This window comes from Engraulis encrasicolus, chromosome 16 (genome assembly GCF_034702125.1).
Source record: "Engraulis encrasicolus isolate BLACKSEA-1 chromosome 16, IST_EnEncr_1.0, whole genome shotgun sequence".
NCBI lineage: Eukaryota > Metazoa > Chordata > Actinopteri > Clupeiformes > Engraulidae > Engraulis > Engraulis encrasicolus.
This window is the reverse complement of record NC_085872.1, coordinates 28,482,635-28,604,530: the sequence shown is the minus strand read 5'-3', so window position 1 is coordinate 28,604,530 and position 121,896 is coordinate 28,482,635. Positions and strand designations below refer to the sequence as shown.

Here is a 121,896-nt window from a genome sequence, read left to right as displayed (position 1 = left end):
GCCCTAGGCTAACAGCAAACTGCTCTAGTTTGCCTGTATTTCAGCTGTCCATCCTTACAAAGCCAAACAGTAACTAGATTGCATTCTCACAGAAAATGCTGGAAGCGGGCTTGCCTTTTGGGGAAGAGATGAAACAAAGTACTATTGAGAAAACAAAGCTAAAAGAAATGGGCCAAACAATTCAGCCATCTTGGATTCAGCCATCTTGAAAGTGTTGTAGCTCTGCGTTTTGGGGATGTACTAAATTACATACATGGTATTTTAAGTTGGCTAAGGAACACTGCATATGATATCATTTTGGAAATCAACATGGGTCCGAGTGGGATTCGAACTCCCAACCTCCATATCTCTAATCCAGCACATTTGCCATTGATACTAAATGACATACATGGTATTTGAAGTTGGCAGAAGAACACTGCATACGATATCATTTTGAAAATCAACATGGGTCCTAGTGGGATTTGAACTCACAACCTCCATATCTGTAATCCAGCACTTTGCCATTGATACTAAATGACATACAGTGCCCTCCATTATTATTGGCACCCCTGGTTGAGATGTGTTTTTTAGCTTCCAATTATTATTCTTTTTTTCTAAATAATATGGGACCTTAATGGAAAAAAAGAGAAAAATCCAACCTTCAATACAAGTACATTTATTCAGTGGGGAAAAAATCACACATAAAGAAATAATTATTTGACATCAAATAATGTGTGTCACAATTATTAGCACCCTTGGTGTTAATATTTTGTACAACCCCCTTTTGACAACAAAACAGCACCTAATCTTCTCCTATAATGTTTCACAAGATGGGAAAAGACAGAAAGAGGGATCTTCAGCCATTCCTCTTTGCAGAATCTCTCTAAATCATCCAGAGACCTGGGTCCTCTCCTCTGTACTCTCCTCTTCAGCTCACCCCACAGGTTCTCAATGGGGCTGAGGTCTGGGGACTGAGATGGCCATGGGAGGAGCTTGATTTTGTGTCTGGTGAACCATTTCTGTGTAGATTTGGCCATATGTTTAGGGTCATTGTCTTGCTGAAAGACCCAGTGACGACCCATCTTCAGCTTTCGGGCAGAGGGCAACAGATTTTGATTTAAAATGTCCTGGTATTTCAAAGCATTCATGATGCCATGCACCCTAACAAGGTTCCCAGGGACTTTGGAAGCGAAACAGCCCCACAGCATCACTGACCCACCCCCATACTTCACAGTGGGTATGAGGTGCTTTTCAGCATGCGCATCTTTCGTGGCACGCCAGACCCACTTAGAGTGTTTGTTGCCAAAAAGCTCAATCTTGGTCTCATCTGACCAAAACGCATGGTCCCAGTTGAAGCCCCAATACCGCTTGGCGAACTCCAGACGTTTGCGTTTATGATTGTGAGTGAGGAAAGGTTTTCTCCGTGCATGCCTCCCAAACAGCGTGTTAGCGTGTAGACAGCGCCTGATGGTTGATTTGGAGACTTTGTGACCCCAGGATGCTACCATTTGTTGTAATTCTGTAACAGTGAGCTTTGGAGATCTTTTAATTTCTCTTACCATCCTCCTCACTGTGCGTGGTGGCAAAATAAACATGGGTCCTCGTCCAGGCTTGTTTACCACTGTTCCAGTTGTTTTGAACTTCTTAATTATTCCTCTCACAGTGGATATGGGCAGCTGCAGTTGAGTGGCAATCTTCCTGTAGCCTCTGCCTGACCTGTGAAGGTCAGCGCACATCTGCCTCACTTGTATGCTGTGTTCCTTTGTCTTTCCCATGGTTAAGAGTGGATAAGAGAAATGGCCTCGGTGTCACGTCATATTTATACCCCAGGGAAACAGGAAGTGATGAATTACTAATTAAATGTTCCTACATACTGTGGTAAACATTGTAAACTACTGTAGAAATGACAGAAATGCTTCAATTATATTTATTTCCTGGGAATTGTTAAGGGTGCCAATAATTGTGGAACATGTGATTTAATGAAAAATAATTATTTTTTAGTCAGGGATTTTTTTTATTTTCCTACAATTCATTTGAGTTGAAGGCTACATTTTCCTACAATTTTCAGTGTGACAGTAGTCTTCTGCAATAAACACTGAATTTATTTTAAGGCTTTTAGCACATTGCAACCAGGGGTGCCAATAATTATGGAGGGCACTGTACATGGTATTTGAAGTTGGCTAAGGAACACTGCATATGATATAATTTTGAAAATCAACATGGGTTCGAGTGGGATTCAAACTCCCAACCTCCATATCTCTAATCCAGCACCTTTGTCATTGATACTAAATGACATACATGGATTTTTTTTAAATTGGCTAAGGAACACTGCATATGATATAATTTTGAAAATCAACATGAGTCCGAGTGGGATTCAAACTCCCAACCTCCATATTGCTGATGCAGGACTATTACCATTAGGCCAAGCCGCTGCCTACACATTACAGCAAGACAATATTACATTGCATTGAAGAGCTGAACAATAGACTTCTAGAACTGCAGAGCAGCTGGTCGTTAAGAATAGAATGTTGAGAGAAAGTGACAGTTGAGATGGAACCCTATATTGGCTGCACCAGGGGGTGTTCACTCACGCAACTAGCTACTAGCCACAACTGGCTAACCCTAATCTTACCTAAGTGCAAAATGAATGGGTGTCAATGGAGTTTTCTACCATTATAGTTTTTGTGATTTTTTTAAAATAATTTTTTGCCCTGAAATATTAGTATCCAGTTCGAAGCTAGAAATAATAAGACCTCATTTGAGTAGCGTTTCGATTATTTTGCGCCACTAGATTATTATATACTGGGTCACAACGCTCAATTTGTATGAGGCCAAACCCATAAACATTAGCGGGATGCTAGCGAGTACAGGTCGAAATCTTCCAACCTGCTGTAAAACTACACACCTGAACGTTTTTTCAATACAGCCTATTGTTAAACACCAGTCATAGTACTTACCAGGAATGTTTTGTTGATGATGTTTGTGACTGGAAATGGCAGTAGCAATGTATTTAGCAATCAGAATGAACCTTCTCCCTGTGTTCTAAATTCTCTGGCTGCACCTGTTCTGATTGACTGAATGGCAGTTAGTACGGTGCTCTAAGGCAGAGAGCAGAATTAGAAACATTTGTTTGTCTTTAGCTTGATGTTGCTAAAAAACTAAAAGGAATTGGCACATGTCCATTCAACAGATTGAAGTCATACATGTGATCTTTCTAACAGTCCTTGAATGAAGTTTATAGGTTAAACGGTTCAGTCACAAATGGACCTCTTGTGGAACATGCGCTGACCTCTTGAAAAAGGCACTTCAACACTCAATGGGAAAAGCCATGGAAAAGCCCTGTCGTTTTTACAAACCTGCCATTTAAAAAGTAATGGGAGTTGGGAGATGAAACTTTGACAATTTGGAGACATCCCATAGAGCTCGCTAACAACGTGTCAACTAAACTTCTAGGTGAAAGTGTTGATGTTTTATGAACGAAAAAGCCTCCTACACTCTAATCCAGGGGTGTCAAACTCATTTTGGTCCGGGGGCCACATACAACCCATGTGGACCTCAAGCGGGCCGCATTAGTAACTTCATCTAAAAAAAAAAACGTAAAGCAGAGGATTAGTGTTCAGTACTATCACGTTTTGAATATGTAGAAAGCAATGCAATACTGATAATCCTATGCAAAATTTCCTTGACTTCATTCATTCATTGCCAACCGTCAATGAATTAAATATGACACAGTTCATTTTGGCAGGGGGTCTGGGGGATTTTCCCCAGAAAATTTTGTATTTCTTAGATGTAATTTCCTGCATTTTCACACATTCTAACATCCCGTTTCCAGTTTCAGCTTAATAGGAACCAATACAAATCCAATTATATTTATTATTTAATTACAACCAATACCAATACAATACGAATAAGAAGTATTAACATTTTATTTCTATATATGAGGTCTATAATATATGAGCTTTATCAAATGCCTGTTACAGTACAAATTCACCATTTATAAAAGAAGTGTGATGTGCACTTTACTACATATATACAGTATAACAGAGGGACCATTGGGTTAATGTCATGCAGGTCTCGATTTTGCCCCGAGGGGCGTAATTGCGCATTTCGGTTATTTCATAAAAAAAAATAAAAAAATTTAATGGAATTTTTTTTTTTTTTTTTAATTTTTACATCCGGGCCGGATGGAACCTTCTGTAGAGTGGCGGAACCTTGGTTCATGAAGGTTCTACCATTGTTTTCAATTGGGACCCAAACTTGCGCAAAATCGCCAAAAACGGGAAAAAGACAAGAGACACGGACACGCTATAGCACAACAAATGATCTCCAAGCCGAGCCGGTCGTTTTAGTGTTTGAACGGTGTCTCTATCTCGAAAGTCCTAGGAGGAGATCCATTTTCTATTTTTACTGCCCTACACAAGAGAATCAAGAAAGCAAGCATAAACTTTACTTAGAGATGACTAGAATCGGGCCTTGCTCTGCAAGCCCGCTTAACTATAGCCTACACTTACAGCCTACTTTGACTGAGCCAAGACTACACTACTACTTACAGTAACACCCCTGAATGAAAACACTCAGATATGAAATATATGAAATCACACCTCAGTGACAAAAGCCACAGCAGAGAACAGATCTCTGCTGTAGCTCAGTTGTCTGGCCTGGTGAAATTTAGTATAAAACACTTGAGTGAAGGGTTTGTTAGGAACAAAAGGACTTTATTTTCCAAATAACTTGCTCAGTACCAGAAGTGTCTACCAAATGGTCTGCCATGTATGAACAGAGTTTTGAGGGACCATCAGAAGCACCCAATATGGAAATCGCCTTGCAATTTAGCTATGCAAAGAAACCCTTACTAGGTGATATTGTACTATATTGTACAAAGCGGATTCCAAAAAAGTTGGGACACTTTGTATGTTGTGAATAAAATAAAAATGCTGGCATTTTCAAAACATCCAATATGTTAATAAGGTAGAGCATTATGTACCGACAACATATCAGTTGTTAAAGTCAAGCAGAATTATTGTTTTGAGGTAATTATGTTATCATTTCAAATTTGACCCATGCAACAAATCTCAAAAAAGTTGGGACAGGGCCAACACATGTTGTAATAGTTGGATAATTCTAAAAATAACACAAGGAAGAATATTTTAAAAGGAACTATATTGACTGCCAACATGAATGCACAAATAAAATACCATCACAGAGAGGCTGTGGCACTCAGAAGCGAAGATTTTGAGGGGCTAATTATTTATCTATTACACAGAAAGATTGAATTATCAAAATTGCAGGCATATAAGGCCTATTTCCGTAATATAGAGTTCTGTGTAATCATTGCATGAGTTATGAGATCATGACATACTCATCGTCAATAAGCAAACTATGACACTCCAACAATGACAGCTCTCGAAAAAATGACCATAAACACAACACTTGATTAATGCACATGATGCAGACATTAAACAGTGTTGCATGCGGAAAGCTCATTCTAGATGGACCTAGGAGACATGTGAAACTGTCCTCTGATTACAGAATGGAAAATATTTCATCCTTTTTTAAAATCTAGGAGTCATGCACCCTCCAGGTTATATAGAAAGTGCATACTTCAGCTTGATTTAGTTTTCAGTCTTAAAGAGAGCATATATGATGGTAAATGGGGGCAGAGGTGCCTTGGTTATGGTCTTCTTGCTCATGTAGAGCATTCAAATGAATGTTGAATGATAAATACAGACTTTAAACAGCATGCATAGCTACCAAGGCATTATATTTTGGAGCACCGCCTTTAGATATTGCCCCATAACGGTGGCAAATGTCAATCTCTTCTATGTTCGAACAGTGTGGTTCCATCATAAGAGTAAACAGGTCACAAAATTGTTTTCTTGCAGTCAGGATATGCCACATATTAAGCATAACAAAAAGGTAAACAAGTTGAAGAACACACCTATCAGTTGAGCTGCTGAAATCATGTCTCGCACATCAAAAGATTTAATTTTTGAATACAATTATGCCATCAGTCAAAATATTTAACTGTTCAGTCTCATCCCTTGCGTTGTGTTTAGTCTTATCCAATATAAAAAGCATTTTATTGGCCCTGTCCCAACTTTTTTGGGATTTGTTGCAAGGGTGAAATTTTAAATGACCACATAATTACCTCAAAACAATAATTCTGTTTGACTTTAACAACTGATATGTTGTCTGTATATGATGTTCTACCTTATTAACATATTGAATGTTTTGAAAATGCCACAATTTAGATTTTATTCACAAAATACAAAGTGTCCCAACTTTTTTGGAATCCGCTTTGTATACAAGTGGTTACAGTTCAGCATAATCAACATTAACACAACTCACCATTCCCACATATAAGCAATAATATTACATTATTGTGTTTATTTGAAGGCCACAGAACTTGAAAAGGCACAGTGTTAAATAACTTTTTTTCTGTATCTTCAAATTCTACAAAGGGGAGAAGCTGTAGACTTGAAGTGGACATCTGTCTTTGAGGCGTCAGGTCATTTCAGATTCCTGTATGGTTAAAACTGAGTTGTGCTCTCAAGTCATCTCTTCTCAGAATCTCCCATGAGTGGCAAACCTTGTAGTTCTTTGGTTTTGAGGTAAGTTGTGCTCTCCGAGCTGTTTTGTCAGGGCTGTGGCGTATACCGCAAGTAGTTTTTCCCTGATGGAAGATTTTGTGTGCACACTCCAGCTGGGAAAAGATCCTTGGCATCCTCCTCAGAAACACTCGGTGGAACCATAACATGGTCACCAGGCTTCGAAAGAGACAAAAGTCAAGTTAGTAATTCATCCAAGTATTGTCATAAAGTGATAATTGGTTAGGAATTTGAATATTTCCTAATCCTCAAACTTTGTTGTTTAACCATGACCTCGGCATCTCATCACGTACAAACGTACGTCGTGTTCTTCAACTTTATAGTTGTAGTTCCTTACAGGAACTTCCGACTCAAATCTCACCTTCCAGTCCACTGGTGTAGCGACCTGTTTTCTGGCTGTCAGCTGCAGAGAATCTATAACCCTGAGGATTTCTGTGAAGTTGCGGCCTGTTGAGGCCGGATACAGAATAGACAGCTTTAGCCTCTTGTCAGGTCCAATGATGAATACCTGTGTGAGGTGAGGAGTGCTTATGTTAGGGGACAATTACAGAAGGGACCATTTGGCACAGATAGACATACAGAAAAGAGCAAGTTGTAACTTTTAATAGATAGAGAACATTTTGGTATATTATTCAATAATGTATCAATAATATGATATAGTTGTGTCTCTTGGTTGCTGATGTTCACATGAATAATTGAATACATATTGGGTTCTTTTGATTTTGGATTTTCACATTTGTTGGCACAAACAGGATTGAACAGGTAGTTGTTAATATCTGCTGGGCATTGCTGCCTGTTGCACCTCCTCCGGTGCCCATGGGTCAAACAAGTCTTTTAATGTCAGTATATTTCTATCTCAGGCATTTATATCCATTTCACGGGCCAAGTTAAATTTTCACATTTTTGATTGTTGTCACTACTTTTTGACAATGTGCACCACAAGTTGCATGACTTATGTTCACGTAATACGAATGATGAATAATATATTATTATACTATTAAATTATATGCTATGGATAGGCTATAAAGAAGCACCTGGTTACTTACACATCTGGCAGTGAGAGGCATACCAGCCTCATCTTTCATGTCTGGATCCAGCATGCCCAGGGCCAGCGCCAAGTCCCGATTTGGGTCAGCTATGATGGGGTAAGGTAATGTGTACCCTGGGTCTTCCTTATTGTAAGCTATGATGTCCTACAAGGTACAGAAGACGAGATATTCACTACCGCATTTCTGACATAATCAGTGCGGCTGCAAGGTCACCTCACCATAGAAGTGGACCATGGCTACTGTTTAAATCTTTTTGTTACAATCACGGGTCTCTTTGGTAACATATAAAAGCTATATCAATCAATCAAAAATATTTATACAGCACATTATCATACATAAATGCCATTCAATGTGCTTTAGAAAAGAGAGAAGAGAAAAGAAAAACTACATTGTGTTATAGATAGTGTGTAACGTGTTAATGATCACCAAAGGCAGATGAGAATAGAGCAGTTTTTAACTTCCTTTTAAAACAAGATACTGTTGGGGCAGTTCTAATTTGGACAGGAAATTGGTTCCAGCATTTTGCAGCATAATGCCATTTAAATGCCATTTCACCCTGTTTAGACCTGACCCTAGGCTAGGCACAAGTAGACTGGTATATGCCAAATGACTACCTTTATCCACGCATGGTGGTCGTCCACTCTGTCCACAGATAAAGCCATCATTTTGACACCCCTCTTATGGAACTCTTCACTCAGTTTCGCCGCACGACCGAGCTCTGTCGTACACACTGGAGTGTAGTCTCGAGGATGCGAGAACAAGATGCCCCATCTGCGTGGAAGGGATTATTAACAGTTTATCAATTCTGTATTTATTAGTAATGTAGCATCTTGCGCGTACCAGGAATAATGCACGTTGGGCATCAAACATTTTCATGTTAGAGAGCCTGGGCACAATTGAACCAAAGCTACACGCTGAGGTCCTGCTGGCCAATATCAGGCACAAAACGTCGACATACAAAACGATTCTCCCAATGTCAGCATTCTAGTTGTTGGAAAAAGAAAAGCACCAATGTCGAGGTCACGACAGACATGAAAAGTCACACTGGCTTTGAGTGAGCGCTCTTGTTCTCCAGCACTTTTTCAGCCGCGATAAAGTCAAACAAAATGTTCTAACAGCATATGTGGCTTCAGTTTACATTTGTAGGCCTACAGTTCCTGTTACATAAATACGACAGGGGGAAGTAAGTGCTAATTTGCTGCATGGGCTTCTGTATTGTAGCCCACCCGATTAGAATATTCTATAAGAGCAGAAGCTGTTTACCGTTGCACATCATGGTGTTCTGTGCGATTTTAGTATTTTTTAGGTAGGCTATTTACGAACAGTATAACTTAATTCAAAAGTCAGTTTCGAGTGGTCATAACAGTACATTCAGTGGAATTCTGGCTACTTACTGATCTCCCAAAAAGTCATGCAGATTTATTGTACCAACTGTAGTTTCTGCTTCAAAATTAGGAAATATGTCCCCAAGTAGTATCCCCGGCATGGTTCACGCTTGATAGACAAACTTTATGTTTCTGTCCGCTCGATGACAGCCTGTCAGATGGTTGGGTGAAAATCATACGGTAGTGTCCGTGCAGGTGATGGGCGGTAGCATGTTTACGTCACACTACATGCCTGGGGGAGGAAAAGTTAACACAGGCTCAGCTCAAGCATCTTGTCTACAATATGATGTAGCTTAACATATTGGCTTAAATTGGATATTCTGGGTGAACACCAGAGACCAGCATCATGTGAAACGGAATAGATATCTTGGACTTTACGAAAGTAAAAGTAGAATTGGATAGGCCTATAATAATAATAATTAAAAATGATAATTAATATGTAGTAGCCTAGTAATATAAACATTGGCAAGATTTAGCTCCTGAGCCTATAGCATAGCCCACACTAAATATATACTGTGTTGGCTACCCACTGTTTACCATCGTAAACCCTTGGGAGCGTATTGGGGTGGTCAGCCAGAGCCTTGCTTATACCACGTGATCGTCGGTCATACCAAGCTCCATGGTCCACCGCAACGCACCTATTCTCAGAGTTTACCGGCAAAGTTGACCACGCACGTATGCGCACATGGGAGTGGACTCTCCACGATAGTTTTTACAAGATGCGTTTAAATTAAGAACGTTAGTTCCTCTCCCACACATCACACAATTTGGATATTGTGTTGTTTGATGCAACAGAGAATGTCATCACCGATATCAAGGAGGAATGGAAGTCGAAGTGGAAGTGTCTCGGGAACTTGTGTTAATAGTGTCAATGGGAAATTTGATTTTGGCGTCGCACCTCCTCGCAGATCCCTCGATTACTCGACGCGCCGTCGCGCCTCCAGCATTCCCAGCGCACTTGCCATCGGGGCGCCGACTCAGGACAATGCAAAACGACTCAACTTGTCTTTCCTCACAATTGCGTTTAGATTCTTATTGGCAATTGACCTGTGGCTTTCGAAGCGACTCAGTGTTTGTTCTTGCGAGGATGCCCTGTTGGGGAGCATACGGCCCCTGGTAAAGCTGCTGGAGGTCAGTGGGCACGCTGCGCCTTGGCTGGTGAGCGCACTGTACGGTCTGGTCTACAGCGACTCCACGACTGAGCTGGAAACAATGTTGAACCTTCTCATGGGTACGTGGTTATTACAGTTTCTACCCACGTCTCACTATGCTTTACACGTGATGCTACCTGTTCTTATGCATGATATATATATATATATAGATATATATATATATAGATATATATATATATATGCCTATTTAGTTTGACCACCTGTTTTGCGGTTGGCCTAAATGCTCCATGTCTGATAGGATCTAACCTTGATGACCTTCACAATCAAATGTATATATACACAAAAAACGTATTACACGTGCCTATTAATTCTACTATCCTCACTAACATTTTCATGTGTCATCCAAGATTTCTGTCCCACTGACGACTTTTTCGACATTGTCAGTGGACCATCGGGGAAAAGATGAAGTGTTATTGCATCAAAGCCTGTGTCTATCCCCTGACCACGTGTGTTTCTGTGTAATGCTGGCAATGATTTTCACTTGGTCATAATTAATTGTATACACCCACTTGGCCCTCCCCTCATCTGGATCACACACACACGCACGCACGCATGCATGCATGCATGCATACACACACACACACACACACACACACACACACACACACACACACACACACACACACAATCACACTCACAATCAAACACACATAGAGAGTCCATCACTTGCGAGCAGCACACAGCAGTCTCTGGAATTACAGTTGTTTGTAAGGCATAGTGATCCCTCAGCTGTGGTTCCTGTGCAGTGTCCATTTATATCCCAGTTATCTCAGCTCCATCAATGAGCAGGCCACAGCAGCTGCACGCTGATGCCCGGGAGAACAGAGGACACCACAGTGGAAAAATGTTCCCTTTTAGCCACCCCACAAAAAGTGTCACCTCAGGGGGGTTGAAAGTACAGGAGGGGAGCGAGCCAATCATTGCAGCCAGGCAGAAGCCTGCAAGCTCACCCCTCGCCCCCCCACACGTTAACACACACACACACACACACACACACACACACACACACACACACACACACACACACACACACACACACACACACGTGTGTGCATTCTTCACACATATGCACATCCACAACCACTCCGCTTCTACTCCTGTAAATTGAGATAACTAAAGGTATTGCTTACATGGATTTGAGTCTCCATAGGTCACAGGTATCAATCTCAACCATAGCCATGCCCATGTTGTTTGACTTGTTTGAAGTTGAGTTGAAACTTCTTTGTAGCCCAATAATGCACGCCATACCTCCAGTGGCACGCTGTATTAGTAATTGAAAAGTTAACTACCATAGTACTACACTACTATGACATTAAATGTCAAAAGCTTTGAGATATAGACACTAGTGCAATTGAGAAAATTGATAAGTGCAATTTTTCATGATGTTGACCTTAAAGGGCAAGTCCACTATTTTCAACATTAAGCCCCTTTTCAGAGCTGTCTGCAATGTTTTAGAGTCCCCCTCACCATTTATTTCATGTTTGCTGCTATCTTTTGTTCATTAGAATGGCCTTCTATGGGCATGTCCAAATAGGTTCCTAAAACCAACCTAAACATTTGTTTTCAAGACTGTGCAACTCGCCAAGTGTTCAGGGTTGTTCACTGGTATTCCATAGCATTTTTTGTGGCGAAACATCACCTCTGCTGTGTTCTATGTACCATTTTGTAAATTCATGATGACCAATAAAAATTACAGAGGGCCTATTTTGCCTTGGAATTCATTGGGGAAATGCCAATGAACACCCCTACCTACTTAGTGAGATGCATACGTTTGAAAACAAATGTTTTAAGGTGTATTTAAGAACATATTTGGACATGCCCATAGACGTATCATTATAAAGCCAATTGAAACAAAATCTAAATTAGCCAAATAACGGAGACAGCAGCAAACATTTAAAAAACAGTGAGGTAGACTCTAAGCCCATTTTCTGAGTTGTCTGCGAAGTGTTAATGTTCAAAATAGTGCACATGTCCTTTAATTGCCCTTTGTCTATCTATCTGTCTGTCTGTCTGTGTCTTTTCTCACGCAGCCTTGCTGCTGGACATGGCACTGGTGAGAATAGTGAAGGCCATTGTGCGGCGGCGTCCTCCCACACTCCCTCCCCGCTCAGACGTCCCCTGCACGGTGGACCGCTACTCCTTCCCCTCGGCCCACGCCACCCGCGCCACCATGTGCGCCTGCTTCACGCTGAAGCACCTGGTTTCGGGCGCCCCGCTGCGTGCCTTGGTGCTGGCCTGGGCCGGGCTGGTGGGCCTGTCCCGCGTCCTGCTGGGCCAGAGCAATGTGACGGACGTGCTGTTTGGCCTGGGCATGGGCTACTGCCACTACAGCCTGGTGGAGAGGCTCTGGCTGCGCCCCGACAGGCTGCAAGACACCCTGGTGACCTTCCTGCAGGAGGCTTTGGCCACCGTGTGACTTGAGCCCCCCGGAGTTTATCCACGGCTCCCGGGAGACTTGTCGGGAATTACGAGCAGATTGCTCAGGAGGAGCGGTGGCATGGCATGTGTGCCAGAACCTTGTGGAGGTATAGCAAGCACATGGCACGCCAGGAGGAGGAAAAAGAGGAGTAGAGTCCAGTGGTAGTGCCATCACCTGTTCGCACAGCTTTGCGGACTTGACACAGATTTGCCATTTTATTGGTTGTGAAGGAGATTGTGAGTGAGAGTGAATGGAGTGTAATGTTGCACAAAGACAAAATATTCTCTTAATCTTGCACAATCAAATGTTAACCAGCATACAGAAAAGGGAATTCATGTGAATTTAGATTTTTTTTTTCAAGCATCCTTATAACCATGCTTGTTATATAATATTGTACAATGATTAAAATATTTAATTGTAAAATATTCAAACTGGCTGCTGCATTTACACTTAAGTAACAAACGTGAGGAGAAAACACCATCACACTTCACTTGTATGAGTCTGAGTCAAAACTACACTGCTACAGGATGCTGCATGATACTTGGCAGGAAACTCAGCCACAGCCTTTGCCAGCAAACGCAAGGTTATGGTTTGCAGTGTGCATTTTAGCACTGTCAAATAGTGCTGGTGAAAGGTGTGTAAACCCACAGTCACAAGCATCTCTACCAAACGTGAGGTACGCTGAAAGATTCGAAGTGTTTTATGGCCACGAGTTTCAAGAAATTCAGTTACAGTTTTTACTTACTCAATACCCTGTCATAGCAAGTCCAAAGTTCCATACAAAGTTCTGCAAAACTAACAGAGTGTCTTTCCAACATGCATCTTAGGTCATACAGTATTTATTGCAAAATACCCTGCAGCTACAATAATTCAGCATACTTAAAGGTGCAGGAAATGGTCAAAAAAGGTACTGCAACTATGCTGCTCATTGAAACTGGGCTGCCTATTGCCAAATTTGATCTTTTCATGAAAGTTTACTGAGTAATAAACAAATATTTTCTAATATGGCCCAAGTACAGTCATTTTTGCAGCTAAAAATGGCTATTTTTGAACATTAAAAATGGCAGACTATGGAGAAGATCCCCCTTTTCATGTATGAAAAGTGCAATTTTTCCAGCCATAATGAATACTTAGAATGTGATGGTGATGGTAAGTATTCATGAAAAAGGCAACACTAGTGAATGGATTGCATGAATTCTTGAAATAAGCAACTAAAAATCTCACACAATATACCTTTAAAACAAAAGTGCTTGCTGTAGCTGGCATACTCTATAACACGTCATTCAGCCTGACTGCAATATCCAACAATCAAACAAGCTACATGTGTAGCCCCTTAATGCACGCCGTACCTCCTGTGGAACGCTGTAATAGACATTGAAAGTTAAATAGTACTACACTACTATGACAGTGCACGGGGCCTTTAGTAATACATTACGACCCTTCTGCCATTCTGGTAACAGCTCATTTATAATGCCGTGTCGGGGATATAGCAGAAATGAATGATTCTTTTTTTCTGAGTTAAGTACCATACAAAATCAAAAACTATAGAAATTAAGCGTAAAGAGTTTATCAGAGGATTTTCAATATTTGACCTGTCTGAGTACTGTGTGTATTGCAGAACATAAAGATGCATTGTGTGTTAGTCAAATATTCCCAGTCACCCAAACCACAAACAAATAGGGCCTAACTCCAGAAAGACCTCAGGAAGACCTCAGCACGTGCTACCCTTAACCAGTGCCTACCTATAGTTTTAGGCTACATTGTGTTTCACTTCAGAGCAAATCAACACCATGTAGATTACATGAAATGATGCCCCATGTCACCATAAAAGGAAGCACATGTTGCATATTTTACAAGACTGTGGATCTGAATATGGTGGTTGGGGCCTTACATTTTCTCATATTGTGTGGTGGCCATATACTTCCTATGGGATTATTGTACCTCAAGTTGTTCATTTGTTTGGAAACATGCAAACTATGCCTTTTGTGTTGGCTTTTGCTGTATTTTTTATGTTTTCACAACAAATGTAACCTCTTTTCTAACATATGTAGGCCTAACTGTTGCATGTGATATAATTTTAATTGAATTGACTCATTTATGAATTTTACCGGCAGAAAATGGAAGAATGCAATTATGTTTAACACTGTTTTGCTCCTACAATATGGTTTTAGAAAAAAAAATACCAGATTTTTAAAAATGTTAACTACATTATACCTCATCAATTATAAGTTCAAAAATGTAAAAACACAACAAACTACTCATATCAAATCATACAAGTTACACATATCCTCTGAGTTTCTCAGTGACCATGCAGGTAGATGCGTGATCAGCTAACTCAAATTAACATCAACACACACATGCACTTCAAATAGGCTACTGCTGTACATAGCAAAGGCCAGTCATGCTATACCCATACCTACAAAAAGCCAACAGATGGCGCTAGTGGTGTATAAGCTGCCTATCAGGACTCAGGATGTCTTTCTCCATGGACTAACCTTGCAGTATGGCCATTTACCTATGTATCTGATCTTACAAAGTAAATCAATGCACACAAACTTATGTAGATATGGGGAGAGAGATGGGGAGTGGTCGGCAAAGGACCCGGCCCGGGAATCAAACACGGGTCAGCCACATGGCAAACGAGTACCCTACCGGTTGGCCACGGCAGGGCCCTGCCTTGTAATTTGACAGTCACCATATTTTTCGACCTTATTACATTACATTACATTGCATTTGGCAGACGCTTTATAACCAAAGCGACTTTCAAAAGAGGACATAATCAAGCCAACATCACCTTATATTCTGAAGTTTGCATGCTTATAGAAGAGATTAGTTTGTGGTGACTGTTTATGTATGGAGTGAAACAAAACCACAGGTCTAGAACTCATGATCAGGCTTTCAGCTCTTTATTTATTACAACGAGAAGTCAAAAGTAAAGCAAAGAGAGAGCCATTTACATTTTACCAAAGCTTTCATACAAAAATACATTTTCTGTAAATAGTACATTTTTCAACATTCTATACACAAGTAGTTATTTGAATACAGAGAGTGCTTTTGAAATATTTTAATGCAAAATATACAGAGATTTGACACTGAAAACTACTAAAATAATTGCTTTATTAGTCTCAGTAATCCTCTTGACATGAAATCACATAACCTGATGCTTCCTTGCATGCCTGTTTTCAATGACCCTTGACCTCGCTCACAGCAACACACAACATACTTCTGTGTCATTCTAACACCGCTTAGGAGCTGCTGTCTGTGTTTGCCTGCTCTGTGTCATAGGTGACCATGTGGTAATTGTCCCAGGCGTAGAGCCTCTTGCTGGCAGGGTTGTAGTCAATCATGCTGTTGTAATGGTAGCGGTTGTGGAAGGGGATGGCGATGGGCTTGCTCTCGCTGGTCTCCGTGTCGAACACGTAGTTGACGGTGGTGTTTGGCAAGCTGTAGCTGGCCACGGTGTAGAGGCGTCCGCAGACCATGAAGCCGTTGGCCACCGTGTTCTTGCGGATGTTGGTCTCCCAGCTCCTCCTCACCTCCAGGGTCTCGGGGTTCAGCTGCGACAGCACGATGGCCCCCTTGGCCTTGCTGGTGCTGTAGACGGCCCACAGGCCCCTCTCGTCCACCGCCAGGTCGATGTCGGTGTAGCCGCCCCACGAGTACGGGTGCTGGCCGTGGAAGCCGGCGTGCGGCAGGTCGAGCCGGGCCGCGACGTTCTCGGCAGCCAGGTCGTAGCGGATGAGGGTGCGGCTGCGGCGGCGCTGGTAGTAGAGGGAGCCGCGGTAGACGGTGGCGCCGGTGCTCTCCACGGCCTCGGGCAGCAGCAGCACCTTCATGGAGGGATGGGATATCGGTATAGGTGTATCGGTATCGAGTTCAGATATCAACATAATTCAGAGATCGGGTCGGATCGGAATTTACGCAAAGTATCGGAATTTTCCTAATACTGACATCGAGCCAGGTGTAATGTTAATTTGAAATCATAACACTTGCATAATAGTTTTCAGGATGGGATCGTTACTTTTTCACCTGTTACTTTTACTTATCCATTTGTTTCCTGTTCTTCTGACTCCCTTTTCTGACTAAATAGGCCTAGTCTACCTGGACCTACGTCAAGTTGAAACCCATGCATATATGTGGTTTTGGTATTGGATAGGAGTAGTATCGGTATCGGCAGATATCCAAATGTAGATATCGGGATCGGATCGGAAGTGAAAAAATGTGTATCGATGCATCCCTACCTTCATGGGGAAGCCGCGCCTCAGCTGCTCCATGTCCTCGTAGGCAAACAGCTGCTTCACCTCCTTGCCCACGGCGTCGATGCGCCACACGGTCTCGGGCCCGTAGGGGGGCCCCGCGGGCTCGGGGTCCTGGAACCAGGCGCCGTATTTGCCGTTGATGCCGTCGGCCTTGCGGTGCATGACAGGCTCGTGCACAGACACCAGCATCCCACAACCTGAAGGGCACAGCGAGTAAGTCAGAACACATACAATATCCACACAATATTCAGGTGTTTTGTATTGAATATTGTTGCTGGTATGGAACATACGTTTTAACATTTCTGTAAATGGTTAAACCCTTAGCACAGAGCCTATGTTATAACCTTATTGTCACTCAAACTGTAATGGCTATGTCTTAATCTCTTACTTAAGGCTCTCGGTAATGACTTAGCAATGTTGCTATGATGTACAGTATTGTCAGCAAATAGTGAATAGGCCCGCCGGCGACCCCATAGTACTAAGAGGCTACAAAAAGAATAAATTATTATCTTCAGACTAGGACACCAACCTGTTCCATTGCGGTTTTGTCCCTGCTGGATCTGTGGAGGGGCTGGCACCTCAGACACCTCAGCCTTCATCTCCTGAAAGGCTCCACTCCCAATCTGAAAAGCAGGATCTGTGGAAAAGGAGAGAAGAAAAAGAGAAGGCGTAGTATTACTCGTAAAAAGTCAGTCAGAATTATTAGCCAGGCATTTTTGTACGATTGAAATTTCCACTGTGGGTCTCAGAGCAGTGCGCAGTCACGATGCACTGCTGAGCCCACTGACAGGCAGTTGTAGTAGTAATGATGATGAGTACATTTCCAGCTGAGTGGGTCTTCCCCTCCTGCTCTTGGGCAATGACTTATCCCTCATTAATGCAAAATATGACGCACACAGGCACTCACTCACTCACTCACTCACTCACTCACTCACTCACTCACAGACTGCAATATCCTCACTGTTCAAAAGTTACTCACCACTTATTGCAACATGACGACAACATATAAGTAGCATGCACTTACATTTACAACTCCATAATTGCACTCACTCTAAATTATAGTGTCTCGTTGCTAATTTGTCACACAGATCGTCACGTGCACCTCACTGAGTCATCACACTGATTCATCATCATCACATACTTCAGTGAAAAAGCATCAGAATCTGTCAACTGTCTCTGTCAGATTATAAAACTGTCCTGCCCCATGCTGCCACAATAGGGATGAAACTGGGGGGGAAATTATTATAAGATTGGCAGCATGCTACAGCACAGTTACCCCCCCCCCCTGTCCACTATTAAGCCACAGCTTACCCACGTCTGGTGGCAAGTTAATGCACAAACCTTGGCTTCCTTGAAAGGCACTATATAAAAACAAGTTATTATTACTATTATTATTATTATTATTATTATTATTATTATTATTATTATCATCCCGGTTTCCACCACAGTTTCACGCCTGTCCACTATGAAGTCACAGCTTACCCACGTCTGATGGCAAGTTAATGCACAAACCTGATACCGGTTTCCACCACCACAGTTTACCCCCTCCTGTCCACATCTTATCATGTAGTAAATGTACATAATTTCATTTTCCTTGTATGACTTGTGCATATGAAGAAAGTGCCAATAAAAGCTGACTTGACTTGACTTGACTGGTAACTCACCCCCGTCTGTGGTGGTGGGGAGGTGTGGGGGCTGCGGCTGGCTACAGGGCCTCTCCCTCAGCTGCTCCGTCTCCAGCGTCAGCTCCTCCAGCCGCCTCTGCAGGTCCTGCACCTGCCTGTTCAGATGCTCCTTGTCCTGCTGCAGCCGGCTCACCTCCTCCTCCGCTGCCGCCGCCTGGAGCCCTGCCTCGCCGCCACCACCCAGCGCCACCGCGTCTGCGTCCATCTCCATCCCTCGCTCCCCCAGCAGCCGACTGACCAGAGCCTCCAGCACGGAGAGGCGCGACCTCACGCCCTCCGACTCGGGGGGGCCACCGGTGCCTGCTCCTGCTTGTGGGCAGCTGGACTCCGCAGGGCTGTCTACGGTGAAGGTGTACTGGCAGCGTCCGGTGAAGTCGTCGTTGGTCCTCCGGAAAGAGGCAGATCTGTCCGGTTGCGCCTGACAGCCCAGTGGCAGGAAGCACAGGCACACTGCAAGATGGGTCCACATGGCTGGGTGATGATGGGTAATGCGCTGGTCTGGTTGAAAGAGCTGGCTGCTGTTATTCTACTTGCTCTACTGGTACTGTTTTTGTTATTGAGGATCTTGAGGCTCCTTCTGCGTTTTTGTTTGTCTGTCTGAGAGAGGTGTTTGGGTTGGTATTTATGCTTACGGTGCATGGAGGTGGGAGGAGTTAGAGTGCATAGGTGCTTGTTGGGGAAGGGGGTGTGACCAAGTCGAGAAGGCCAGGGCAGTACTGGGGGAGCCGTGTGGTGTGGTGTGATGTAACGCAAATTTTCCAAATGTTTTTCCATGTGCCTGATCCTGTTTTTGGGGCACCTCTGCAACTCCTCTTCTCTTTCTGACACGTTTATGGCACTTGTGTGCAGCCCGGCTGGACGGCTGATGCACTTTTGCAGAAGCTGCAGCTACTCTGCCTGCAGCCTGGAAGTCAACACGCGGAGGTGGTAAGGGGTCAGGGCCTGGTGTTGTGTTATGCACCCCTACAGACTACTCCACGGCCCCTGTCAGCAGTCAGTTGGGATCTCTTCACTCAAAAACAACCGCCTCACAGGGATATAACTACTGTATAAGTAAGTATATCCGACCAAAACCGAGAGGTAGTTTTTTTTCCTCTGTATTTGTGGTGCCCTTTATGTCAGGTCTCACGGTAATGCTTTCTTAGTGTGTTGTGATGTTCCACTTCATCACTGTCAACTGTGGCGCTGACAGTCAGGGTAGAGATGTCCTCTTTTGTAATGTGAGAAGAGGGAGATGAGTGGCAGCTTAGTTAGGCCTGATGGCATGCGGTTATCCAACCACTACAGCAGGGTCAGAGGACCAACCATCCACTCATCTGCTAGGTGGCAGGGGTGCCGACAGGACGGGACGAAGGGGACAGTTGTCCCGAGGTCAGGGAGAGAGGGGGCCCATCATTGGTTGTCATTACATTGTATGTATTGGGTCGGGGGGGCCCATTACTTTGTCCTGGGCCCGGCCAAAGCTGTCCGCGACCCCGTATGTGGACTCAGCAATAAAGGACTTCATAGTTTGACCATAGATGGGAAAACCCCATTAAGTAGGCCATGTTGCTTACAATTGACTGACAACAAGTACCAAAACCAGATGATAAACAAGTTAACCAAGTATGTAAAGCCCAATTCATAAGAACATGCAGCTCATGGTGCATAAATACTACCAGAGACTGATTATCAATAGATACATATTTTAAAGTTGTTATATTAGCCTACTCAAGGAGAGCCATCCTATCCAATTTATTACATCTTATTTTGTTTGAACTGGCATCAGGCATCATTAGAATCAGGGGTCACTATCCTAGCATTCAACAAAATAATTGAGGATGCACATGTTCACTCATACAGTACATTTCCCAGTAAACATGAAAAGAATGCAGCGGTAATTTCATTAACCCATTGGCGCCTAAGGCACCTGCAAAAAAGGCTGCTGAATGCCTGAGCCCTTTTTAAGAAAATCTGGCCTCGGCCTATAAAAACCTAAATATCTCAGCTTCTGAAGCACATAAAAATGTGCACTAAGTTGCATTTAAACGCTAAGACCCTCATTTTTCATTACAAAGTGTTAATTCATCTCAAACAAACAGAGATTTTTTTAATAAAGTTGTCTCAAATCTCATGAGCCTGAATGTTGCGTAACGCAGCTCCAGGCGCCAGGGCCAATGTTGCGCAACGCAACATCAGGCATCAATGGGTTAACTCACTGTTGATTGCACCAAATAAAATGGATATGCACTGCACCTTACCCAATCACACAATCTTTGCCTTTGTTAGTTAGCATGTGTGCATATGTTGTTTTCTACATGAAACCAAATGAAAGTAACTAATAGACAGAAGAATGTGTGTATAAAAAAGGGGGCAAGTTTCTCAACATGCCACTTTCAATCAGTTCAATCAGCGTATCCGCTTAATCTCTCCAGCGTTCGCATGTGTCCTCATTACCCTGTCAGCAGGGAAGAGAAAGTACCACAATTAGTGAAAGCAATTTACTTTGTAAACAAGTTGTAGTGGCTTCATTGACCACAGATGCCCTGCCGTAAACAAATGGCACAACACCTTGAGATGTTTAGCTCAGTGCATGCATCAGGGCGTCTAGACATGTATTGTCAGGGGTGCCGACAGGGTGGGACAAAGGGGACAGTTGTCCCGGGCCCAGGGAGAGAGGGGCCCCAGAATTGAATCCTCATTACATTGTATGTATTGTGCTGGGGGGCCCTTTCAGACGACTCTGTCCTGGGCCCTGCTAAACCTGTCAGTGGCCCTGTGTATTGTTTACCGAGGGAAGGGAGCTAGACCTGTGAATAAAAAAGGGAATGCCCGTAAGAGTGCGCAAGATCTCGTTGTCAGAAATGAAACCGCTAATCACGGTGTAAAATTTACGGGATGCGACGCAGAGGCGCAGACTCCAGCCTCCTTATTTGTGCGTGACATGGCAAGTCACCGCAATCACTCTCTCTATTTCCCAACAGCTGTTTAGACACCAATTATTTCTTTGATGTTTAATCAACCCCAGTCAAGTGGGTGTGGTGGATGGACAAGCATCCTCGCCTCCTCAGCAGGTGAGTCAGGTATGTGACCCCCTACCCCACCCCACCCCCCTTCAACAACCGATTCCACCTTCCTCCACTCTTCAACCCCCGCAACCCCTGGCTGTTTATGGGTCCGACGAGTCGCGCCTGCCCCTTGGCCACTGTGGATCCACACTACTTAGAAACAGGAAGAGTGGCAGACTTGTTTATGAGTAAGTGTGTGTGAAGCACATGTTTACCGGGGAATAGGGGAAGGACAGACAGGAGAGAAAAAAAGAGGAAAAAACAACTCAAAGAATTAAGTGAGTTAGGGGAGGGGGGTGAGGGAAGTGGGGGGGCGGGGGTGTAGGAGGGAGCTTTGGTCAGGTGGATCAGTGCTCAGAGCCCCATGCAGGTTCTCAAGAGATGAAATAAACAAATGGCTTCTGCACATCCAGCCAGGCCACCGCGTTATATAATATAAACAAGCGGACCATGGCTGAGATGATGATGATTTATCTTGTTCAAGTCCTTTACTATGCCCATCATCCTCCCACTTGCCGAAAATGATTTTTTTACAGGTCCAAAAACACAGGTTTTGTGCTTACTGCACCAGACAAAGACCACTATGATTTTTCATGCAGCAATAAAAATGCTATGAAACTGTTAATCTCCCTTTTTTCTTTCCAAATTCTTTCCAACAGCACCAGTGCTTGTCAGATATCCAGGTGTGCAAGTCTTGTGGCCACTGAGATAGAAATTCTGAAAGATGGATGCTATAGGAAATTGCTGTAGACAACAGTGATGCCTTGGCTCCAACATTCCATTAGGTCATAATAATATTATATAACCGCATTTCTGTCTTGCTCCAGTCTACCCAGTGATGGATAGGCATCACTGTATGACCTCATAATGAGGAGAATCGGGTCAGGAGGTATGAAATGTGTCTTGCATTGGTCAGGAGAAGCAAGGGTATAGGCTATATCTGAGAAAGTCACTGGTGCATTGTGTCTATACCATAAACCATGCACTGATGACCTGACATTGTACCGAGAAACCTGACATTGACATTGAGATGACCTTACATTGGCCCTGCCGTGGCCAACCGGTAGGGCCCTCGCCTGCCATGCGGCTTCGATTCCTGGCCCGGGTCCTTTGCCGACCCCTTCCCGTCTCTCTCCCAATTCCCAAGTCGAAAAAGACCACAAAAAAAGAGAGAGATGACCTGACATTGTTACCTGGAGAAAGGTGAGCATCCTTCTTCTGAAAGATTGAAGAGATACACATAGATCTCCATTTGTGTAACTGTACCAGACTACAAGATAAAGAACTGGTCAAGCAAGCATTGCAGAGCCTCAGATTAGTGAGCGGTCCATTGTAGCATGGAGATCCTGTTCCTGTGCCATAAGCATGGCAGGGTGTTCTCAGAGAGAGTAGAGAGAGAGAGAGGTTCCATTGGCCCATTGTTTCCGGGTTCTATTATTGCAAGGGGGAGGGGGGGAAATCCCCCTTTAGGCAGACCTAGGCAGACCTAAGGACTGTTCTATTCAATGCTAGGAGTATTATGACACACTCCTTTAGGCAGACCGGAACCTGGTCGTGTTAGGTGCACATAGCAATATAACATTGGCATATCTCTACATACTTAAAGAATCTCTGGTGTTCTGCTGTATGTTGTGGTCTACAGGAGTGGGGGTATGCTAGAAGAGGAACAGGAATAAACTCATTAAATAATCCAGATAGGTGCTCAACAGGAGTTTGGATATGACTCATCCGAGACCGACTGTTGTAGAGGGAAGTAAGATTCAAAACATCATGGACAACCTAGGTCCAGATAGGTTGCAATTTTTACCTTTTTTTGGCTACAATGTCTATGCTTTTCAGCCCTTCAGGCCATAAGGGCCGAAACGCGTAGGCATTGTAACCAAATTTTAAAAAAGTAAGAATTGCAACCTTGAATGCCTCAGCATTTGTCTACCTGGACCAAGTTAGAGAACCCCTCTACACTGATGAGCACCAAGGGAAAAAGGTGAAGACCCAGAAGCACTCCAATTACCTGATTGTATGGACAACCTAGTTATATTCCACAACAGCCTGACAGGCCAGAGCCAGGTTGGTACTGTACCCATTTCAGGATACACTGCAGCATGGAAAGTTTTAAGGAATCCTAGTTCCACCTAAGGGCCAACAGACCCTTAAACTTACTCCGCAGACAGGACAGGGGAGGAGGTTCATAACAAACCCACCAACCTCCCCGGCCAACAGCCTCACCCACTCTCCACCCTCCACGCATCCAGTCAAAGCACCTTTTGCACTTTTTGTAGATATTTGCACTTTTGTAGTTCTATGTTTTCCAAAGTGTCCATCCGATGGAATGTACAAAACATGACATGGAGCAATGCAGTGGTGTAGTCTACTTTTTTATGGTGGGTATACTGTATATTTGAGCATTTTTGAAGTGGGTATACTGTATATATTTGTGCTATTCAAAATAATGGATCAATCAATTTTAAGTGGGTATACTGAAATCCCTGAAATTTAGAAGTGGGTATACTCCGTATACCCGCGTTCTACGTAGACTACACCACTGGAGCAATGCTTCTTCTGTCTTTTTTTTTCACACACTGTAGTAAGAGTGTAGTAAATACCAATGCACATGCAATTCAATGTTCCTGAGTGTTATGTAAGACTGGAGTTAATGGTGTGCGGCCATGATTTATTGTAGCTTTGATTGCTGTATGAATGGCCTCTTTCTCCAGCCACCTACTGCTTACAAGATTTTCTTGAAAAAGCACACCTCACCAATGAGGTAGGTTGGCATGTGAAAATGCAATGTTCCATCATTGAGGATTTTAACCCTCTGGTTGTGTTAGAAACATGGTTACGTTCATGGCGTTAACGGTCAAAATTGACCGCCTACACAAAAAAGGTAATAATACATTGATTAAAAATCTGATTTGCATATTTTGTGATTAATACCTTTTAGACATCCTTTTGAAACATTTCCAATGTGATTTTAATGTTATTTCTTATCTTGCACCAATTCGTTTTATTAACCCTCTGGAGTCTAGGGCCTCTCAGAGGCTTTCAGGCCGTTTGGAACACCTCTTTTTTCAAGTATTTCAACCAAAGAGGCTTGAGACAAGAGGGCTTACTCACGTCATAACAGCGTAGTAGGAAATGATGGCGAGGGGAGTACGGAAATGTTATTCACTGTGGAACAGGTCATAGGACAGCGTGAATGTCTGTCAGCTGTCCTTAATTACCCCCAGCAATTACTGCTGACCAACAGCTGCCGTTACTTGGCCACAAATTACGGAGTACGAAAATGGCATCCATCGTGGATGGATGACCAATGACCATGCGCAAGGGAGTTAATTTTCCATCCACTCGTGTCCTCAGGCAACGCCCCCGTACTACACCGTGGCCAATGCATTCCCCGCCATGAGATTGTTCTTTCTCTTGAGTTTCTTTGATTTCAACTAACTGTAAACATCTATACTAATGTGGCACATATGGTTGTATTCTGAAAAGCCTAACAAAAAAGAATATGAGAGTAAAGTGAATGTAATATTACTGTATATAACTTTAGGAGATGTAAATTAATGGTCCTTTTTGACCGAAACACCATGGATGTAACAAGTTGGTGTATCTTCCACAATTCTTTAGGAATTACATTATATTTCATTTTGACCATTTGAATAGGTAAGCTGGAGGATATCATGAAGTGTCATTTGAGTATGATGAAAAATAGAGAAGCTATTTAAGAATGAAGTTTCAGCAAGTTGTGGGCACTATGTACAATCAGCTCCAATGGAGCGACTGTATGTGGCCCCCCTATATACATAGGGCCCTGGGTGACTCAGTCACACTTTACACCCCTGAACGACACCCCTGTAGTCAGGCACCGTAACTTTCTGTGAGCCAGGGGTACCACTAACCTAAACGGGTCATACTGGCGGCAGGTTATTTCCTGGTCTGCTAAGTTAATGTGGGTGTTTGAATTTCTCCTCCTGCCTCATGAATTATAGGCTGTCTAGAGAGAATGCATCAGCCAGGTGTATAATCAGAGAAATAAACAGGCTTCCTGGAACGCTGGTGTCCCTCTGATACAATGTGGTTGCCAACCTGAAGAGCAGACTCCTCTGTCTCGTGTACTTATGGGGGTGTGACTGCAGGGCTGGGCTGGGTCAAAAAATCAGGCAGGGCATTTTCGGCCAAGACCGTCCACCAGGCATTCACAGAGACAATGAAGCCTGGGACAATATCTTTAGTCATCTATTATGTGGACTGGATACCACTACATTGAGGGGAGGACCAGGCACAAAATCATCAACAGTCCACCGGGCAAATGCCCTGTATGCCTTATGAACAATCTAGCTATGGGTGTGACCTGACTATCTTGTCTTGAGTTCCAGCAGCATGTCTTGTACAGGACTGGTCTTTCACACATTAAATGCTTGGAATTTCAGTTAAACCTAATACCAGTGATATGTCCATCTGAAATTACTGGTGGGCACCTGACATTCTAAGTACAGGCTACTGTATGTATAATCATTATGCAGTGTGTGAATAGCGGCGCTGCTCTGACACAATGGTATATGAGTCTGCATTTATGTGAACACTGATTGCACATACTGAACTTTAAGAAACAGAAGTGCTGGCCCCGCCGTGGCCTAGCGGCTGGGCACTATATTGCTACACCGGCGACCTGGGTTCGATTCCGGCCCGCGTGATTAGACGATCCTTCCCCATCTCTCCCTCCCCACCAGAGGTGGAAGAAGTGCTGAAGTTGTGTACTTAAGGAAAAGTAGAAGTACCCTGCGAAAAAATTACTCAAGTGAAAATAAACGTTGTACACCAAAAATGTACTTAAGTAAAAGTCATAAGTACTAACTTTTAAATGTACTTTTAAATGTACTTTTAATGAGTACAAAAGTACAAGTATGTCTGGCTACTTGATCCAATAGGAAAAAGTTTCTGCAACGGTTTTCGGTTCTATTTGAATATGACTATGGAGTCCTGTTAATATTTTTTACAGTATCTTCTCTATCTGGGTGTCAGTTTGAAAGAGGGGCTTGGTCTCACCACCCTGCCCGCAACTGAGGCTACTCAAATATCCACGAAACACAACAGGAAAACCTGGGATAAATGTAACTAGTAACAAAGTCTTCTTCTAGAAAGGTAAGTAGTAGAAAGAACAAGTAATTGTCAAAAAATGTAATTGAGTAAAGGTAAAAGTCTGCATTTTTATTTTTACTCAAATAAGTACAAATTCCAGAAAAAAAACTACTAAAGTACAGAAACTCAGTACAGAAACTCAACTCAAAAACTCAAACTAAAGATACAAACCCCAACTCCGATGAAGTTGGGACGTTTGGTAAACAGTGAATAAAATCAAAATGCTATCATTTTCAAAACATTCAATCTATTCATTAGATGGAGAATAGTGAAAAGACAACATATTAAGTGTTAAAACTGAGAAAAAATATTGTTTTGGGAGACATATGTAATCATTTCTAATTTGATAAATCCAACACGTCTCAAAAGAGTTGGGACGGGGACAATAAATGGCAGCAAATGTCGAGGAAGACTAAAAACAAAACAAAAGACAACACTTAACAGTTAAATACATTAACCGATGAGATGATTTTATATAAAAAACAGTGTTAATTCCTATCTTGGACATGATTTCACCAGCTTAAATGGTGGGTGTATTCCTTGTCATGTTTTGCAATGTTTTCCTTTCTGTAGTGCTTACAGTGTGACAGGTCTTGACCAAAAACCCACCATTTTATCACCTGCTGGTCCTTATGATGGAGCCAAACTGTTAAAACATAGTAGAGAATGCAATTTGACCTTACTATGTGGCAGTAATCGAAGATCTCCCTTCAAAATATAATGCATGAGTGGCTTTTCTTGCTGTTTAAACCCCATTTATACCATTCAGCACTGTATTTAACTCTACAGATGAGTGAGAACATCTTAACCAATGCACTACTGCACCCGCATGCCATCATGGAGGCTGACTTTTGAAGCTAGCACTAACAGAAGTTGGATGGTCCATTTTTACTGTAGCACAGAATGTGCAAGACTCTGTTATTTTTTTAAAAAAAGAATGGAAGAACTTCTACAACTTCTGCTGACTTCTGTAAGCAAGGGACAGTTTCCTATGTCTTCTGGTTCTATTTCAGGTGAGCTTGGGTGCATAGGAGAATGTTACACCCCTGTATCATTTTCATGCATTAAGCATTCTTAATATGGTCAATTTTCAATAACTCTAATTCCTGGAGTGCTAGAGTGAGACTACAGCCAATATATATTTCATGATGTCATGAACCTATACAATGATTTTATTAACAAAAATATGTCTTATATACACTCAATCGTGGTAAATCAAAGGGAATTCAAAAATGTATGTAATAACTATGGTAATTATTCCCTTTGCATCTTTAATTCTGAGTGACTCAGCCTCTCTGTGATGATCTTATACCTGGACACCTATATTGTCCGTCAGTACAATTCATTTTGAAATGTTCTTCCTTGTTGTTTTATCTTATTTGGATGTTTACTAAAATTCACTGATCCCCGTCCCAACTCTTTTGAGACGTGTTGGATTTATCAAATTAGAAATGAGTACATATGTCCCCCAAAACAATATTTTTTCTCGGTTTTAACACTTAATATGTTGTCTTTTCACTATTCTCCATCTAATGAATAGATTGAATGTTTTGAAAATGATAGCATTTTGATTTTATTCACTGTTTACCAAACGTCCCAACTTCATCGGAGTTGGGGTTTGTACTTGACATTCCACCTCTGCCCCCCACTCATTTCCTATTTGTCCTCCACTGTCCTGTCAGAAATAAAGGCAAAAAGTCCTAAAAAACACATTTTTAAAAATTTGTTTAATATGCTGAAGCTGCTTGGAGGCTGCATGATGTGCAAATGTGGACAAACTTTGCTCGGTGACTGAGAGAGGGTAGAGTATATTGATGTGAGATACATAGTTGCAGGCAGGAGCAGGGAGGAGTGCTGAGCAAGTTATGTAATGTCCAACTGTTTTATTCATCTAAATGTGTTCCAAAACAAGTTGTTCTTCCTTCTTATGCTGAAATAACCAGCAGCCCCCACCTGTATATTAGGCATGGTGCTTTATATACACCGTGGTATTTATTCCCCTCTGTGTCCCTGAGATACGTTACAATTTTTCAGTTTTCAGTTTTCAAGTTTAAAGTATTTCTATGACACATCATAGCTTTGCCATGGGTCTATCCACTGTCTGCCGACAGCTGTTTGTTGATACTTTCCTTTTCCATTTACCATTGAAAATGAATCAACTTCATTGTCTTAAAAAGTACTTAAAACATTTTTTTAAATACAGAGGGGACCCAGTCATGGATGATAATCCATCAAAGGACCGGGCTTTATTTTGGCAGCTGGTAGAGAGCCTAATGTGATCCATGGGCCTTAGGAAAGTTGAGAATAGCTTCCCAGGTTACACAAATAGTAGGCCTATGCAATAAGCTGAACCATAGAAGACTCTGTAACACAATGGTGTTCAAACATTCAGCCAAACCAGTAATATTTCATTGTGAAAAGGCACACATGCTCAATTCAGATTACAATACGCTTTTATCCAAAGCAATTTACAGGTATTTTAGGTACAGGGTATTGGTTACAAACCCTGGAGCAATGTGGGATTAGGTGCCTTCCTCAAGGGCTCTTTAACCATGGATAAAGGTGCTGGTAAGGGTGGGATTTGAACCTGCAACCCTCTGAACTTCAGACCAGCACTCCAACCATTGAGACATGTCTGCTCCAGACTAATGCTCCGTGTAATTACGATTACATAATACAATTACATATAACACAAATGAAAGCACAAAATATACACAAATCAATTGTTGTTGTTCAAATGTCAAACCCCTTCAGGTTTCCCCATGTCCACTCCCTTCAGTTTCAGTAGGCCTAGTTTAGTATTTATGTGTGCATCTCAGGTGCCTTCTTGGCATGTGTGTTTGCAGAGGGACCCTCGGCCCACCCCCAAAGGGGTGTTTTGATAGACTGTGAAATGAGCGAACTGGAGTCTCCCCAAGAAGTGAATCCTCAGATGAGAACTGCAGTCAAGTCAACCCTGCGGAGCGTATTCAAACAGGATGTGCAGTCCGTCACAGGTTAAACGGGAGCTTTTGCCTCCTCTGGGGACTTATGAAGGAAAACACTGAGACCGGACCGAATCATCCCGGATGCTGAGGGAGACCCCCCACCAAATCTCCACACTCCACATGCATTTCAAAACATAGCTGTTTATATTGTGATGTTCTGCCATGAGTTTCAACCATGTGACTGCTAATCGTGTGGCCACAACACGTGGAAGAAGGAGCTCGCGAACTAGGCTACCCCTTCAAATCTGACACTGTACAGACAAATAATATAACCATGGCGCACACATGACAAATAGCTTAAGCAGAGAAGAATTTGAACAGAAGTTATACAAATATATCATATTTATACACACACCCAGGTACAGTCATCATGGTCCCCCAGGACGTTCACAAACTTCAATCTAAATACTTCTGCACGCACACATAAGTTTAAATGAACCACTCTGCCTTAGTTCATTTATCATCATAAAAGGCCAACTACTACAAAACACCCCAGGCTATCACATTCAGCAGATGTTGATATCTGGTATAATATTTGTCATTGGAACAAGTCATGTTATTTGAGAATCTCTCCCTCAGAACTTTCAGAAGGAAAAAAAGAGAACCAGCAAATGGAACTTTTGCATGGAACTTTTGCTTGAAACAAAAATGGGAAGGACTTGTAGTCTGTTATAGAAATCAGCGAGTTTTATTTAAAAAATGAGAACATAACAAACCTCATACAAGGAAAGCCTGAAATGCACAATATCCATCTTGTTCCTTGGTCCAGTTAAACTGGAGGATAAACCACTGTGTCCAGGTGACGATGATATTGGGAACTGTAAAAAGGGAATGTGTTCTGCACGTGAATTGAAACAACAGTCAGTGGGCTTGTGACATGCTCACCAAACACGTGCCTTCGGCAACTAAAAAAGACCCCGTTTTAAACCAGCGCAAGCCTGCTGGACTGATGACAGGGGTTTGGAAGTTTCAGCTTGTGAGTAAGCAAGGAAGTACACAGAGTTTTTCAAGACATTTTCTGTTACCATCAAAACATTTTTTTCCCTCTGCCCAACATTTTCTTCAGTGCAGAAAACACTTTGGTCATTGTATACTTGCATGTCATTGTTAGTTGTACATTTGCACAGTCTTTGCACAAATATCTCTCTAGGATGAATATTATAAAATATTGTAAAATAAAAAGAAATATATACACATAGAATGGGAATGGCATTCTGTTTGATATGCAATAGCCTATTTTCAAGAAACAATTTGAAATGTGTTTTAATATTCATACACTAACTATCCTAATTAATGCACATATGCATACGCCTTTCGCTTTGCCAGATATGTCCTTTTCATGGTTCAGTTTCATGTCATAAATGCATGCATGTGTATGTGTGGAAAAAGATGCCATGCCTGCGCATCACATGTGAACAGAAAGATCACACTAAAACATGATGTGAGAGACAAGAGGGGTTGCAGCAGAAAGTCTAATTTATTGCCACTAGTGACATTTTACGTCACTGACTGGCAATAGGTGACTTAAGAATCTATGTATGTACGTCTTCTTTTGTAAATACAGCTGTGGTTCCTTTGATCTGTTGGACAGGCATGCGGGATAGTATAACTGCTCTGAAACCCTACACACTTTCAGTCTAAAAAAAGGACTGACCCTCATGTTCACTTCAGACCCGTTTACTCGCAAACATACATCCAGATGCTTCTGGGCACAGGACCTGGACGTCATCCTTTAATTAGGCCATTTTTTTCAGTGACTCATTTGTGACACAGAAACCTTTTCGGTGAAGAATTCTTCTGCTATACCATAAGAATGGCAGCAAGGTGATTGTTGAAAGTCAGCTATATATAGTTGTATGTTTTCTTTTTTGGTAGATTGTATGTAGGCCCTATATAACACAGACTTTGATCATGGATGTACACAAAGCAGGCCATACTTCAACACCATACTTGATAATCAACACCATACTTGATTTATTAATTTATCTGCATTGATAGGCCTATATTAATTGATTGACATTCTATTTCATTTCGTTCTGAGATGAAGACTAGGCCTACATTACTTTCATGGATAGATGGGATCAAATAATTGCCTCAATATAGGCCCAGCACGTGCGAGGAGTGTCCAGTCTTCTTGATAATACTGCCGCCTACCGACATGTCAGTGGCACTGTGTTCTGAAGGTCCCTCAGACATAGTGGTCAAATGAAATCTCTTGTCAGTGCTGGCATTTGGCAGAGAGCACTTGACTAATCCAAAGAAAATGCACAGGTATGTTAAACATGCTTAATATGTCAATTGATGCATTCACCACTCTGCGGCATTGGGTAAAATATTGTTCTCTGCTGTAGAGCATCATGAGTCACGATTAGGACGACGCGATTGTAAACAGGGATAGGCGGGTTTGTTGTGCTGTGTGCTCTGCCTATAGGGTGCCTCACCGTCCGCCTCATCATGACAGCTCTCCTGGCATTGGTTACATAATGCGTCAGTTCTCTCACGCTGTGGAGCGTTACATTGTAATTAGTGCGGCTGCGTTAAAGAAAGATTAATCTGTCATTGGTGAAAATGGCTCTGGGATGAAGTCCTGACGCACGGATGTAACCACCCGAATCGCTGAAAATACGATTTTAGCAACAGGCCTTTCATTGAAGGTGGCGCGGCTCAGGGTGTACAGGTGATGGTACGGAATATCCTGTGAAAAAAAGAGGATCGGATAAGCGCCTTGGTAAACCTGCCTGTTGTTTCGTCGCTCAGCACTGCAGAGGAGAATCACTTTGGGTCAAGAGGACAGCGCCAACGGTAAGGCTATTTTGTTTTAGGTGCTGTTGTCGTCAATATAACAACGATGATGTGGCGCGGTTGAGACGCGCAACAAGACAGCATCAAATCACATGCCTGTGAATTAATGTGCACAACTGTATTTTTTCGATTGCATATGACCTAAGCCATATTGCTTAGTAGCCTATGTATCATGCGTTATGTCTGAGCGTAGTATTAGCTGTGTAACACCAAAGCTCCTGAATGTCCTTGAACATGTAATGTCGTGATGGCGAGCAACTGCGCAATATTCTCTGCATCTGTCCTCAGCTGAATCAACCCTTGGCTTAGGGCAATGTGCGACTAGATGACTGCACACCAACAACATCGGTAGCCTGGACAAGATATCACCGCATCCTATCTTTCTGCCCACGCACCTCGCGTTATTACTCGGCCAGCACCATGGGGAACCAAGGGATGGAGGATCTGATCCCGCTGGTCAACAGGCTCCAAGATGCTTTCAGTACCATCGGACAAGCCTGCAACCTCGACCTCCCACAAATCGCCGTGGTCGGAGGGCAGAGCGCCGGGAAGAGCTCTGTGCTCGAGAACTTCGTGGGGAAGTAAGGGCCAATTAATGTATCCTGGTGATTACGCATGATTCCCAGCGTATGACAGTGAGGCGACAGGGCTAGGATGGTAATCCGAGAGCTAGCAGAGGCACTTGCGTGAGAATCTGCCCTAGGGCCCTTTCAATTAATCCAATAGAAACAGTCCTCTCAGAACTGTCTCGCTGTTAAGACGCGGCGAGCAGACGCACAGACTGCTCTACTCCGATTTTCTTACAACAGCTTATTTTTACCCTGGTCCTTTACGACACACATAGGCCTACACCAGGGGAGTCAGTATGTGGGTTACACCACCCCATTCGTGGCATCAACTTAATTAGCAAGGTCTCTGTGCGCTATGCAATGCCATCACGGACAGCGAAACTCAATGAAAACAGTGTCATGCACGCACTAGAGCTAGTCATTTCTGCACCAGCATACGAATCAAACAGATGCAGCCACTGCTGGTTTTCTGTCTGTAGCCTACAGTCAAATAATATTTAGTGGAGTGGATCAGATGGCTTCCCCTTGGGCCAAAATTCTGCAGGTGGCAGGCCAGTGTTCCATCTATTAACATTTCGTTTTAAAACAAGTGCGAAATGAGTAGGCCTAACTAATTAGTAACAACTGTTGTTTACTGTTTTGAAGTGCTGTGAAGAGAACACCTAAGTCTATGGTCTTAGTATTGTTGAGGGTTTAGAGACGTCTTAACAGCTATAAGCTGCCAGCAGCCAGCAGCCATTCACTGTTTTCCTTAGTGGTCAACGTGCTGAGCTATGGAGTCTGTACTCTGCCCACATGTGGTCAAAATTAATAGCTTAGCCTTAGACGAAGATGGAAGTCAACGTTGGAGTAATCGATGCAGTAGTGTATTAATGGACTGGACCTCTTAAATCTTATTGGCATAACAGCACTGTCTGTTTTCTTTAGCCTACCTATATGCCATTGACATAGTTCAAATTGGTTGACACCTAGTACTTGGACCACATGATCCTGTTGAATTCTCACTACACTGGACATTCATTCATCTCATCTCTCACATTTAGGTCTTCTTTGAGTCAGTGTTGAGTATTATTTGGTGTACAAGTTCTGTTCTCTAAACACACTGTTTTTCAACCACAGTGCCGCGGAACACTAGTGTGCCGTGGGAGATCATCTGTTGTGCTGTGGGAAAAGAATGACTGTTTAGTGTTAAAATAGTCAATACGGTTCTATTTTCAGTTCACTTTTACAATTGGTGTTGTGCCTTGGCATTTTGTCTTTGAAAAATGTGTCCCTTCCTTGGCTCGAAAAAAAGGTTGACAACCACTGCTCTAACTTGCTGTTTTTTTTCCGCCAATACAGGGACTTCTTGCCTCGTGGTTCTGGGATTGTCACCCGCCGTCCCCTTGTGCTGCAGCTCATCAGTGCAGGAACAGGTACATACACACTAGAATTAGTGGTGTGGATGGGCACTGCCCTCACGATCCGATTCGATCACGATTCAGGAGGTGGCGATTCGATTCGATACTATGCGATCCGATCTGATCCGATCCGATTCAATTCTGCAATGCATTGCAATGCATTACATTTCTAATGAAAGCAAAGCAAATGTGTAATCAGTCATGATGAGGCAATACAAGTAGTCAGATACTGAGCAACAATTCATTGGCTGTTTTCTGTATCAGTCTGTATCAGTCTTGCAGTGTTTTGAAGTGCTTTTATTTAATTTAACATTCATTAGCTCCAGAAATATCCATGGAAGTAATTGAAACTTTAAAAAATTGCCAGATCGATTCTGGAACTTGCCGGATCGATTCTGGATCGTCCATGCCCCGCATTGGATTGGATCGTCGGACTGATCATTGTTGACACCACTAACTAGAATATGAGTTACACAGCTGAAACATAACCCATATCACTACATAGACTACAATGGGCATGATTTACACAACTGAAATATAATCCATATCACTGAACACATCCTTTCCTTGTGTATGCAGAGCATGCAGAATTTCTCCACTGCAAAGGGAAAAAGTTCACAGATTTTGACGAGGTGCGTCAAGAAATCGAGGCCGAGACGGACCGTGTGACCGGAGCCAACAAGGGCATCTCGCCAGTGCCCATCAATCTGAGGGTGTACTCCCCTCATGGTATGCCCATCTCCTTTCCCTGTTATAAGCATGTAATGCACAAGGTGCAACAGGGTGCATGTTGAACAGGGCCATATTGGCCCTGCCGCTAGACATAAGCAGAGTACGCAGAGTGCCTAGGGCACCAACCAGTGCTTGGGGCACCAACCACTATACCCCTAAAATTGGGGGCTCTTAAATTGAGATTGACTAAAAAATGTCATGAAAAAAACATTGAATTACATTTCAAAACATATATTTATTAGTTAATGGATTATTATTATCATGTCACTATGGGGCCTCATGACCAGTTATGGTTAGGATTAGGGAACAATGTGCAACCAGACCTATAGCCTTATACTATCATCTCTCACTCTCCTTTTTTCCTCTTCAGTACTGAACTTGACTCTGATCGACTTGCCCGGCATCACCAAAGTGCCGGTAGGGGACCAGCCTGCAGACATCGAGCAGCAGATCCGGGACATGATCATGCAGTTCATCACCCGGGAGAGCTGTCTGATCCTGGCGGTCACACCCGCCAACTCTGATCTGGCTAACTCGGACGCCCTCAAACTGGCCAAAGATGTCGACCCTCAGGGTGAGGTGTACATTTGTTTCATGGCCGGAGGTTGAATGTTGTGTGGGGCTGTGTACGGTAGCAGTGTCAACACACCACCGAGTGTGTATCAACACCGGTATTTCGAGGCTATGACACGCTTTTCTTAGCCACTGTTATCTTCTGCTGCATCAAGTATTGGATTTTGTTTAAAAAAAAAAAACCTTTAGTGCACAGCCTACGTTATAAACTTACTATCACCAAAATTGTAATGGCTATATCTTAATCTGTTACTTAAGGCTCTCGGTAATGTCATAGCAATGTTGTTATGATGTAGTTGAGTATTTTCAACAAATAGTGAATAGGCCTGCCGGCAACCCCATCTGCACTAAGGGTCTACGAGGATCTGAACTGAAACTGAAAAATTCTCTAGCAACTGACAGAATTTCAGTTTGTTGAAAATGCTGCACACTGTGAGTCACAGCTGCATTTCTTGCCGTCAGGATCTCGCACCATTGGTGTGATAACCAAACTGGATCTAATGGATGAGGGCACAGACGCCAGGGAAGTGCTGGAGAACAAATTGCTACCTTTGAGGAGGGGTGAGGCCTGCCTTTCATATTCATCTGTCTCCTTGGGGAACCAAATACACATTCTCTCTTAGGCCCTATCTGAATTGCTGAATTGTTGGTCATTTCGTCGTTTAACATTAAGATAATATTCCTTAACTATTTTCATTGTTGCCGTGGAGGTTTAATCATGTGTCTATATCTGTTCTGTTGTCGGGCTTTTACTTTCCTTCCCCCAGGCTACATTGGTGTGGTGAACCGCAGTCAGAAAGACATAGAGGGCAAGAAGAACATCAAGGCTGCCATGGAAGGAGAGAGGAAGTTCTTCTTGACCCACCCAGCATACCGACACATGGCCAGCACCATGGGAACGCCTCACTTGCAGAAAGTGCTCAATCAGGTAAGGGGCGAAGATCAATAAAAGTAGGCCCTGCCGTGTCTTAACGGTAGGGCACTGGGTTACTACGCCGGCGACCCGGGTTTGGTTCCGACACGGCTCATTTGCCAATCCTTCCCCGTCTCTCTCTCCCCCCTTATTCCTGTCTCTCCCCCACTGTCCTGTCAAAAATAAAGACAAAAAACCCTAAAAATATATATATATTAAAAAGAATCACCATCGTGCCACATGTATCGTTAGTTCCGCCGTTCATTAAAAAACAGATAAATAAATGTATGGTCATATTTACATATGGGTAAAACATTGTGCATGGATCAAAAATGTAATAGATTATTGACATACTGTGAGTAAGTCTAAGAGTCTTCTTATTTGATACTTAGCTTACTACTATGGGGTAGCACTGCGGATGCGTGACAATCTTTAAGGCTTATTGCAGTTCTTTGGCAATAAAATATCAGCAGATGTTTACATGGAGTCATGATTTTGCTGTCCTTTTTTTCCTTTCCATTTTTTCAGCAACTGACCAATCACATCAGAGACACGCTGCCAGCTTTCCGCAGCAAGCTGCAGACTCAACTGCTGTCTCTAGATAAGGAGGCGGAAGAATACCGCCACTTCCGCCCTGATGACCCCTCTCGCAAGACCAAAGCCCTGCTGCAGTGAGTATCTCTGTCCGCGGTCATCTTCTGCTTCAGCTACTTGATTGAATCTGTTTTGTCACCTTTCTTGCCCTGTAGGGCTCTTGTAGCAGCATTATGCCGCTAATTGTGTATATTATTACTGTAAGGCTTCTCTGACAGTTTGACTGCACTCTATAAAATAGTTAGACCAGAAGGCACGAAATGCTCACTGGACCAGCATGTTTATACTGAAGCAGTCAGATCAGAGACTCTAGAGAGAGAGAGAGAGAGAGAGCAGGGCATCTTAGCACTGACAGGCTGTGTGTTGTCACGTCTGCAGAATGGTGCAGCAGTTCTCTGTGGACTTTGAGAAGCGCATCGAGGGCTCTGGGGACCAGGTGGACACGGTGGAGCTCTCTGGTGGAGCCAAGATCAACCGCATCTTCCATGAACGCTTCCCCTTTGAGCTGGTCAAGGTGAGCACAAAGAGGCCCTGGTCCTGCCGTGGCCTAACGGAAGGGTACTGGGTTACTACGCCCGCGTTGAAGGAGAAGATTCTGCACATCCCAGGAAAAGATGCAGGACAAAGGCTATTTTTCTGAGTGAGAACGCCGCACACAGAATATCCTTTTTTGTTGTCTTTCGTTATTTCATGGCTTTCAATCCAGCCATTAAATAATAAAAGACAGCAAAAAAGTATTTTAAGTGAGCTTACTACGCCGGCGACGTGGGTTCAATTCCTGCCCGGGTCATTTGCTAATCCTTCCCCGTCTCTCTCTCCCCACTCGTCTCCTGTCTCTCCTCCACTGTCCTGTCGAAAATAAAGGCAAAAAAGACCTAAAAATGTTTTGTTTTTTTTAAATTAAGAAAAAAAGGTGAGCACAAAGACACAAGGATCAGAGGTGACCCCTCAGGGGTGCCGCAGAAATGTGGCTGATAAATAAATGATGTAACATAATACATATTTGTCTAAATTAATAAATGAATGCTTAGTCAGTGGAATCTTTTATCTGTCTACGTAGGTCTCCAAATGTGTTACTTTTCTAAGTTTGGTATCGGTGGTATCGGATGCAATGACATGTTACGACTTGTTTGGTTTGGGGTGACTTGAAATTTTTCATGAATTGAAAGGGTGCCTCGCCTAAAAGAAGGTTGAGAAATACTGGTTTAGTCTATGTTTGGCCTGGCCTTCTCCCCTTTTTTGTACCCCATTAGCTGACTTTGTCTCTGTGCTTCTGATCTTCAGATGGAATGCGATGATAAGGAGATGCGTCGTGAGATCAGCTATGCCATTAAGAACATTCATGGAATCAGGTGTGTGTGTGTGTTGGCGTTTGCGTTTGTGTTTGTGTGTGCGTGAATGTGTGTGTGTGCGTGTGAGAGAGATAGTGAGAGAAAGCTGGAGGAAGAGAGTGTTCTGTGTGTGGGTGGGTGATAGCGTGTGAGTGTGTATGTGTGTAGTGGGGGTGCGCTTTGTCTAATTTGTAGTACGTGACTGTATTGGCTGATGCAAGGACTTTTGATAGTCTTGCTTGTGAAATTCCTCCTTCTCATATTCTCTCTCTCTCTCTCTCTCTCTCTCTCTCTCTCTCTCTCTCTCTCTCTCTCTCTCTCTCTCTCTCCCTCTCTCTTTCTCTCTCTCTCTCTCTCTCTGTGCCTGTATGTTTATCTGTCATTGTAGGACAGGACTGTTTACCCCGGACATGGCCTTTGAGGCCATTGTGAAGAAGCAGATAGTGAAACTAAAGGAGCCTTGTATTAAGTGCATTGATTTGGTCATCCAGGAGCTCATCAACACTGTGCGCCAGTGCAGCGATAAGGTATTAACCTCTCCCTGATTATGCCAGTGTCATTTGAAGGGCAGTCTAACTTTTCCACCAATTCACTGAGTATTAACCCATTTTGTCCTAACCCCTTTTTGGGAAAGGGTGCCCTCTGCCTATTAAATCCTAAATATCTCAGCCTCCGAAGCTACTAAAATATTACACAGTGCACCTTTAAATGCAATGCCTGTTGTATATTTGCCACATACGTATTCTTATATTTATATTTGTAAACTCTTGTTCAAATGCCTGAGAAGAAGTGATGTATTTGCCATGCCACAGTTCCTGAAAGTCAGATTTCTACATCTGTATGCTTGCTCTCCCTCTCAGTTGGACACATTCCCAAGGCTTCGGGAGGAGACAGAGAGGATTGTCACTACACATATCCGTGACAGAGAGAGCCGGGCCAAGAATCAGGTCAAGAATGCACAAACACATCCAGGCACAGACACAAAACATACAGTCATGTTTGTACACAGTGTGCAGACCATATCTTTTTAAAGGGTAACTTCAGCCAATTTCAACATGCAGTTGTAATGTTCACACTACCAAGGACTTGTCAGTACCTCATTTTTTATTTTTTTCAGGCTTTTCCGAGATCCCGGTCATTGTAATGGGGGCAGGTGTTTGTTTACATTTCAAAAAAACAATATCTGGAGTAGGTCTATGTTAAGATTTTTACAAATGTTAACAAAAGCTGCCCCCATTCGAATAGCTCGGAAAGGGCTGAGCCAAAAAATGCAGCATCACCGGGTACTGACAAGTCAAGGGTAGCGTGAGCAATACAACAGCATATTGAAATTGGCAGGAGTGCTCCTTTAAGCTACACCATCATGAAATATTCTGCCAGTAAAATATTTAAAATGTTTAGATAATGCTGACAGAATGATCTCTGTCTTTGTTGATCTTTCAGGTTTTATTGCTTATTGACATCCAGCTCTCTTACATCAATACGAATCATGAGGATTTCATCGGCTTTGCCAAGTACGTCTTGTTTCTGTGTTTAATTTTTTGGACTCCTATTATGTCTATGAGCTCCTTGAGTAGCTCAATTGGGCAGTCATGGGTGAGCGGTTAGGGCGTCAGACTTGCATCCCAGAGGTTGCCGGTTCGACTCCCGACCCGCCAGGTTGGTGGGGGGAGTAATCAACCAGTGCTCTCCCCCATCCTCCTCCATGACTGAGGTACCCTGAGCATGGTACCGTCCCATCGCACTGCTCCCCATGGGGCGCCACTGAGGGCTGCCCCCTTGCACGGGTGAGGCATAAATGCAATTTCGTTGTGTGCAGTGTGCAGTGTTCACTTGTGTGCTGTGGAGTGCTGTGTCACAATGACAATGGGAGTTGGAGTTTCCCAATGGGCTTTCACTTTTTCACTCTTTCACAATGATTATAGACACATACTATATCGTAACAGCGCAAACACAAAAACGTTATACAGATTGAAACATTAATGTTTCTCAAATTGGCATTGATTTGACATAAACAGCTGTGGCAACGCTTGATAAGAGTGCGGCCTCTGGAACAATAGCGAGTAGAGTAGAGTAGAGTAGAGTATCATTTATTGATCCCGAGGGAAATTAAGGTGTCAAGTAGCATACATACATAAATACAGAAGAGGACACAGAGACATCACACACAACATTGCACATATATCCACCATACATATATTCATAGGTCAAATCACTACCCCCTCCCACACACAACACACACACACACAGACACACACACACACACACACACACACACACACACACACACACACACACACACACACACACACACACACACACACACACACACACACACACACACACACACACACACACACACACAGTATCAGAGTCTCATCTTAGATCATAGTCTCTGAAACTCGGTTACTCATCTCTCTCTCTCTCTCTCTCTCTCTCTCTCTCTCTCTCTCTCTCTCTCTCTCTCTCTCTCTCTCTCTCTCTCTGTCCCCGTCATCTCAATGTCCACATCCCATAGTGCCCAGCAGCGGAGCAACCAGGCCAGCAACAAGAGCTCAGCAGGAAACCAGGTAAACAACACACGTCTGTTTGTATTGGTGTGTTTGTTTGCCAGTTCACTGGTGGGAGGAAGGAACATGTCATTGTTGTCAGCTGACTTGACAAGACAATCTGGAGCAGAGAGTAGCATGCGAGCTCCAAGCTGCAGCTATATGGAATCATTGATGGTTATTACATCAGCAAGGGCAGGGTGGGTTTTGCATTTGCTTTCATGCAGATTAAAAGAGGGATTGGGAGATCAAAATCTGGTGTGCCAACCCATCTCATTCACTAATGTCTGGATTGCATGCTCAGCAATAGTTATTATGTTTTAAATGCCATGTGTTTGTCATCACTGTCAAATGCGCGTATTTGATACTGCATGTGACCATGGTTATTGCTATTTTCAGTATTTTCATCATATTCCTATATTAAGCATGTTTTGTATACTTTAAAACTCCATAGTTGTCTATACGGTAGCTTCCCTTTTGTCTTTGATTCATCTTCTTCAGTGTGGTTTGATTTGTCGTCTGTTGTCATAGAGATGGTGGAGAGGTTTTGTTTTTTTCCTCTTTTGGTTTTGTTTTGTTTTTGCTGTTGACTCATCCCAGGCTGTGTTCAGACATCTTTTTAAAAAAAACAACCCTCTCTACTGTATGTCACCACCACGCTGTCTGCATGCATGCCATCCACATCCACAACCTCTCTGAGAAGCTTTTCCTATCCTCCAGGCCTTTTCGGAAACCCAGGTAAGTGGCTCCAGGTGATTCAGTACGTCCTGGGCGCCACAGGGCATCCTTAGACACATATGGTGTAAAAAAAATTAGACATGCTCCCTCTAGTGAGACATGTAGGATGCTGCATGTTGTTTCTACTCCACACGAGGCCCCCCAATGCCTCCCAACACACATTCGTCGTTCAGCTTACTATATACAGTGTAGTGATTCAAAGAATCTAAGAAAGTATTTTTTTTAATGGATTTTGAGAATATTTGGACGCACTGTGAAAAGCGCTCTTGGCTTTCTGCCTTTAATGTACTCAGCATGACTATTACCATAAGATGATCAGCTTTCTAAATCCTGTTGTTTTGGGGATTAGGCTCTTGAAGAGCATTGCATGCCACACGGTCTATGCTTTTCGCAAACAAAAATATTGCATTGCCGACTCAGTGTAGATCGTCTAGTCAACATGATTGCAGCATCCTACTCTACTCTGCACCCTAGGTTCCCTCCAGGCTTGCACATTCATGATGTGTGGCTTATTAGGTCGTGCACCAGCTGACCCGCTGGTGCTCCCTACAGCTCTAATCTCCCACCGGTGCCGTCTGATGGCTAGCCAGCTGATGTGGCCAGCTGTTTTAATCCCTCGTTCTTCACCCCTTCCCCTCCCCTCCACCCCCCCCCTCTACCCTTCTCCCCTTTGCCTCTTATATGCCCCCTCTCTCTCTCTCTCTCTCTCTCTCTCTCTCTCTCTCTCTGCTCTTCTCTCTTGGGTGTTCTGTAGGCCACTTCCCCAACTACTTCTGGCATCATAGTAAGAGTCCAAGTGCCTCTTTTCAGACACTAGTTTGGATGGTCCTTCCTTGTCATTAGACACATTGTGACTTATGAAATGGCCTGTTTGAAATGCAAATGTTTCGTCACACACACATACACGCATGCACACACAAACACGCTCTGCACACACACTGAACCTTGTGCATTTTGGGATCATGTAGAACACAAACTGGCGTGCTGATTGTTGCACTCCCCTCGACTACCAGGCTTACCTGTAGTGTTGAAGGATAACTGAACGCCTCCTAACCTCACAACTCACTCCGCACACCCATATCCCCATACCACTTGAGTGCCAATGTTTCGAATGGTGAGCCTCACATGTGCACTGTAAGCTAGGAACCATAATGTTCTGCATAAGAATAAATGAATCTCAAACCTTTACTCCCACATGAATACAAAAACACATCCTTCTCCTTTTTCGATTTATTTTACACCCATTGTCTTACACTGTGTTTGTGGATTGCAACTTTGAGATGTGCAATGTTTGAGATTTGCAATGTTTGAGATGTTGAGAGAGGTGATGCCTGCAGTAGTGCCTGTGCACATCAAGAGTGGAACCCTGACAAAAATAACCCTAAATCCTTGACGCTCGCCCCTTGAACGTTCACCTCTTACCCTGTAATTTCCTCCACAGGTCATCCGCAAGGGCTGGCTGACTATCAACAACATCAGCATCATCAAGGGTGGTGCCAAGGAGTACTGGTTCATCCTGACCGCAGAGAGCCTCTCCTGGTTCAAGGATGACGAGGTGAGCTGCTGCCGGCCAGGCAGGCCGTGCAGTCACACTGGCAGCTCATGGGGCTGTGGTGCGCATCAGGGTGATTTGGCCCTGTGCTCTGTAGACGTGTGAAAGTGGGGTTGTCTCTGTCAGAGTAGAAGAGTGATAGACAGTTCCTCCCTTACGAAAATCCACCATGGTTTTACTGTAGTAACTATGGTTTTACCATGGTATGTCATGGTTACTCTAAGTGCTCTAGTATTGCTATGGCTTATCCCCGCTTTTTTGGAGTAACCATGAAAACAGTGATTTCTGACTAACCATGGTTTAACCCTGGTTTACTCCTGAACCAGCTTTCTAGTATAGACCCCAGGTCTCCTCACATGGTGTTAGTGGGATAGGGGTAGTGATGCTCATTATTACTCACTCAGTGGGGAACTCCATGTTGAAGTACTGTGATGCAATTGTGACAACTCTATACCCTGTCTTCGTTTACATGATTATTTCTGTGTTGGCACACACACACACACTTGTATAGTTGTGGTCATAATAGTGTAAATGTTATGGTACATGTGATCAAAGGGGAACAGCAGCTGGGGTTTGCTGCATCATTTGGCTTCGGGGCCTTTGGTTGTTGCAGCACATCTATTGCGGCAGCATGTTTTAATGCTGCCCGTCTTTACACTTCTTATCTGTAATCTTTCCAAATTCTGCTATACATGCATACAAACTTAATCCTCCAAATCCTTATATTTGTCATGCACTCTCTCTCACGCATGCATGCACGCACGCACCCGCACACACACACACACACACACACACTAAAATACATACTGTACGAATCACTGAAGTTTTTTGGCGGTTAGTACTGGCCAGCACTCATTCTTGGCCGGAAAATTGTTGAGTTAGTCGTCAAAGCATGGGCAGCCAATGAGATTCGGAGGAGAGAATTCTATACAGTTCGGCCATGTTGTGACTCCCCCCACCACCACCACCTCCCTCACCCGCTTGCCTCACACTCGGCCTCTGCCCTCTGATTAAAAGTGATTGCCCGCATCACATCACATCACAGCAATGCAAGCCTTTAGGCATTGCAAAATCGGAAACATTTCACTGTTAAGATGAACAGATTAAAACACAAATTATTTGCATTCTCTTCCTAGAGAATGGTAGGTGTAAATGTGCATAGTACCGTATCTTGCTGTTCTACTACCAGTTGTTTTGTGTTTGATGCCTAGTACACCCCACTCACCCCTACCCCCATGGTCATTCATGACGCATGGCTTTGTACTTCACTGTGTGAGTAAGCATGCGGGTCTCTAGTACCGTCACAACCGTTGTTACCACCACAGAGTTGCAAGTCTTAACTGACTTAGCTGCTTAACTCCCATAAATATCCCCAGGACCCCGAATAGCTCACTCACTCTCGGCTGCCTGTCCAGGTGATCTCTAACCCTCTAGTCCAAAGACTACTTCACTGTAAATCACTGTGGTGATCATCGGTAGAAACCAGTATCACTGTAACTGGATTTTGGCCCTTTTGTCCCACAACGGGATTCATTTAATGGGCACATTGGTGTGCTGTGCTGTGCTGTACATGAAAATGTAAGCACATCGTAGGCCTGCAACTGAGATTAAAGGAAATGAGGCGATGAGTGAAATGCAGGTTTATTCTGATGAATGGAATGATTTTTGTGGAAGGATTTCTTGTAAAAACTGAAAATATACCACATATGGTTGATGAAATGGCATGGATGTTATGGAGGCTGTTATGTTGAAACTGCTAAATGTTACATATCTATAATGTGCATGCTAACTTTGGCATGTTGAATAGCTTATATGACATAGGAGTCATTGCTACCCACACATGTCCAGTGAATTCCAGTGAACATGTTGGCCATTTGTAAAATAAATGTATGTATTTTAGTGGTACCATAGGTTTACTTCAGCATTTCTGTATACATTTGAAATTCCTTAATGCATTGTTCAGATTTTTTTTCACCATGACTTCACTAAGACTTCTAAGCCTCATTTTATAACCTCCATCATGAGGATTGTTTTCAGTTTGTCCTATGAGATCTTTCTTTCATTCTCTGTCACTATATATCTGCTTTAATTGGCTTTTAAAGTGGAAATTCTATACAACTTACTCTTGACGATTTGGCATACAACAGCTCTGACATCTGATAGCTATTGGCCACTATTATTTGTTTGTGTGTAAGGGAAAAAAGAGAGGCAAACTCAGCTTTGTGGTGGCTGCAGTGTTTATTTGTGGTTGCTATCCAGCCATAGCGGCATCACCGTTCTTATCAGAGCCTCTGGTTTACCATTAGGTGGTCTTTATTTCTGCTCCACACACTTCCACTCGAACCTCAGTCAGGTCAACACTTCCAGGGGTCTGGAGGAGGGGCAAAGAGAGAACCACAGATTACCGTACACAGTTCTCAGGAATGATCCTGGCATCTTGAGGACACATCAGCAACAATGGGAGAGAGAGAGAGAGCGAGAGAGAGAGAGAGATTGAAAGAGAGAGCAAAGGATCCAGAGAGAGAGAGAGTAAAAGAGAGAGAGAGAGAGAGAGAGAGAGAGAGAGAGAGAGAGAGAGAGAGAGAGAGAGAGCAAAAGGAACCAGATAGAGAGGGAGAAAGAGCAAGGAAAAAGAGGTAGAGAGAAAGGGAAGAACGGGAAAGGCAAGGTTAACGCTGGCCACCTGAAGGTAGTCTTCTTGTCCCAGAGCTTCTATTTCTCAGTATATTGGAGCGTCGTTCTCCTTCGCCCAGTCTAACCAATGTGCAGACTACTGTACACCCACATATCCATGAACAGGTAGTCTGAACACTGGGTAGACGGAGCGCGATTTCGAGCCATGCGCCATGGCGGGCTGGGGGGGAGGTCTGTTTCCAGTGAGAAGACTGCGTTTTGAATCTTCTCCGTTCCCCCAATTTTGGCAAGTCCTCATTTCTTATCTCGGTGGAGAGTTTGCACACCTTCTTATTCTTGTCCTTTGTGCACTCTCCGGGATGCTGTTTGTTTAGCCTTTTTTTAGCCGTCTTGCTCGCATCGCTGTTGTCCTGTGGCCGAGCAGGCCAAGTGGAATATCCAAGCCTTGACGTGGCACATTCACTCTGACGACCCAAGGAATCTGGGCGTGCTTTCAAGCCAGGGATATTGCAGAAAAGAGGGAGAGAGAAGAGGGGGAGCGCATCAGAGTGGGTGAGAGAGGGAGGGACCTTCGCAGCCATATATGGGTTCTGGCAGCTTTTTAGGGGGCCCGGGACGCCAACCATCAAGCGCAGTCTTCTCCTCTGTCCCGATCGCCCATTTTTCCTCCGTCTTCCATGGTCAAGATGCGGCCGGTCTGTGCTCCCCCTCTGTCAGCCCTCGAATGTTCATCCCGCTCCTTCTTCCCCTTGGTCAGCCTCCTTCTCTACACTCCACACTACACTGCTCCTTCTCTCCTCTCTTTTTCTCCTTCTCATTCCATCTCCTGTGCTCACTCACTCCGCCTCCTCCTCAACTCTCCTCCTTGCTCTCGTCCCTTGTGCTGCTAAGCGGTACCAGATGTTGAGACTTAACGCCAGGCTGTCATTTAATCTCTCTCTCTCTCTCTCTCTCTCTCTCTCTCTCTCTCTCTCTCTCTCTCTCTCTCTCTCTCTCTCTCCCTCTCTCCCCACGAAAACTCTGAACAGGAAGTGGGCCCCTCTGGAATGGTGGGGAAAGTATTTAAGAAAGAAAGAATCGCAAGAGAAGGAGGGATTGCGAGATAGAGAAAGAGAAAGAGTGCGAAAGAAAGACCCTTATTTTGTAGCTGATCGCATATTGTGCTCAGCATTGCTGACTTCTTTATTTGTCCTTCGGGCGTTCTTTCCATGTCATCCCGAGCCATCACACAGACACCTCTGGATGAATCTGTGCTCTGCAGCACCTTGAAGTAACACACTAAAATTGTCTTAGTTTTTTAGTTGCTCAATGCTCACATATCTCAGTCATCTCTTTTCTTAACCACTATGAGGCCTTAAAATGTGTTCAGAGTCTGGAACTCCCCCCTCTTTGCAAAAGGAGGAGGGGAAACAACATTTTCTCAACCGCACAGCATTTGGTAATGACTTCCACATGTGGGTGCTCTCCCTCTCTCTCCTCTCTGTTCGGGTACTTCTACCCTTCCCCCCTTCTTCTTTTGGTTAGTGTTGTATACCCCATTCCATGACTACCCCCTTTTCTGTTTTGCTTTCCATCTCTCACACGTTTTTTTGTTTATTCCACCCTATCCCATCTTCTTATTCGTGTTGACTTCAAGCACCCCCCCCCTCCTCCCTCCCGCGCCCTTCATATTTTTGAGTAAAAGCTTCGGGGTACACCATCTAGTGGTGGAATAGTTTGGCGTTGAGTGGAGCCAGTGTGCTTAAGCCATTTTCTATTTGGGATATTGTTCTTGAAAATGACTGTTCCACCACTTCTAACCCCTTGTGGAATATAGGCTACCTCAATTCTTCATGCATTGATTTTGGAATTTCTTGCTTTGGAATCCTTTTCCCATGGGGTGATGTGATGAGCTAGCTACTGAATTCTCTGCTGAATTTTCTGTGTGTTTGTTTATTTTGTCTTTCAGGAGAAGGAGAAGAAGTACATGCTGCCCCTGGATAACCTGAAGGTGCGCGACGTGGAGAAGAGCTTCATGTCCAGCAAGCACATATTCTGCATCTTTAACACGGAGTCGAGGTCAGTCAGTCCTGCCTACCAGGGTGTGTGTGAGTGAGTGTGCCTGTGAGACCTTTGTGCTTGGTTCATTTTGGACAGGCCGCTGTGAAAGGTCGAATTCCATTAAGCCTAAAGTTGCTTCTTTTTTGTTGTTTTTTTTTGTCTTTTTGAGTTTATGTTCATGATAGTACAGTGCAGATGGTGACAGGAAGCTAGTTGGGAAAGAGAGAGAGACGGGGAAAGGTCGGCAAAGGACCCGGGCCGGGAATCAAACCCAGGTCGGCCGCACAGCAAACGTGTGCCCTACCATATGCGCCACAGTAGGGCCAAGCTTAAAGTTGCCCCATTCACAGGCTGTGCCCTTGGCCCCAAATTGCATGCAAGCCTGCAGCCTCCTCGGAGTGGACTTGAGGACATTTATCAGTAACAAAAGTGGCACTGTGTTTTTACTTCAGCATTGTGCCGGGGCCAGATGTTTTCACTCAGACTAGCCTTCTTTTGTAGAGTTAATGCTCAGCAACAAATCCAGATGGTGGTTAAAGAATTCCCTTCTCTTTCAGTGGGGGGAGCTATAGGTTTTTTTCTTTCTTTTCGCTGAAGTAGAGTTACACTTGCCACATTTGATTTAGTTAATGATTTGATGTGAGATTTCAGCCTGAGATTGATTATTTTTCATCCTTGCCTTTTGTCCTCAGGAACGTCTACAAGGATAACCGCGCGTTGGAGCTGGCCTGCGACACGCAAGAGGAGGTGGACAGCTGGAAGTCGTCTCTCTTGCGTGCCGGCGTCTATCCAGAGAAGGCTGCTGTGAGCATCGGCCTCTGCTTTTGTTATTTTCACCACCCAAAATGGTCAAAAAGAAAACCATCAATCATTCTCAATGCACTGATATGTCTAGCGTGTTAACCCAAGTTGTTCTTGTAGGTGAGTGAGAGTGAGAGTTCCGGGCCTGCCGAAAACTTCTCAATGGATCCACAACTGGAGAGGAAGGTGGAGACCATTCGTAACCTGGTGGATTCCTACATGGCCATCGTCAACAAGTGCATCCGAGACCTTATGCCCAAGTCCACAATGCATCTAATTATAAACAACGTAAGTTCCCATTCCACTATGCACTGTAGGTCGTCTTTCATATCAGTTTGCAATTCATGTTGGGGAACAACAACTCAGCTATCAGAGATGGCACTCTGGCCCCCATTGGTGCACAGAATGTTGCATTCTAATGAATTTAAAAAAAAAACACGTTTCTATTCCACTTTCTATTCTACTATTCCAGTCTACAAGCAAAATTTGGTAACATTCAAGCCCGTAATCACTGAGCTATTGACAAATCAGTTGAGTGGACAAACAAACAGACAAGACCGAGTCAGCGCAGTACTTGGAAAAACCTGCTCTGGGTGGCCACTGGCCAAGTGGTAATTAGTAATCCAGTAGTAGAGCATCAGATCTCTACCTCATGACCTACTTTGTGTCCCTCAGCATGTCTTTCGTAGCCAGCTTCCTTCGTAGCTACAGTTCTATCACCACCTTGTGGCTTTTTCTAGAACACTGGGATAACTACTTCTAGAATGTGGGCATCAAAGGGCAGTGCGCATCTACTCTTCTTTGTTAACAAAATTATTTTACATGGATACAGCATACATACAGTGTAGGCCTAAATTTTGGGCACCCTTCATTCAATGCATTTTCGTTATTTACGTGGCTATTATGCTTAACAAAAAATATCAATTCTAGTAGTTTTCCAACAGCGATGTCAACGTTTCAACGTTTTTGTCTATTTTTGAGTAAAAGCAACCTGTCAAGTCAATCTTAACTGAATGCCAGAGTCATCCAATAACTCATCAGAATTCTAACTATTCTAATTCTGTGTGTTCATGCACAGTTTTGATAGCCTCGTGCACCATCCTACGTACTTCTGCCAAGAGACTTGGCTCTGCACTATGGTACCTGTTTTCTGTGGGATTTGCGCCAGTGTTCTGACAAACGGTCCTATATCGTAATTTTATCATATGGTAGGATGTTCTGTCAGACGTGTCTGTTAAATGGTCCTACATCGCCATAGATAGACGTCAGACATGTTTGTTCAACAACTTATAAGTTAAATCCTGATTTTTCAGAATATTTGATTCCTGCTTCCTGCAATGGCGTCAGATCAAACAACCTCCAGACCATGAATACGAAATGAAATGGTGGTATTATGGGATGGTTAGGACCAGGCTAGAGTTTTGATGCCCTTCGCAAAAATCTGCAATGTATTTTAAATAGCCACATAATAAAGAGATGAAGGTGTGTCCAAACATTTGGCCTGTACTGTATATTATATCAAAATTTGCAAAAGATAAAAAAAAAATGTTGGAACTAGTGAGCTAAAATGTTTGACACTTGAGTATAAAGACAGTATAACATGAAGTGAAGGAAATGGTATGAAAAAGAGAAATGAACACAAAAATGTTACTCAAAGACGTATCTCTGGTAATCTTCCTTCCTTGTCCTCCTTTTTTCACTGCATCCCCTTTTGCACGTGCTCACACACACACACACACACACACACACACACACACACACACACACACACACACACACACACACACACACACACACACACACACACACACACACACACACACACACACACACTTACACACATCACCCTGCTTCACAGGTGAAAGACTTCATCAATGCGGAGCTGCTGGCTCAGCTGTACTCTGCTGGTGACCAGAACGCCCTGATGGACGAGTCCCCCGAGCTGGCCCAGAGGAGGGATGAGGTGCTGCGTACCCACCACGCCCTCAAGGAGGCGCTGGCCATCATCGGAGACATCTCCACCACCACCATCTCCACTCCCACGCCCCCTCCGGTGGACAGCTCCTGGCGCAGGTACAGTACTGCCCTTACAAAAATCCACCGTGGTTTACTATGGCATTACTATGATTTTCTTGTATGTAGTAGTGGTTATACCATGGTATGTCATGATGACTCCATGTACTGTGGGACTCCCTCTGGACTGTGGGAGGATGGGGTTGGAAGAACTACGTTGTTGTGTTACACGTTTTTTGATTGGAAAAAAGTAACCTGTGTCTTTCGTGTTCACTTGTCATTTCACGAAAGCCTCTATATTTCATTTCAGACCTTTAGCACGGATGAAGGTCTGAGGACCGAAACGTTTGCAATGCACCCCCACTTGGTAGCACTTTATTTTATGTTTGTTTAAGTTGATGGATTAAACACCTCTCCTGCATCAGCAATTCTTGGTGTGCAAGTTCTCATCCTCATCCAGTGTTCCACAATACCCAGAACCAACGCACCCGCAAGGCCTGGAGTAATTGTCGCGACACCCTTCCTGACTTCACTGAACATTTCCCATCCTGTGGGATGGGCATTGTTGTGTAGCCTAGTACTTTTTATCCCTAAACTTGTTTCAGCTTCAGTTAACCTCCCCCCTTCTGGCTCCTCAGGTCCGGTGCAGGTTCCCCCCCATCCAGTCCCACTGGACCCAGGCGGATGTCGGCTGGACAGAGGCCTGCTCCAGGTCGGGGTGCCCCTCCGCCCCCTGGCCGCCCTGGTCCTCTGGGGCCCCTGAACAACAGCGCCGACTCCCCCCAGGTCCCCAACCGCCCCAACCGGGCACCCCCCAGCATTCCGAGGTGAGTACGCGTCGCACACAGGTATGCCCTCACGTTGACACACATTAGAAATTTGGAAAGTTCAGGTTTAACAGGTAGTGCTGTACGTACAAACTAATATGGACTACCATAGAACATGTAGTTAATCTCCTCAATATAATTTGCTGCCCCCTATTTCTTGGCAAATTGTTCACTTCTTATGTTTTTTCTTCTCTAAGGCTGTAATTTCCTCTGCTTATACATAACACTGTAATTCAATATGCAGAATAATAACAGTTAGCTATTGTAATAACAATTCGCTATGTTAATGGAAAGTAGTTGCTTCACCTTTTCCTAAAATATTTACCTTTCTTTAACCAACTAACTGTGCTGTAAAGATTTTTTCTTGCTTCTAACTTTCACTGAATATGTCTCTTTTCCTCTCTTTGTCTTCATTCCACAATATTTCCATTATCATTCCCACCTCGATATCCAAATCCCATCCCCATGCTGTGCTACCCCCACTACCTCTCCCCAGTCGGCGCCCCCCTCCCTCCCCTACAAGGCAGGCCCCTTGAAGGGCCCCGTCAGGAAACTGCTCTGCTTCTATGTGAATGAAGCATTCTCCCGGCCCCATATAGCACCTCTCCTCCTAACACCTGGCTCTCATCACCTTCCCCTTCTATTCTCCCAAAGCAGTTCTTCTGTAAAGCCCAGCATGTCCCGAGTCCTTCACCTCCCTACTCGCTTGCCTCTCCATCACCACCTCCTCTCCCATCACCTCCTCCTGCTCCTCCGCATCGGCCCGGTATCCCCTAGTGCCCCTTTACCCCTAGTGATAGTGTCCTCTTTAGCCGTGCTTGTTTTTGTGTTGTATATCTCTGTGCCCGTGCTTACCATGTGGTGGTTCTTAGATTTTTTCCCCTCAGCAGCAGACCCCTGTGTGTGTGTGTGTGTGTGTGTGTCTCCCCTCTCTCCGCCACATTCCTTGGTTTTGCACTGTCACGCCGTTGCTACTCACTAGCCATTCTCAGCAGAGAAGCAGCATTGGGGGCATTTTGCCACGAATGTTCTCAATGCAGCTGGACCATGATGCTTCTTGTCGTGCATGTCTGTGGGTGTGTTGTGCTGTGCCGTGCTGTGCTGTACAGTGTGTGTGTGTGTGCGTGCGAGTGTGTGTGTGTGTGTGTGTGTGTGTGTGTGTGTGTGTGTGTGTGTGTGCGTGCGTGCCTTTGTATGGAAGGGATGTCTGGGAAAAGATGGAAATGGCATAGCTGCAGTAAATAAAAATTTAATTTTAATGTATATATGTGTGCCTGAGAGTCTTTGTGTATGTGTGCGTGCGTGATTGTAATGTATGTGTATGTGTGCACATATAAATAGCCTACATGTTCAGAGGGTGTTGTGTGACAAGCCGTGCACCTATGTGTTTTTCCGCCTGTCTGCATGTTTGTTTGCAGCTGTTAGTTTATGTTTTGTGTTTGTTCTCATAATCTGCACATGTACGGTGTGTGTATGTGCGTGTGGGTGTAGTATGTGTGTCTCCGAGCGTATGCCACTCTTTGTCGCTATTCCAAACGTGACCCTATCGCTGACCAAGTAACCATTCGTGACTCTGTGTGCCTGTGTTGTAACTGCCATGCAGGCCCCCTTGAGGTGCTGGGGCCCAGGCTGCAGGGCACTCACAGGGATTACTGTTATAACCAACTGCCTAAATGTGCACTTCACTATGCTGACTGTGTCTGCTCGTGTGCGCTCAACGTTTTGGCAGCATATACCCTGATTTATCGTTACCATGGCAAAGGGCATCAGCCACATTGCCATGGCTGTCCCTGGCATGCCAGTCCCATGCCAGGGACTGACATATCTTTAATTCAGTGTACTGAACTTTTTTTTCTTCTTTTTCATCTTTAGCGTGTGATAGTGTGATTGGTGCAGTTACGTAGAGTGTGAGTGGTGCAATTGTGACACAGTATAGATGAACACAAACATTCGATAAGCTAGCTATAGGGAAATAGCTTTTAATATAATGATTTACTCGGCCAGATACTTGACTTTGGATCAGACTATGACGATAGAAGAGTGATACCCTTTGTGAAGGCAATGCATGTGTCTCCCTGGATGTATATTCTGAACGCCACTAGCATCAGTGTTGGCTACCATGTAGGACGACGAGGACATCCCTCAGAGAGGGCAACTGATGATCTGCCAGTCTCAGTAATATAATGCTACTACAACATACACATTTTCACAAGTTCTCCTGTGAGTTTGTCCACCTCCTCCTCCGTCGTTGAAGCATGTAGTGTTCTGCAGTAATGACCTGACCTGACCACGTGTCGTCTCACTCACTCACTCACTCACTCACTCACTCACTCACTCACTCACTCACTCAGTTTCCCCTGTTAACAAGTCTAAACGACCCCCTGTGATTATGTCAGAGCAGAAGTTAGTTTTTGCTATTAAGTGCCCAGTGTAAAGTCTTGTTTCTGTGGGTCTGTCCTCTAGTGAAGTGGTGCTCTGCCAAATATAGACATTACCAAATAGGTAATTGACTCATTCCACACAAGGGTGTTCTCATTTTAAAAATAAAATTAAAAAAACTCTATCTTGCGCTCACTGTCTGTAAACTGTATTTGTCTCTTACTCTGAATTGAGAGTTGATTTGCTTTACTGGCATGGGTAACACATCTGTATTGCCAAAGCTACTGTAATAGTATGAAAACTGAATATAATAATATGCAATAGAATATTACATAGACAGTGTTACACACGTACGTATCAAAGTACTATTTGTCTGCCGCAGAACACATTTAACTCCCCTTTGTAAATGTATTTATTTGGGAGCCATACTGGTGGCTACATTCTTTCTGTATCTCTCTCAATCTACAATAAACCTGTCCTCACTCACCCTATTTGTGGTTGTTATTGTTGTTGTTCTTTTTATTATTCTTATTCTTAGTAAAACATTGAAATGGCAGAAATACATAAAATCCTGTCATCAGAAAGTTACTTGGATGTGCTGTGCACAAAAACAGCACATTATTAGCATTTCTCAACACATTGAATAGAGCAGAGCAGAGATCCTTTATTTATCTGTGAGGAAATTAAGGTGTCAAACAGCTTACACATAAACATGCATACAGTACATAACAGAAATGTATGTAGCATGTGTTTCTTCCCATGAACCTAAGTTACTTTAATTATATTGGAATGATAGAATCCTCCTGGGCATGGTGGGTTTTTTTCCTTTGTGTTCATCATGAGCATCCTGATTCCTGCATGCATGGATTGTGACAGGTCTGTGGATTTTTTTTTACCAAGGCCTGCAGGCCAACTCTTACATAAAAAGCACAGGCGTTCCATATCTGTTCAGCAGGGGGAGATAGGAGACTGAAAGAGACTGAAAGGGTGAATAAACCAGGCCTGATAAACTAGACTTAATGTGAGATTGCAAAACATTTTTGCGTCCAGCGGGTGGCGCTAGTTTACTAGGCTAGTGAAATGGGATAATGGACCACTTGCTCAACAGATGACATCCTGGTAACAGAGAGTGTTTCAGAAATACCTCCATGTAGCATGCAATCGTGGCATGTATTCTTAACACAGCTGATTTAACTAATTAGCTCATCTACCTAGCTGTAATAACCCAATTAGGAACAGCTGGTTTTAGTGCAAGGAGCCAACCATAACAAGACTTTTCACAGGCCTAAGGCAATGGAGCTGATCTCTGCTGCTGTAAAGACTAAAATGACAAGCAGGCCTATATGTGTTTGTGTTATAATGAAATTGTGTTCTGACAACAGAATAAAATGGTGTGTGGCTTTCAATCTGCTTATGTTTGTTTGTAATCAATCAATTGAGCTAATGTCAGCCTATTTTAATCTTAAACATGTATTAATTTATTTTTAAATATGTCCTCTCTTTTGCTATAGCCTTGAAATTCTGAAATTGTTTAACCATTTGCTCCACTCTGGGCCGTATATGAACGGACTAGATTCAGCCACAGGCTTGCTTTGAAAAGCATTTGATTAACTTATAGGCTTGATTTTTATTTATTTACATTTTGTGTGACGGAGGTCATCTTGCACCTGTTCACCCCCCTCGGGGATCGAACGTGCGACCTCGTCAACTACAACGATTCGGCAATGGGAGACACAGTACGATACCGCTGGGCCAAGAGACTAGTCTCTCGGCCCAACGGCACGAGACTGTATGAAGCTATCGGAGGGAGGTTTACCAACGTTCCACGCCAACTCTGTGCTAGTTAGCCTCCGTTACACTCTCCCCCTTAAACCTCACTCCCATCCCGGGTCATACGGCACCACTGTGACGGAGGTCATCTTGCACCTGTTCACCCCCCTCGGGGATCGAACGTGCGACCTCGTCAACTACAACGATTCGGCAATGGGAGACACAGTACGATACCGCTGGGCCAAGAGACTAGTCTCTCGGCCCAACGGCACGAGACTGTATGAAGCTATCGGAGGGAGGTTTACCAACGTTCCACGCCAACTCTGTGCTAGTTAGCCTCCGTTACATTTGCTTAGATAATACTTTTATATAATACTTTCATTATATATATATATATAATTCTAATAGGCCTACACGTTGAATGATGACTATGTATGTAGGCTATGATAATGCGCTATACATGCTTTTTTTTTTTAAATTACTTAAACATGGTTAAAAAAGTTTCTTTGACAAGTCAAAACAAATTGATCATTTTTGTAGTCAGGTTCATTGACAGTAAATAGAATGGACGCCAAATCAACGCTATTTGCCATTCAACGCTTTGAAGCCAGATTTGGGAACATTCCAACTTACATTCCACCTTAGCAACGCCAAACGCAGGTGCTGATTGGACAACAACAAGACTTCTAACGGTCAATCAAACCATGTTCTGATGCTCATTGGTCAATTTAACTTTTAATATCTCTCTAAAATAAAACATCACCACAAAAAATCACCACCCTGGTAAGTTGGAGAGCAAGGGGACCTACTAGTTGAGCGAAAAATTATCCCCCTGGAGTGGCATTTAAGGGAGATACAGGGTTTTATGTCTCTCATAGGAATGAATGGGATTTGGCCATTTTTTGGTCTTTTTGGGTCCAACCTTGGCTCCAACTTGGCTTCAACAATGAAATAGAATTTTGGCCTCCATTCTATTTACTCTCAATGAGTCAGGTTAGTCAATTGAATTGGTTGATTTGACTGAATAACATTCTATTCCATTCTCTGTATTCCATTGCATATCCATCAAGTCTGGGGAAAATGTGAAGTAGGATGAAAATTTTGTTTAAAAAGGACTTAACCAAAGAGTGTAGAAGTTCTGTGTCGCTGTCTAGCATCATTTGTTGCATCAAACTCTCAAAAGTTTCTGTAATACGGCTCCTAGATTGTGTGTGGCACGATATACAAACTTTGAATATAGGAGAGAATCTTTTCACAAAAACACTTGCCATCATACCTAGCGCTATAAACGTACAGTAACGATTTACGAAGTCATTCAAACTGCGCAGCAATATATCTGCACTGTGATTGGACAGTGTCCGCAAGTAACCGCCTGCTTGACTGTTTTTTCGTCCAACTACTTGAACACAGGAGGGAACCGCTCAAGAGTCAAGACCTCAGCACGACAGCAACTCGAGGTAGCCTACCAGAGGTGGATTGGTGTTGTTACTCAGAAGTGGAACAGTTGAATGCTAATATTTATTTGAAACGAAAACACGGACGTTCAAGAAATACTGTGCATACACCGAGAGGATGGTGGTCACCACAGGATAATGACGCGCTGGACTGTAGTGATATGTGCGGTCGTAGCATTATTGTGGTAAGTTAAAACTGACAGCTAACCGGTGGGTTACCTAATGTGAACTGTTGTTGAACTTACTCTGCAGCTGTTTCTTATCCCTTATCAGTGAACAGTGGCTTTACATGATTATGACTGTCACATCATGACCCTTTAAAATGTGACCTAGCCCACTCTAGTTCTTTGTAGATAACGCTAGTATACGTACTAGTGATGTGTAAGTTAAAGCACATCATTGTTTCACATGGTTGATTTGAGTCTACAAAGTTGTTATTTTTTCTTCCACGTTTAATTCCAATCAGACCCTGAGTTCTTAAAATGTTCAGTTGTGACAGACTAAAGTGAAAGAAAAACTATTGACAGCTGAGCTCGGCCAAGCCTCTCTGATAGCAAGCTAGCTGCTGTAATATCTAACTAAATTGCAACAACATGCTAACTGCTGTAAGTAATGGAGGTGGCAGGTGCTGTGTGTTGCTGGTCCTGGCTGCCAGTTTCAAATTAATGCTGAGACTAGTCTTCTATGCAGTTATTTGTGGCTGTGTGTCTGGTAGAATATGAATATAGGTCGATACATTTCGATCTTGTATGGTAGGGTAGCAAGATGGGGTGACATTGCTAAGGCTAAAATAATTTAGGATAATGTTAGCTTAGAGCTACGTCAGTTCTTGTTTACAGGCGACGTGGCCGATGGAGCACCGTCTACCACAAGCGTGTCAGATCATGAGAGGTTATGTGTGGACCTCAGCCGTCTGTATTTCGCTACAAAGTGATGCCTTGACATGCTTTTAGCATTCCTTTGAACATCTGGCAGGTAGCTGTTATGGCTAAAATATGTTAAGCCGAGGGAGAAAAATGACCCTGTGCTCAATGGACTAGCGCTGTCATTGCACCAGGCTGACATTGTAAAGATGGCCAGGATAACTTGGATGACAAACTAATCTACCCATAAATTATGTCAGATATAACACATAAGGCATTATTCCAAACCGCTAGTGGACCTTTGAAGGTAGGGAAGTGCATAGGTTTGAACCAGTTATTTGAATCTTTGTCCATTATGCCTGGGCAGATTAATCTATAATCTATAAATTAATGTCCATTTCAAATAAATAACACTTACTGGCTTGGCTTTACATACTCAGGCCACTTGGGCACTTATTGTTGATGTTGTGTTGTTCCCCAACCCCATCCAATTTCTGGGAGCAAGCTAAGCTTATGTCTCTTTCATTGCACGTGTATGAACCGGTAGTATTATATCATAAATTAATAGTTAGTAGAATATCTATCTATCTATCTATCTATCTATCTATCTATCTATCTATCTATCTATCTATCTATCTATCTATCTATCTCAACCACTGACGTGTCAGTGATCTCAACTTGTGATGATGATCATCGATGATGATGTTGATGATCAGTATTGTGTCACTGAACTCACTTGACACGTGTCAGATGCCAATACACAGCACAGAGTAAATATATGGCATCCGGTTTGACGTGACGTGAACCTTGTACTCAGAGCACCTGTCCTGGGATTACCTGTCCTAGATATGACTCATATTTTTAGTAGGCGTGTGTAATGTTCAGATGGGACTGAATTAATTACAATGCCTCCCTCGTTATACATGAATTGTATGAACCATGTTGTCCGGCCCTTACTCTTTTGCAGTTTTTGCTCTGTGGGACGTGGGTCCATTTTCTTTCCTCCACAACCTGTATTATCCTGAAGCATCAGGTGGATAGTTATTACCTAATAATACCTATGCAATGAACTCAAGGCTGTGAAAAATAACAATAAGTTCAGATCAGTCCTGCCCCGGCATGACCTTTTCACACAGACGTAATCTTTCAGATGAAGCTTTTCTCTGGTATTAGTTCCCCTTGAATAAATATCAAGCATTCAGTGACTGTGGCTATTCTTGTACTTGTTGTTGTTGGTGGGGACAGCTGTGACTTTGAGGTGTCCCATTCTCTGGCAGCCGTTAAACCGGACTTGCCACACTGTTTTGGGAGTTTGATTGTTTGTCCCATCGAAAACTCGACATGCTGAGTCGACCAGTGCTGTCCTTTTCTCACGTCTTCTGCATTTCGTGGTAGTAGTTTATACAAAGCATGGATTGCCTTCCTCTGATGCCCCAACCCTCCTACCATATGATTCAGAGAACAACCTACAAAGGTTATAGTCCTACTGTAACAATGGGTGTACAATAACAATAAGATTGGTTGATAATGGCTGCATTACATTGGTAGGAAGGGATGTGGTAGCAGATTGGGCTAATGGCATTGTATGCTGTGATGGTGATGTTCTTTGATAAAAGACTTAGCCCATTGTTAATCAGCTTTTGGTTTCCCCGACACTCCAGAAAATGCTGACGGTCGGTAAACATGAAATTGTTTTCATAAGACATCACTCAATGTTCTCACTATATACTAGGTACTTTAAGACAATTTATCAACAGCCAAGGAACCATTTTTTTCTCCATGGTTACAGTTCATATAATTTCCCTTTGTTTTGGGTCTCGACTGCAGAATTAACAGAAATTGTATTGAAGATTTATCAGAAGGATGACAATAAGGGCGTTGTGGGTTTTTTGCAGCATAGAACACTTGCCAATGAAAACCTCTTTTGTGCTTGCTTGCATGCTCGTTATATTTGCAAGGGTAGGTTTTAGGAAGTCCTATGAATTTCATGTTGTTTTAGTCATTTAGTCATCAATCTCTTCTCTCCTCCTGATAATGGTCTGCTATAGGCAAATGTGTACCCAAGCCAGTGGTATCTTGCCTAGATGAGTGTGCATATACGTACGATTTGCCAAGTACTTTGATATGCAGCGAAGCACAAAGGCATTTGTTATGGTAATGTAGCCTACCATTCATTGCCCTTCAAGCAGTCTTTTATAACGTGTCCACGCCTTTATTCCTTTAACTGTTGTTCTGAAACTGTTGTTATGAAATTATTCATTCTAATATTCTACAGGGTCCAGTGTGCAGTAGCTATCTGTACATTACAGATATTGACGTCGTTTACGTGAGATGTATCATTCAGAATCAGAGCAATTTAATTCTGAATGAAACTGAATTCCACTTTGAAAACTTCATGTTAACACTTAAATTCAGAATTGAAATGAAAGTCCAATGTAAACTCCATTGTATGAAAGTGCAATGCAAACAAAAATTATTAATTCAGAATTAAACGCATCATATAAATGTGGTCATTGTGACATACATGTCTTGGTTTAGTAGTAGAAGTACAAGTATAAGTTAAGAGAGCAGAATCATATACTTTTGAACCAAGTTTCAATTTTAACATGCACCGGCATTGTCAGGAGATTCAGTCCCTCTATTTTTTCCCAGAAGTGATTCATGAACTTATCTTCAGTGACCGAGAATACTGCAGGATATGAAAGTGACCTATTTTCTCGAACACTGTTGTGGGGGTAAAAAAAAAAAAAAAAGCAACAATGCAGCCTCAGCTGAAAAGTCTACAAAATGCAGCCTGCTCGCACAACCATGGGAAGAGTTAGTTACATAATCATTTTGTAACGGACGCTGCACTCGCCTTGTTTGCAGGCACCCCACAGGACATGCGTGTTGCTCTGAACAGGGGCTGGCAGGCTCCCAGCCCCAAGCCCAGGCCCAGCCCCAGGCCCAGCCCACACAGGACAGCAGTCTGCTACAGAATACCCCGCCAGAGACGGACACAGGACAGGTGGTGGCACAAGCTCATTGTCTTTTTGGATGGTTTAATGTATATTATTATTTACAGGATAGATCACAGCACTGCCAATACATTTAGTTTTAAGAATACATATTTCAAAAATTGTGCACATACTGAAAGTGTTGTCGTTACAAATACTGCACTTTGAAGCTGTTGTGTGTTGAATGGCCTCAGACCATTATACTGTCATGATAGCCTCCTAACATTTTTCTACCAAATTATGACTAGTCCTGATTTACTGTACATGGTCAATGGGACCAGATTACACTTATTATCTGGTGAAATGTTTTCCTGACTTCGGTGTGCTTTCCGTCATGTGTGAATGTCCTTAAGCAGCTGGAGGAGTTGAATGAAGCGCAGGAGAAGATAATCCCCTTGGAACCAATCGTGCCGACAGGACACGATGCTGCGAGGGAAGAGGAAGGGACGCAGAGTCCTGCTGATGGCGGGAAAGAAGAGGAGGTACGTTTGTTTGCCAGATGGACTGTCACCCTTAATGATGGGTTTGCCAGATGGACTGTCACCCATTTGCTTTTCAAGTTTGAAGTTGATACCAAGCACAACAGAATCTAATAACAATTAGACTGTAGATCTTGAGTTTGTGCAGCATTAAACCAAACACATAGGTAATAGTAATAGGTGGGCTTATGTTACTTTCTGGTGGGTAAATGCGTTTTGTCAAGGTGGGCAACACAGGTCAATTACATTTTTCCCGAATGGCATTGATTTTTCCTGTAGTTTTTCTTGTTCTTTTTTCTCAAATAGGTGGTATGGTTTCACAATAAATTAAAGACACTGAATGAACAAAGTAAGCATAAAGTTGCCATGTGATTTCATTTTGGCTGTTATCACAAAATAGCCCACAATTACGCTTTTGTTTGGCTCATGCCAAACTAAGGATTGCAGCATTGACAACAGCACGTGCGACCCTTAATCCGCTGTTGTGTGTACACCACATTACCTCAGGTAAACCATTTCAAATTTGGCACTTGGCAGCACCATGCCACGCTGTTAAGCTGGTTAACAATTCAATCATAATGCTTCACAGTGGATTGCAATGGCCCTGTTTGTCTGTCTGTTTCTTTCTACCGCCGACTTGTTTCTGATTTAGACAAATACAGTACAGTATTTAAACAAATACTTGGAGAATATTTTTGTAACCCCCCACCCACCATAGTCTTAGCTTAGCAATAGATTTCTAGTAATATTAGCAGACAAACTAGGCATTTTTTTTGTCCATTAATATTGCTAGATTTTCCATTAATAGTTTGTCCGCTAATATTTCTAGGGAAAAACACAGGTCAGAAAAAACACTACCTCTATTAACCATACAAGTGATTTCCCGTTTTTATGTAAAGTCCCTTTTGTCCGCGGGGGGGTCCCAACCCCCAGTTTGGGAACCGCTGGTTTAAGTGAAGCTATATTTGTACCGTACTGTTAGGTCTTTGGGAATGTGACTGAACGCTATGGTGCTGGCTGTCCTACAGCCTTGTCCTTCATCTCGGCTGACCTACTTGTAGGGAGGTAACAGTGGAAGGCGTACAGTACATTAATGCTGCACATTATATATACATAGCCCTGTTTTTGTCTGTTTTAGTGTGTGTTTCCTCAAGAAAAGAAGTTTATCTTTTCTTCGTTTTATATGTTGTTTTGTATGTTGACATCTTGTTTGTGATTTTGTCTGTGTGGACCCCAGGAAGAGTAGCTGGTATGTTTATCAACTAATGGGGATCCTAATAAAAATATCAAATATCCATATTGTATTGCTTACTTTAGTGGTTACTGAGAATTGTTTGTTAGTGCGCATAAAAACTTGGAATGGAAAGCATTCAGTTTATAAATGCATAGTATTATGCTGTTGACCGTATTAGAGTAGAGTAACTTTATTGATCCCCGAGGGGAAATTCAAGCTCAGTATTAAAGCTCATATGCAATCGTACTGTGTGGTATTATATACATTAGACATGGTCACTGTACTTACACTATTCACAATTTTAACTGGACTGGGATTTTGTGTGAGGTAAATTGCATGTTAAATGTGTGCAGGCCACAGGCACGGAGGTGATGGTGAGGGTGGAGGAGCCCTTGCTGGAGGCTGTGTTGGCACCCGAGCCCGGGCCGGATGCACAGCCCCCCGGACCTGACCAACAGGGCCAGCCTGAACAGCTGCATTTCACCATCACCGCTGACCCCGTCATCATCCTGCCTGCAGCCTCCAGCACAGCCACCGTTACCAGCACCCCTACCTCACTAGAGCATGCTGACGACAGGTAAAGACAGAGGTTTTGCTGTCCTTTTCGTGCTGCTTAAACTTAGTTGTGGTAATACTGCAGGATATTTGTCATAATGGGGAAGTAGTTTTGCAGTGGTAGCGTTCATGTTTCCATAGAATATTACAAGTTAAAACAAACAAGAGAACAATAAACACTGATACTACCTGCGAAAACGCCCATCACTCACTCCTGAAAATCTGGGACTACCCTTGATCCTCGACAGCTTGAAAATGCTATCTTTGAGTTGTACAGTGTGTATGTGTGTGCGCGCTCTCCCACTGATGACTGTTTTGTTCCCCAGTGTTGCAGATTCCTCGGTGGTGGACCACTCCGCTCCTCCTGCTGGATCCACAGATGCCGACTGTGAAGCAGTCCATAGCCCTTCCTATAACGATGTGCTAACAGAGTAAGGACCTCTGTTCTGTTCTGCCTTGGCTTCTTGCTTTACTTGGACACAACAATGTCAATGTCAGTTTATTTGTATTTGCAACACATTTACCAAAGTGGGTCACAATAGATGAAAAGAAGATAATAATAATAATAATGATAACAACAACAACAATAACGATAATGCTAATAATATTACATAATAATAAAATGATAGTAAAACTGACAAAATAACGTAAAACAGTTTTTTATATTCTTCAAATAAATATCATTTCATAATTCATCTCTTGCCTCTGCCGTCTGGTTTGTTCCCAGTCTTTCAGCAGTGCAGGAGGACGCCAGTACGCCTGGAGGAGGTCAAGGGACCAGTGCAGAGGTGGACGGCCCACCGGGCCAGGTCAGCAATGCATCCACTCGCATGCCGAAAGACAAGGTTAGCTGCACCTGACGCACAGACAGGGGTGTGGAGGTCCATAAATGACCTTCAGTGTGTTTAGTTTAGTTTAGTTTATTTAGTTTAGTTCAACAGGGACCATGCACAATACACATTGATTACAGAAGTAAAAAGATGGCTTGTGCCAGATTATAGCTATATAGCTAATTTCCATCTGCAGTCCCTGGACAGGTAAAACAAATATTAAAATACAATAACATAGACAAGATATAAACAAGTAAGCACATCCATAGGCCATAGGTCAAACCCACACACACACACACACACACACACACACACACACACACACACACACACACACACACACACACACACACACACACACACACACACACACACACACTAAAATGGCATACAGTGTGAGTCATATTTTTAAAAAACATATGATTAATGTTGACAAGACTGGTTGGTTAATATCCATTTTTTCACACCCCTTGAGAAGGCCTGATAATCAGTAATACTTTTTAGGTTACTGGGTAGACCATTCCATGTTTTAGTTGCCCTGAAGGAGAAGGCTGACTGAGCAAAAGCAGTTCGTCGGATTGGGAGACTACAATCACCCCTAATGGTGGATCTTGACGTTCTGCTCATCAATTCAGAGCAGGGTTGAACAAATGTTCTTAGGGGTGGGGGTGCTGCATTGTGAATAATTTTATGGATTAGCCGCAGATCAGAAAATTGTATGATGTTTTCAAGGCTGAGCATATTATACTTGCTCAGTATAGGACAATGGTGGTACTGAAAAGATCTTCTATCTAGGACCTTCAGGGCCTGATTGTTTAGTGAATCAATGGATTTTAAGACAGTCTTGTTGGCCTGGGACCAGCTTGATAAACAATAATGCAGGTGGGACATGATCATAGCATTGACATAAGTCACAGCAGCATCAATACTGAGAGAGTTACGGATATGTCTAAAATTTGATATGCTATACTTTACAGTATTACCCAGCTTTTTAATGTGTTTCTTAAAACTAAGAGTAGAATCTAAGGTCACACCTAAATATTTAAACTCATCAACATTATTTAGCTTTGTTCCATCAACATATATGTCTGGAACAACATTTAGTTTAAATCTATTGTGAAAATACATTGTGACAGTTTTGTTGGTATTTAGTGTGAGACAGGAGGTTTTTAACCACATTGAGACCTTAGTTAGTGTTTGAGTCAATTTGCTGGCCACCTGTACCGGATCTTTGCCGTGTGTAAATAATACAGTGTCGTCAGCATACATCAGTATCTCCACACCCTCACATACAGATGGAAGATCATTTATGTAAGTGCTGAACAACAAAGGTCCCAATATGGAACCTTGTGGCACCCCCATAGAGCATGCTTTTAAGGAAGATATTTTATCATTTATCTTAATGTTGCTCCCTCTAAAAAAGCAATCAATGGTGTGGGTAGTTTAGTATTGTGTTGTCTATATGCAGTATTGTGTAGTATAGTGGCTGGTTTTTTATTTCAGTTTATTCAGTTCACAAAGTAAAATAAAACTTACACCAACATAAAACAAAAACACAAAAACACGTGTATGTTATTGTCTCCAGGCCATGGGCACACCACTACCCAAGGAAGTGGACTCTTCGACTCCTACCAAGGACCCAGAAGACATCCCCACCTTTGATGAGTGGAAGAAGAAGATGATGGAAGTGGAGATTGAGAAAAGTGAGGGCGTGCTTGCTGCGTGCTTGCTGTGTGCTGTACCTCATTCCTCTGACATCTCCGCTCACCAGCCCCCACATTATGCAGCTGTTGTTGGACTGTCATGCTTTTCAATCTTGTATACTGCATGGTGGTGCAGCTGTGTGATGCATAGGCCAACAGTCATGCACCATCACATGCCAAGTGTCCTCACAGTAGACAACATTTACTTGCTGCTTGGACACTGGCTCTACTCTCAGCACGCACACACGCACACACTTATTTTACTGGACCAATGCTGTGATCACAATTCATGTTATATGTTTTGGCTTGGCTACTCCATGCTTTATCACACTTTAATAGCTTTCATCAGAGTGCTTTTAGACACGTCATAATTCACTCTGTAATACAGAGGAGAAATAAAGTATCTTTAGATTGTACTGTACGGTATGTGTCATCTTTTTGTACTGCCGTTATCTTTAATGTACTAACGTTATGGTGGCTCTCCTCCCAGGTCAGACCACGCACACGTCTTCCAACGGGGCCACCCATACAGTCAAGAAGCCACAGAAGAACTTACAGAATAACTACGCCTCCGTCGAATGCGGAGCCAAGATCTTATCAGCAAATCCTGAAGCTAAGGTGTGTGGGCCACGTGAAGCCATGAGACTGGGAAGGGTTTCTCTCTGTATTGTTGTTGTAGTTTGGATTTTGTTGGGTATGATTAACTGTTTTTTTGTTTCTTTGCTTGCCCTCTCAGAGCACGTCTGCCATTCTAATGGAGAATATGGACCTGTATATGCTGAACCCCTGCAGTAATAAGATATGGTAATGAACACATTTCAGTAATAAGATATGGTAATGTACACATTTCAGTGGCTTGTTCTGCCTAAAAGAACCATAGTTGCCTAAAAGGTTATTACCGCAAAGACGAGTACCTCCTAGCTCATGTACAACGTAGTGGTTAGTGATGAAGGGACTACACATGAATACTAGCCTGATTTATCATCGACTTTCAAATGTCTTCGAGACTTGGTCTGACCAAGAGCATAACAATGAATTTATGTTTCCCAAACGGCATGGTTGACCCGTCTCCTTAGATTTGCTACTGGTTGACTGGTGTCCGACAACGTAGGTGGAGTTCACTATTTTTCGGGAGATCAGAAACGATATTTACATTACTCTTGGCCTGACTAGAAGCAACACAAGAAGGTGTTGTGTCACTAAGAGGGTGTGGGCTGGCTACATGAATACTAAGTACTGAAGTGGTTGACCTATCTATTAGCAGGCACAGGGATATACAGGTCACTCCAGGTTAATAATGTGATGCCTCTGCTATCCATATTGCTCATTATATGATATGATGCACGTGACGCATCCCTTCCATCCTTTCCTAACCTCCGCACCCCTCCCTTGCTCTCTCCTCTGCAGGTTTGTTATTGAGCTCTGTGAGCCCATTCAGGTGAAGAAGCTGGACATCGCCAACTTCGAGCTCTTCTCCTCCACCCCCAAGGACTTCCTGGTGTCCATTAGTGACAGGTCAGCATTGCTCGTGTATTTTGCCCCTGCAGGACTGTGTGTGTGCGTGTGTCTGCGTCTGTGCCTGTAATGGCTAGAGATGCATTATCATACTGTAATGCCACGCTTAGCTCACCCAGTGGTTTAGATGGCTTTGTTACAGTAATGGTGTGCTGTTGTAGAGGATGGTGGATTAACTTGTGCTCTTAGGCAAGGCAGTTTATTTCTAAAGTGCGTTTCATTCATGAAAGCATTTCAATGTGCTTTACAAAGAGATAAAAACCATGCGAAACAGAAGACAAAAAGCATAAAAGCATAAAACAATAGTAGTGTAAGACGTGCTGTAACAGAAGATAAAAACACCAGACAAAGGCAGATTAAAACAAGATAAGAAAGAAGGCAGGAATAAAACAGGAAAAGAAAAGGAGAACAGATAAAAATAGCAAAAACCCATGAAAATATCTTCAAGAAGGCATCTGAAAAAGCTTCGTTTTGAGTTTGGTTTTGAAGCATTGAATGGATGGGGCACTTATCTGATCACTTAGCTGATTCAAGAGCCTGAGGTGTAAAAACTAAAAGCCGCCTCACTCCACTTCTTTTTAGATGCGTCCCACGCATCTCTATAAGAGGCTTTGGTGTCCGTCCGTCCGTCCGTCCGTCCCTCCGTCCGTCCCTCCGTCCGTCCGTCCGCCCTCCCGTGATGTGTTTCCCTCCCGTGATGCGTTTCTGAATTGTGATTCCCTCCTGTGATTCCCTCTTGTGTCCACAAGGTGGCAGTCGCTCAGTTTTGGCCTGGAGCTCATGCGTGCAAACCAACCGTGCTCTTTGCCAGTGAGAAAAACATGGCGGCACTTCCTGTTGATTTTCACATGAAAGTTTTGCTTAATTTAAAGTCCCTAAGCGACTATAAATGTTGTGGCTTCCATATATTGATGTAAAAGTGCCCCACGAAGTAATGAAGCACAACAAAGTTACTCCACATTACCATTTGACCACTCGTTTTTCTATGCTAACAGGGTAGCTAATGTAGCATTGTAAATGATCCAGGGAGAAAGGGGGAAATGTTGTGATTTCAGTCCGCCTGAGGCAACGATTTTCGTGGGGAAGATGACCTGCATCTCGGTGGCATTGAACCACGCCCCCGTGCCTTATTTGGCTCGCTCAGCACGTGCGTCCTCAGTCCAATCGCAATGCTTTATTTTCCCCAGACGTTTAATCGCATTTAAGTGAAAGTGCCATGTATACACATCGCAAAATAACTCTTAATCCGATCTATTTAAATCGCATTTATTAAATCGGACTTAAAAACATCATGTACACGTAGCCAATGTCTCATTGATTAGTTTATGGAACTTACGGTTTGTCTGTTACGGTCCACGAAGACAATATCCACGTGAAAACGCAAACGCCTGCAAACCACTGTTTTGACAGAAATACAGTTCACCTGTCGCCTACTCTGTTTTCTTCCCAAAGCGGCATTTAAAAGTATTCCATGAAATCCAACATCAACGTCACTTCAAATAGGTGACAGCATCATGCTCACACATGAAATAACACTTCAGTGAGGGGGGGGGGGGACATCACTGCTCTCATATTAAAGTGAAAAGAGAATTTCACATTTTAGTTTATTTAATGTAGGCCTATGCAAAATTGCAAATAGCCTATTCATTGAAATCTGTCCAGAAAGGGTTGTAATGTTTGCCTGTTTTTTATGTTTGTAATTAAAAAAAAAAAAAAAAAAAAAAAAGTGATTTAAAAAAAAAAAAAAATAGCCTAACAAAAATAGAGATTTTATGTTAAAAAAAAATGTGATATGGGATGGACCGATGGCCCCCCTAAGCTAAATTCGCCTTAGGTCCCCACATTGCTAAATGTAGTGTAAGGGATTATTTTGAAAAGACAGTAACATGTAATCAGCAATGCATTACAGTTTTTCAGTAAATTGCCCAACACTGTTGAAATCCTATGGTACTTTTTCAAATCCAGGCTTATACAGTACATGGTAGGCTTATTGATAAATTGCCTTGACAGGTTATGAGGAGGCCAAGGGGGCGTTTGGGCAAAAAAGGTTCAGAACGGGCATAGACGGACGCATCTGTTGTCCGCCTGTCGGACTTGTTAATGCTTGTTAAAACCCATAAATTATGCTGCAAATACCTCAAATGCCTAGCTGTCGTGTAAAACTGTAACTTGTGCCGAATGGAACTGGGCCCCTATTAAAGATTGCCGTCCTTGCTGTGACATCTACTGTGTGACATGAATTTGTTTTCAGGTACCCAACCAATAAGTGGGTCAAGCTGGGTACATTCCATGGCAATGATGAACGCACCGTCCAGAGCTTTCCGCTGGATGAGCATCTCTTTGCCAAATACGTTAAGGTACAGTTCATGACTGGTGCTGTGGCGTTATCTTCTTAGTCTGAATTCTCATGGTGCTGTTTGTGTTCTTGTGGGGCTACAGCCGGACTACCCATAAAGGTTGACTGCATATGTTATTAATGTAATAAGTTATATCAGCAAATTATCAGCATCCCCTTGTTTTTATTTGGGAATTAGGCATAGCCTCACAGGTGAATGTACCACTACTTTCCAATAGGGCTTTGACTTTTGCCCAGAAATCATATTCGAAGTTCGTTTCTAAATTAAAAAATGAACTTCGAATATTTAGAAATATTTATCCATATATTTTTTTTACCATTAAAAAGTCGTCTGGGACATGGAACGATCATATGCACTCAACCCTAGATATGCTCAGAACTTTTTTCACAACATAACTGCTTCTTCGTTCTTCTGTGTGTTTTCCCTCCTGCTTCAGATGTTCACCAAGTATATAAAGGTTAGCCTTCTCTTCTCTTAGATGCATATGGCTCAATGGGTGAAATGGAATGGCGGATGAAGATGGTGGCTAATGCTTAGCATCAGGCTAATCAAATTTAGTTACCATCACATTGATGGTTAACACCTTAGCATTGTGATTAGAATAGCTGACATTGCTTAACTGTTACTAACAAAGTATCATCACCATTTGTTTTTTAGCTGTGTCATTGGTAGGTAGCCTGTTGTGACGTATTGTTTGTGTATGATATATGAGTTTGTGTGAGCTAGCTTTTGAAAATGCATTTCATTGGATGTATTTAGAATTTAACTGCCCTTATTTGATGAACCATTTTCAGTAAGGAGAAATGATTTTGGTATTGAAGACTGGCCTCTCCAGCAAAAACGAAAGACATGTCTTTGTGTACAGCTTTGCACTTCAAAAAAAATCACGACAAGACGCACTCAATTAAATTGCTAATGCAGCCACTTTGATTGCAGCCACTGATTGAAGCTTCACGCTTTGTGTGCTGCATGGCAGCATTAAGCATGTGTATGGTAAGTTTAAATAAGTGTGTGTGTGTGTGTGTGTGTGTGTGTGTGTGTGTGTGTGTGTGTGTGTGTGTGTGTGTGTGTGTGTGATCTCTAGGTGGAACTCCTTTCCCATTTTGGCTCGGAGCACTTCTGTCCTCTCAGCCTCATCAGGTATTTTTTTTATCCAATCTGCTTTTTTCAGTCATCTGTCCGAAACACCAGTGATGTAAAAGTTTATTCAACAAAAACTTTTGTCATTTGGAGTCTGCTCCATAGATGTATTGTATTTTTTATTTTACAAAGCGGATTCCAAAAAAGTTGGGACACTTGGTATTTTGTGAATAAAATCAAAATGCTGGCATTTTCAAAACATTCAATATGTCAATAAGGTAGAGCATTGTGTATAGACAACATATCAGTTGTTAAAGCCAAGCAGAATGATTGTTTTGGGGTAATTATGTGATCATTTAAAATTTCACCCTTGCAACAAATTCCAAAAAAGTTGGGACAGGGCCAATAAAATGATTTTTAGGTTGGATAAGACTGAACACAACACAAGGGAGGAGACTTAACATTTAAATACTTTGACTGTTGGCATGATTTTATTTAAAAAATAGAAATTTTGATATGCGAGACATGATTTCAGCAGTTCAACTGATAGGTGTGTTCTTCGACTTGGTTACCTTCTTGTTATGCTTAATATGTGGCATATCCTGACTGCAAGAAAACAATTTTGTCACCTGTTTACTCTTATGATGGAACCACACTGTTGGAACATAGTAGAGATTGAAATTTGCATCATTGTGGGGCAATATCTAAAAAAGCTGTGCTCCAAAATATAATGCCTTGGTAGCTATGCATGCTGTTTAAAGTCTGAATATATCATTCAGACCTCAATTTCATGCTCTACATGAGTAAGAAGACCATAACCAAGGCATCTCTGCGCCACTTTACCACCATATATGCTGTCTTTCAGACTGACCACTAAATCAAGCTGAAGTATTCATTTTCTTCATAACCTGGAGGGTGCATGACTCCATGATTTTAAAAAAAGAATGAAATATTTTCCATTCTGTAATCAGAGGACAGTTTCACATGTCTCCTATGTCCATCTAGAATGAGCTTTGCCACTTGCAACACTGTTTAATGTCTGCATCATGTGCCTTAATCAAGTGTTGTGTTTATGGTCATTTTTTTAACAGCTGTCATTGTTGGAGTGTCATAGTTTGCTTATTGACGATGGGTATGTCATGATCTCATAACTCGTGTCATGATCTCATAACTCGTAAATGATTTTACAGAACTCTACATTACAGAAATAGGCCTTATATGCCTGCAATTTTGATAATTCAATCTTTCTGTGTAATAGATCAGTAATTAGTCCCTCAAAATCTTCACTACTGAGTGCCACAACCTCTCTGTGGTGGTATTTTATTTGTGCATTCATGTTGGCAGTCAATATAGTTCCTTTCAAAATATTCCTCCTTGTGTTATTTTTAGAATTATCCAACTATTACAACATTTTTTGGCCCTGTCCCAACTTTTTTGAGATTTGTTGCATGGGTCAAATTTTAAATGACCACATATGTCCCTCAAAACAATGCTTTTGCCTCATTTTAACTGTTCCTATGTTGACCTTGTGCCATGGTGCGTCTTATGCATGGATTGAATGTTTTGATTTTATTCACAAAATACCAAGTTTTTTGGAATCCGCTTGTATTTTATTTTATTTATTTACTAAATCACCTGCTCACAGAAATATGCATAATTGTATAAGATTGGCTTTGACATAAATGTTTCCTGATGATCATGCTGATGGGTGTTGTCGTGTATATAAAAAACATGATTGCATGTTTGGACTTGAAACGGGTAATACTGGTATAAATATTGCCTATGAGTAGTACTTGTTATTTCATGCATGCATAAAACCTAGTCTTCAATTTAAGTTCGAGGACATTTTCGAGGACATTTTGTACACAAAGGACATGGCGCCCATTTGCATCTCTAACCCAACATTTAGTCAGTCTCCCACTTTTGGAGTTTTTTTGCCTGCACGCCTTGTCGTCTCTTCATGTCCATAGAACACTGGGGGTACACTGTGAACTTTCACATTGAACATTATTTCAGCGTGCAAGTGGCAACGCCTCTTTCCTATAGAAACAAATGGCCTATTGGAGGGGGCTGAGGGGTACGCTGAGTACAGTACACAGTGTTCTGAAGACCCTAGCACACCCCCTTCTCCACCCTGTGACCCATTATTTTATTCCGGTAGCACATCATGTACATGCCAAGAGTGAAGGCGCTTAAATCACCTGCCTGATGTGTTGTATAATGTTTTGGAGACTTCTGAAATGGTACATTAAGTATCATGATTCATGAATCATAGAATGTATAGCACACATGGTAGGGGGAGCCACTTGATAAAAGTCTGTTGTCATTTAGTTCTGTTTTGAAACACTACCATAGAGTTTTAAGGGTTGTGTAGGTAACTGATAAGTTTGCACCACTGCTGCTTAGAACCTGTTTGCTTGCTCGTCTTCTCTTAAGACAGTTTGCTGGACAGACAAGTAACGGCAAGCGTGAACTATCTGTCTGTCTTGCACAGTGTGCACTCCCCCTGGTGGCCAAATCCTTGCTTCTCACTCTGGCTGTTACTCTGGAAATCATAAACAATGTTTCCAATGTTCTTCTTTTTTTAAATAATGCAATCTCTTTTCTGAACAACTTAGCAGATATATTGCACTTTGTATAGCTTTCAGCAATTATGTAACAGGCAAGGACTGGTCTGTGCAATAATTTATCTGAGCTTCATTGTAACTGTAGATGTACTCAGTCCCCCGCCTCTCATATTCCCGAGTAGTGTGTAGTAGACTCAACACTCTATTATTCTCATCACTGGTGCCATCTGCAGTCCAGCACGGGTCATTACACTGTGAATCTCTGCGTCCTGAAGGCATTTTTGGAGAACCGGTGTTACACTGAACACAGAAATTGATGATTATTGGAAATCAAAAATATTTGATAATGCCTAACGTGCATAACAATATTTAAATTTCATTTCCTAAAAGAAATGCCTACTGCTTCTTTTTTAAAGCTCTTTTAAAGATATTTTTTTAAACTTGGCAAGGGACTAACTGAATGGAGTGACTTGTAAGTGAACTGCAACTGAGCTCCCCAATTCCCTTGCAGGGTATTCGGTACCAGCATGGTGGAGGAGTACGAAGAGATCTCAGATCCCTCTTTAGAGAGACCAGACCTAGATGATGATGATGGTGAGTACTGTGTGTGTGTGTGCGTGCGTGTGTGTGTACTGCACCACCAATCTACCTTCAGGAGGACACTGCTATTGGAGCACACCAACAAGGAGAGGCCCTCACTCCATGTGGGGCTCAAATCTTGGACCGCACATGTTTTGAGCCCTTTTGCTGGGGTAGTTTTGTTGTTACTGGTAAAAGTAAAAGTGTAAAAACATATCCTCACTGACGGGTTAAGGTTAAGGATTGGTTTGGTTTGGGCACAGTTTAGCATTCTTTAGCTATTGTTAGGGTTAATATGAATGGAAGTCAAAGGGAGGGACCCACTAAGATATTAAGGTGTGTGTGGGTGGGTGTATGTGCGTCAGAGGCGCATCTTGTCACCAGGCTTGGCAGGCAGCCGCTTTGGGGCCCCCAAGCCCCTGGATTATGGCCATGGTCGTTTGTCAAATATCCTGGTTGCTTCAAAATCTGCCTTTCTTATCTCCCTAGATTACCCTCCTGGTTACGGTTCAGAGGCAAAATCCCCAAATAACCTTATTGGGACTGCAAAGGGTAAGCTACCAACACATATGACGCGTAGCATGTTAGACATCTGAAACATGAGAACTCCCTATAATGTCATGAACTGCCCTGTAACTTTGTAGCTGGACTTTTTTTAGTATTGTCAGCTGCCATTGATGTGTAAACATTTCCTGTTTCCTTATGAGGCCCTAGAGTTTAACCGCTAATGTAATTTTGGAAATGTTGCCCACACAGATGCCATCCTGAACATGGTCAACAACATCGCGGACAAAGTGCTTGGGAGCAGTCCAGAGGGCAGAGATGGTATTGATCTTCTCCTGTCAGCTATTTGTTGAATACATCGCTGGTTTTGGCACTATGGGAGTGATACATGTTGGTTTCTTGTGTTATGTCCCAGGTAATGGAACTGCACCAGCTCTGAACATCTCAGATTCACCTTCGGATTCCCAGATCTCCCCCACTGCAACTTCTGCTTCACCGTAAGACGTTAATCAGTTATTGCTACCCATCACAATATCTGCAATATGGTGATGTAAACTGATGTTTAACTGTTTTAAAATTTTGTATGAAGAATTATCTCAGTTTTGGCAAGTCAATCAAGTCTTTGTTTTGTACTGTTTGGAATCAGTACTGTTTGGAATCAATGGCATGTTTACTTTTTTCATCTGACCTTTCCCCCTCAGAACCGAGACCACAGAGGAGGTCAGCCAATCAGAGATCAAAGATCTTGTCCCCACCCCCTCCACTGAGCAGGAGCCTCCTCCTACAGAGGAGAAAGCCGCTCCACCAGAGGGAGGGTTTGAAGCCCCCGATGACGACGACGAGTCCCCTGAGGTCAACCAGATAGTGACCCTGCTGCCAGCGGATGACGGTGACTCTTCAGGTGGCCAAGGCGCAGAGGATGGTGGAGTGCAGCAGGAAGCCACGTCTGAGTGGGGTGAAGAGGCACGCATGCAAGAGAGTGGCATCTACTGTGAGGAGCCTGTCTTGTCCTCCTCCTCCTCCTCCTCTTCCTCATGTGTGGCTTCCCTGCAGGAGCATCTTCATCGGCAGTGCTCTGCTCTGTTGGCTCTGCGGCGAAGGCGGAAAAGGATCCCTGAGTCACCTAGTGACATGTCCCCATCCTCCTCCTCCTCCTCCTCCTCCTCCTCATTATCATCACCATCATCTCCAACCCTCTCAGAGGAGCAGAATATCTCCCCCACGTCTTCCAGCCACCATGACGAGTCTGGGTCCACCACACCCGTCACGTCCTCCTCCCACACTCAAGGTTGGGCTCCTCCTCCTCCTCCTCCTGACGACCCTCAATCTGTCTCGGTCGCACCCCCTGTGTCCGACCCTCTCGACCTATCCCCCAGCATGACGTCCACCTCCACGTCTCCCAAAGATTTTCCCTCAGACACACCATCCCACAAAGTCACGCCTGTCATCGAGGTCATTGAGCCTGCCGTCACTGGCACGCAGACCGAGCCAGACGAAAACACAGACGCTCCCTCACCCTCATCCGGCCCCGTCTCGGTTCCCATCGCCACCACCACCACTGCTGCCACTGTCACCGGACAGGACGCCGGCCTGGGAGAGGAAAGGACTGTCGCCACAGAGGAGGAGAAACCCGCTGCTGCTGAGCCAGAAACTTCAGCTCCTGCCCCCAGTGCTACTGTGCCTGAGCAGACCACCGCTGCACCTCCCTCCCCTCCCTCCGTCATCGAGCCACCTACCCAGAGTGCTGAGGAACGGCTGAATGCGGGGGAGGAGGCGCAGCCTCCAGCAACACCAGCCCTGGAGCCCAGCGATGGGCCGCCGGCCACCGGGGGAGAGCCCAAGCTGGAGGACCTCCTGGAGGAGGCCATCCTGGGAGGGCCGTCCTCCAACGGCCAGCCGCCTCTGGCCTCGTCCTCCTCCTCGCAGGAGATGTTCCAGGAGATGGTGAACGCCACGGAGGCGGCGAGCGGGGGTGGCAGCCAGGGCCACGGCTCGGGCCAGAAGGAGTCGGTGTTCATGCGGCTCAACAACCGCATCAAGGCGCTGGAGATGAACATGTCGCTCAGCGGGCGCTACCTGGAGCAGCTCAGCCAGAGGTAACGCTCTCCTCACACATATGGCGTCTCTCTAGCTCATTGATTCTCAAAGTGTTGTCCGGGGAACCCTGGTGGTCCGCGTCAGAGCTCAGGTGGTCCGCGAAGGGATTTCTACTTTTCCAAGACAAGCTAGCAGTATGCTATATCTGTAACATTATTATTATTACAAAGCTAAACATAGCTGAAGTCACAGTTTTACCACAATAAGGCAAACTTGTAATGTGAATAAAAAGTAAGTGATCTGCATTGAAATTAGCAGTGTCAAATTGCCACCTGTAACTGTCATTTCAGTTGACAGGTGGTCCCTGAACACTTTTGGGGGGACATGGTGTTCCTCGGTCTGAAAAAGTTTGAGAATCACTGCTCTCTCTCTCTCTCTCTCTCTCTCTCTCTCTCTCTCTCTCTCTCTCTCTCTCTCTCTCTCTCTCTCTCTCTCTCTACACATCTTTCTCTCTAACTCATTCTCACTCTTACTCACTTTTTGCTCATTATGAATTTGGAAGGTATTTGTGTCCTGAGTTTATCTCATGTTCTTCAGGTATCGCAGACAAATGGAGGAGATGCAGAAAGCTTTCAACAAGACCATCATCAAACTCCAAAATACCTCCAGGATCGCTGAGGAGCAGGCAAGTCACCTCATTACATTACATTAGATTTAGCAGACGCTTTTGACCACAGCGACTTACTAACTATGATATTGAAGTAAGTACAGAGTAAGGGGTCAGTACAGAGCAAGGGGTCAGTACAGAGTACAACAGTATACAAGTAATGTAGAACAGATAGAGAGCAGAAAATGGTGCAGAACCTATGAAGTGTAATGCAGGTTAGTAGTAGTACCCATGATTTGAGGTGAGTAGAGTTAGTTGTGTCATGTAGGGAAGCTCTCTCTGAAGCGTTGAGTCTTCACTGGACTGACTTCTTAAAGGTTGGGAGGGATGTAGCAATTGTAGCAACTGGTATGGAGATTGAGATTTTTTTGAGATAGAGATTTGTTTTTATTGGAACTCTCATAACAAAATGAAATATTTTTTTAAAGAGAATGAATATGAAATAAATGAAAGTATTGCCTTTGCGTTGCTTATCAATTAATCGTAAGTCGATAGATAAGGCAATCAACTAACGATTAATGAATTAGTCGATAATTTACATGCCTACTTTGTTTGTGTTGCTCAGGACCAGAGGCAGACGGACTCTATACTGACACTGCAGGGTCAGCTGGAGAACGTGACTCAGCTGGTGCTCAACCTGTCTGTCAGAGTCAGCCAGCTCCAGAGAGAGGTAATGTCTTGTTTCACTTCTTCAAAAATGAGGTGCACACACAGGAAATGTTGCAGTGGGAACCTCTCTGACACATGTCTATATCATTTCCGTTAGCAGTGAACTGTCTCTGACACATTCTGATTGTTTTTTGACTTTTTTCAATATGTTAGCAGAATATATTGGGTTTTTAACATCCATCATAGCTATTAAGTACTTATCCAAGTATAGTTAGGTTAACATCAGAACCATGCCTTAAGCATTAATGATTGACAAATGCATGTTTTGGTAGACTGTGACTGAGGTGTGACTCCTTAGTAGCTTATAGCTGAATAGCTGAGGCTTGCTCCAAAAGCTTGAGGTGCTTGTGAGTGAGCGTGCATAAGCATTATGAGTGCGTTGCAATATGCAACCTTGCCTCCTCCACTTGCCTCCTCCACTTGCCTCCTCCACTTGCTTCTCTCCTCGTACCAGGAAGTAATATGTCATGATGACATCACTGACAACAGCATTATATTTCAATATCTTGCAAAAGCTCAATTGTAGAGTCTTTTTCTCATTTGCAATTGGGATGGTGAATGAAAAACAGTCCCTCAAAAGTTGTTGTGGCTAGGCTGAAAGCTGGGAAACTTTATCGTTTTCTCCACGGAGGAGGGGCCAGGAGGTGGGACGAGGAGGAAAGCGCAAGTGGAGGAGGCAAGGTCGCATATTCCAACGCACTCTATGCCATCTGCTGCTGTGTTTAACTAGTGGATGTGGTTTTGAACTGCTAGGTGTCAGACCGGCAGAGTTACCTGCTGCTGTTCTGTGTTTAACCCGTGGGTGTGTTTCTGCCTTGCTAGGTGTCAGACCGGCAGAGTTACCTGCTGCTGTTCTGTGTTTAACCAGTGGTTGTGTTTCTGCCTTGCTAGGTATCAGACCGACAGAGTTACCTGCTGCTGTTCTGTGTTTAACCCGTGGGTGTGTTTCTGCCTTGCTAGGTGTCAGACCGGCAGAGTTACCTGCTGCTGTTCTGTGTTTAACCCGTGGGTGTGTTTCTGCCTTGCTAGGTGTCAGACCGTCAGAGTTACCTGCTGCTGTTCTGTGTTTAACCCGTGGGTGTGTTTCTGCCTTGCTAGGTGTCAGACCGGCAGAGTTACCTGCTGCTGTTCTGTGTTTAACCTGTGGGTGTGTTTCTGCCTTGCTAGGTGTCAGACCGGCAGAGTTACCTGCTGCTGTTCTGTGTTTAACCTGTGGGTGTGTTTCTGCCTTGCTAGGTGTCAGACCGGCAGAGTTACCTGCTGCTGTTCTGTGTTTAACCCGTGGGTGTGTTTCTGCCTTGCTAGGTGTCGGACCGTCAGAGTTACCTGCTGCTGTTCTGTGTTTAACCCGTGGGTGTGTTTCTGCCTTGCTAGGTGTCAGACCGGCAGAGTTACCTGCTGCTGTGTCTGGTGCTGTGCCTGCTGTTGGGAGTGGTCCTCTTCATCACCCACTGCCTCTCCTACGCCCCTCCCACCGCCGAGCCAGACCCCGCCCTCATCAACAGCTACACCTACTGCTGCCCTGAGGGGTGAGACACACACACACACACATGACACATGCACACAGACACGCACACACACACACACGCACACACGCCACACACATTTTGATGATAATAAGATGATCTGCATTATCATCATGCATAATCAGCTATAAGGTGATCAGCAGTTTCTTTACATGCGTCATACACAGTGGTGTAGTCTACTTTTATATACTGTATATATTTGTGCCATTCTAAATAATGGATCAATCAATATTGAGTGGGTATACTAAAATCCCTGAAATGTTGAAGTGGGTATACTGCGTATAGCTGTGTTCTATGTAACTACACCACTGGTTATGCAGTATCTGCCAGTGAGATGAGATGTGTGTCTAGCTGTGTTGTGTGTGCTGTGCTTTATGTCAGGGGTGGTGAAAGCTGTGCTGGTTTGCCTGACTTTCTCAGGTCTGCGGCCGCCTGTGATGACCTGGGCCTGCGGAGGAGCGCCTCCTACCCTCTCCTCCAGCCCACCCTGCAGATCACCACCACAGAAGGCAAGCACTTATGCACTTTGTTTACTTAATGTGCAGCTATGCATCCTACACACTATGATTTAAAAAATAATCAAAGTCACCTAAATTATATTGTAAACGGAGGCCAGCGGTAGAGTTTGGCGGTTAGTAAACCTCCTTACCACTTACCACCAAATTCTAAGCATTCATTATGACTGGTAAAATTGCACTTTTCATACATGAAAAGGAGGATCTTCTCCATGGTCTGCCATTTTTAGTAGGAAAACGTACTATACTTTGGTCATACTAGTAAATATTAGTTTATTATTTAGTAAATATTCCTGAAAAGATAAAATTTGGCAATAGGTTGCACAGTTTCAATGAGCAGCATAGTTGCAATACCTAATCTGCCCACCGTCCTACACAGTGCACCTTTGAAGCAAATGTGAGGTTTCGTGGTTGCCAATCACTGAAATTTCCTCTTTTCTTGCACTACAGGTCCAGCTGACGCTTACAATGTTGAGACTTCCAGGAACCCACTCCTGAATAATAAAAAGGTAAGGTTGCAAATACAGTAGGTTACTTCAAATCGCTGTCACCAGGGCTCTAAATTATTTTTATGTCATCACCAGCCAAAATGGCTTGTAGATGTTAACCTCACTAGCCAAACACACACTCGCTTAATGGGTCAAATTAGCCAGTAAGTTGGACCTTCTCTACCAGCCAAACTGAAACTTCACCAGCATTTGGCCATTTGGCTGAATTTAGAGTCCTGGCTGTCAGCAACACACAACTTTTTACACACTGACTTTGTTTTCCATTCCAACATTGACACCCTTGCCTCTGTTCCCTAGAAGAAGCGCTGCAAAATGAAGCAGGCCCAGAAGAAGGTGGAGACACTCCAGGCCACCGTGCTTCCCAGCATCGCCTTACCACTGGCCAACGGTGGAACCCTGTGTGGAAGCGCCAGCCCCGGCCCTGGCAGCCGTCTCCAGCCTCCCGTCCCGCACCTGCACCGGGACTCCCTCTCCGAGGGCAGCTCGGAGGCCTCCTCGCACTCCGACGAGCCCTCCTTCTGCGGTGTGGCCACCTGCAGGCGGCTGTGCGACAACCTGCCGCCCCCGGGCCCTACGCGGGCCGAGAGGCGGGCCTACAAGCGGCGGCGGTCCAAACAGAACAGCGGCGGTGTGGTGGACCTGCTGCAGGCGCCGCGCCGGAGGAGCGACCCCGTGCTGACGCTCGGGAGAGGCCCCGCCCCCTCTCTGCAGGACTTTCTGAAAGCCAAGCCGGAGATGAGCTCTGGGCCACACGGGCCTGTGCCCGTTTCCGCGGCGCGCTGAGGTGGGTAGACCGGTTGCGTTGCGTTGCCTGCTGCCGTGGCAGCCGTGACATCAGCGCTCATTCAGAATGCACTGGAGGGAAGGCCCTGTGAGGGCCTCCGCACACCGGCTCCGACAGCACTGCGGCGCACTTTCGCCTCCGGCACAATTCCGAGCCCCGCACACAATTTCACCCCAACAGAGCATGAATAGTCAATGGCCGGCTCCCACAAAATAGAACTTGTCTCTAATCGCTTGCCGACATCCGCGAATGTCCGCGGACATCAGCGCCGGAGTGCGGGATTGTGTTGACAACAATGGAATCGAACTTTGGCAGAGCAGTGCTCAGCACTTTGTTGGAGCCGATGTGTGGAGGCCCTGTGAGGCCCACCTGCTGGCTTCATGAACAGGAACAAGGCACCAAGTGGCTTTGGCTTAGAGCACTTGAAGGGCCTTTCTCAAACCCTAGGACAGTGTCCTTCCAAGTGTGTCAGCCTAAGTCACACCCAGTGTATCAGCCTTAGTCACACCCAGTGATTGGATACTCTTTATTAGTCACACCCAGTGATTGGATATTGTGCAGAGTTCACCAAAGAGTATCCAATCACTGGGCGTGACTAATTAGGCTGATACACTTGGAAGGACACTGTCCTAGGTTTTGAGAAAGGCCCCAAATGTGGCCACCACCGCTTCCTTCTGCTGCAACTATTCTGTACCTTTGTAGTTGTAAAAAAAACAAAAAACAAAATGCACCTTACCCGCCTGTGTACAGGTTTAGATGTATTGAGGGCTAATATTCGCAAAGCGTGTTGTTTTCTTTCCTTTTTAAAGTAAAGGACAACAAATAATCAGGTTTGACCTGTTGGTCTGTGGAAGTGTGTTGTAGTAGAGAACCTGTGTCAATTTTACCAGTACAGAGTCTTGGAATTGTTCAAGAAGCTGTTCATAACAAAAAGCTGCGTAACAATCAAAGACATCATCCTTTCCGCTCAGCAAAATGGACTAAGTAGCTAGCTACGTATCAGGTGTCATTGTAGGTATACAATGTAGAAAAGAACAATCACTGGGCTTTCAGTCGTTAGTTTACTGCTATTTTCCTGTTATTTATTTATTTTGCGTTTTTTGTTTTTATCCAATTTTGCCACATGTGAACTTTTTCAAATATCCGATTCTTCCATGGCTTTGTAATAATTTTGTGATGGTCAATCATCTTATTAAAACAAGATGTAAGACCCTGTCCATGTGACTCTGCCATTTCTTTTGAGAAAAGTAGTAGGTGTGGTCAAAGACATGACACTGACCATTTCTCAAAGTCAAGTGTATGAGCCTTGGAAGTGTGTGATACTAATTAGTCACGCCCAGTGATTGGATACTCCGCAGAGTTAACCAAAGAGTACCCAATCACTGGGTGTGATGAAGGCTGATGCACTTGGAAGGGTGCACACTAGATTTTGAGAAATGGCCAATGACTCATGATGAACAGCTCTTGAGTGTAACTTGCTGAAACAATCCTATTTTTGCAGTGTGTGTTTAACCCCTTAGCACAGAGGTAGTGTTATAACCTTACTGTCACCAACATTGTAATGGCTATGGCTTAATCTGTTAATTAAGGCTCTCAGTACTGTCATAGCAACGTTGTTATGATGTAGTTGACTATCAAGTCAAGTCAGCTTTTATTATATCCCCGAAACGCGGAGCATCGGTGATGTAATGGTTTTGCGTGCGCCGCCGCCGCCGCGTCCATGTCCGTGTCCGCCGCCGCCACCGCCGCCACGTAAGGTCTTTCGTGTTAACGCGATAACTTTTGAACGGATGTTTGGATTTGTCCCAGATTTTTTGGGTGAATGCTCTAGGGCAAGTTCATGAACTGATTCGAGTTTGGAGGTCAACACTTTCAAGATGGCTGAATTCAAGGTGGCCGAATTTTTGTTTGGTCCATAACTTCTGACCGGGTGGATGGATTTGTCCCAGATTTGGTGTGTGAATGCTCTAGGGTAGGTTCATGAACTGCTACGAGTTGGGAGGTCAACACTTTCAAGATGGCTGAATTCAAGATGGCCGAATTTTTGTTTGGTCCATAACTTCTGACCGGGTGGGTGGATTTGTCCCAGATTTGGTGTGTGAATGCTCTAGGGTAGGTTCATGAACTGATTCGAGTTTGGAGGTCAACACTTTCAAGATGGCTGAATTCAAGATGGCCGAATTATTGTTTGGCCCATAACTACTGACCGGGTGGATGGATTTGTCACAGATTTTGTGTGTGAATGCTCTAGGGTAGGTTCATGAACTGATTCGAGTTTGGAAGACAACACTTTCAAAATGGCGGAATTTTCATTTGGCCCATAACTTCTGACTGGGTGGATTGATTTGCCCGGTAACACCTTATTTTAATGGTTCACCATTTCAGTGAATCTACCATATTAGGTACAGTGTAATAACCAATGTAACAATATTTAATACCATGTAATACTAGTGTAATACCAGTGTAACAATATGCAATATCAGGTACAGTGTAATAACGAGTGTAGCAGTATGCAATACCATGTAATATAGTGTAATACCAGTGTAACAATATGCAATACCATGTAATACCACTTACGCACAAACACATGATGTAAGTAAAACAATTACATTGTATTAAATATTGTTACACTGGTTATTACACTGTACCTAATGTGGTATATCCACTGAACCATTAAAACAGTATTACCATTTGCCCCATTTTTTGCTTCATTTTCACAATAGTCGTTTGGTTTTAAGCCTATGCACGTCATGTCACGTCTGCATGTATCATATACGTTTACGAAATGGTGGACGGGAGTGGTAGGAATGATGGGGGACTGGAAGCGTCGCGTTTCGGGGATATACCTTAAGCAGTCGAAGGCGACTGCACAGGCAGTCTAGTTGTCCCTTTCTTCATATGCACACAAGTCATACAAGGAAAATGAAATTACGTTTTCTCTCTATACCATGCCAAGACAGACATACACAAGACTGACATTTTATAGACTGACACAAAGTGCAAGACAGGACAGGACAGGTAACAGTGATGGACTGGTAACAATAAGTGCTTAATACAGTACAAATAGTATTTTCAGCATATAGTGAATAGGCCCTCCGGCAACCCCATCTGAACTAAGAGGCTACTGTGCATAGTGTGCCCAAGCCATGTGGCTTGAAATTAAATGACAAGTTTCAGAACCAGTCTGTCACAACTTTGTCACTGGACAGAAGAACCATATGTCTATTACCATTACACGCTATGAAGCCTGCAGGGCAAAGAAATTACAAGACTGAAGGTGAAGGCTTCATTTGGCCTGTCCCTTTTGGACCTTTGGCATCTGAGGCCGGAACCGGGTAAGTCTATGTTTTTTTTTAGTCCATATGAAGAGTTCAGATGCAAAACCCCCTAACTCCATTTCTGAAGACCTGCACTGCCATATTTTTAGAGAACCCTGTTGTTGGTTTGGTTTACATACATGTACTTGATGATACATGTAAATAGTTATATTACATAAATGAAATAAAAAACCATTCAATTTTGATAGCTTTGTATTACATAAAAATGAATTAAGGTTATTTTCTGAAAAGGCACTGAGGGGGTTTTGCATCTGAACTCTTCATATGTACCTGAAGTCTATTCTTAATTTTCTGAAATCAGCTATTTTCATAATTTATCCATTACCCTGTCTTTCAGCAGACACCAGTAGCCCATCATCTTTACCAATATCAACAACAGAAGAAGCTTTTATTATTATGTGGGGCACGATGGCAAATACGTATACTGTACAATATACTGACTGCTGTAAAATAATGGAAACACTCTCAGCAGCATGGAACTCAATATTTCTAGGAATGGCAAATGTTTGCGAGAAAGTGTTGAATCTTTTTATAGAGCCAAAAAAAAAAAAAACAGAACTCCAAAATAACAACTGATGGCTTGGCAGTTCACTTACAGTAACTGCATGAACTAATATAAACTGGATTTACACCAAATGAAGCCCAAACTGGGGCCTATTCTACAAAGCTGGTTCAGGATAAGTTAAGCTTAAGTTAGAGGTAAAGCGTCTAATAGAAGAGCATGGAGTCCTCATTTTTTCTAAAGAAAAGCTCTTGTATTAGGTGATTTACCTCTTAACTTACCCTTAACTTATCCTGGACCAGCGTTGTAGTATCATATGGGCCCCTGGTCTTGTTCAAATATTGGTAATCAACTTTCGATATGCCTGGAAACAATTGTGATCACTTAAGGGAAACTGCAGCTGACTTAGTTTTTGAAGTCATTTGATGTCAGATTCTAATGAAAGTTCAGAGTTTCCATTCCCCATGAGTCTACAAAACGAGTTTGGCAACAATGTACCCCTTAATGATGTAGTTATTAACAAATTTGACAGACAAGTGCACAAATAATCATTGCAGTAAAGCAAATTGAGTGTTCATTAAGTAAAAAATCTCAAATTTCTGGAGCGTGGAGAATGGAGCGTCTATGCAGCTCCAGCCACCTAGGTCAAAGCAGCATCCAGCATCAAAGCCCTGAAACTGAAACGTTCATCGAACCAAATCTAGGGCAAAACTGTGTGTGTCTGCGTGTGTGTGCGCGTGCGTGTATGTATACTGCACTACCAATCTACCTTTGTGAGGACACTGCTATCGGAGCACACCAACAAGGTGGGGCCTTCACTCCATGTGGGGCCCAAATCTTGGACCATACATGTTTTGACCCCTTTCGCTGGGGTAGTTTTGTTGTTACAGTGGTAAAAGTAAAAGTGTAAAAATATTTCCTCACTGACAAGTTAAGGTTAGGGATTGTTTTGGTTTGGGCACAGTTTAGCATTCTTTAGCTATTGTTAGGGTTAATATGAATGGAAGTCAATGGGAGGGACCCAACAAGATATTAAGGTGTGCGTGTGCGCGTGCGTGTGCGTGTGCTCGCGCACACGCGCGCGCGTCAGAGGTGCATCTTATCAGCATACTTGGCAGGCAACCGCTTTGGGGCCCCCAAGCCCCTCAATGGTGAATAACAGCTCACACTTTGCTACAGTAGTTGCCCATTTCTTTCAGATATTTACTCCTTTGAAATTTCGCTTGGAGTCCCAGCTGAACCTAGAGTCGCCTCTGGTGTGCGCGTGCGTGTGTGTGTGTGTGTGTGTGTGTGTGTGTGTGTGTGTGTGTGTGTGTGTGTGTGTGTGTGTGCAAGCGCACGCCTGGACCGGTAATCTGGCATACAGGGCATTTTCCCCGTGGGCCGACAGTCATTAGGGGCCAATGCTTTTGCTTTTTTTGTTTGTTTGTTTGTTTCAAATATTCCCCTAGAGACCAGTGCACAACATAGGTCGGGCGGCCCATCTGTGCATTCTTAATTTGCAGTGGACTGAGCCCATCATAATTGTAGTATGGGGGTGGGGTGAGGGCCTGGTCTATGCCAAAAATGCCCGGGCCGGTTTGTGGTCCCAGACCAGCCCTGTACACGCGTGTGTGTGTCTTATCCACTAATGGTTCAGGGTTCATGTTTGGAATTGGAATTGACTTACCCAACGTTTTACTTGCATGTTGCACAACAGTTAGTGCAGATAGACTGTCAGTTTTGAGTTGGTTGTGAGTTAAACAGTTTGACTCCAACATCTAAGGATTTACACAGAAATGAATGCTCTCGGAGTTCTGGCGTTTGCTTCCATAATCCTGGTGGTTACCGCTAGTGGACTGGATTCTTATAATGACAATGACAAGGAAATCATTAATACCCTGATCAAATTAGCTAACGAAAAGTTAGATCACTTCAGGATGCATTTAGATTATTCACAACGCCTGGCACATCATGAGGTATGCTGCTTTTGTGATCATTTAGACACAATGTTTTATATACTTCAGCATAAATTGTGATAGGCCTCCGCTCATCTGTTTAGAAGGTGCAGGATTCAGTAGAAATTTCTGTATAAAAAGGAGACAATCCGCACACTTCAGGTCTATTTTTGTGCAAAGAAGCTTTACTAGACTTGCAAACTTTCGGCCCTTAGACCTTCATCAGGCAGAGTGCATACAAATAGTCCTTAAGCATAAAATTGGCCGACAACGTTTTTCCTTGATTGCAGTATCCCAGAGCACATTTGCGAATAGAGCTGAAACCAACCAACTGCCCAAGGAAAACTTCAGCACACTTCCACCATCATCCTGGATGTGGTATTCAGACTAGAGTCAATGTAGTAAGTATCATGAAAACTTTGATCCTATGCATTTTTTAAATTTAATTTAATTATAAATAACATAATAATTATCTTGTGTGCATTATCTTGATAACATTTTTCCCTTTACAGCCAGAAATTGACTGTATTGCCTGCTATAATGGCTTTGCTGACTGTGTGACTAAACAATACCTGGCACAGGTAAGGTTTAAGAGAGTTTTCAAATGCATTTTGTCAAATCATTTCAGTTTAGATAAGCCTGAAGATTCATATGATGTCATGTAATATCTATATGGTCAAAAACCTTATATACTAAATACTTTATATATATATATATATATACATTGTTTATTATATTGTTGCTGTTGTTGTTGCTGTTGCTGTTATTATTATTATTATTATTATTATTATTATTATTATTATTATTATTATTTCAACCATTCTTAGCCAGTTTTAATGTTTTAATTCATCCAACCAGTACAACTAATATATACTGGATAAATGTCTTGCTGGATATAATTTGACTTCAGAAAGATTCTCTTCTTTCAGACAAAGCCCATGAGAGCACAAGCATGTGGCGACTATGTTTTTGGACAATATGGAATTGCAATGCGGGAAGGGAATTAGCCTGCATGTAAAAACCCAGCCGTGTCAAATGTCCTCTGGAGTGTCACATTACCCCCTGGTAGCAGCATTGGTTGAATAAATGACATGCCATTGATTAGCAATTATCTTCTTCTTCTTCTTCTTCTTCTTCTTCTTCTTCTTCTTCTTCTTCTTCTTCCTCTTCTTCCTCTTCTTCACAATGTACAAAATGAAACACAGACCAGAGGGATTCAATAAAATGACAATGTTTTATGATGGGATGTATGGGATGTAGAGGATTCATCCATTTTTTCTTTTTTTTTGGAACTTTATTGCCCATATCAAACTTTCAGGCAATACAAACACACACATTCCATGCACCCCCCCCCCCAAAAAATTTTTTTTTTTATAAAAATAAAAATAAAAATAAAAAACAAACAAAGACACAAAACAAATAAAAACAAAGCCAATTACAACTCTTATGTAAGCATTGAGCTTTTGTGGGTGTACATGTCTGCATCCAATTAACAGTAGCCTAATCATTTTCCTCTGTGTCATTAACAGAATATGTAACATGTAGCACTGGTCCTTGGAAAGAAAGTTCTCTGGTATCATCTCCAGCACAAAAGGGTGCAGAGGGATATCAACTCTGAAGACAGTGTCCAAGTCTTCTTTAATGTTTTTCCAAAACGTTTGTATCGCTGGACAGTCCCTCGTCCATTTATGTGTTTTCATATTTCATGTTTACAGTGGGAAATGAAATACTCATGTAGGCCTATACGCCTGTGCTTGGATGAGGAGAGAATCGTAATTTTTTGTGTGTATTTGTTACAGTCCCTGGAACAGTGTGGGGTTAGGGGCTTTGCTCAAGGGTACGACTACCTCACCCATGAAGTGAATTAGGGAGTGGAAGGGTGGGAGTCCAACCTGCAACCCTGTAAAACCCATTACAAAATAACTAATTTTAGAAAACTTCTTAAAGTTATAAAGTACTCATAAAAGCTGTGAATTAGGCCTACAATACTTCAGTACATGTTACTTTACACCCCTGAATAGTGGACCTATTATTTCATGGTAAGCAGTATAGTTCTCTTTCAGTCGATTCGAATGGTTACAAATGGATGACTGGACATCATCCTTCAGGATTTTTGTAAAGAGTCAAATTCATGCTTACTTCAATCATAGCTGGTCATCTATGTCCAAAGGCAGCAAGCAGCCCCAAAGCATGAAACTCCCACCACCATTTTTCACTTTTGACATGGCGTTCTTTTTGTCAAATGCAGTGTTTATTTCACACCATCAAAAAGTTCACCTTTTGTTACATCTGTCCACAGAATATTTTCTCAGAAGCTTTGTTTGCATTGTCAATGTGGGGTTTTAAAAAAAAGAAAAAAAAAAAAGAAAGACATTTTGAGACAAACCTTGATGCTCTCCTTGTCAGAGGTGACTTTGGCCTTGGAACTCTGACATGCATGCAGTGTTTGCTAGTCTCTTTCTCATGGTTGAGTCATGAACACTTTAATTTTATGGGGTATTTAACACCTCCAGTTCCTCTCTGAACTCTTGGATCCCCCATGTCTTCTTGGGGTAAATTCAGTGTGATAGCCACTCTTAGAAATGTTCACCATTACATCATGTATTCTCTAATTGTGGATAATGGCTCTCACCATGGTTTGCAGATGTCACGGACAGAAGAGGACCCAAGAGCGCAAGTTCAAATTCAGAGTTCTTTATTGAAGGTTTCAGGGGGGAAGAGGAGTGAGATGATCGTGAGGTCTTGGGAGGTTCCGGTTCCAGGGGTGCTAGGAGTGCCAGGGGTGTCAGGGGTTCCAGGGGTGCTTGGGGCTCTGGGGTTTTTCAGGGTCCTGTGGGTTACCTGGGCTCCGGGGGTCACCAAATGCCCGGGGGTGTCCAGTCCAAGTGCTTAGTGTGTGTGTCCCCCAGTGACGGAGCGGCGTATCGGGCTGAGGGTGGTGAAGCGTCTGGGCTCGCTCATCTGGTGGTCGGAGACCTGGGGGAACACACACACAACAGCAATATGAATGGCAGGCAGAAGTACAGATCAGGGCTGGGCAAATATCGTGGTGAGAGACAGAAGGCAGAATCGAGTTACCGGAGGGGCTGAAGATCGGAGAGTAGTCGAGATCCAGAAGGCAGGTCGGGATAGTCGGGGCAGTAGAACAAGGAGGCAGTCAAGAAAGGATCGGTATCACAAACAGGAGTCAGAGCGCAGACAGGCAGGTTACTGGTCCAGGTTTGAAGACGATCAGACAGTGCTTGGCTGAAAAACAGGGCTTGATATACTGGGAGAGGTTAGTGGGGAAATGCAGTGCAGCTGGCAGAGTAATTAGAACAGAGTGAGGCAAGGTGAGGATGGTGAGTGGGAAATGCAGTGCAGCTGGCCAGGTAACAAGAGCAGAGCAGGGCGGAGCCAGTTGGAGCACATTAGGCAGAGTAGGGAGAGAGTGAGCAGAGTGGCAGAGAATTGAATGCAATTAAGGTTGCTAACAGGGAGAGAGAGTGCTCATGACAGCAGATGCCCCAACGATTTAGAAATTACTTTGATACCTTTTACAGTCGGAGACATGTCAATTATTTTTTTATTATAATATGCTCCTGAATGTTGATGAATCACAGTGTGCAGATTCGATATGACCTACTACACATTGTCAAACAGGTTCTATTCAAATAATATCTTGATTTGAAAGGTCTTGTAGCAGCCAGACTTGGGCTGCTTTGAAATATAACTCAGTTGTCAGCCTGATCTCCAAAAATTCCGTGCTCCTGGACACGGATGTTAAGGACACGAAATCCGTGTCCAGGAGCACGGATTTTGCCAAAATTCCGTGCTCCTGGACACGGATTTTGTGTCCTTAACATCCGTGTCCAGGAGCACGGAATTTTTGGAGATCATGTTGCAGTTGTCCACAATAATATAATTAGATACCTCCTCATTTAACAAGGGGGGCAATTACTTTTTCACACAGGCTCATGCAGGTTTTATGACATTACTCTCTTAACAAATGAAATAATCACTGAAAAAATGCATTTTATGTTTGCTGGGGTCATCCTTGTTTAATGTATACATTTGTTTGGTGATCTGAAAATGTACAGTGTGTCAAATGTTCAAAAATAAAAAAAATCAGTAAAAAAAAATCAATAAAAAAAAAAATCAGTAGGGGGGCAAAAACATACACATGGCACTGTATCTAGTCCTCTTAAAAACCATCTGCCTCCAGGCACAGACTCTGTGGTCACTGTCAGGTCATCCATGAAGGCGCGGATTGGTGGTTGGCGGATCCCGGAATTAGACTTGGGACCCCTTCACTCTGGCTCTGCAGATGTCACCAGCATATTCATACAGCCAGAGCAAACAGGACCACTGAGATGGTACAGTATAGCCTGTGATGATTCCCTTCTCCAGTCTGTGCCACTCAGGTGTAATTGACCCTGCAGAGATCCTCAGACTGAAGTCTCCAGGATGATGTCTCTTACTCTGGCTGGAACGTGGTTCCTCTCCAGCGTCTCAACAACAACCTTGTGTGGTATTGAGTCATAGGCATTGGCCAAGTCCAGCCACAGCACCACCAGGTCGCCCTTGTTCTCCCTAGGCCTCCTTTAGGAGTTGAGTGACCACACCAGTGTGCTGTAAGCACCCTGGTCAGGACCGGTTCTGGTCAATTTGGTGCCCTAGGTGAGCACCCCTCTTTCCTTTTGGTGAAATTAGAAATTGGCATGTGTAAACACAGTGTCATACCACTGATTCTTGAAAGTTTGGCAAAAACATGTCCCAGCAGTAAAATATTAATTCTGTTGAAAATCAACTAAATTTTCACAAACAAAATGAACCCAGGTAATGGCCAAGGGGTCTGTTACACGAATACACAGTTGTTTGAAATATTTAAGTGTAATTTTATTACTTTTCATGGCTATAAACCTGTCCTAACCCTGTAAAAACGCCTGTCCCAAGGACTGGCATCATCATTTCAATTGACTTAAAATACAAAAATCACTAACAGAATTGAACAATATCACCATGATGTGGAAGACCATATTAAAGTGGTTCTACAGATGTGCACATAGTGGATGTAAAACAATATTTACTATTATTTACTGTTAGATATTGTACAGTAGTAGAAACTAGCTTTTAGATAACTAGAGATACTTTTGGTTTGTTAGTTGATTTAATAAGAATGTTTGATAATTAAGATTACTAATAAGATTGTTTGATAATAAAGATTGAATGTTTACTAATATGTGTTGTGATGATGAAAATTGCAAGGATGACTGAACATGATTTGATTAACAGGATATGGCGAACAAATAGGCCCAGAACATTTTGCAGCCAAATAACTGAATAAAGGTTGTCCACAGATGGGTACGCAGGAGCCGACGCCTCAAGAACCATTAAGTTCTCGTTCAAAGGCAATCATGTTAATGTTCTCCAAGACGGGCCTGGGCAACATGGCACCACAGGTAATCCTGATGTTTCCAGGACGGCCCAGCCCCACCCGGGGCCCTAATCCCTATAGAAATGGTTGATGTTTGCGGATGGGGGATTATGCCCAGTCGTTCACAGGTTAAAGGGGGACAGATGAGGATCACAGGATGAAGATGACACAGAGGAAGATCACAGGATGAAGATGGCACAGAGGAAGACCACAGGATGAAGATGGCCAGTCCAGAACAACGAGTCAAAATGGCCGCCCCGGAACCACACGACATCCCAGAATAGGCTCATCTGCACATAGACACACGCCCACGAACACACCCATCTACTGACAAAACACACCCACATATCCAAAGTATAAATACACAAACAGGGAAATGAAGGGCAGTTTTCTTTTTACCTAACTTCTCCTAAACTGCATTAACGTTTGTTATCGGTCAGGGGTATTTAGGTCAGGAAATCTCCAGAGCTCTGAATGCTTGTGTAACTTATGCTTTTTGTGTAGTATCCAGTGTTCTAGATAGCATCGGTTACTACTGCTGTAAATATACTTTTTGTAGACAATAAATCCTTGGATTTTGTTGGGGACATATTCGGACTGTTTTGCCTTTTTCCTTTTTGAATTCAACGAACACGGGTTATGGCAGAGACCATATATTTAATAGTACTGATTGCTCAAAATGTGTCCAGCATATTGGTCACCACCGTCAGATTTTTTCTAAAAGACAATAAAATCAGGTATGCACAAGGTAATTTTCATTACTGAGGACCCCTTTTCAAACCTTTAGCTCTACTGCCTACTTCACCATCACTGAAGCTCCTGTAAGTTTATTATTTTGTCCTCAATTTGTTAATTTGTTTGGACACTGGTACTGTCCCAACCATAAACTGTCAACACCGTCGGGGGTTTTAATAGTATTGTATTACATTAATGTTAATAAATATATTTTTTTTCAGAAAAGGTATGAAGCACCCAAGAAACAGTGAACAAACGTGAACAAACAATGCATAATATTTAAAAGAGTGTTTTTTTGTCTCACACCGTCAGATGTCACCACCGTCAGATTTTGTTCTGCTCATCATGTTGATCCATATTTTACTAAATTGTGCTGGTTAATGAAACATTACTAGGCATGTTAGTAATAATTGTGATCCAAAATGATACTCTAGCCACCACTGAGGTGCATTTGGAGGTTTTTTTGTCAGAAAACCTGACGGTGGTGACATCTGATGGGGTTCGCCAAAAAACACATGTTTTACGTGTTTTTGACATGTTTTAAGAATATGCATACAATCTACAGTTATGTTGAATTGTTAAAGTAATTCACTTTAATACAGTAAACATGTGTTTTTACTTCTAATTCTGTCTGCCGCTGTTGACAAAACAAGAAAGAGCCCATTTTATGAAAAATGTTAAACATGGAGAGCTTGGCCAATGCATTCACTGCACAGCCAAGACCTACATCTATGATAATACACCTCTATAATTTGGATTTGAACAACTTAAAAGCTGTTTTTACCACATTTTCAACAACCAGTGGCTTACTTCCTAGATAATCTAACTAATGAAGAAAAAACACACAAAAATAAAGTGTTTATGCAAGATGCCATTGACTTGAGAGGGCTATTTATTTTGCTAAATGCAGGTACTAATTAGGCCACTTTCACCACTCTCAGATTACTGTCACCACCGTCAGTTCTTAAGTCACCACCGTAAGAAGGAGTTTTGGACATTTTAAAGGAATGTGCTTACAACATTTTCCTTAGGAGTTGTTGAATTATCAAAGTAATAGCCAATTTAAGCCTACACGAATATTTGTGAAATTACAAAAAATTGTTTGTTCTATTTAGGCGTTAAGTAAGCATCGTATGACGGTACATATTTTAAAATTAGAACACATGAAACAGTATTAAAATAGAACAAAAGTGAATTTTCAACATTTAAAGGCATATGTGTGAACCAAAAAATACATATAATCACTTAAAAACTCCAGATACATATGCAACCAAATCAATACAATTTTAATAACTTTTAATTGTGTCTGACGGTGTTGACAAAAAACAAGGTATGATCAGAGAAAAGCCTGATTTCTGAAAAAAATACATAATGGGGAGATTGGCCTTGTGCATTTCTGAAAAGCCAAGACTTTAGTCTACGAGGATATACCATATAATTTTGTAATTCACTTTGTTTTTTTCTGTCAACATTAAAACCTGTTTTAGCCACTATCTCAAGAATCAGTGATACATCTGATCGAGCACCGCTGATCTAATGCCTACCTATGTACTGAGTGCCCATTAATAATAATTGTCAATATAAAGCTTAATGCTTTATTTTACTTGATTTTCTAATTTTGTGGGACTTGACGCCCCTAAGACATTTGGTGCCCTAGGCGACCGCCTGGTCTGCCTATGCCTAGCACCGGCCCTGACCCAGGTACCCCAGGAAAGCCACCTTTCTGCACGGAGGTGTCGATGTACCTGTTCTTCAAGAGGAAGTCAGACAGTCGCTTAGCCACAACACTGAAGAAGATCTTCCCTGAGGAGCGAGACTATCCTGAACTGACTGAGCATCAATGGGTTAAGAAAGCCCTAAAACTGAAATGTTCATTGAAACCAGATGTAGGGCAAAACTCTGTGTGTGTGTGTGTGTGTGTGTGTGTGTGTGTGTGTGTGTGTGTGTGTGTGTGTGTGTGTGTGTGTGTGTGTGTGTGTGTCTTGTCCACTTATGGTTCAGGGTTCATGTTTTCCAAGAGGAATTCACTTACCCAACGTTTTACTTGCATGTTGCACAACAGTTAGTGCAGATAGACTGTCAGTTTTGAGTTGGCTGTGAGTTAAACAGTTTGACCCCAACATCTAAGGATTTATACAGAAATGAATGCTCTGGGAGTTCTGGCGTTTGCTTCCATAATCCTGTTGGTTACCGCTAGTGGACTGGATTCTTATAATGACAATGACAAGCAAATCATTAATCGTCTGATCAAATTAGGTAACGAAAAGTTAGATCACTTCAGGATGCATTTGGATTATTCACAACACCTGGCACATGATGAGGTATGATGCTTTTGTGATCATTTAGACGCAATGTTTTATATACTTTAGCATAACATTTGTCGACAAAGTTTTTTCTTGATTGCAGTATCCCAGAGCACATTTGCGAATAGAGCTGAAACCAACCAACTGCCCAAGGAAAACTTCAGCACATTTCCACCATCATCCAGAATGTGGTGTTCAGACTGGAGCACGCATAGTAAGTATCATGAAAACTTTGATCCTATACATTGTGTGCCTATTTTTAAAAGAAAAAGTATTGTAACAAATATTGTCAATTTGGCTCTTGATAACCATTTTCCTTTACAGCCAGAAATTGACTGTATTGCCTGCCATAATGGCTTTGCTGACTGCATGACTAAACAATACCTGGCACAGGTAAGGTTTATGAGAGTTTTCAAATGCATTTTGTCAAATCATTTCAGTTTAGATAAGTCTGAAGATTCATATGATGTCATGTAATATCTATATGATCAAAAACCTTATATAGCCTACTATATAGGCCTACTTTATATATATATATATATATATATATATATATATATATATATATATATACATTGGTTATTATATTGTTGTTGTTGTTGTTGCTGTTGTTATTAGTATTATTATCATTCTTATTAATAATTGTTATTATTATTATTTCAACCATTCTTAGCCAGTTTAAATGCTTTAATTCATCCAACCAGTACAACTAAAATATACTGGATAAATGTCTTGCTGGATATAATTTGACTTCAGAAAGATTCTCTTCTTTCAGACAATGCCCATGAGAGCACAAGCATGTGGCGACTATGTTATTGGACAACATGGAGTTGCAATGCGGGAAGGGAATTAGCCTGCATGTAAAAACCCAGCCGTGTCAAATGTCCTCTGGAGTGTCACATTACCCCCTGGTAGCAGCATTGGTTGAATAAATGACATGCCATTGATTAGCAATTATCTTCTTCTTCTTCTTCTTCTTCTTCTTCTTCTTCTTCTTCTTCTTCTTCTTCTTCTTCTTCTTCACAATGTACAAAAAGAAACACAGGGATTCGATAAAATGACAATGTTTTTATGGGTCATTCCATTTGCCTTGAAGAAAAGTAAAAAGTAAAAAATAATGAAACCGGAGTGCCACAGTTTCCTCTTCTTTATGTTTTGATATCTACTACTACCTACTAAGACAAGTTTGGGTCCTTGCAGCGCTTCCATTTTTCCAGTGCTTTTACAGGTGACTCAATCACAATTTTCAGCTTGATGCACCAGAGTGTAGGCTACAGACACGCATCCACATCTACAGGTATTATTGGGTACACCTTCCAAGCTTTTGCCTTCAGAAATGCCTTATCTCCCTGCAACAATACTGAGATAGGCTGTGGCATTTCAACTAAGTTCAATCAATACTATTATATAGGGTTCACATCATGGCAAAAAAAATATCACCACCAGCCTGAACCATTGATACAAGGCAGGGTGGATCCATGTTTTCATGTTGTTGACGCCAAATTCTGACCATACCACCCGAGTCTTGTAACAGAAATCAAGACTCATCAGACCAGGCAACATTCTTCTATTGTCCAATTCTGATGAGCCTGTGCAAATTATAACCTTATTGTCCTGTTCTTAACTGACAGGAGTGGCACCTGGTGGTGCCGTGCATTCAGAGATGGTCTTATACCTTGGTTGTAATATTTGAGCTACTGTTGCATTTGTTTCTGTTCTCAAACCAGTCTGGTAATTCTCCATTGACCTCTGGAATCAACAAGGCATTTTCAATCACAGAACTGCTGCTCACTGGATATTTTTTCTTTTTTGGACCATTCTCTGTAAACCCTGGAGATGGTTGTACGTGAATATCCCAGTAGATTTAGATCCTAGTTTCTAAAATACAAAGCAACCATGGCGTGTTCAAAGTCACTCACCACCCCTTGTAAGGTGTTTGGGTCATTTTGACCCGTTTTCAGGGGTTTTTTGCTTGTGAAAAATAGTGTCCTTTATTATTCTTTCACGCTTAGATTCACTGGCTTTGTCTCATTTTCTGTGAGGAACATGGATCTGAAAAAAAAAATCTATTAGGCTACATAGGAGGTGTTCCTGTGTCTTTTTGACCCATATCATTTTGGGGGACTTATATTATACATCAATACTTTCTAAACTCTTTGATACAATACTGATCACATGTTGAGTAGACAAGGCAGAGGGTGAATTATGTGGAACAAGGAGTGCAGATATTGTTCGGTCCTCCAGTTGGGCATCAATGTTGCAACCTTGCGCAAGCTTGGATTGAGTTTACTCACATTCTTCACTATCTCCTCATCTATCTCTCTCTGTATCTCTCAGTCTCAAACATATGTACATAGAAATTCATAAGCACGGTGAATGGAACATGAGGATTTATATGAGATATGATGTTTTCCTTTTTAAAATATTTTTCTATATGTCCTGGTCAAAATGACCTGAAAACGTTCAATGTAACAAAAACACGTACACCTGCAAGGGTTAAATCACCTTTCTTCCCCATTCTGATGCTCGGTTTGACCTGCATCAGATCATTTTGGCCATACATGCCCAAATGCATTGAGTTGACACCGTGTGTTTAATTAGAAATTTGCATCAGCAGTTGGAAAAGTCTGCCAATTAAAGTGGCCAGTGAATGTATATCAACAAGTCTATTTCTGTTGCACTTAGGTTTCTGTTGGACCTATGCAAATCTCACAACTGAAATATATCGCTGGTTAAACATATTTTCAAGTGAAGTTTCTGATTCAAAAGGTCAGTCAAACATACACCTCTGTGATGACTTTTCAAAGAGGTGCATTAACTTTTATGCTAGGTTACACTTAGGCTAATTCAATGACAGTACGGGATTTCTATGCACTTTCCAATCTTGAAGAAGCATTTTCAGTCCTCCGGTTTTGGGTTATGGATCTCAACTCAGATTGTTAACGTGAAATGTAGAAAAGACTGCAAATTACATGTCCGCCTGGGTTTTATGAGTTGACCTGTATGCCCTAAGGGAACATGCCTGCACCAAGTAACCTTCCAAAGGTTAAATCCTTGAGGCCCTTGAACATCATACTTGTCACCCCCCCCCCCCAACTCACACACAAACACACATAATCATTAGTACAATGAAATACGTGTCACATGTGAACTGATTGGCTTTCCATGGTTTTCAATACATCAACAGGCTCAAAGTAGTGAAGTACAGTATGACTGCATCAGCTTCAGCATCAGTGATCTGACTTGGTGATATGTGGTTTGTTTGTGTAGAACTGCTCATATTGTTATTGATTCTTCAACATGAGCCTTTATTTTTTATGTTAATCTGTGTCATATATGAATATATATGAATATATATGAATATGTCTAGAAGTCTTCACGTTTTTTACTGTAGGAATGGCGCGTAAAAATGACGTGTATCAAATTTGATAATCAATAGATCCTTTGTTTTATTATAACCCCGATCTACTATAATACACTTTGTCACCGACTCTGCATAATTCATGCCACAATGATTTAACACCACAACATTTTTTGAGAGTGTGTTATTGCAATTTTATTCCATTTTGGTCTTTAAATTCGCACATAGGTATTGTCCTGTCTCTTTAAATCTTACATATAGAAAATAATTGATACTCACTTTTACTCAGGGGATGTAGAGAAGTCATCCATTTGTTTTTAATGTGTTTTCATATTTCACACATGTTTACAGTGTGAAATGTAGTACTCATGTATACGCCTATGCTTGGATAAGTATAGAATCGTTTTTTTTGTGTGTATGTGTTACGGTCCCTGGAGCAGTGTGGGGTTAGGTGCTTTGCTCATTAAAAGGGTAAGACTACCTCACCCATGAAGTGAGATAGGGAGTGGAAGGGTGGGATTCCAACCTGCAAGACCAGAATTTCTAGTGATATGGTGCTGATTTTCCAAATGGAGAGCGTTACAGCTGCTTTGATTTTGGCATTATGGCGATTCTCCTGCTCTCCACAGAGTTCACAGTGTGTTTATCAGTCTGCACTTTATATGTCTGTAAGGTATTGTATTGGTACTCTAGTGTAATGTATGTTTGTCTATGTCTAACTGTCTATGTCCACACCTAAAGTCTATGTCTGTGTCTGCATGGGAAAGTAAGAAATGTAATTTCAATTCTTTGTATGACCAGTTCATGTAAAGAAATTGACAATAAAACCGACTTGACTTGACTTGACTTGATCAGCTCGCCCAAGGACACACCGCTGGCTCGTCTGCCAATACTTTTGGAGACGGCACACGGTAACCCTGCTCGACTGTCGTGCCTCTTTTCTGACCCCACGGTGTCAGTTACATGACTCTCTCCTCTCACCACTTGTAGGCAGTGCGATGAGGATGGCTTGAGGCTCCGCTTTGCGCACAGTACTCTTCTCCCCAGTAAGCAGGGCTCTTCTGTGATTCGGTCACAATTGTGCCGCAAGTGCAACCGGGTGTAATTCCTTGGACAGGCCAAGTGACTGTGATGTGCGCCCTCCGTGCGCAACCGGTTCCTATAGTACACATTCCGTGACTGATGTCCCTGGTGCATTAGAGGACACGAGTTTCGAGAGCTCGACCAGTTCAAGTCCGTTGTGTCTCTTAAATCCTCTCGACCATGTTCGATTATTGGCACCACCATGTCTCCACGGAGACGAGTCAAGATATTTCCCCGGTTGAGTGCTTCGATCCCCAGCTTGCGGCAGATGACACTTTCACCTGGATTCCAGTCACCAAAGGAAATCTTGTGCAGCGAAGGATGACCACCACCTTACAGGCTGGTGTTGCTTCCCTACCTCAAGCAACTGACTTGGCGCCCTCGGGGCATTGCCCTAGATCACTGCCTTTGGCGCACCATGTCTCTGGACAGCGTGTGTTTGGAGTCTCCAAAGGTTGCGCGTAAATCTTTACGCATGCCTTCTCTGGATGCTCCCCAGCCAGGTCGTTTTCCCACACAGAGTTGGCACGGCTCCAGTCCAGCCTCCTGCCTCCAGTTATCCGTCCCCTCAGGTTCCAATATGCGACCTTGCTTCCTCCCCTTGTGCTTGTGGCCTCGTATCAGGGGCGGAGCTATAGGGAGGGCGAGCAGGGCACTTGACCCAGGGCCCTCCCGTATTGCTGGTGGGGGCCCTATTGTGAGCTTGGCAAGCTGTATAGGGGGCCCTATAACTGTCTTGCCCAGGGGCCCTGTGTGCAATTGTTCCGCCAGTGCCTCGTACCAGGAAGTAATATGTCATGATGGCATCACTGACAACAGCATTATATTTCAATATCTTACAAAAGCTCAATTGTAAAGTCTTTTTCTCATTTGCAATTGGGATGGTGAATGAAAAACAGTCCCCCAAAAGTTGTTGTGGTTAGGCTGACAGCTGGGAAACTTTATTGTTTTCTCCACGGAGGAGGGGCCAGGAGGCGGGGCGAGGCCACAAGCACAAGTGGAGGAAGCAAGGGCGCATATTGGAATGCACCCTAGGGCTACGGTTACGAGCGGGAGGGTTTTTCATCCAGGTTATGTTATAAGATTTAGCTGTAAGCAACTGGACTTCTTTGAGCTTGAAGACATCTGTCTCCTGACCACCTAACAACAGAACTGAAAATGCTGCGTTGTGTAAGAGTTTATATACTTTTAGACTCCTCCCTTTACCACTTCACAATGCAGACACGTGGGTCATTCTACGATTCGGCTGCGCTTTTAAGTCCATGGATTTTATTTGCCAATTCCACTAACTATTACAGTAACTGCATCCAATGATGTTTTGGACATTTGCACACATTTATCTTTCATATAATACAGAAAATGAAGACATGCATCATTTCCCTCAGCAAGAATGAATATTTAATACTGATTTTGGGCGTTTTCATGCCGTCCTGTTTTCCAAATGTCTGATTCAGTCTTCATATTAGCATGTAAAGAAACTTGTTTTGCCCAAGACTCTTGCAAATGTTGATTCACAGTAATCATCACAATATGACAAAACTGTCAGAAAGACCATTGTGCTTTCCATTATACATGAAATTTCCCATTTTGTGTGTGTCCACAAAAACTATGTTAACCGTGTCATGGTCTGAACCCCCCTCCATAAATCAATAATGGTTTGGTCTTAGGCCATACGAATAACATCATGTGATGTCATAACCTCTTTGGCAGGATATGGGAAGACTTTTTGGTAAGTTTTGAGCTCCATCCTTCCATAATTTAATCCATTCTTTTTCATGTTCTCATAGCGGGAAAATTGCCTGTCAACTGTGTTATCAACATTTTCATAAGAATCTGAATTAGAAATCACATGTAGAAAAACACAGATAAAGCATACAAATACATGAATATATTAAGGTGTGGTGGAACTTCTGAGGTCCTCAGTTAGCACAACACCATAAAAATGGCTGAAATGTCAAGCCGTGTTACCGTCAATGGTGTTACACATCAGCTTTGACAGTTGAGGAGGAGTATGTTTTTGCCAATGTATCTCCATATTGACAGACAAACAAACAAAATAATTTGTGTTCTAGGGAGATGGGTTTGTCTGCTCTGTTTTTTCTCCTAAAAAAGTGCTGACTTGTTCCCCTGCACTGTGGACCGTAACACAGTTGAGTAAAACGGTTGACTGTTTTGAAAGTCTTTTTGTGCTATTGATCCCTTATGTGTTGGAAAAATCCTACGAACATACACTAGGGATTATCTCTGGAGAGGGAAGTCTTGTGTAAGGAGGGTGACTAAATTCAAATCAGACGTTACAGGCATTTATAATGAAAAATGTGTCAGTACAGTGAATCATAAAATCCTACTTAAGAAGCTCAACAATCACATTTTCTATATCAGTTGCACAGATTAATGACAACATTTTTGCTAAGGGACATAAGCACTTTCAAACATATGTTGTTTCAACTCTGTAGTATTTTTATATATGTATGAAATGACATAGTATTTGTCCATAACACTGTTGACAAAATAATCAAGCAAATGTTTGATTTCATTAGAGTATTTATCAAATGATTTAAGATTAAGCTTGGCAATTTGTTTGTTTGGAAACTTAAATACACTATGGAAACATCTAGGTCATTTATTTGAAAAAAAAAAAACCCTGATATTTGACATTTTGCGTTTGCCAAAAGCGCACTGGAAACGTAAAATGACCCACATACAGTATTAAGGGGTATAGCCGTTACAGTTACACTCATACTGGTAGCAGGGGCTTGTGGCATTAACAACTCCCACACTATTGACCAACAGGCTATGCTGCTGGCAGTGGATGAAGGGAGAGAATGTACACCTCACGCCCCCTTCTTTACTCACTCGCTTTGCAATTGCCTCATTTTTGTGTGTTAGATGTTTGCTTCAGTTTTTTCAAGTCAGGTTTCAATTTTGTCTTCAAATGAGGTTGTGCTTCACTGGCATATACAGTCTGGATGCACTCACTCAACTTGGGCATCTCTGCTGGCTTTGCAAAGCACAGTATTATACAGTATAGGTGGGAATCACAACAAGGCTCTGATCTATGCCAAAAGTCAGTGAAGTTAGTTTAGAGTTTGTGTGCGTGTGTGTGTGTGTGTGTGTGTGTGTGTGTGTGTGTGTGTGTGTGAGTGAGTGAGTGAGTGACACACACTCATGTGCATGCCTACAGCAACTCAAGGTTCAGTGTTTGTTTTCTTAGTGGAGTTGAATGACATATTTGCAAGTTGCACAAGAACAGATAGTTAAACGCTATGAGTTAGTTGTGAATCAAACAGTGACACCAACATTGTTGGAGGAAGTATTTATATAGAAATGAATGCTCTAGGAGATCTGGTGTTTGCCTCCATAATCCTGGTGGTTACTGCTGGTGGACTGGATTCTTATAATGACAATGACAAGGAAATCATTAACACCCTAATCAAATTAGCCAACAAAAAGTTAGCTTACTTCAGCATGCATTTGGATTATTCACAACGCCTGGCACATGATGAGGTATGATACTTTGTGATCATTTAGAGGTTATGTTTTATTTGCTTTATTATAAAATTGTCCAACAACTGTTTTTTTATTGCAGCGTGTTACAGTGTAAATACAGTTTTTCAAGCATCAGTTAATGTAGGCCTACAAATTGTAATTCTTCCTTTCGTTATTTTAGATTTCCCTTCTTTTGTAGACCTGAAGGCTCTCAATGTGCAAATCTATAGAAAAAGAAAGCACTCTACATAGGCCTATTACAAAATCGATGTGGACCACTCTTGCCTGATTATCATAGACTTGCAATCGAGAAAAATAAACTGCTAAAAAATTATACAGTGCACCTTTAACTCACTCGCTTTGGTTTCCTCATTTTTGTCTGTTAGATGTGGGCTTCACATCTGCCAGGTTTTATTTTTTCTTCAAATGATATTGTGAGCAGTGGTGCAGTCTACGTGGAACGCAGGTATACGGAGTATACCCACTTCAAAATTTCAGGGATTTCAGTATACCCACTTAAAATTGATTGTTCCATTTGTGGCCTGCGTTATCTCTTTACCGTAATATTTTTAATATTTTTAATATTTTTAAGATGTTTAGTGACTACGCCACTCTCATTTGTTAGGGTGAGAGAACCCAACCATCAAACACTTGATTTGACTTTCCCCGCAACAGGTTAGTGAATAACAAGAGATACAACTGTCATACAATTCAGAGTTCTTTTTATTTTCTTTCTTTTCGTAATGAGTCTCTTCTTTCTTTTCGTAATGAGTCTCTGTCCATAAAGTATGCCCCAAGAGCTCAGTCAAATATAGAAACAGAATATGAACGTTTTACAGTATCTATAGGCACGTCATCTCAAGATACAGAAATGTGCAAATGTGATAGTTATGCAAAAGTGCTTATGGCAATTGGCAATTGCACGAGGGGTAGACCAAATGACAAAAATTGCACGGCAAACAAAGTTAGTAAATCAAATTGTAAAAAAGAAAACAAACTGCCAAAAGGGCAAAAATTGGTAATGGCCACCACACACACACACAAGCCTGTTAGACACACGTCTTTGGTCTCCCCCTACAGCAAGTAGGCCTATAGGTTCCAAAAGGAGTCTGAGATTTAAGATACGTCTCCCAGTAATACTTCAGTGTTCATACCCTAATCATATACACAAGCTCCGTCTTGGCGGTTACTAAGTAGAAACTTACACGAGCCCCTTCGTCTCGGACGTCAAAGTGAAAAGGTTGCACAGGATGAATCACTCACACAATAGAACAAAACAAAACAAAAATGTTGGGAAAAGAACAGTGATGCCCCCCTTCTCTAGTGACACTGCATCAGTGTAGTCGAAGGCACCATCTCCTCCTATGTACATTTAACGAGAAAGTTACCATTAGGCACGGCATTTATAAATCGATTAAACAGGAGTTGTGTATTGTGGAAATGCACAACTCCCTACACAAGTCAAGAGCTAAGCGTCGAGACTCTTACAGAAAATGCCGGCATTACCTCTGGTTCTCTCGAAGCGGCACGCAAGCAGTCAACCACAAAGGACACAAGTGGAGACACGCCACCAGTGATACTTGAGTTTGCCCAGCTCGACACACCATCCCAGAACAGCAGCCGAACCCACGCCAGCCGCCTATGGACAGGGCTACGATTAAGTTAAATGGTGTCAGTAACCAACAACTAAGTACATTACAATGCACCAAAAAGAGCAATAAACCAACCGAGAAGGACGCCTACCTTTCCTGTACGGTGGCTCAACCACAAACGGAGGGACAGAGAGAGCGGTGTGCCCACGCTACACTCGACAGCATCAAAAACACAGCGTCTTTGCTAGCTAGCTACCACCGCAATGATTTATGCTACACACCTGAAGGAAAGGGGAGTGTCGTTACCCCGTCAGAATAAAGGTTCAGGATAACCACCGGTTACATACACCCCCACTTTAAAAGGTCACCGTCCCGGTGACACTCCGCACTCGCACACATCCCCGCACACACCCAACAAGCGCGCACGCACACACACCCAACAAGCGCGCACGCACACACACACCCAACAAGCGCGCACGCACGCACACACACACACACACACACAAGCGCGCGCATGCACATCGCATGCGCATCCAACGAGCGCAACCACACGCACACTAGAAGCCCCCCAGCACATTAACCATCAACAAAGTACACATGCACATAATCATACACAGACACTGCATAATGATCCAGGATGGAGTCACGCCAGGCTGGATGGACATGGACGTTCTTCTTGGACGGTTACTCTCCAGTCCACTACATGACAGTCTGCGGTTGGAGGCCTGCCCATTGCCCCCTGAGTGGGCTGTCGGCGAAGGCTGCCGCTGCGCACCCACAGAGGCCCGTTGCCCATTGCCCCCTGAGTGGGCTGTCGGCGAGGGCTGCCGCTGCGCACCCACAGAGGCCCGTTGCCCATCACGGTCTCTCACTGGGTGCCCCAGATGCTGGCTCCCCCACGTGAAGCTAGCCTCATGCGACATGGACGTTCTTCTTGGACGGTTACTCTCCGGTCCACTAAATGACAGTCTGCGCCTGCGGTTGGAGGCCTGCCCATTGCCCCCTGAGTGGGCTGTCGGCGAGGGCTGCCGCTGCGCACCCACAGAGGCCCGTTGCCCATCACGGTCTCTCACCGGGTGCCCCAGATGCTGGCTCTCCCACGTGAAGCTAGCCTCCTGCGACTCCGGTTGAGGTTGAGGTTGCTGGGAAATGCCCAGCCACCTTGACAGCACATCCAGCTGCCCTTGCTGATGCGCTGCCATCTCCCTCAACTCAGACAGTCCTTCCATGCTTCTCTCGCAGCTTGGCCGTCGGCTATGCCAGCACCCCTGCCGGTGATCGTCGGTGGGGCCCTCCGCTGGCTGGGGGTAATCACTGTTCTTTTCCCAACAAAACAAAACCAAATGCATACAAAACCCACCACTAACAATTGTAGACAGCTGTATCCACTTAGTTATCCTTTGCCGACTACTGCCAAATGTGGCCTGCGTTATCTCTTTACCGTAATATTTTTTATATTTTTAATGTTTTTAAGATGTTTAGTGACTACGCCACTCTCATTTGTTAGGGTGAGAGAACCCAACCATCAAACACTTGATTTGACTTTCCCCGCAACAGGTTAGTGAATAACAAGAGATACAACTGTCATACAATTCAGAGTTCTTTTTATTTTCTTTCTTTTCGTAATGAATCTCTTCCTTCTTTTCGTAATGAGTCTCTGTCCATAAAGTATGCCCCAAGAGCTCAGTCAAATATAGAAACAGAATATGAACGTTTTACAGTATGTACAGAAATGTGCAAATGTGCTAGTTATGCAAAAGTGCTAATGGCAATTGCACGAGAGGTAGACCAAATGACAAAAATTGCACGGCAAACAAAGTTAGTAAATCAAACTAGATTGCATTTCCTCACAGAAAATGCTGGAGTATGCTTGCCCTCCATGCATTCGCTGCCCCTCATGCATGCGTTGCCCTTTGTAGCGCCCCCTTGCCTAAATTACTGGCAAGACATCCAAAAATATGTGAAACAACTAAATATGTATGGGACGCCCTGAGTTCTTATCAGTTATAGTGATAAAACAGCAGTAGTTTAAATCGGATCGGTTATGAGATATTACCTTGTAAATATACCTTTTAATCCTTTTAATAATGTCACCATGAAATAAAGAATTGCAACATGAAATGTCTTTCTTCTTTTTATATAAAAATATATTCAAAATGAAATTACAGTAAATTAAGGAAAATGAAATACTCTTGTAGTATTTGGTTAATAAACAAAAATCACACTCAAAGAGTGGGCTCAAAGCTTAAAATAAACTTAAATTGCTCTTATAGCAGTGCATAAGCAATAAGGAATGTGTCTTAGCACAAAAACCTTACAATGAAAAAATAGTAAAGTTACCCTTTAAACTTCAGAAATGTTAACACAATTCAATGTCCATAAAGTCTCTTTCAATGCAATAGCAAACAAACAGTTCAAATACAAAATCACAGTCACAAGTAAATGTCCTAAGCTATGCCGGCTTTAAAATAAAATAACCCCAGAAAGTACCCGTTGCAGGCCTGGACGTCGCTTGGGTGCGTTGGGACCGGGAAATTAAACACTGGCCGCTTCACTCAATGAGCAAAATAAAAGGAAATTGACTCTGTACCTGACCGTAGCGTGTAGAAGTGAAGAGTGGAGTGTTCACGTGCTCACTGCGTGATCACGCAGCTGAAGCGTGGACCAGTCGTGGCTCGTCCCTCGGCACGCGCCTCCTGCTTGGACTCCCGCAGCACCCGAATCTCCCGATCCCCACCGTGTAGTCGATCTTGGCCGCCTTTTCCAAACGAAACCGCAACTCCTCCGATGTCCGGTATGATTCTCACCTCAAAGTTCACGAAGCACAGCAGTCGAGTAGCTCACAAACACTGTAGCCAACCCTCCTCACTGCCTCGGAATCTGGCATGCTCTCGCGCTTGTCGCGTGCAGTTTTCACAACAGTCTTAACTTTAAACTTCTTAAAATAAACAAAGGAAAAGTGTCCAGATGCACATAACTTAACTCCACTGCAAAATAAAGTGTCCTAGCCGAACACTCGGCTGCAGATGCTTTCCCATAGCCTGGAAAAGTTTGGATGTAGCACATTCTAACTGGGAGAAACAATCCAGCTGGCTGTCTCCTTCACCATCCTCCGACGAACTGAAAGATTCTCGCATTTTCCTTCCGATTGCGCAACAGTTCAGGGGTCAGTATCCTCGACCAATCAGGAATTAGGAAAATAATTCGGCAATATTAGAAAACAGAAATAAAATACAAAATTGTAGAAAACAAATGCATTAGACATAGGAATATTACTAATGCATGGAAATTGCTTTTAAAACGTTTTTAAACATTTTAACACTTTTTTAAATATTTAACCTTCACATGAATTGACCATCCCAAGTAATGATGAATGAATCCAAAATATAGCACAGTGCTACACCTTTTGCATGTTGCCCTTCGTGGAGGTTGCCCTTCATGCATTGCTTTTCATCCATGTTCAGCACACACACACGCACGCACGCACACACACACACACACACACACACACACACACACACACACACACACACACACACACACACACACACACACCAGGCACGTGCACTCCAATACGGCAGGGGAGGCACGGCCTCACCAGCTCCAGATGAGAATGATGAGATGCAGTTAATGTGAATAATAGTAACATTGTTTTCGAGCATCTGCACCATAACTACCATTTGAGCAGTATTTAAACAGTTTCACTCATTTTCAATCATTTCCGTGGCCAAAATCGTAATATTTGCCCATTTCATGTCAAATTGCTCCGAATACGCTGCGTTTGGGGCAACTCTGAACTGGCCTCACCCCGGATTGCGCAATCCCTCGTTAACAAAGTTGCGCGCATGCGCCATGTTGCTCGTTCTGTGAATGCAACCTGGTAATATTGTATTAAACGTTTTTATACACTTAATAGAAGTATGTATGGTGTGCCCTCATTTCCTGATATTTTTTAAATATTTTCTTCGTGTGATTATCATTTCTTTACTCTGGACGCTTTGGCATAACGCCCACTGAAATATACAATGGTGAGGCGAGCAGTAGCCTGGCCGCAGACTCCTTCTGGTGTTGAGTCTTGCTGGACAGTTACGTCATAGCGAATCTGAAGTTCACAATACAGTCAGTCGGTGTTGTTGGCTAGCTTGTTCACGTTGACTGCTACAAGTGGATTTCATAACGAAACTAAGAGCATTCTCAAAGTTGGATTTCCAAGGGGAAAATATGTGATAAAGAATGGAGGACCGACAGAGCTGAAGGGTTTTCTACTCAGGTGACCGGTCAGAATAACTACCCGATCATTTCAAAGTGAGTGGTACAACACTGCAGAAAATATTGTTGTTTCCCCTGTGTCTTGTTTGCAACCGGCGAGAATGTGTGGAAGACCATTCGCATGGGATTTTACGACTTAACAATTTACTAAGGACTAAGGAGCCTCACGAAACACAAATCCTCGCGGCTACTCATATTCAATGCCAAATTGCTTTGGACGTTTGGGGCGACGTTTGGGGCTTTGGATGAACAGCACCGGCTAAAGTAACGTTAGCATGCACAACGCCGAAGTGAAGGAAAAGAGCGGCGCATGGACCTGATGCACGAGTTCAGGTAGGACCAATTTCCTATGTGTGTGAAGCCTGTGTTTGTGAGACCCGTGGGGAGGGAGAGAATCGGCCGTGATTCTTGTCCAGTGTGGTAGCTTTTGTGATGGGCACCGGATTCTCATGTGCCCGGTAACTGTTTGTAAAGTTGAGTACAGGGTACCGTTGAGGTAAATCAAATATACCCGTGTAACTACAAGACTCTGATTTAATTCCAAGGTGTAGGCATAACAGAAATGACAGTCCCAAAATATTTGGTGACCATATCGAAGCGTGTGTAATATCTGTTTACGTTGACATTCGCTTCCTGCCACACCTTTGTCCCACATCGTACAAGTAGATGTAGGCCTACATTTGCACGAGAATCCAGTTCGTATCACGAAAGCTATCACACCGGTTTGTTCGCCGTGGTGCTCAGTGGTCTATATGACACCATGTTTTGAATCCTGTGTGTCTTGAGCATCCGCCGTGATGCTCAGTCTACATTGCTGCTGCTGTGTGGTTTATGTGAGATCACTGTTTGAATCCTGTGTGTGTGTGTGTGAGAGAGAGCAGTGGGCTGTGAAGGAGCTTACACTCTCCACTACTCTCCCCTCACCTACCCTCCTCTTCTCCCCTCCTTTTCTCCTCTCCTCTCCTCTCCTCTCCTCTCCTCTCCTCTCCTCTCCTCTCCTTTCCTCTCCTCTCCTTTCCTCTCCCCCTCTCCTCTCTTCTCTCCTTTCCTCTCCCCCTCTCCTCTCTTTTCCCATCTCCTCTCCTCTTCTCTCTTCTCCTCTCCCTCTCCTCTCCTCTCCTTGAGCTCCTCTCCTCCTCCTCTCCACTCCTCCTCCTTTCTCCTCTCATCTCTTCTCCTCCCCTCTCCTCCTCTCTCATCTCCTCTCTCCTCCTCTCCTCTCCCCTCCCCTTCTCTCCTCTCCTCTTCTCTCCTCTCCTCTCCACTACTCTCCTCTCCTCTGCTCTGCTGTCCACATTGGTGCTGTGTGGTATATGTGAGACCACTGTTTGAATCCTGTGTGTGTGTGTGTGTGTGTGTGTGTGTGTGTGTGTGTGTGTGTGTGTGTGTGTGTGTGTGTGTGTGTGTGTGTGTGAGAGAGAGAGAGAGAGAGAGAGAGAGAGAGAGAGAGAGAGAGAGATCTAATAGCATTTTCTCTGCGGAAATGCAGTAAGCTTATGTCAAAATATGTAGGCCTATCTTATGTTAAGAAAGCTGCTATGACATATGGAACTTGTCGGTAGGCCTATTTGGCAATTATTTATTTGAAAATCTGATATTGAAAAAGTTGCCTCACCAGCCATAAATCCCAGCGCACGTTACTGACACACACACACACACACACACACACACACACACACACACCCCATAACAGAAAAGTCAAAAACATGTTTTTTTGGTGTACCACACCCTGGACACCATATTGTACACTTGCATATCTTTGTTGTGCACCCTTTGGGCTAAGGTAATAGCACCAAATAGCTTTAAATTACTTGGCTGAAGTTCCTGGGCCAATACATTGAGGCCATTGGCCCATAGTGTAAATGGGGCTGATATTGACCTAAAACAATTTCGCTAATTGTGGCGCCCCCCAGGGGCCAATTTTCACAAAAATTGGTATGTAGCCTTTGGCTATAGTGAAGATAATGTGTACTCATTTTTGTTGTGATACTAGTAGGCGTTGCCGAGATATGAGCTCACTTCCTGTTTGGCGTCTTCGCCGCCAAATTTGATTGGCTCCTGTTCAGTCCGTAACTTTCAGGGTAGCTGTATCTCAGTCTGAACATGATCTGATAAAATTTTTGAAACACTCACACAAAAAATGTGGGAGGGGCGTCATTTTTATTGATTTTTACAACATTCAAAATTGCGGGAAAACTTTCCGAGGTCCAAAATTTTGTCAAAGGGTGCGTTGGATTCGGCTTGGTCCAAGGATAATGTGAATACCATTTTGGTTGTAATACATATGGGCGTTTCCGAAATATGAGCTAACTTCCTGTTTTGCCTCTTCAATATGGCCAAAACACAGTTTCGTCAATTGTGGCGCCCCCCAGTGGCCAATTATCCTCCAATTTGTCATTTGACCTCTAGGGGTGATGTCAGTCATGTGTATCCAATTAAGTTGTGATCTGACATGTCGTTACCGAGATATGAGCTAACTTCCTGTTTGGCGACTTCAATATGAGCTAAAACACATTTTCACTAATTGTGGCGCCCCCCATGTTCCAATTTTCACGAAAATTGGTATGTAGTCCCTGGCTATAGTGAGGAAATTGTGTATTAATTTTTGTTGTGATACGAGTAGGCGTTTCTGAGGTATGAGCTCACTTCCTGTTTGGCGTCCTCGCCGGCAAATTCGATTGGTTCCTGTTCGAAGACGGTTCAATCAATCGCTCCGCAACTTTTAGGGTAGATGTATCTCGTTCAAAACATGCTTTGTGTAAAATTTCGGGACGATCCGCCTATAATTGTGGGCGGGGCGCCATTTTTATTGATTTTTACAAAATTCAAAATGGCGGGAAAACTATCCAGGCGGAAAATGACGTCATAGTGTGCGTTGGATTCATCTCGGTCCAAGGATTCCAGTGATACTAAATTTTTGAAAATTGGACCTACGGTTCAAAAGTTACCGTTTTCCTGTTGGTGGCGCTAGAGAGTTCGAGGTACCCCCGTGAAAAATACAAAACCTGGTCGTCTGACCGAGCCGAACGTTTCGGTCTTTGAACGGATTTTCTATCTTGAGCGGTTCTTCAAAACGAACCGTTCGTAGACGGAAGGAGAAAATTAATAAGCCGGAAACGGAAGAATAACAATAGTATGCTTGCCGCATGGCAAGCATACTAATTATACAAAAGAAAAGAAACTGCCAAAAGGGCAAAATTGGTAATGGCCACCACACACACACACAAGCCTGTTAGACACACGTCTTTGGTCTCCCCCTACAGCAAGTAGGCCTATAGGTTCCAAAAGGAGTCTGAGATTTAAGATACGTCTCCCAGTAATACTTCGGTGTTCATACCCTAATCACATACACAAGCTCCGTCTTTGCGGTTACTAAGTAGAAACTTACACGAGCCCCTTCGTCTCGGATGTTAGAGTGAAACTTACACAAGCCCCTTCGTCTCGGACGTCAAAGTGAAAAGGTTGCACAGGATGAATCACTCACACAATAGAAGAAAAACAAAACAAAAATGTTGGGAAAAGAACAGTGATGCCCCCCTTCTCTAGTGACACTGCATCAGTGTAGTCGAAGGCACCATCTCCTCCTATGTACATTTAACGAGAAAGTTACCATTAGGCACGGCATTTATAAATCGATTAAACAGGAGTTGTGTATTGTGGAAATGCACAACTCCCTACACAAGTCAAGAGCTAAGCGTCGAGACTCTTACAGAAAATGCCGGCATTACCTCTGGTTCTCTCGAAGTGGCACGCAAGCAGTCAACCACAAAGGACACAAGTGGAGACACGCCACCAGTGATACTTGAGTTTGCCCAGCTCGACCAGGGCCGGTTTTTAGCATAGGCCGGCTAGGCGGTCGCCTAGAGCGCCATGTGAAGAAGGGGCGCCGAAATGGCGCTCTCCTATGCGTAATTTTGCGATATGAAGTTTTTTTTATGAAGTCGCAATCAACAAAGAGTGGCGAAAGCGCTCCTCACGGCAAAGCGCCCCTCAGCCAATAGTAATATCTCTTCCAACTGTCTCTGGGAAGTCTGTGAACCAATAAACAGACAGTTCTGAGAAAGGGGGCGGGACGAGTGACAGCGGTCTATTTTGAATTTGGAGACTCACTCGAGAGACAGAGGGGGCAAGCGCAAACAGTAGTGCTGCTCTGCTGGATGGAGATTATTATGTTCTCATTAAACCACTCAATGCATGATGCAGGAGTTTCAGAGGGTGTTTTGGAACTATGTGATTTAATCAACAACCGTTTGTGATTATGGAAAGCCTAATAGTTATGAGGTTACTATTTGGAATTAGAGAGAAAAAGAGCTTTGTTTTTGATCAGAGAAATCGCTAGTTAGCATGCTAACATTAGCCAAGTATGCCAAGCAATGAAATCCAGTAAAGTAGCTGTTAGTAGCCTACTCACTACTCACTAACACCCACCTGATATCATAATACTTGCTTAGGTTGACAAGCAATGTAAAGTAAGACTGGTGCAATGTTTAAAACAATTTTAGCTGCCATATCTCCTTCCATCCACATGAATTGCTTGTTGTAAGCTTAAAAAAACATTAATTTCCAGACCAGAATGACATAGCCTACATTAATCATGTAACAGAACCATGCACAGCAGACAAGTGAGGCTATTTACTATATTTTGTATATTATGAAATTCAATAGCGTGACAGCTCTTCTCCCTTTCTCTCACCCTGTCCCTCCAAACACATAGATAGCCCCCTTCTCATTCTCCTACTCACAAATGCACCACTATTTCCAGTCCAGAAATGAAATTGGTTTGGAAGACAGCACAAATGTGTAGCTTATTAAAATTGTTATGCTGCCATGCTTTGTGATGCTGTAGATAGTGTAGATCAATGCAGACCTCCTTGGTAGGCTTATTGTCTACACATGCATTTTACATACAAATGTACTGTATCACTCTCCTGGCATTTCAATTTCACGTTACAATTCAAACACATTGATAACCTCCCTATCATCTGGGGTTATTGTTCTTGATGCTATTTAGTTAAGCTTACTAAGGATATTAGTCTTGTGTTCTGTGAGGTATAAGAAATATATATTTTTTTCTTTCAAAGGTGGGAGGGGGGGGGGGCGCCAGAAATCAAACTCGCCTAGGGCACCAAATAAGCCAGAACCGGCCCTGAGCTCGACACACCATCCCAGAACAGCAGCCGACCCCACGCCAGCCGCCTATGGACAGGGCTACGATTAAGTTAGATGGTGTCAGTAACCAACAACTAAGTACATTACAATGCACCAAAAAGAGCAATAAACCAACCGAGAAGGACGCCTACCTTTCCTGTACGGCGGCTCAACCACAAATGGAGGGGCAGAGAGAGCGGTGTGCCCACGCTACACTCGACAGCATCAAAAACACATCGTCTTTGCTAGCTAGTTACCACCGCAATTACATATGCTACACACCTGAAGGAAAGGGGAGTGTCGTTACCCCGTCAGAATAAAGGTTCAGGATAACCACCGGTTACACATTATTTAGAATAGCACAAATATATACAGTATACCCACTTCAAAAAATGCTCCAATAGACAGTATACCCACCATAAAAAAGTAGACTACACCACTGATTGTGAGCATCACTTGTTTATGTCATAGAGACACTCTGAGAGTCTGGATGTGTTCACTCAAGGCTGTCCTTGACAAGAACTTGGGAATCTCTGCTGGCTTTGCAAAGCACAGTATACAGTAGGAATCACAACAAACCCTGCAACTGTTATAAGCCTATTTCTTCACTCAAGTTAGGCACTGATCATCATATCGATTTGCCAAAAGTCAGTGAAGTTGAAACCTGAGTGTTGCTGTGTGTGTGTGTGTGTGTGTGTGTGTGTGCGTGCCTGCGTGCGTGCGTGCATGCACGTGCGTGCATGCAGCAACTCAAGGATCAGCGTTTGTTTCCTATAGCTAAATGGCATAGCAAATTAATTGGAAGTTGCACAAGGACAGACAGTTAAACCGTCAGTTCTGAGTTAGTTGTGAATCAAGCAGTGGCTCTGACATCTGAGGATTTTCACAGAAATGAATACTTTGGAAGTTTTGACGTTTGCTTCCATAATCCTGCTGGTTACCGCTAGTGGACTGGATTCTTATAATGACAATGACAAGCAAATCATTAATCACCTGATCAAATTAGCTAACGAAAAGTTTGATCACTTCAGGATGCATTTGGATTATTCACAACACCTGGCACATGATGAGGTATGATGCTTTTGTGATCATTTAGAGGCTATGTTATACTATATATTTTTTAAAAAAATACTTTATTGTGTGAAACAATGTATTCATTTAGCATTTTCTGTTGTTACATCTCACAGATATCACACATTTCCCCCCCCCCCCCTTTTTATATCTCACCCAGAAATATATAACAAAATAACAAAACAACAAGAAACACATCCATGTATGTCTCACCCTAGAAAATTGATAGCTATTAATAATAACTATCAATGTTTTATACACATAAAATTGGCCGACAATGTTTTTTTAATTGAAGCATCCCAGAGCTCATTTGCGAATAGAGGTGAAACCAACCAACTGCACAAGGAAAACTTCAGCACACTTCCACCATCATCCTGAATGCCATGTCCAGACTGGAGCACACATAGTAAGTATATCATGATGATGTTATTTGTTCCTATAAATGTTCATTTCATTTTTTTAACAGCACTCTGATTGTCTTGTTTTGCTCGTTTGTAGCCAGAAATTGACTGCATTGCCTGCCCTGACTTTGCTGAGTGTGTGCCTAAAAAACACCTGAAACAGGTGAGATTCATGACTGAGGGTTTCCACAATAATTTCATAATAATTTAGTTAAGTTAAGTCTGAAATTGAAGTCATATGCATATGGTCCAAAACCTTTGCACATGCATGTTTTCATTGGCCTTCAAACCATTTTTTGCTTGACTTAGTTGGACTTAAGACATATTTTCTGCTTTCAGACTTGGAGAAGGAGAGCAGAAGCGTGTGGCAGCAATTTTTATGGAGCAGATGGAATGCATTTACTGCTTCCTTGATGGACTAAAATCTAACAGTGTCTAATGTCCTCTGGATCACCAATTATGTTTTCACTATCATAGTTCTTCTTCTGTTAAGCTAATGGCAAATAATAATAAAAGAAGCAATAGAAAAATAACTCGCCTCTCTTCATGGTCCTGATGTATTGTGGTGAATGTTACATAATGGATTGTCATTATGCATTGTAGGCCATTTTGAGCAGCTAACAGATGTGCCAATGAGGCAGTTTGAATACAAATACACTTGTACTGCTAATAAAAAAAACATGGAACACCAAAATAACTCAGTACAACTGAAACTAAATTACTGTATGTGGAATCAGCCTGTAAAATCACATTTCAGTGTAAATACAGTTTTTCAAGCATCAGTTAATGTACAAATTGTAATTCTTCCTTTCGTTATTTTAGATTTCCCTTCTTTTGTAGACCTGAAGGCTCTCAATGTGCAAATCTATAGAAAAAGAAAGCACTCTACATATTACAAAATCGATGTGGACCACTCTATTGCATTGCAGACAACTCAGAAAAAGGGCTCGATGGACTAAATAGTGGCCGAGGTGGAAAGAGAACAGAAAAATTGTACTCAAGTAAAAATATATTTAGCTTAAATTCTACTGAAGTAAAAGTATAACACTTTACAATGGAGTCACATGTTAAAGGATTTATCCGGAGTTGGAACAAGTTTGCCTGATTTTTGCATGTTTGGGATGAAATACAGTCACTCTAGAGCAAAATCAAGGCAAAAGGATGCGTTTTGAGAAAGTTTGATAATATCACGTTAGCCTCGTTAGCCATATCAGCTATGCAATATGAAAGATGCGGGCATCGTTTTTCGGCGGTTACACACATTTCAAAAACACAACATTTTAAAGTCTTGCACAGCTCAAAACAACGTCACACTTACCTCGTAATATGTTGAGGGTATCCACACATAAACCAAAGTGTCCAAAGTCCTTCATGTATTCTTGAAAGGTCTGCAGAATGTGTTTTGTGAAGCTACTACCTTGAGAATATCTAAATTATGGTCAAGACAACTATTTGACACTAAAGTCCACCAAGTAGATTGCCGAGTGCGTCGCACCATCAGCTGTGGTTACTCGCTATGGAAATAATCATAGCTGATGGTGCGACGCACTCGGCAATCTACTTGGTGGGCTTTAGTGTCAAATAGTTGTCTTGACCGTAATTAAGATATTCTCAAGGTAGCAGCTTCACAAAACACATTCTGCAGACCTTTCAAGAATACATGAAGGACTTTGGACACTTTGGTTTATGTGTGGATACCCTCAACATATTACGAGGTAAGTGTGACGTTGTTTTGAGCTGTGCAAGACTTTAAAATGTTGTGTTTTTGAAATGTGTGTAACCGCCGAAAAACGATGCCCGCATCTTTCATATTGCATAGCTGATATGGCTAACGAGGCTAACGTGATATTATCAAACTTTCTCAAAACGCATCCTTTTGCCTTGATTTTGCTCTAGAGTGACTGTATTTCATCCCAAACATGCAAAAATCAGGCAAACTTGTTCCAACTCCGGATAAATCCTTTAAGGGGTATGAGAGTCATTACACTACTGGTCTCTGGGCCAGTGGCACCGCCAGAAATTTTGGGCACCATGAAAAATTGGAATTTTGGGCCCCCTTAAAGGTGCACTGTGTAAGATGGTGGCCAGAGTAGGTATTGCAAATATGCTGCTCATTGGAACTGTGCTGTACTGCCGAATTTGATCTTTTCCTTACTTTTTTATTCAATAATGAACTAATATTTACTAGTATGATCAAAGTACAGTAGGTTTTGCAGCTAAAGATGCACATTTCTGAAAATGCAAATGGACCATGGACAAGATCCCCCTTTCACAGTCATACTGAACACTTAGAAAGTAATGGTGGTGGTAAGTATTCATGTAAAAAAAAAAATGTCTGTTATATGTGTGCTTCACATCCGCCAGGTTTTATTTTTTCTTCAAATGAGATTATGAGCGTCACTTGTTTGTCATAGAGACACTCTGAGAGTCTGGATGTGTTCACTCAAGGCTGTCCTTGAGAAAAACTTGGACCTCTCTGCTGACTTTGCAAAGCACAGTATTGGGAATCACAACAAACCATGCAACAGCTATAGACCTTCTTCTTTGAAGTTAAGCGATCATATCTATTTTACCAAAAGTCAGTGACGTTGGGACCTGTGTGTGTGTGTGTGTGTGTGTGTGTGTGTGTGTGTGTGTGTGTGTCTGTGTGTCTGTGTGTGTGTGTGTGCATTCAGCAACTCAAGGATCAGCGTTTGTTTCCTATAGCTAAATGGCATAGCAAATTAATTGGAAGTTGCACAAGGACAGACAGTTAAACCGTCAGTTCTGAGTTAGTTGTGAATCAAAAGTGACAACATCTGAGGATTTACACAGAAATGAATGTTCTGGGAGTTCTGGCGTTTGCTTCCATGATCATGGCGGGACTTGATTCTTATAATGATAATGACAAGCAAATCATTACAGTAATAGCCTGATCAAATTAGCTAATGAAAAGTTAGCTCACTTCAGGATGCATTTGAATTATTCACAACGCGTGGCACATCATGAGGTATGATGCTTTTGTGATCATTTAGAGGCAATGTTTTATATAGTTTATTATAAAATTGGCCAACACCGTTTTTTTTTAAATAATTGCAGCATCCCAGAGCACATTTGCGAATAGAGCTGAAACCAACCAAATGCCCAAAGAAAACTTCAGCAGACTTCCACCATCATCCAGAATGTCATGTCCAGACTGGAGCACACATAGAAATCATGAAAATGTGATTTGATCTTATAAATATTTCATTTCATTTTTTTAATAGGACTGTGATTGTCTTGCTTTGCTCTTCTTAGCCAGAAATTGACTGCATTGCCTGCCCTGACTTTGCTGAGTGTGTGCCTAAAAGGCACCTGAAACAGGTGAGATTCATGGCTGAGGGTTTCCACGGTGAAGTTTCAAGAATTTAGTTTAGATAAGTCTGAAATTGAACATTCACCCATGTCATATACATAAATGTGTCCCAAAACCTTTGCACACTTCTTGTTTTATTTTTATTCATTCTTCAGCAAATGCTTGTTTTCTTTGGCCTTCAAATGCATGTTGCTGGACTTAGTGGACTTAAGAAATATTCTCTGTTTTCAGACTTGGAGAAGGAGAGCAGAAGCGTGTGGTGACCACATTTATGGAACAGTTGAAGTTCATGGGCCATCTGTTTTGAAATCCTAAAATCCAACTGTGTAATGTGGTCTGGATCATTATTTTTTCACTACCACATCTTCTTCATATGTTACGCTGATTTCAAATAACAATAAAGTAGCAACAGAAAAAATAAACCACCTGTCTTCATGTTCCTGATGTATTGTGGTGAATGTTATATAATGGATTGCCATTATGCATCGTGTACCATTTTAAGCAGCTGCGCCAAGTATGAGGCAGTTTGATACACCTATACTACTTAACCCTATCGCGCCGGATGCATCATCTATGATGCATCAAATTCAAAGCCCTCTCCACGCTGACACAAAAAAAAATCCATCTCAAAAACATCCTGCGTGTCATTTCCAAACGTCCTGCAGTACGCGGAAACCGCCACAAGAGAGCAGCGGTCAACAACAAGTTGATCACAGCTCGGCGAAAAATGCAAAAATGGAGTAGAAGCGGTTTCCCTGATCGACACTGAGATATCGACAAAGTGCAAAAGGTTTGTGTACAAATTTCCGAAATATAACTCTACATCCTTTAATTTGAACACTTGCTTTGTGCAATTAATCAAGGAAGAGTTTATATTTTGACACCGTGTTGCAGAGAGATCGTGCTAAAACTGATGAGACCATAGAGGTAGAAAATAACACTAGAGAAGACACAGCAATTTGCGACAGCACTGGGAAATGGCAGCTGGAGCTTCCCAACTTCCGTAGGTAGTGTAGGTACTTTCAGGCATGAACGGTCATCCGGGTACTTTGCTCTTAAATTTGCGTTACGCCCCTTTATGGGTGAAAACAAACCGAATGTCTCATTAGGTGCATTCGAGATGTGTCAACGCATGTATGCGCATTTAGACAGCAATGCACCCTGGATGGAAAATGCTGCATGACGGTTAGATTTCCTGTCAAACTTCGAAATTTCGTCGACGTTGCGTTGACGAGGTGACATGTCACATGGTGTAAAACTATCGCGGGATGAATGCGGCTGCAGTCAGATCTTGCAACCTCTGCAGTTGCTTATCCCCTTCAACGCTCGTCGGCGGACTGCCTCCGAGGTCACGCGCCCATTAACTGGTTGGTCAACAACTCACTCACGTGTGTATATGGGTCTTGTCTCACACCTCTACACAAGTTTGCGCAGGTCCCCACTTCAGCTCCTCCTCACTGCCTGTCCCCCCACTCCTCACACGTGGTGTGTTAGTAGAGCAAACCGGTGCGAGCTCATCGTCTCGTTCATATTTGTGGCCGACTGCAAATGCGCTGTATTTAATAACACCCACATCGTGACAACAAGTTCTCGCTCACATGGTTCCGTCAACGTTGGTCGTCAGCAACAAAGTCGTATGGGCTTATTGACTTACATGCTACATTGGCTAGCCTAAATGAACACATTCCATGCTTCAGCCACGGCTGTTTGGCTATATTATTTTAACAACCGGCAACGCAACACGTTTTCGGCACGTTGCGCGTGAACAACGCTAGTCTACAGGTCCGTATCTTTCGTTTATTAATCCCCAACATCACCAATTGACTTGCATGTGTTGTTTTCCCCCACAAATGGGCGTAACGCACATGGAAAACGTCACGCCGTTCATGAGTATAGGGAGGGAAAGTAATCTCATCGCCCCCTGCTGGCAACGTTCCAACCCCCTGCAACAAATGAATGTTTTTTTTCTTTGAAAAATTACATCTCGGCCCTGACGACGAAGTAGAAGTAGTGGCAGTCATATTATGGGCATGTTGGCCCGTTTTATCGAATCAGGTGGTAAAATGTTCGGTTTTTCACTGATCTGAGCTGATTTTAATATTCTTTAAAAAGCTAATACAGAACTACACTGACTGGCATGTGTGGCTTGTTTACTCCATGTAATTAGCATAGCCAAATTAGCATAGCCAAACATGAGCCAGAGAGGTGGTTACTAAGGCTGTAACGATATTGCATCGAACCGAGGGATCGCGGTACGCAGACCCACGAACCCCTATCGCGACCCTTCCTCGCAGAATCGCGATGCGCCCTTTCCAAGTTTACCCCTCAGTCTAGAAAACAGCAGGATACAGGCATATTTGCATGCGCTTAAAAAAGACAAGTAGAAAAGGGGCGCGCACATTTGCGAGTAACACTTCCATTCACCCATCTCTCTTATAAAATGTTCCGTCCAACCAGCACGTGCATCTGTTGTCATCCATTGCCTGAGCAAACTCCGCGAGACGAAAAACTTGGGCAAACGTCGGAAGGTAAAGCACAGAAATGAACAACA

General features: G+C 42.9%; 4 protein-coding genes and 3 long non-coding RNA genes across 7 annotated transcripts; 5 read left to right on the top strand and 2 right to left on the bottom strand.

Annotated features, from left to right (window-relative positions):
- Nucleotides 1-6,283: 6,283 nt before the first annotated feature.
- LOC134466465 (peroxiredoxin-6-like) lies at nucleotides 6,284-9,220 on the bottom strand. The gene is made up of 5 exons (XM_063220362.1): nucleotides 9,031-9,220; nucleotides 8,251-8,407; nucleotides 7,634-7,780; nucleotides 6,949-7,095; nucleotides 6,284-6,746 (listed from the first exon to the last, which is right to left on the bottom strand). The coding sequence occupies exons 1-5, from the start codon at nucleotides 9,120-9,122 to the stop codon at nucleotides 6,618-6,620; spliced, it is 672 nt and encodes a 223-aa protein (XP_063076432.1). The 5' UTR covers nucleotides 9,123-9,220; the 3' UTR covers nucleotides 6,284-6,617.
- A 399-nt stretch (nucleotides 9,221-9,619) lies between these two features.
- Nucleotides 9,620-13,082, top strand: LOC134466464 (polyisoprenoid diphosphate/phosphate phosphohydrolase PLPP6-like). Its single transcript, XM_063220361.1, has 2 exons — nucleotides 9,620-10,252; nucleotides 12,224-13,082. Exons 1-2 carry the CDS (start codon nucleotides 9,808-9,810, stop codon nucleotides 12,607-12,609), a joined length of 831 nt encoding a protein of 276 aa, XP_063076431.1. The 5' UTR covers nucleotides 9,620-9,807; the 3' UTR covers nucleotides 12,610-13,082.
- A 2,420-nt stretch (nucleotides 13,083-15,502) lies between these two features.
- On the bottom strand, nucleotides 15,503-19,141 carry LOC134466463 (myocilin-like). The gene is made up of 4 exons (XM_063220359.1): nucleotides 18,536-19,141; nucleotides 17,401-17,508; nucleotides 16,854-17,068; nucleotides 15,503-16,442 (listed from the first exon to the last, which is right to left on the bottom strand). Exons 1-4 carry the CDS (start codon nucleotides 19,023-19,025, stop codon nucleotides 15,858-15,860), a joined length of 1,398 nt encoding a protein of 465 aa, XP_063076429.1. The 5' UTR covers nucleotides 19,026-19,141; the 3' UTR covers nucleotides 15,503-15,857.
- Nucleotides 19,142-32,111: 12,970 nt separating this feature from the next.
- Nucleotides 32,112-82,581, top strand: LOC134465550 (SUN domain-containing ossification factor-like). The gene is made up of 44 exons (XM_063219273.1): nucleotides 32,112-32,528; nucleotides 32,817-33,109; nucleotides 34,439-34,512; nucleotides 35,077-35,226; nucleotides 35,600-35,803; nucleotides 36,265-36,363; nucleotides 36,570-36,730; nucleotides 37,244-37,386; nucleotides 37,688-37,823; nucleotides 38,594-38,661; nucleotides 39,029-39,167; nucleotides 39,501-39,587; nucleotides 40,084-40,154; nucleotides 41,159-41,210; nucleotides 41,910-41,927; nucleotides 43,369-43,482; nucleotides 48,062-48,171; nucleotides 48,846-48,957; nucleotides 49,075-49,242; nucleotides 50,813-51,027; nucleotides 51,606-51,794; nucleotides 61,129-61,267; nucleotides 61,613-61,738; nucleotides 63,323-63,546; nucleotides 63,851-63,955; nucleotides 64,252-64,369; nucleotides 65,940-66,057; nucleotides 66,548-66,675; nucleotides 66,794-66,861; nucleotides 67,465-67,572; nucleotides 69,824-69,929; nucleotides 70,366-70,386; nucleotides 71,014-71,069; nucleotides 74,088-74,170; nucleotides 74,645-74,707; nucleotides 74,912-74,980; nucleotides 75,075-75,156; nucleotides 75,361-76,755; nucleotides 77,294-77,381; nucleotides 77,929-78,033; nucleotides 79,407-79,561; nucleotides 79,940-80,067; nucleotides 80,524-80,582; nucleotides 80,880-82,581. Exons 2-44 carry the CDS (start codon nucleotides 32,949-32,951, stop codon nucleotides 81,363-81,365), a joined length of 6,501 nt encoding a protein of 2,166 aa, XP_063075343.1. The 5' UTR covers nucleotides 32,112-32,528; nucleotides 32,817-32,948; the 3' UTR covers nucleotides 81,366-82,581.
- Nucleotides 82,582-86,873: 4,292 nt separating this feature from the next.
- Nucleotides 86,874-88,477, top strand: LOC134465549 (uncharacterized). Its single transcript, XR_010038165.1, has 4 exons — nucleotides 86,874-87,164; nucleotides 87,434-87,544; nucleotides 87,656-87,724; nucleotides 88,073-88,477. It is a non-coding gene; the product is annotated as an uncharacterized LOC134465549 (long non-coding RNA).
- A 6,862-nt stretch (nucleotides 88,478-95,339) lies between these two features.
- LOC134466462 (uncharacterized) lies at nucleotides 95,340-96,720 on the top strand. Its single transcript, XR_010038308.1, has 4 exons — nucleotides 95,340-95,615; nucleotides 95,701-95,811; nucleotides 95,922-95,990; nucleotides 96,373-96,720. It is a non-coding gene; the product is annotated as an uncharacterized LOC134466462 (long non-coding RNA).
- A 6,520-nt stretch (nucleotides 96,721-103,240) lies between these two features.
- Nucleotides 103,241-116,713, top strand: LOC134465548 (uncharacterized). The gene is made up of 4 exons (XR_010038164.1): nucleotides 103,241-103,548; nucleotides 115,906-116,016; nucleotides 116,109-116,174; nucleotides 116,351-116,713. It is a non-coding gene; the product is annotated as an uncharacterized LOC134465548 (long non-coding RNA).
- The last annotated feature ends 5,183 nt before the right edge of the window (nucleotides 116,714-121,896 follow it).

Excerpts from the sequence above, each read along its gene's own strand:
- LOC134466464 (XM_063220361.1), top strand. The coding sequence starts at position 9,808 with ATGCAACAGAGAATGTCATCACCGATATCAAGGAGGAATGGAAGTCGA. Across the intron at positions 10,253-12,223 it reads AATGTTGAACCTTCTCATGG|CCTTGCTGCTGGACATGGCA; the intron begins GTACGTGGTTAT and ends TTTCTCACGCAG.
- LOC134466465 (XM_063220362.1), bottom strand. The coding sequence starts at position 9,122 with ATGCCGGGGATACTACTTGGGGACATATTTCCTAATTTTGAAGCAGAA. Across the intron at positions 8,408-9,030 it reads CATGACTTTTTGGGAGATCA|ATGGGGCATCTTGTTCTCGC; the intron begins GTAAGTAGCCAG and ends CCTTCCACGCAG. Across the intron at positions 7,096-7,633 it reads TGCCTCTCACTGCCAGATGT|GTATTCATCATTGGACCTGA; the intron begins GTAAGTAACCAG and ends CACCTCACACAG.
- LOC134465550 (XM_063219273.1), top strand. The coding sequence starts at position 32,949 with ATGGGGAACCAAGGGATGGAGGATCTGATCCCGCTGGTCAACAGGCTC. Across the intron at positions 61,268-61,612 it reads CAGAGACGGACACAGGACAG|CTGGAGGAGTTGAATGAAGC; the intron begins GTGGTGGCACAA and ends GTCCTTAAGCAG. Across the intron at positions 67,573-69,823 it reads CTGGTGTCCATTAGTGACAG|GTACCCAACCAATAAGTGGG; the intron begins GTCAGCATTGCT and ends ATTTGTTTTCAG.
- LOC134466463 (XM_063220359.1), bottom strand. The coding sequence starts at position 19,025 with ATGTGGACCCATCTTGCAGTGTGCCTGTGCTTCCTGCCACTGGGCTGT. Across the intron at positions 17,509-18,535 it reads CCCCACCACCACAGACGGGG|ATCCTGCTTTTCAGATTGGG; the intron begins GTGAGTTACCAG and ends CCTTTTCCACAG. Across the intron at positions 16,443-16,853 it reads GGCGCGGCTTCCCCATGAAG|GTGCTGCTGCTGCCCGAGGC; the intron begins GTAGGGATGCAT and ends CCCTCCATGAAG.